The sequence below is a fragment of the Danio aesculapii genome, chromosome 20 (assembly GCF_903798145.1).
Source record: "Danio aesculapii chromosome 20, fDanAes4.1, whole genome shotgun sequence".
NCBI classification, from domain to species: domain Eukaryota; kingdom Metazoa; phylum Chordata; class Actinopteri; order Cypriniformes; family Danionidae; genus Danio; species Danio aesculapii.
The window spans coordinates 21246062-21370861 of NC_079454.1; the positions used below are offsets into that span (position 1 = coordinate 21246062).

Below are 124800 nucleotides of genomic sequence, written 5' to 3' on the forward strand. Positions count from 1 at the left end.
ATTTTTTGGCAGCGCTGGGCTGAAATTCCTGACTTTCCAAGAAACGGATGAAGAACTCATAAACAAGCTTAAACAGAAAAGGAAGAGAGAGAGAGAGAGCGAGATCAGAAAACTTGAAAGATGAAACATTATCTCAACTACATAAGACTAAAACCATGGTGATGTCGGGTTTTTAATGCTTTACCCACAGCTTGAAATTTACAATTAGCTACTAAGAGCACATAGAAGATGAATGTATGCTTAATGAAAAGTATACAAGTTACTATAACAATTCAAAAATGTACACTTATTAAATATTTCTCTTTCAGATTGCATTTAATGACCATGTAATTATTTACAGGTATTATGTTTTGTGCAATCCCTTTACAAAATAAATAAATTGGTTTCATTTTTATAGTATGTGTATGCATATAATATGTACTTCCAGGTCACTACATGGACTAAGGTTAGGTTCGGGGGTAGATTAAGGGATAGAAGCTATTTATTAGCCAGCCTAAGTAATGACCATTGTAACTACATAGTATACACCTTTAGTATGCACAAAGGCATTGCATCGCTACATATAAAAATATAATACTAAGTCAGATAAACTATATGATATGATTACGATAAGAATGTTGTGAGTTTATTAATACGATTGTTGAGAGTTTACTAATCTCGTCGAAAAAGTTAAATCCTCCGTTTATTATCCAACTCCTATAAGTATTTCCTGAGTTTCTTTGGGATGTATTTGGTGGTTTCGTGAAACTTTTCGTGAGAGTGCCCTCTGGCCTTCGGAGCAGATTTACTACATATCACATAATGCCTCATTCACACTAGTAGCGAGTTTGTGCTGCCTGTCGCTCTAGGTGGCGACCTGCTGCAAATGCAGGTTTGTGTAGGTCTACAGCACGGAGAATACAACCGGCCTCTGAGCGAGCTGAGAGAGGATCATGTGAGCTCTACTGGTGCTCCTATTGGCTGTTTATCAAGAAAGTTGCTCTTCATTTGAATAAAGTTGAAGGATTCTCAACTTTGTCACGACGCTTGACACGCCCACCTGGTCGTCAACCGTTGCTTTCGCTCACATAAATGGAGGTCGCCAGAAGTTGCTCACTCTCCGTTAAAATGAGCAGTCACTTGTCACTTTAGTGCACTTTAGAGTCGCTTCTTGTGTGAATGAGGCTTAAAAGTAACATTCTCACGAGATGTAGAAGACGATCACAGCTTTTGCCAAATCACAAATGCAATTTTATGTCAATTGATCATTCAGCCCTAGTATTTACGCAGATTTCATATTAATGTCAGTTATGATTTTTTACCTGTAAGTGTGGCCATGAGGCTTCCAGTGTGGGCTCGTCTTCCTCTGGGTCAAACTCATTACTGTCACTAGGCGGAAGAGTCCGAAAAATATTATAGGACACCTGTGAAAAGAGAAAACCCAATTATTAAAATGATAGTTTACCCAAAAATTTTATTTGTCAGGACTTTCTCTTCTGTTGAGCAGAAAGAAGATATTCTGAAGAATGTTGGGGGGAAAAAACAGCCATTGACTTCCATAGCATTTTTTTGTTCCTACAATTGATGTCAATAACATCAATTCCTTTGACATATCTTGCTGTTGTGTTCAACAGAAGAAAGAAATTCATAAAAGGTTGAGTATGAGTAAAGGAAATTTTCATTTTTGGGTGAACTGTCCCTTTTTAATAGGTACATAAACTTGATGATCACAGAAAAAAACAACCTTTTAATTCCATGGTGCACTGCTTATCAATGAATCTCACCATTTTGACCACCTCAGGGTAGGTCTGCTCAGTCAGGTAACCGCGGCTGAGTGTGACGTAGTCCACCAGCTCATTAAGGGTGGAACGTTTATACTCTTTCATTTTGAGGTCAGACAGAGTGTCCATGAAGTCAAACAGAGTACAGCACTGCTGCAGCTTCTTGAGGAACAGCTCCGGTTGCTCCTGCGCAGAAACATCTAGAGAAAAACAAAGAAAGGGTTACTGCCAAACGGTACTAAATTCCACAAATGGTTTACATCAATCTCCTTGACTTTCCTAATATAATCTGTCTCACGTTTCTGTACTGTTGGAAGCCTAAAATACTTCACATATTAGCTTGGAGGTCCATCTGGCATTTGACCTCTTAATATTACAACTGACAGGGCTCTAGTTTGAAAAGCCATTCAAGACATAGTAATTCATGTGCCATAACCAGCCATTTTACAGAGGTGTGTTCATGTGATCTGCATGTTTACTGAGGGTTTCTGCAGGGTTCACCAAGTAAAATTTAAGACTTTAAAAGTTAAGACCATTATGACATTAAGACATTTTTAAGAGCATTATGAATGAAATTTTAGACTCATAAAGGGCTAAACACTAAGGACGTTTTCATATGGCCCAGATGGAAAAGATTTTTATTTTCCCTATCAAAAATGATTATTATTTAATACAATAATAATAAAAAATATATATTTTAGATATTTCTTAGGAAAATAGTTTAAATACAGTGTAAAAAGTCGGTGCCAGTGGTGTAGTGGTTAGTGCGTCGACACATGCACTCCAGTGCTCACGGCGACCTGAGTTCGATTCCCTTCCCCTCTCTCTATTTAACTGAATGCATTGTAATTACATTACAACATCGATGCTGTAAAAACAACCTTGTGAAATTGAAAATAGTCACATTAAGCTTTCACCAGACGTTTATCAATGGCTTTAAAGCTCTAGCTGTGCATATACCCGATTGCTCACATATATTTGTTATTTTATAGATTTAATTATATAAATATAGAATTAATTAGACAAGCTTTTTTTTTTTACTGCTAAAGTTTTTTAAACCATTAAAACAGAACATTAGAAATGAAGAAAAAATTTAAGTAATGCAAATGTAAAACATGTTATATGGCCATACTAACACAATTATATGTAATGTAATGTGTATTTATATAGCGCATTTATCGTCAGGGTTCATACACACTTTTACTACTAAAATTCTAGGATTTGCCCATGACTTTTCCAAAACTTTCAGGTAAATATTCATGACCTAATGTTTCTTACAATATCTATGTACAAGTGGTAAATAATAAAAAAATGTATATTGGAAAAAAAATAAATAAAATTATATAAATATATTATATAAATATATTATTTATATATATATATATATATATATATATATATATATATATATATATATATATATATATATATATATATATATATATATATATATATATATATATATATATATATATATATATATATTTGAAAATTTCTAATTTATTACAGCATATCAAAAAATATGACAATGTAGTTTATGTTTATAGTTAAATAGTTTTTAGAAAGTATCTTATTGTGTGTTGTAAAAATATTTTTGAAATGTTGGTTTGTGTTTTTATAAGACTCATAAAAATAGTACAAATTAGCCTTTAGCACTAATAGACTCTTACCTTTGTAGTTAGAGACACCACCCTCAAAATGTAGCTTGAACTACAATGAATGTGAGTGAAGGAGAGGCGACACTGAAACTGCGAGTTACTTCTTACACAACACAGCAAACGTCATGTGAAGAGACGAACTGCACTATTGTATTTAAAGTTTACCCAATATTATCATCTCAAATATATTCAAGCACACAGATATTTGTTAAACAAATTTACATGACTTTTCCAAAACATTTAAGGTTTATTTGTTTTTCCAAAACTGGAAAAGGCCTGGAAAAAAAGCCTTGTCAAAATTCCATGACTTTTCCAGGTTTTCCAGGACAGTATGAACCCTGTATCGAGTATGGCCATACAGTCAAAGCGCTTCATAATCATGAGGGGGTTTTTCCACAGCACCACCATTATTAGCTTAACGTGACGCATAGCTTGCCACATTTATCATTACAATTATGGTTAATGTGACAAGCTACATTTCTTGAAATATGACTTACATTCATTACAAATCATCCAAGCAATTAAAATATTGAAAATGTCACAATGTTTTTTTGACTATACATCCATTCCATTCTTTTGAAATGTACATAATTTTTAAACAACAAAAAGGCTACCTAATCTCACCTTGAAAATAAATCTTTTCTTTCTCATGAGTCTCTCAAAGACAGGTTTTTCTGCATTCAGCGTGTTGCCTTTTTGTTATTATAGCATAGCAGTCCTTATCAACTCTATCTGACCAACTAAAAGACCTCAAAGCACTGTGACGTCAGCAGTCGTTATCTTCATCTGACCAAGTAAACCGAGCTTACCTTTCAGGAGAGGCAGCGCCACCAGCTCTATGGGCTTGTCCTGAGATCTGAACTGGGATGAGCTCTGCGCTCGCTTCTGCCGGGCTTTCCTGACAGACTTCCTGGAGAAGCCGTCCACCTTGTCCACCGACGGGGCTGTGGTGGCTGCTGAAGACATAGCCCTGTGCCAGAACGGAAAACAGAGAACAGTCAGTGATAACAGAAGAATATCTTGCGCAAAGACGAGATTAAAATGAGAAACTTGTGGTAACCTCCCTTCATTTTTAATTTAACTGGACTAAACCCAATGACTGGCAAAAATAAGATATGAAAAACTTTTTTAATGCAGCCCACTGAACACACTATGACTTCCCACATTTTCACTTCATATTAAATTAAATATGGCACCTATACTGATGAAATACTACTGGACTTCCTACTAGTATGTAAAAAAAGTAGTATGTCCACATTAACACACACCATGTCTACCAGGACTTTATATTCTGCATCCACTGAACACTTTGCCATCTTAAAAGCAACACAACTGAAAAAGCTGGGCAAATGAGAATAACAACCCGACACATGTCATGTAGTACATCCAGAGTACATTCATACGACACATACAGTGATGCACTGAGGCATCCGGTAAATAATTGGAGAGGTCTGCACAGAAACCAAATGATAAAGATGCTCTGAAGACTACAAAATGATGTGCAGTTTCAAGTCATGGAAAAATACAGGCTTGCATTGCCTTCCTTTTGACCTTAATAATACAAACAATCCAGATGCCATCATTGAGTGCATTTACATGCACATACGTGGAGATCTAGGACTGGGAGATATGGCAAAAATAACTATCATGATAATTTTTTTTCATAAATGTCAAATCTTTATATCTATTAATTTTATAGGATTTTCAGCATGCCAATCGCTTTGTGCAGCTGATTTAACACATTTTGTGTAATGTTTTAGCTGCCTGACAATATAAATAAATAAATAAAAACAAAAGAACAATCTTAATTCAGCACTTACTGTTCAAGTTTTCAACAACCAAAGACATTACCCTACAAGTTATTTGATATTATTGTCCAACATAAAAAAAAAATAAAAAAAAATAAAACGGGTTTGGAACAAGTAAAAGTGAGTGTATGGTCACAGAATTAGCAATTTTGGATGAACGGTCTTTTTAATGGCGAGTACGGTGAATTTAGGGTGAAATATCCTTTTAATAAATATTTTATATAGGGATGCTAATGATTACTTGATTCAATTCAATTCACCTTTATTTGTATAGCGCTTATACAATGTAGATTGTGTCAAAGCAGCTTCACATAAAAGGTCACAGTAAATAGGAACAGTGTAGTTCAGTTTGTAGTGTTTAAATTCAGTTCAGTTTAGCTCAGTTCAGTGTGGTTTAACACTTGATCGATTGATTGTCAATAACCCTTTAATCGATAGACCTTATCAATGACTGATTAAGCATGGACATTTAAAGGGCACACATGGTGCAAAATCTACTTTTCAAGCTGTTTGGACAGAAATGTGTGTAAGTACAGTGTATAAACTGTCATATTGGGGTGAAAAACACACCCAGTCCTTTTTTTTCAAATTTAACAACATAAAAACGGTGGACCAATTGGAGCGGTTTTCAGACCGACTGCAACTTTACGTAGGAGTGTGGTCCCCCCGCTATAATTAATAATCTGATGGGTGTTTTGAGCTGAAACATTACAGACACATTCTGGGTACACAAAAGACTTATATTAAATATGAAAAAAGGGGTAACCTATGTGCTCTTTAAAAGTTTAGTTATGCTTAGCGCTGTAAGACGCGTCCATGCATAACATTATCAAAAGTGTGCAGTTTACCTTACTTATGAATTCACTCTCTTGACAATGCATATTGCAGGACGCATAAAAAAATCTGTTATGCGCAAATCTCCGGTATATCCGCGGGTGTTTTAATTTGACCTCACAGACTGGCACGAATGGGCCTGTGCAGACTCTCACTTTATGAATCGTGCATCACGGCGAGACATGCACTGGGCCTCACTCAACAGGTTTCTGTACTCTCTCATCCTTCAGACCGAGTTTATTATTCCGAGGTAACCTAGGAATACTAGAAGTGCAGCGAATAGCTTGTAAAGACTGTCCAGTTCATGCTGCTCAAACCGAGCTTCGCTAATGAATTAAAAATGAAACCGTGAAAATAATTTAATGGATTGTTTTGGCGCTAAAGCATATACTATAGCGGACTTGTTTTAAAGCGCTTCACCTCAGATGTTATTTGTTCTTCTTGTACATTAGAATTAAGTTACACATTATACATAACGAAATTCGTTGCAAAAAGATACATTTTCAAAGAAAAATATATACATTGTATATATTTTTTGTTCGTGCCCAACTGCGGGTGGATGATGCTTCACTCCGTGGAAAATAAGGATTTAATTAATGATCCACTGTTGTCATAAACATATAATTGCAGCAGTTTTAATATGTCATTATTTTAAAGATTATGTCTTGAGCATTTCTCCTCTGTGATTATGTCCTTCATAAAGGCCGGTTGTTTTACCGTCGATAAGGGACAATAGTGGTATCAAAAATTCCAAAGAAAATATCATAATATTAAAAAGGAAACATAAGCTTGACAAAATATCAATGTCGTAACAATGCCCTTAAATAATGCAGCTTGTTGTTTACAGCAAGCATCAAGTGTTCACTGACATGTGTTTGAGATTGTGTTGTCGGTCATATCTTTCGTTCGTCTTTTCGGGGGGGGGGTTTTCTCGTAAAGCACGGCTTTCGGAAATGATGACATGAAACTCTGCTGGGTAGTTGCGCTGGTTTACCAACACTTGTTTGGGTCTGTAATTTTATTGGCATAAGGGTGGTATTGTTTTAAATGAAGAAACAGGTTTGTGGTGTTGCCTGTTCTTGATGACACGAGTCGTCACCGCAGTTTGTAGTGCACGTTGCTCTGTTTTGTGTCGGATTGCAAAAAACTAGCTCCAGACTACTGATGTTTGGTGACGTTTCTTGTCAACAATGTCTGTAATTGACATTTTTTTACCTTAGTTTTTTCTTACTCCTCCAAGTGCAACTAATACTGTATGGCTGTACACTTGCACTGCACTTACACTTGCACTGCGTGCGGCATCCGGAAGGACAGGCTGCAAAATGCCTGCGCAGCGTTACGCATAGTGCGCAAATATTACCGAACACTTCTCGAACTGTCGTTTTATCGAAAAATTATATATCTTGATAATTATCGATGTCAAATTATCGCCCAGCCCTATGGAGAACTAACAAAAATCTGATTATTTATGAAACTGGTTCATGTTTACATGCAAATGAGTAAACCAGCTATGTACAAAACATGCGAGATTGTAAGGTTTGATGGATTTTTCACAAACAGCGAGAGCCCAAACATTAGCATCTGTAGTTTGAAAAAGTCAGCGGGAAATCTGTCAGAAGCTGTGCTGTTGTAGGTTATCATTGCACTCCTCAAAAAAAAAAAAAAAAAAAAAAAAAGCATTGGAGTGTATGAAATATTACTGCTCTATATTGACATTATTCTGCAATGTGAAAATAAGCTTTTTTCTGTGATTGTTTTAGAACTTCCAACTAGAAAGAAATGACAGAAATGCTCTACATACAAGTGTGCTTATTAGGGCTGCACAATATATCGTCTCAGCTTCGATATCGCAATGTGATCATTCGCAATAATTAGTACACGCAATGTTGAGACTGGATTATAATCAATTTAGCAAGTATTTTTTGAGGCCTGTGTGAGGGGCTTAAATACATTTAGGCATAAGAAATTGTACCATTTGCAGCTTAGACAAATTAACGATAACTTTTATGGAGTTGTTTAACAAACAAAGACTGAGGTATTATTTAACATTTGATTATTCCATTATATATCTGAATACAGATCGACTCCTCTGAAAACAAAACGCTGTTTATTTAATTGGTATTTTTTCCTTTATTGAATTTATCTATGCTTGAAGATAGTTTCTATATTTCACGAATATGCACTCCCCTACAGAATCATACCAATCAATCTAAAATTATAAATTCTTTCCAAATAGTTATTTTTACAAATCTAGTTGAATTGTATTCCTATCGCAATATATATAGCAGAATATAAAAAAAATTGCGATGAGATTTTTCCAATATTGTGCAGGCCTAGTGCTTTTGACAATACATAAATACAACATAATTACAAAATACCAGTCTGCAAAATCAAGCAACACAACACTGCTGAGCCAATGATGTTCGAATTGCTGCCTATGGAATAAGGTCTATAGAATATGATTGAAAGTAAGATTATATTGGATTGGACCGTAATATCAAACCACAACTGTAAGTAACTTCTTTTAAATGGTCACTATAGCTTTGTTACTGCAGATCATATGATGTGTACTGATTAGGGTGTAACTGTACATGTACTCGACCCAAACCATCATGGTATAAGGCGTCACAGTTTAGTTAGTGTACTCAAATACAACGATGAATAGTCAAATCACACGTGCCAGTCACCAGAGATACTTAAAAATAGACCACAGCAGTGCAACAACTAAGGGGCCATTTGCAGAGAATGCATCTTTACATCTGAAAATGTCAAATGCAGAGCTCAGGAATAGTTTTAAATAAGTTCAGTTCTGTAGCTGATTGTGACAACACTGCCATAAACTGGAAAACAGCAAGCACTTGTGATTTGTTATTTATTCTGTTGTACCGAACCTAAATTGAACCATTACACCAAAATAAAGGTAGATACTAAACCATTGGTACAGAGAGTTCATGCCTTTTTAATCCAAGTCACAGCAGTGTCCAGCTGTGAAAGATGTAGGCTGTACATACTAGCATAATTTGAAGGGGCATACAGCTGTTCCATCCAATTTTGCCCCACCCCCCAAAAAAAAGTTAAATATGCAAAACTGTTAGCTAATCATACCAGTTGGTGTTTACTTGAGTCCTACTTCGTAGTCCATCATGCCTATTCAAACTGTGTTCTGATTCTAAAACAGATTTTTTTTTAAAACACAAGTGGCCCTGAGAAAATGGTCCAAAATTAACCAAAAAAAAAATGTCCCTTTAAGAAAAGATGCTTGCGCTTAAAGAAAGATTACATGAAATGAATATGTTTAACGTTTACTTTGTTCACTTTGGTTCATCCACTGTAAATAACAATCACTAAAATTTTAGCCATTTGTTGCCACTCTGGAATGGCAGTCCTTCTCTGATAAAGTCAGTTTGATGGCTTGGGCAAAACATACTTAACCACAGCCCTCCAACTAATAGGTTGATTTAAATCACGTGGTTCTGGTGACACATGAAATTCAGATGGAGGGCAGAAAGTTAAAAAAAAACTGAATGGGAGACAAAGAGGAAAGTCCGTATTTTTGTGATTTATACCTAATTTCAAAAGGAGATATAAATTAAAACAACTGAATTAAAATATATGAACTTAATGATCTCTATGTTCACGTTACGGTTGTTTATTCTGCAGAAACGCCAGTAAAGACATGGATTACTAGAAAACAAGACGAAGATTTCATTGCAGCGATTACATGGCAGGATACCTTATTTATGTTCTCTTGGATTTTGTATAGGTGCAGTGGTGTTTTTATCAGATTTTTATACAACACATTATACACATAGCTAGGCCTGTATATAATCTTTATTGGTGCTGTCAAACGAATTATCCCTTTCAAAAAGTTTGTACACATGGACGTACTGAATCAATGTACATGTCACTTTTGCCTAAGTTTTTCAGCCAGTTTCTTGAACTTTCCCCCCTTTATGAGCAAAAACTTTTAAAAGTCCATAAAAGCTGTTCAGCATTTCTTATTTTGGCCAATTTAAGCAATTATAAACAACATAAAACAGAAACATTTTGATGTTCTGATAGCGATTCCTATGTAAAAGAATCACTTTCTGTCCTCCATCTGAATTTTGCACGTCAACAATGACGTCATGTGAAAACAACCAATAGTTTGCAGCAAAAAAGAAAAGAATAAGGAGCACAGAAATAAAACGCCATCCCCTACTCCAGTGTTTCCCAACCCTGTTCCTGAAGGCACACAAACAGTGGACATTTTCAACCTCTCCCTAATCAAACACAGCTGAATCATCTTATCATAACATCAGAAGAGACTCCAACACCTGAAGTTAATGGGTCAGAAAAGGGAGACATCCAAAATATGTTCTGTTAGTGTGCCTCCAGGAACAGGGTTGGGAAACACTGCCCTACTCAACATTCAGTGTCAGATGGATAGAAAGTCTGCAGTAATTTCCAGTTTACACAGACTTTAAGATAAACTTCTAGACCTAATAGATATAAGAGAGAAAGCATCAGGATTTGTGCCCTTTTCATCAATTACTGCATTTCAACAACCAGTTTTCAGAACAGTGGATATAATATTAGCCAGTAAGAATGGAAAATATCTCAAGCCTATAAATCAGATTCTTGGCTTTACAAATCAGCCAAAAAAATGAATCTAAAAAACAAATGCAATTGAGCAGCCTAAGGAGAAGCATATTAAGGACACATTCCAGAAGTCTTTTGTAAATTAAAATTCTCACCACCCACTTGAACCCTTAACTTGTAGTTGAAATTGTTTTGGTCTGCTAGTAAACAACAGTGGGGCATCACAGGCTAAATTGTACTTAAGCTGAGCAGTGGGACCGGTGTCCCTAAAGCTTCTCTGCCTTACGTAAGGGCTCAAAACATACACCCACAGGACTGCCATACACTGGGATTACCGTGGGCTGGATGGGACGGAAAGTGATCAGGCTTTAGCACTCCTCCCAGGCAAAACAGGAAGTGGAGGAGTGGCAGGAGGAGGTGGGGACTTCACACTGTACACGTGCCCAGCAATCTAGGACATATCTCCACTAGAAAACGGAGGAGTGGAGGGTAACACTGAATAAAAGAGGAGCTCTTAACAAACTACAACAAAGCTTGACTGATTAAAACAAGAATTGCTGTACGGAAACAATGTTTTTAAAAGCTGATGATTCATTATACTATAGGTGATCATAGTGGGTGAATATTGTAGTGTGCTAGACTGAACACTCTTATCTGTGTGTCATGTGATAGCCTTTTATCAGACGATGTACAATTGTGTAAAGGAGAATAAAGTGTAAAGAGGAGTCAAAAAAGCATTAGGAATCTATCAAAATACAAATAAAGATATCTTTTGATGCCTCGGAGCAGTAAAGGGCAACATTGCAACAAGAAAAACAGTTTTTCCACATCTTGTGATATCATGTACCGTTTTAGGTTTATGTCTTTGGTCTGAGTTGTGTTCACATTTCTGCACCAGGGCTCGTTTGAAAGCAGACAGAGACATCTTTTCTGAGGTATGCTTGTTTGGAGTACATCAAGGTTCAGACGGCAACATTCAGATGCTTTCAAATGAACCAAACTAACAGAGCAAGCACTCTGCATTTAATCAAACGCAAACATTATCAAATCCACATTCTGTAAACAATCGGCCAGAAATTATACTCATTTTCATACATCTGTTATTAAGAAAACTTAGTAACAGATAATGAAGATAAATAAAAGTTTAATAAAATGTATCAAAAACCAAAAAGATCATAGTGTAAAGCAGTGCACCCACATTTATCCCACGGTTATTAAAGGGGTGGTCCACTATGATATCATATTTTAACCTTTAGTTGATGTGTAATGTAGCTGTGTGAACATAAACAACATCTCTGAATGTAAAAAGCTCAAAGTTCAACGCAAAGGGAAACCTTGGTTTTTACAGAGCTTAGCAAAGCCTACAATAAACGAACTTTGGGGACTACAAAAAAAACTTCCGGGCCTTGTGAGATCACAAACGTTCTTTTACCGCTCACACACACTGCGCAGCAACGGGCGTGGCCAGAGGCGCTGTAATGTTACAGCAGAGATAGAGCTAAAATGCGTCCAAATGCTGCTATTTCCACATAGCTTCGTCTGTTTCTGTATTTGGGCTTCCAAAGGACACGACACAAAGACAGAAGTGCTTACAGTTCAATATTAATTATGTTCCAGAGAATTATAAAATCCATAGCAAGAATGATTTGACAAAACACAGCTCCAGAATCTCAGTTCAGTGCTGGATTCGATTAAAATCTCCTCAAAGCAGAAGCTGTGAACTACAACCTGTGAGTGTTTTTATTTGTTAATACTGATCATGGCATGCACAGTGTCTAGCGTTAACTGTATGCTGTAGCAACGATGTAAACAACAGGAAATGCTGTTTTGCACAGCAAACGATTTAGCTACAAATTCATATTTATCAGTCAAACTGCTGTAAACATACACTTCACCGGCGCGTGCAGCCTCTCTCTGTGTGTGCACGACTTTGCATTGTTTCTCTTTAGGCAGCTTTTCCATTTTACACCTGCATATTCTGGATATACGTGAAAGACGTCGTGTAACGCGTTGAGTAATATACAGAAGAGTTAACTCATGTAACTCGTGTAGCAGCAGAAAAATAAATCAAGGCTCACACAGGTCGCATCCCACATCATGTGCTTTATTCTTCTGTCAGCAGTGTCACGATATATTACAGAAAATAACCTAATCCGAGCATCAGTGAAAAAGTCCTGCGCACATGTGACGCACATCTATAGAAAGTTCACACATTCACACACACACACATAGACACACGCAATAGCAATGTCTCTTAAAGGAGCCACACCCCATTTTCACTCATTACAGACACATGTCAGATGTTATTTTAGATGGCTATTTTAGAGAGGTTGACAGGCTGTTTACACAGCAGAAAAGCGCGTGCCTGTAGGGGTGTGACGTGGAGCCGGATCCGCGAATCGCAGCACATGACCAATGACAGATGACCAATCAGAGTCACTTGAGGGCGGGCCTTACAGAGGAACTAGGAAATATGACAGTCGTTTTCAAGTTAGCGGAGTAGCTGTATCTAATCAAAGTGAGATTTATGAAAAAATAACGTGATTTCCTTCAAGTGAAACATGAGCACACATTGCTTTGCATCTTATAAACACAGCCAAGCCTTAAAATTACATTCTGGACCACCCCTTTAAGCTGTGACCCATTTTTATATATACACATCCACGTACACAGATGTATAACAAATCACCCCACTTTATTTAACACTGGTCACCCAAAACAAAAAAACATTTTATTTTAGTTTATTTTGTTTGTTATCCCTTATTGGATGTCTTTTGAAATGTCTCTTTTTATAAATAAAACTTCTAAACTTTGTTGATTATGCCACAGCTCATCCTCTTGTGTGCTAGCTTTAGAGAAACCATCGTGTTCAGCAGGGTGACATGTCTTCAAAAGATTTGTTAAGTTACTTTTGTGCATACAAGCGTCACCGTTTTTCTGGCTGGTTGGTCCAGTCTGAAATACTGCCAAACAGCAGACATACTGCTTGCACATTTTCATTTCTTCTTCAGTGCTTCAAACTGTGGCTACCTGTGGCAATACAGCACAACGTCCTGCGTTTACTTTCTGAGCAGCAAAGAAGAACTCAATTCCAGATTTTGGAAAGCGAAGCTAGCGACCACAGGGCCTATTATATGTCTTGTTTATTTTTAAATAAGTTACAGAGTGAGTTTATGGGTTGAAGTGCTCTATATCGATGTCAATTTTTTGTGGTATTAAAAGCATTTCTAGTTCCAGTATCAGAAATGTAGTAACACTAGTTTTTGTTAAAGCCAACGTGTCTAAAATATTTGTTTTATTTTGAACAGCCCCTGCTAGGGCTGCACAATATAACGTTTTAGCATAGATATCGCAATGTTTGCATCTGCAAAATCTCATCATAAAGATATTACTAATTGTATTTAATAACTATTTATACGATTCATGAAAAAAACTATTAGTTTTTCTTAATTCGAATTTTTGTCTTGTTTCTAGTTCAAATATCTAAATTTCAAAGTGAAATCAAGATTATTTCACTTAGCCGACTGGAAAAATTTTCGCTTGTTTTAAGGAAAAACTCTTCATTTGACTTATTTCTTCTGACAGTGAAAGCAAAACACTATTTAATTTGGACTAGAAATTAGACAAAAAGTAATAAAAGCATTTCTCGCATTGTGATTATAAAGAAAGTCATTCATATTGACCATGAACTAGAAGGCTGACCAATTCGTTTAATCTCACATAATATTATGAAAGATAATTTTTATTATGAAAGTTGATTTGCAATTACACTGTAGACCGCTTTACTTTTGTGTGTCCACAGAGGAAGCATTATTCATTACGAATTTCATCTCTTGCATAACAAAACCACTTTGCATATCCAGGGTAATAAAATTTCTATTGAACAATGTTCGCTTTTCATTTGGACTGCTTTGAAATGCGCGGAGCAAAAAAAATAATAATAATAAATCCACTTTTTGTTAATCATATTTGAACATTAAAAAGTTTTGCACACACTTAACCCGTTCAATTAAAAGATTTAAGATAATTCAGGGTTCGAAATTAACCTTTATTCTTGGTAGCACCGGTGCTCCTAACTTAAAAAATGTAGATGCACCAGACAAAATTTTGTCGCACCCACCAAAAATTATGAGCACCGTTACTACAAGTTTTATATTAACAGATTTATTGCATTTGAAATAAACACAAATGACAAACAGACTAACAAACAACGCACTGCTTGACATGAATGAGATGCACAGATTTAACAATAATAACTGTGATGTTCTCACAGGTGCTGTCTGATAATGCACAGATGCTATTGACATAACTTATCATTTGCATACATCATCTTAATAGCAATAACGCTCTGTGTAGATGTAGCCAACACTGTTACCTGAAGACTCCGTCCCACCGGCTTTATACTTTATCCACTCATTGAAAAGTGTAAATGCTGTATTGACATTCACCACATGATCACTAATCAGATGTGCCATTATTTGTAACTTTAGGTGGTTTCTATAACAAAATCTGTCAGTGCTGTTTTCATTCTCTCATCTTCAGTGCTTTACATTTTTGCGGTTGTAGCTCCTTGTCATCTGAACTGAGTTGACAGCTGATATTAACCAATCCATTCGTTTTCTGTTCTAGCGCAGTGGGCAAATAAGAAGAGCTTGAAGGCGGGGCAAGCATTTCAGGTTTTGTTTACTGCAGCAACTTGACATGACAACTGTTTTAAACCAATCATGAGCACTGCGTTTGGCGCTTTTAGGTGCAAAGATGCATAATTCGTGAATGCCTCCTAAATCCGCACATACAGTGAACATTTTGCTGTGAAAACTGGTCGTACAGCAACAATTTTATGCACTCGCACAAATGCTCCCAAATATACTTTAAGGTGGCATAGATAAAAATTCGGGTGCATATGCGACCAAAACGTTCGCAGTTGAGCCCAGTAATTTATTGGCTAAAAATGGAGGCGATAAAACTAAAATTTTAACTATAACAGAGTAAATGGGGGTGTCAAAATGAATTGTTTCTTTGATGCACAGCGATGCCGATGCAAACAATTTAGTATTGGTTCAGTAGTAATCATAACCGGTTGTTACTGACATAATTTATCACATATGCGTTATACGGCGGTAGCTTCCTACGGATAAGAGAGGAGACCACAAGTAACTAAAATGCTCCAACTACTAAAAAACTGTTTGCTGGACAGTCTTTCACAGACAGGGAAGTACATCAGAACCCAGCTATGGAGAAAATAAAAGCTAAACTCTCTCTCTCTCTCTCTCTCTCTCTCTCTGTGACCTGCTGGCATGTTCGTGAGGTAAAGTTTTGTCTCCTCTCTCAGCTCTTACAACAACATTACTTGTAGATTCAGATATGAGCGTGTCTGCAGAGCGAATTTTCTCCACCGCATCGTTGTCTATGATGGTTCAGCTGATCAGCCATTTAACATCAGTGTCCATGTCACTGTTTGCTGAACAGTGCCAGAGCCATGCTGATCGTTAGAGTCAATCACAGCCTTTTCTGTTGAACGCATGATCAATCATAGGCAATAAGAACTCGATCAGCATCGCTCAAAAAGCAAGCGGGATAATATTTAATTATTAAATAAATAAATAAATGTAAATAAATTTAATTGAAATAATTCTCATTTTCAAACACATCGATATTTATGCGGTGGCACAGATTTAGACCTCTTTCTTGACTTCACACAGAAATAGCAATGCGTGCAGCATGACATCACTTTGTTGCAGAAACGCTATTGGTTAAATGCCAAAGCAACTTAAAGCAGAAAGCGAGATATGTCCGGTATTAAAAAGGTATTATAAAAGTATTATAAAGTTGCTTTCTCTTTCAAACTGTCAGATATGTAAACTTGGGATTGCCTGTCGGATATTTGAAGTTGAGGTGCTTTTTGTTTTATATTAGATTTTTTTTTATTTACTGTTGCACTAAAGTCCAAAAGTGAAGAATTTGTTATTTATTACTAGATTGTTCAAGCTACCTAATAGAAGTGCTCTGTTTGTTAAGAGAGTTGTTGAATGTTAAAATAAGGTGAATAAGGTGAAAAAATAAGGAACATTCTGGATCTGTTTCTTTGCTCTTCTTTATTGTTTTTTTTTTATGTATTGTAAAAGTATTGAATCAAGTTTCGATATCGGTAGATACTCAAAATCAAATGACTCGGACTCTAGGGCAAAAAAACCTGATTGGGACATCCCTAAATACGAGTAATATATAAATATATTTATAAATGATACATTTTAATACAAGAATTATTGTGTTGCCAAGTAAAACATCAAATTGTTTATGGAAAGCATCATCAACGCACTGTGAATTGAACCGAATCGATAGCATAATAATCATAACCAAACCATGAGACCAGTGTAGGTTCAAACCCCTAAGAGTAGATATGATTGTTTTCATTTTGTGTGGCCAAGTGTGAAATATGTATTATAGCAAGATGGTTATTAATTACACAATGAAATAATATAGTGGAAGTGCTAGTCTTTGCTTAAAGATAATAATCTTTGAAAAAAAATGTGCAACTGGATTATTTAGACAAAAATATCACAATTACATTCTTTTCTTAAATCATTCAGTCTGATGAACCAGTTCTAGCTACCCAACACCATGTCTTTTAGTAAAAATGTTATCATCCTGATACTCTATGGTAGGAACCAGATGAGAGTAACAGACAGCTGATTAATTTCACAGCAGGCACAGATACTGTGCTCTCCTGAGAGAATCTACAGGGGGTCTATGAATGTGACCTTCTGTTCTGCCCTGTGTCCCATTTGGGTCATGTCAATTTCAGATCCAGCTTACCCAAAATAAATAAACGGTTACTAAACTAATTAAAAATGACATTTAATGAAATCATAAAAAAAAAATCCACATTAAAATTAATTCTCATTAATGTGATTAGCATTACCAACCACTATAACATAAATTATTCAAAGAAACCCAATGTGTCTGCTCTGTTATTCACTCTCAACAGTCCTAGTGTGAACAGGCAGCTTATACATTACACTAAGAGTGGCTCTTATTTTTGCAGACTCATATAAGATACTTTATAAAGCATATAACTTTATTACCGACCTGAACCTTCATGGGCCCAGAGTTAATGATCTGGAGCCCTTCTTCTGGATTCCTGCAAAGGGTGTTGGCTAACCTAGAGTCCTCACGGTTATGGTTACTGTGCATATCAAAGTGCTCTCATTATGACAAAAATCCTATCATTATTACTAGAGTCCTCCAAAAATGACCAGCAAACATACAGATTAAAAACATCTTATCTGCTAACAAGGAAGGTGCTAGACTCAATTAAAAGATGATGGATGTAAAGAAGATCAAGAATTACTCTGCAATGGCCTGATAGCTCATCATTTTCTTTCACTCCCTTTGTTGAATCTCCAAATTTAGCTTTTTTTTTTTTAGATTAGATTTTTTTTTTAGTCTACTTACAAATTAGTAGGTAAGCAGATTATTGGCAAATAATGACAGTGACTACATTTACATGGACATCAGTAATCGAATTATTTGCTTTAATCTAATTAAGAGAATAATAAGACTAAGGTGTTTACGAGTTGCTTTTTGAGTGTTACTTTCATGATCCCGTTTTACATGTTATAGCACATAATTCGATTAACGTCATTGTGTCACCGCGCTATCCGCATTTCCTCCGGAGTTTCATGTAATTTTGGGTGTTTCATTTTTAATTTGTCGACTTCAACTGCAGTTTGGCACTTTCACTTTCAATCACGAACATTTCATGCATGCCCTTCGTGAAAAACAAGATATTGGATGCAACTATGACCTGCTGGAAGTGTTGTTTTAATGGAAGTTCATACCGCATGCTGAATGGAAGAAAAAAACCTCTGCATTTCACGATGCAGTGTCTGTGCTCTGCACTGACTGGGTAGGTGCAAAGAGTGTCAAACAGCCGTGTGTGTGTGTGTGTACCATCCTGTCACAAAACATGGCGAAAAGTCCTACATGACGTTAATAGTTCGATTAAGGTGTTTACATGTCTGTACTGCACTTCAATAATGTAACTAAAATCGGCATACTCGACTTGTCTTAATTCGATTTCTCTTTAGTTTGATTATGACCTTAATCGGATTAAATTAATCTAAAAACGCTGTTTATATGGTTAACTCTTAACCAAAATCTTGTCTTAAATCGCATTAAAATCGAAGTATTGGTGTCCATGTAAACGTAGTCTTATGATATAGTCTAAGATATGACAAATGTTCAATTTAAACAAGTTTTAAGTCAAAACACTACTACTCATGTAATTTAATGTTGTAAAGTAGTTGTTTTAAAAATGACTAAGGGGTTTTATCAAAAACACAATAATAAAAAAGAATGACTAATGTTACAGGCATTAAAAAAGGCCAATGCCATACATTTAAGCAAGATGTCATACCCAATAAACACTCTCTGCTTCTAAATTTCACAACTAACTGAAAGCGTAACGGTCAGCTATCAGGCTGATAAATGTCATAACACCAGTCATAAACTAAAAGGACTTTGGAGGCAAAGCCACGCCATGTAGGGAAGCGTTTCTGCCAGCCCTACAGCTCTGTTCATGTTTTACAATACACACTAGTCATTTTAAGACAAGTGAATTACGTTCAACATTTATCTCTGCTGTCAATGCAAACTGCAACATAAAAGGTCAGCAAATCTAAAAAGATAATAAATAAAGTCATAATGTCTCTGACATTTGAGCAAGATGCATCTAAACACTACACAACCTTAGATACCATCATGGTTTGTTTTCAAACGACGGACCACATGGACGTCTTAGCAAAACAGAGATGAGCTTAAGAGCATGGGACCCTTATGTAAAAGTGAACTTTGAAGAACAGCCGACTGCTTTTCCTTTCTGAGGATTTGTTTACATTATGATGGCTGTAATATGGCCCTAAACGGCCAGAGAGTATGAGGCTAGGATTTAAAGTGCTGAAAAACAAAGCGCTGCACACTTAACAACGGCCAACGATTTATTTCTTCTTCATCTAACAGTATCATAAATCAACGCTCAAGATATCAAGTTGTTTATTAGACATTCAAGGTTTCCTAAACAAGGCCTCTGCATACAACGTGAGGGACTGTGATCATGTTTAATTACTTTAAATGTAAGATCAACTTCTTTTGAATTCATAGACTGAGCTACTGAACTTCTCACGTCATGACGAGCAAACAAATGTCAACTGGAAACTCAAGACTTTTACTTGGCTGTTGAAAACAGTGACTCTATATCTTGGACTGTAACTTCTTAGTTATACATTTACTTAAGAGTGTGGGATCATTGTTGTACAGCATGACCCAAATTCAGTTAAGCTTCAGCTCAGAAATGGACACCTTGATGATCTTACAACCTCCCATAAAATACCCTGAGAAAATACAGATTGTTCAATGTACAATTGATCGTTCAATCAATGTTCAGTGATTCCCTTCTTAAGGTGTCAAAGCAGCCCTAAAATGCTACACTGCCTTACGTCACGTGGAGAAGTTCGCCATTAAAAGCATTCAGAGTCTTACAGGTGGTTAATTCTCAACAAAAACTAATACTGGCAATGCAAAATGAAGCATGCTTGTGTTACAAACTGCTGGTGGCATTTTGTAATGTAATAAATAGTTTACTTGAAATTCATTCAGATGGATCAAACAAAAATAAGACATTGAATGACAGTACAAGTATGCGTACAGTCATAGAAAACAATGTTTAGAATTTTAGGACGTGGTGCTTTGGGTCCGGTGTGAGATAGATAAACTTTAAAGAGCCATTCTCAGCCAGCCATCTGTTCACAGAATGCAAAATGCAGGATATACAGATTTTTAAAAAGGATTCGGCGCCAACCTGAATAGTCATCAGGTGCGTTTAAATGCATATTATGTTAGTAAAAAATTACTTTTTTGTAATGTTTGTAAAGAGGCAAGAAGCACATGTAAACTGTTGAATAGAAGTGCTCAATGCACACTTATGCATCGTCATATCACTCTTGAGTGAAAAAAATTCCATTGAAAGTACTGCGATGCCATGGATGCAATGCTTCTTGTCCAGCGCCAGACCCTCTTTGTATTGTGTCTCAATAAGGTCATGTAGATCATTGAGTGTGAAAAAAACAGACCCTAAATACAGCTAGCTAATAAGTACACCAGTAGAGCCCAGGCAGGTTTATTCCAAAATACATTTCTCAATGCATAAGTTCTATTTAGCCTATATTTCACCACAACATAACTTAGACGCTACTCTGGTGGCTTATATTAAATATCTCACTCATTCCATCTAGCTAAAATAAACCTCTCCACCACTTCATTTTCAAATACTTAACTAGGCCTATATATGTTTAATATATGTTTTGACAAATTAAATGCACCACTCTCAAAAGTTACTTCTGAAAGTAATGCATTACAATACTGAGTAACTCCCCAAAAAAGTAACAAGTAGCATTAATAAGTTACTTTTCTTGGAAAGTAATGCGTTACATTACTTTTGAGTTACTTTTTCATACCTGCCTGAGGCTTGATCTCTTTCAGAACTTGCAGGGTATTTTTCTTTTTTAAAAATGGAGGAGCTCTGCATTTAACATCACACTGCATAACCTACACCATCTACTATTTTAAAAAATGTCTAAAATTATAATAATGTTACCTTCTGAGAACTTCCTGACACTCTACATTCCGTATATACTGAATAACGAAAGTTCAATGCAATGTGTCTGTTACTTTTGTACTTTTTGTCTTATTACTTATTATTTACTGTGACCTTTTATGTGAAGCTGCTTTGACACAATCTACATTGTATAAGCGCTATACAAATAAAGGTGAATTGAATTGAATTGAATAGTTCAGTAAAATCACTGTCCAATGAGACAGTCCTCTTTTCTTCCATGCAATCAGAATAATGAGAATACTTCCATCACAGAAATGTAAGGCATCTTGGATTCTGTCCGTTCCTGCAGGAAGTTCATTTTCTCATTGAGTGTGATTCAACGTGATTACACTAATTTTAATTCAGCAAACTTTTTTTTTTTTTAAGTGTACTAATTAATCTAAAAAGCAACTCGAGTTACAAAGAAGTAATATGTATACAAGTATTATAAATATATAATATTATGACTTAATTTTTTTAGTTAATGTGTTACTTTACTTAGAAAATTAATATTACTACATAACTCATGTTACTTATAGTGCATTACCCCAACACTGACTATGGCACATTTATCACAACAATTATGATATTGCCAGAGTATTTCTAATACTCTGCCATCTTTAAGTTTACCCAACAGCTATTTCAAATATAGAATTAAGTAAGTTTCAGTCAAGTGCCATGCAGCCCAAAAAACTGAATGATTTAAGCTTAAAATACGGCATTCAATGGTTGTGTTAAAAAGTACTGTAATATGTTAAACACTTGCACTGTCGTCTCGCCATTAATAGTTTGGACAACTCAAGGATGATTTCTTTATAGCCATTGAGCTGCTCTGAAAAGTCATTTAAATTTACACAGTGAGCAAAGCCCAATTTTATCCAAGTCATATTTTTAAAATATTCCCAAACTTAAAATCTGATTATAAAGTCTGATCATCAACATGACAGGAAGCTGAAGACACTCAAACTCATAACTAACCTAAAAAGTCAACAACATAACTGAATGTATCAACGCAAATAATTAGTGTATACAGTTTTAAATGATTCATTAGACCCATTTTTTATTCTTTTAAACATGTGGGCCTTAATTAGGGTAGAACAGCGCCATGCTGGAATAAAGCAAAGGCGTGATGGATGGAAGTACAGCATGCTCTCGAATGTGCAATTGTTTAGCAACACACTAACTGTTCACAAAATGCCATTCTGAACAAAACAGAAAAGGATTGTGCACTGTGAAAATGACATGATCTAGGTTGTTTATACAGTATTAAGACTCAACACAAAAATCAATACAGCACTTAAGAATGGGTTTTTGACTTATATTGTCTATTCACAATGTTTTTTGTTGTTTTAATATTGTAAAAAAAAATGAATAAACACTTCCTTATCAGTTTCACACACCACCTTATCTAAACTGACTATTTCTATTGGTGGTCATACAGTTTGTGTGGCTATATTGATTCATTGTTCACTCATTTCACAAAGGTGAAACGGTGAAAAGTAACAGCTGCTACATGATTGTTTTGAAAGTTCTGAAATAGTGAAAGGAAGGTTAAAACATAACAGCGTAACTGAAATAACTGAATTTAGACACGCAAATGCACAAGTTTAGCACCAATTAATTGTTATGTCATGCAAATAAATACAATATACTATTATATTATAAACTGTTTAGAATTTTAGGTTTACTTGATATGCCTGACTGTAACCCAACAAGAACATTCCTGCATTTATTTTAGTCCAAAGAAACTACAAGCCTTAAATATACCGAGCATACTGCAAGACAACAACTAAAGTCTGTTTGCTTTATAAGGAAGGGCCATGAAACATAAAATTGACTCCTCTCATTGATTTGAACTCATGAACATCTGACTCAAATTACAACTATTATACATATGAGTTTCCTTTAGAAACACACACTATTTATTAGGTGAATGTTGATTATTTTAGAAACAGTAAGTGTTCTGAATGTTTTAGCTACTCCAAATTGCTTTGATTTATTGTTAGTTTTATTCATGTAAAAATTCTGACAAGTCAATCATGTTGGTCAAAATTTCTAAACTTGTTTCTATGCATTTCTGCATGCTCTCTGCTCGTGCGCTGAAAGTACTGATGAAATGCATGTCCTTGAGAGATAAAAAAAAATACATCCTGCCTCAACATAAGCACTGCCAGACAGAAAACCAGGAGATCAGGAGAGTTCATATCAGTGTGTCAGAAAAAGTCTGAATAGTCAGAGCGTGAAACGCATGACTGCAGCTGTGAAACAAAAACAGGTGTGGAGTATGTTGCATTCCCAAGAGCCTGAAAGGCAAGGCCAATAAACAAGACTGTTGACTTGCTAAATGGACAAGAACATTTGACAGAGACAAGCCCAACAATGGCTGTCTGAATTTACGTTCACAAGATCAACTATGTGAACATATTCTGAATGTCAGACAGTCTTACAAGATAGTTGAGAAGGGAAAATCTTAACAAGATTACGGCAGATTTGGAAAGTGAGATGATGTTCTCATCCCATCAAAGACTGATCAGACTCAGATCACAGGTGTCTGAGAATAAACCTCGGCATTTATGAAGAAAACACAATCATAATCACTGCAAATTGAGCAGTTATCTGTCAAAACTGTCAGGCACCTGAATTAAGAATTACATGAACTCAGCAAATATGTCAAAAACTGAATGACAAGACAATGATCAAAGCACGAACCTGGCTTCAACTGCGCAAAAACACGAATCGACCTCAGTGTTTGGTCTTCAGAGTGCACAGCTCTCTCGTAATAAACAATCAGCTATCCGGTGCGGTTTAAACCACCGGACGCGTCTTAAACATAACACCAAAATAACTGTGGAGTCAGTAACGTTAATTCAGCGTTCAGACGGGTTTCTTACCTCTCTCGATGGTTCTCAGGTCCAGGTGGCTCGTTTTAAGCAGCTAACCTTGTACTTGCAGGCGACCCAGCTAGCCAGCTAACTCGAACGCTTCACTGTTGGCTATTTAAACCGGCTTCGGCTTTGGAAAACAACCCACGTATGAATGGTGGCGATTTTTCCGAACGAAGACACAGCAAGATCCCCGTTTATGAGATAATTAGCAAGCCGCCTAAAGGTATGTCAGCATTGCACTGCTAGCAGGAGCTCCCCGTACAGCTAATCCCTGTAGCTGCCGTCCCAGCCTGCACCAAAAGCCACATTCATACACATTTACTGACCGACTACATACCCAGATGTTGGTCACTAAGATCAGATTGTCCTTCTCCTTACTGCTAAACTCACCCAAATAGCGACTAACTGCTAACCTGTTATCACGAGTAAATGTTAGCAGGCTGTGCTAATGCTCTGTGCCAATTTTTTCCTGGCTCAAAACAGACCGCTAAACCTAGTTTGATGGAACGTTGGGTTACGCTGTCAGGCTAATGATTTGCTACTTTCCGCGCAACGAACTCACGGATTGGCTTCCGGAGCTGTCAATCAACGCGAGTAAGGCACGCCTTGAAAGTCAAACGTCAGTGATGTCGAGGAGTTATGCGGGTAGGTTGCGGCGTAAATGTCTGAGATGGAGATTGGATGAAGACAAGGACCAGAAATGCCCGTATGGCGAGAAATGTCACCCGAGTTGAGGACAGCTCTCCCTGTTTACCTCCGACGAGGTAAATAATTAGTAAACGTAACGCTTATAAACACTGCAAAATTAACGTTTGCAGTAAAGTTTTCTGTTCTTAAAAAGGATTTGGGAGATATCCCCGTCTTCAATGAGTCCTCACTTGATGAACATGATGTTACATAACATGAATGACACTGACCAGAGATGATGATGTTTCGCCTCTCCATCTATTGGTTCTCCTTTGTACTCTTAGCAGAGAGTTTTTTCATTGTCACGTACTTTTACTTTTGTACCATTACTATTTTTAGTAACTTTTTATTAAAAGAACAATATGAGGGGGCTATGGTGGCTCAGTGGTTGGTACTTTCGCCTTACAGCAAGAAGGTCACTGGTTCGAATTGCGGCTTGGTTTCCTCCAGGTACTCCGGTTTCAAGTCCAAAGTCATGCGAAATTGAATAAACTAAAATAACTGTAGTGTATGTGTGTGAATGAGTGTGTATGGATGTTTCCCAGTACTGTGTTGCAGCTGGAGGGGCATCTGCTGATATGCTGGTAAAGTTGGCGGTTCATTTGGCTGTGGCGACCCCTGATGAATAAAGGAACTAAACAGAAGGAAAATTCATAAAGAACAATATGAGGCAGGAGTAATTTGGCATGGGACGATAACTCTGTTCAAGGTATACCGCGGTTTAGAAAAGTCAAGGTTTTAAAACCGTCAAAATTTTCTGTAATACCGTTCCAAAGGTATGTGTAAGATTTTTTTTATTTACTTTTTTTTTTTTTTTTTTTTTTAGAACAACAGTATCACCAGCAGAAAAGATATCCAAAGATGCAGTTTTTAATGGTAAAGAAATCTGTGTTTTTGAAACTAATGAAGACAGCAGAAGTCATTGATTCATTTGAGTTATATAGCCTGACATGTTTACTGCTCCAAAATATGATACATTTTTCCCAAATAAAATATAATGTTCATGGGGGAAAAAGGTTTTGTTTTTCACCCAGACATTTAAAAGAATATATATTTTAGAGCAGTAATCTCAATACCGTGAAACCGTGATATTTATATCCAAGGTTATCATACCGTCAGAATATTATACCGACCCATGCCGAGTAGTAAGTTGTAGTCTCTCGACTAATGAACATCTGAGTTTAGTTGTCTCTTGAACTTCCCCTGAAAACTACTGGAGCATAAATGAAAACCATAGATGTTTATATCTGGGATTAGTTTAGTGAGATATTTCACCCCAAAAATTAAGAATAATATATATGTTCATATGTTGAAATGTGTTATTATAATAATTTAATCACCCATTACTTTTAGATGGGCTTTGCTGCTTGAATTCATTTTTTACGTGAACAAATCATTCTCAGTAACACACTTTCCTTTGTCTCTGGCCACGATTTACCATGGGTTGCCACAGAGGAATAAACCAACTTTTACTCTAGTTTATGTTAAGCTTATGCTTAGAGTACACTAGGTATGAGCCGGTATAAGATTTGACGGTATGATAATCTTGGATAAAAATATAACGGTTTCACAGGATCACGATATTGTGATTACTGCTCTAAAGTATGTTCTTTTTAAATATCTGGGTAAAAAACTAAAACTTTTTTCCCTTTAAAAACAATATATTCTATTTTTTGAAAGATTTATGATATTTTGGAGCAGTAAACACGTCAGGCTATATAACTCAAATGAATCATTAACTTCTGCTGTCTTCATTAGTTTGTAAAACACAGATTTCTTTACAATTTAAAACGGCATCTTTGGATATTTTTTCTGCTGGAGATACTGCTTTTCTAAAAAACTTTAAAAATGTGAATAAAAAAAAATCTTACACATATCTTAGGAACGGTATTACAGAAAATGTTGGCGGTTTTAAAACCTTGACTTTTCCAAACCGCAGTATACCTTGAAAACGGTTATCATCCCATGCCTAGAGTACACGAGCACAAATCATTCTCGTTCACTTCCTTTTTCCTAATGAATATTTTTTCTTTCATATTATTTCTGGTGACATGGTGGCTCAGTGGTTAGCACAGTCACTGGTTTGAGTCCCGGTTGGGCCTGTTGGCATTTCTGTGTGGAGTTTGCATGTTCTCCCCATGCATGTTCTGTGGGTTTCCTCCGGATGCTCCTGTTTCCCCCCCACAGCCCAAAGACATGCGGTATATGTGAACTGAATAAGCTAAATTGGCCGTAGTGTATATGCGTGTTAATGAGTGTGCATGGGTTTTTCCCAGTACTAGGTTGCAGCTGGAAGTAGGGTTGCATGGTTTATCGGTATTATGGTAGTTTCGCGATACTATGGCTCCAAAATTCTGGCGGTACCACTGTAGTTTGTAAATGGTAGTATCGTCATTAACGGTTTATTTACAATATATAATGTTGCATGTGGAAAAGTCACTAAAAATATTGCAAAAATAAACAATTCAATTTAAGAATAAAAAACTTGATGGTGATTTAAATACAGAAATAATATAGGAATATAGGAAGACAATAGGGAAACAGGAGGGAAATAAAATAATGATAATTGTAAAGTACAGTGGTTAAATTATTAAATTAAATAACATTCAACATTTCACAGTTTAGACTTTTTTTTGTTAACACTTTGTGATGTTATAATTATTCATTCTTTCATTCGTTCATTTTCTTTATGGCTTAGTCTCTTTATTAATCAGGGGTCGCCACAGCGGAATGAACTGCCAACGTATCCAGCACATGTTTTACACAACGGATACCCTTCCAGCTGCAACCAATCACTGGGAAACACCCATACTCACTCATTCACACACATACACTACGGACAATTTAGCTTACCCAATTCACCTACAGCGCATGTCTTTGTGGGGGAAACTGGAGAACCCGGAAGAAACCCACACAAACACGGGGAGAACATGCGAACTCCACACAGAAATGCCAACTGACCCAGCCAAGGCTTAAACCAGTGACCTTCTTGCTATGAGGCAATCCTGCTACCCACTGCGCCACCGTGACACCCCATGTTATAATTAAGTTATTTTAAAAAGAAAATTTGGGTCTTTTTTTTAGATTGACAATACATGGACAGTAACAATTACAATATAATGAAAGGCATTATGAAACACAGCAGAACAGCAGAAGCCACGAGATAAAGTAGGCGACAATTCAGGTAATGTTGAAGAAAATTTGCAAGTGTGATTGTAATACAGTTGTGAATGTCTGTTTTATGTATTTATTTGTTAATCTATTTACTCTCAAAGTGCAAGTAGCCATTAATAGCTTTTTATATAAAAAACAAGGATCTTTTTGCTGTTGTTTTGTTTTTCGCTTGAGCAAATTCATGCAGGCAGTTCGCACTTATAACCACTGTATGGCGCAATAGCACCTTAACATTGTGCATGCCGGTTCTAAATTTTCTTCCATCCTCTGTATAAAATGTGGATGTGGTTTGATCAGAAATTAAAAATTCAGCATTCCTCCTGGGTAGTTGACAAGTAAAACATGTATGATCTTTTACACCTTTCCCATTTTTCAGTTCATTTTACAAATATTCCCTGTATCTAAATCACTGAGGTCATCATTCACTCATTCCTTTTCCTTTGGCTTAGTACCTTTATTCATCGGAATGAAGCGGAATGAACCGCTAGCTTATCCAGCAAGCGGATGCCCTTACAGCTACAACCCAGATCTGGAAAACACCCATACACTTCCATTCACACACACTACGTCCAAATTTAGTTTATTCAATTGACCTACAGCACATGTCGTTGGACTGTGGGGGGAACCGGAGCACCTGAGGGAACCTCATGTGAACAAGGGGAGAACATGCAAACTCCTGAAAAACATTTAATTTTAGAAGAATTTATTGTAGAATACCAGAAATCAGATTGAGTATTTAGATCAAACACATTGTCACTGCTTTAATTTGTGTGTCAAATACTCTTCAAGATTTGTTTTATTCGACAGTCAATGTAGTAACAATCTCTGTTAATGTACTGCAGTACATAATGCCTAATTATATGTGTAATGTACAATTACAGAGGCCACCAAGGAAATACATGAGCAGTAGGACAGAAGCAAGCTCTTCTATTGCTTACAAACTGGGTTAAAAAAAATCAATAAGTCATGCAGAAAGTAGACCTTTGTCCGAAAAGCTGACAAGTTGAGAAATGAGTGTTCCTCTGAACTTTGCTGGATCAAGAGCACTCAGGCACACTCTCACACTGATAAGAGGAAACACTCTTAAAAGAGCAAACCAAGCATTTAGATGGACAAATTAGATATTGGATGGCAAAAATCTGTTCATAACTACACTGTAAAAAAAGCAGGTTGTCTTAAATATTTAAGCTGACTCAAATTAAACCTTATGAGTACATTAAAGGGGGTGCTGCAGTTTCCCCCACAAGTCCAAAAACATGTGGTACAGATGAATTGGGTAAGCTAAATTGTCTGTAGTGAATGGGTGTAAGGGTGTTTTCTAGTGATGGGTTGCATCTGGAAGGGCATCCGCTGCGTAAACATATGCTGGATAAGTTGGCGAGTCATTCCGCTGTAGCGACCCCAGATTAATAAAGGATTAAGCCGAAAAGAAAATGAATTAATGAATGAGTCCATTGACTTATATTAAGTTAAACTGACTTAAAACAGCTAGCGTAACTTATAAAGTTAAGTCAGAACATGATTAACTAAAAATATATGCTGTCAGGACTAATTGATCATATAATTTTTATTTAGTGTAGACGAGATCCAGCACTGTGAAAACTTATAAGTCATGACAACAAATGCTTTCATGTTACTTTAACTTCATTTAATAAGCTAATTCAGGGTATATACAGGAATCGCGAGTGAAATTCAATACCATTTAAGACTCTTTCCATACATTTTAAAGCCTAATCACCACTTTAGTATTCAACCGGTGTCCTGACATTTTATCCCATCAGATTATTCCACAAACACTGTATTTGAATAGTTCTGAGGTTGGGGATAGGGATTAGGGTGATATTAAACACTATTACACGTTAAAAAGTTTACACTGGTAGCAAAATCTGATGGGAAGCATATTCCATCATCAAAATGTGCTACCTACTTTTTAAATTGAAGGCAGGACAATCTGACAGGGAACACCAGTTACATTGGCGACATTTTAACTTCCAGTATATTTACTAAAAACTGGTTGTAAGAGACTAATCCTTAACTAAAACTTAATGCTAGTCCAGCAGGTGGTGCCTATAGAACAGCAGGAATATCCGTGTTCCTTTGGTTACTGCTGTAAACGAAGCAGCGTGAGGTCAAATCTAGTAGAACACTCCACAGCACTCCAGTATTTGCAGATTAAATTCTAGCAAACTTTGCTATACAATTATACATTAAGCAAAAGTCTGCATCATCATCATCATCATCATCATCATCATCATCATCATCATCATCTTCATACACAATTTAATACCTTGTGAAATAGCATTTAAGACTTTTTAAATCATTTTTAAGAGCCTCACATTTTTCTAAATGGATTTATCAACTTTTAATATATTTTAAGACCTTGCGGACACCCTGTAATCAGGTTCCAACTCATTTTTTTAGTTACACAAAGTTTAACATTTTTTGTCAGTTCAACTGATTTGAAATTACTAGAAAAGTTCATTTGATGTAACTAAAAAAAATAAGACAGGATGTTTTTCTTAAAAAAAGTGAGTCAGTAATTAAAAATTAACCCATTTCAACACAAACAGTGTATTTCATACTGTTTTTATTTACTTTTAATAATAAGAACAGAAAAATGGCAAGTACACTGCAGACAAGGAGCCATAGATTACGGATACAGTACATGTGTGAGTTTAGATGATTATGAATGACTCAAATCTTCATTCACAATGCATTTCCTTGTAGGAAAGCCTAAAACATCCCTTAACTTCCTGTTATACTCACCTCAGCTCAGTGCACTGTTGAGTACAGCTTATCATTCAGTTATGGTTCATTTACTGTATGCACAATTAAATATGAACCCTTTATTCACACAGGTAAATTGTTCCAAGTTAATCTCTCGCCATTAAAATGTTACCAGAAACCTGATTACAAATTCCACATAACGGACACTGAAAATGGAGGTACACATCACACATAAGAAAACCTGAAAAGCCTTCAATTACGTAACCAAATCATTTACACTTTCAAAACTGGCCACAGACAGACAGCTGTGGTGTGTTGTGCCTAGATGGACGATAAATTTGCCCTAAAAAAAAAGGTTGCAAGGCACTGGGGTTTCTGAGAAATCAGTGTATATCAGAGATCTGTCCTCTGGGACTGGCTTTACTTGTGAAACTAAACACGTCAACAAAATATAGTGCAAGCGCAGAGCATTAGTTCAATGATAAACAACAAATCACTACTTAGGTTAATACTGACAACCTGGAAAATATATTTGGGGTTGGCCATGATATCATGCCCATAATTATGTCATTCCAACAGATAAAATGACATTAAATGCAGACAAAGCAAGGACGTTTAGTCAATATATTAACAAAAATGCCACTGAGTATTTACGTCTATAACCTGCTGAGAGTATGGGAAAACCTGGATGTGCTAACAGTTACATGGACAAACACAGAACCTGGATTTTTTTTTAAATGGCTCAGTTTATCCTAAAAGATATTTCAACCAAGAATGAAAATTGTGTCATCATTTACTCACCCTTATTACTACATCATTACACCTTCACTTTCTTTCATCTGTGGAACACAAATATTCAACGTTTCAATGGTTTTTAATGATATAATGGAAGTCAGATTTTTACACTGTTTAAAGGCACATTATGTACATTTTGTTTATTAAAATATCAGCCTGATCTCATGAGGAAATGTACCTATTTTACATTTTCAGTTTAGTGGTCAATTCAGAGTTCAGTCGTATAAAAATGTCCGATTTTAAAAATGAGGCATGTCACCCAACCCCACCCCAAAACCCAACCGTCATTGGGGGATGAGCAAATCGTACTAAATTGTATGAATGAGATCAGACAAATTCATTCAAATTAGCCGCTAAATCAAAAAGTTACAAATTGCCATGAGATTGTGTTGTAAAATATCCAAAAACCACTAAAACAGTCTTATGATTTTGCCGACTTATGCACTTACATTGTTCTAAATTGGTTGAGGAATGTTCAAATCCTCAGGAATAAGCAATTGACATGGACAGTATCGTTTGTCGCAATGCTAATGGCAGCATGGAATGATGGAAATACCAAAGAAAGTTTATTTTTGTACGTTTTGTCAGTTTAGTGGTGAATTCAAAGTTGTCGTAAGAAAATGTCTGATTTGAAAAAGGAGGCATGGCACGCAACCCTGTCCCTTAACCCACCCGTCAATGCGGGATAAGCAAATCGTACTAGTGTACGAATGAGATTGTGTGAATTCACATGAACTAGCCACTAAATCAAAAAGTTACGAATTGCCATAGGATTGTGTTGTAAAATATCCAAAAACCATTAGAACAGTTTTATGATTTTGGCGACTTGTGTATTTACATTGTTCCAAATTTTTTTAGAGAATGTTCAAATCCAAAGCAATAAGCAATCTTAACTAGTGATATGGACTGTGTTCTGTGTCGCAATGCTAATGGAGGCATGAAATGATAGAAATACCAAAGACATTGGCTGCATCCGAAATTGCATACTTCTATATTATATAGTACGCTAGACTCAGTATGCGAGCAGAGTACTATGTCCGAATTCATAGAATTCGAAAGTATGCGAGAAGTACCCGGATGACCAACAACTCACGTGATCGTGACAAAATGGTGGATGTAGTACGTCCGAGTTCCATTCATACTACTGGCATTCATACTGTATAGAACGTCCTTTTTTACTGCTGAGTAATACGTTTAAATTCAAATGCAGTACCTACTGAGTAGTAGTAGTAGGCGATTTTGGACGCAGTTAGTTTTTTTGTGTGCATTTAATAAGACTGCACCTAGCAGCATTATAACAGAACCTAAAATGTATTTAGTATGATACACCAAGCTTTTTCCCATGTGATCACGAACAATACGTAGAGTGTGGCATAATAATCGTCTCTTATCAGCAGTTGCTTCAGCGCTCTCGTTTGGCTTCAACAGCTTTCAGGTTTACTCTGCGTCATACGATCATGATAAGTTTTGAATACTCATTTATAAACATGATTTCTGCAGAAGTCCCATTGAATGTAATGAAGATGACAACTTATGTGATTCCACACTCGGCATTATTCTACGCCTTTGCTTGTTGTGAATACGTGACATTTAGTGGTGAAAATTACATACTGTGCCTTTAATAAAAGTCATAAACCAACAGAATTATTACAGAAGCGGACATATAGTTAAATGTCAAAAGGTCTTGCCTTAAAGTACTGAGCTATTCACTCACTGGATGAATCCTACTTCTTTTAGTAATGTTTAAAAACATTTGACGTGTATAATAAATAATACATTGACAATGACAGTATTGTTAAGAAAGATATGCTGCATTCATATTCAAAGCGCTCTTTTCCAAGCTTGATTTTCAGAGGCACACATCCACAGGAAGTTCATGTATACAGCATTCACACTGACAGGAAGTTCCCTCCCCTCATTCTCTCAATACATTACCGCTTATTGTGAGGCGTGAGCTCCACCCATTTTGAGATAAGAGCAGAACTTTCTACACACTTTCTCTCAGATTTTAGAGTGTCTTTTTCCCTGATCCCTTGAATAAACCATTGGGGCGGGTGAACGGATCTGGAATGGACCTACAGGAGAAGAAAGAAGCCCTCGGAAGATCGGACAGTTACAAAATGTTTCAAATGTGAGCCCTTAAATGAAAGGACACTCATATCTGACAAGGGCGGTCACTTGTATAGTTTGCTTCCAAAAAGATGAAAACAAAATGGGAAAGGTTCCAGACTGTCCAGCAAGAAACAATCATGTGAATTGTTGAGTGAGAAATGGCAAAAGAGACCAGGATGGGTGGGCGTTAATGGAGACAACTGCAGGAAACATTTGAGACCTTTTTGAGAATGGCTATAGATACTTTTCAAGAGTCAACAGGTCCTGATGGATGATAATGATGTCACAAACTCACTTCCAAGAAAAAATGAGGTCCTGCTGAGGGCAACAAATGTGCCTAAAAACCCTGTTCAGATTGATCAGATTAATACAAATCTGTAAACCGAACAAGTGAAATAAATTAGCATGGAAATGGAGCGATATTATTATCAACATGAACATCATACTTTTACAACCAAAGGGTTTGTTGGTTTTGACTAGAACTGCAGACGTTGACTAGTCCAGGTCATGTATAGGTTAAGCTAGGATATAAACCGGATAATTACACGTTCAGACAGTGGGAGGTATTTTCTTCAGGATAAGCCAAGGAGTCCAAAGAGAAGTGGCACCAGGCAAACGCAGCAGTAGGCCACTGTGCCATAGACCAGAAAGCGGTACGCAAGCTCCACTTGTGCATGTTGCCTAGCTTTCCTCACATCATCCGAAGGAACTCCAAAGATCTTGCACGCCAATGGGATCGCCACCACCTTCATGGCAGCCCTGACAGCCAGAAGCACTGCCACTCCCACCAGGATCCGCATGACGGAGCGGGTCAACAAGGCCCCATCAATCAGGGGCAGGGTGAGTGGGAGAGCTTCTTCAGGAGGATCTGGCAGCAGACCCAGTTGGTGGTTCAGGCGGCATGCCAGTGCGGCTCCGGCAGCTGTGGCCAACGCCTGGGCAGTGTCTCCACGAGATGTGCTCCAAGTGTCCAGCGAGAAGGCCACCAAGCTGAAGCCAACATGCACGAGCAGGACAACCAAAGGAGCATAACTGTGGGACAAGTAGAAGGTGTCGATGTCATCAAGCATGGGGTGAAGGACTGCCAGGATGAGCACACTGTAGAGGAAGCCTGTGATCACCTCCTGTGAAGAAAAAAGGCAAAAACATATTAGAAAAACAATTAAAGTTGCTGGAAGTGATAAGTGAGTAATTTTTGTCAATGTGTGCCAGCTGTCTAACAGACAGTCCAGGCAAGTTCGGGCATGAGGAGAGACAGTCCTAAAGTGTAGTACCCCAACTCTAATCATTCATTTATGTTCTTCCACTTATCCGGGGCCAGATCATAGGGGCAGCCTAACTTTAGTTGTATCGTTTTAGCCGTTTGGGATGCAGTGACACGCAGTCAAATATTTTGTCGAACAGATCCACATATTTTGACGCTCATAAATTATCATAAAAAATCATTATGCTGCAGGTATTAGGAGGCTTGCTGAAGGTGAAGCAAGAGTTTTCATCTATAATAAACTAAGACAGCTCACATTCATTGAAAAGTAAGATTGACTAATAAATCCATATGAATCAGTCACTTAAAAGTGATGTTGAGTCTTCAGTTTCGGGCTTAGGCGCACTTTGCACTCACACTACAAGCGTACCATACCAAAGCCCAACTAAACTGCGCTCTGGCACATTTCTTCCAACTGGGTCAGGGCCGGCCAACTGAACTGCACCTGGGCATGATTCGGAGCACTCACACTTGTCAAACGAACAGGGAATCACACCTGGGCAGGGTTCAGATAGCATATTGTGAGTGCACCCATTGTCCCTCCAGCATGTTCCGGGTCTTCCCCTAGACATCCTCCCAGTGGGACAAGCCTAGATTAGGCTGAAACAGATGCCTGAACCACCTCAGCTAGCTTATCTCGATGTGGAGGAGCAGTGGCTCTAAGGGTGCACCCTGCAAAGGAAACTAATTTCAGCTGTTTGTATCCAAGATCTTGTGCTTTTAGTCATGACCCAAAGCTCAGCTCTAATCAAATCCACAATTTAACCACTTTGGTATTTTTCAGCCATGAAGGCTTTGATCTCTGGCATGACCTTCTGCTACTTAATATCACATATGGATTTAAAGACACAGTTCACCCAAAAATGAAAATTATGTCTTCCTTTACTGATCTTCCACTTGGTCAAAACCTGTTTGAGTATCTTTCTTCTGTTGAATGCAAAGGATGAAACAATGAAAACCTTTGGAAAAAGTATAGTTTTCCTTGTTCCTAATATGATGACAATAGCTATTTTTCTCAACATTCTTCACAATATCTTATTTTGTGTTCAACAGAAGAAATTCATTAATGTTTTAAAAAAAAAAGTGATAAGTAAATTTACATTTTGGGGTGAACTGTCCATTTAAACTGATCATGCACTACAGAAAAAGCAGCAAGCTAAAATGTCTACAGTTTATATCCTTATCCCATACGTCAGTGTCTCTCAGCTTGATAGGTAAAATAATGTTTTTAAGACCACAGATGTGCAAACATGCTCTACCATAAGGCAACATGAGTGAGCTAGCACTTAGACTAAGACTTTGGCCAAGCAGAAAGGCATGAAAACTGACACCAAGGTTTCTTGTTTTGCCATGTTTCAGATAACCAAGATAGGGCAGTTGTCAGGCAGAAAGGCGGACTTTTAACCCAATGGTTGAATGTTCAATTCCCAGTAGTTGTTAGTGGGTGGAGTAAATGAATGAAATGATGCCATAACTGTCTGTGGTTGGCTGTATTAAATAGCGTGTTCATGTATTTGGGGGCAAAGCAATAAAGGTAAGGATGTGTTTTTTAATGATTGGGGTGTGTTTGTTTGGATGTCTGTTTAAAATATGAACAGAGTTCCTCAAAAAATGCTGTTTGCTTAAATCAGAGTTCATACACATTTTACTACAAAAATTCCAGGACTTTCGAGTCAATTTTTATGACCTAATGTTTCATGTAATGTCTCCATAAACGTGGTAAATCATAAGAAATGTTTAAATTTATTACAGCATATCATAAAACACGCAATAGTTTCAATTTATTTTTATATCTATGTAAAATAGATGATGCTTACACAGCACTAATAATGTGAGAGCATGTTTTTGGCAAAACAACTAACCTCCATTCCAATACACGAATATTTGTCAAACTAATTTTAGATAATCTTAATAGTTTGTTAAACTAGTAATAGTGGGTAAAACTACTTCTATTATAAAGCCGCGATCACACTGCACTTTTTACTCCATAGACTTCCATTCATAGGCATGCGAATGTGGCAGACCAGAAACGCAAGCACGTGCGATAAGCTTTGCATTTCACTGCATTCGAAAGTTCAAGCTTGGTGAATTCTTACCTGCAAAAATCACATCAGAGACCAATAGAAGATCATTTAAAATAAGAAATTTTAAATATGAAGCAATCGCTCACTTTTATTAATGTCTAATCGTATTGTATAACCCCTTTTTGCATCGCCATACGATTTTTGCAAACACAAACTCTAGTGTGTACGCAGCTTAAGTCGCTTTGAACAAAAATGTCTGCTAAATGACTAAATGTAAATGTAATTTTCATGACTTTTCCAAAACCTTGTGGGTTTTTCTGTTTATCCAAAACTTTTCCAGACCTGGAAAATGCCCTGTCAAAATTCCATGACTTTTCCAGGTTTTCCATGACCGTTTGAACCCTGTTCATTCAAATTAAAAAGTGGTGATTTTGTTGAGACATGGGATTCTTGTCAAAAGAAGGTTGTGAAAAGAAAAAGCAATTGAGGTATTGCTTGACAAGAGGTGGCATTCAATTAACTGTAAATACACAGACTTGGAAAAGACTGAAGGACAACATAAATGACAGAATAAAGACATATCTAGAGCACTTAAAATTTACAAGAACAATCATTTTGAAATGTAAAGTTGCAGTGGATTCACTATCTTTACAGGGAATCCACCTCTGTTGATACAGGCATATATTGTAGAATTAATAAAAGGGTATTATTATTATTATTATTATTATTATTATTTAGCTTTCACAAACTTCAGCTGCTTTATTTTGTGGGTGGCACAAATGTTGAAACCCATGTTCAGGGCACTTCTCCACAGTGTGTGAGATTTCACAGACAGCAAACAACCAAAGACTCGCTTTTCTCACACTGCAGATGTACATTAGAAACCGGTCTTGTAACATTCATCTTTTAAACTCTTTTCTTTTTGACATTTTATTTTAAATCTCTGTGAAGAAAAAGTCTTTACATAGAAAATGGCTTTTAAAACCTACTATTTATTCATTAGCCCTTAAAAAGTTACCAAACCATATAAATGTTCTTTTAAATGGAATACAAATGGTGTATTCTTTCCAAATATCATAATAAAGTGGAATGCAAAACATCATAAAAGTATTATAAGTGAGAAACGGATCTTTCAGTCATTATTGTAACATTTTTGTCATTGCAATTAAGAATAAAGTGCATTACTGTGCAAATGTTTGAGGTCAGTAATATTTCTTAGAAAGCAGGCCAATAAATGATCTATTTCCCCCCCTCATCACCTGATCTGATGTGGCGTATGTTCAAGGTTACTAGAAGATTAGAGACTGACTTTGAACACTTAGCAATAAAACTACGAACAGATCATCTTACGTTCACACTGATGTGCACTTAAAATGGGTACAAGATAAGGAACGTGCAGAATCTGCAGAAGAAAACGCTTAATCTTGAGCCATCCACACATTCCATGACAAGAAATCTCTTTTGAGATTGCAGACACTTGCAGATCTGAAAGACGTATAGCCTGTCGGACCTGTCCTTGTGTGTAGTTTAAACACACATGCACAAACTGGCAACTTTTACTGCAAGCCAAAAGTCTTTTCAGCAGTCTCTCATTTACATGTTTCCCACCGCACTCCTGCTCTTAGAACTCTTTTTAGGTTTGAGGGCTGAATGAGTGCTGGAAAGATCTAAGCCCACCTTTTTTTTGGTAATCCATTCTAGTTTCCACCAAATCACTCTGATCACAGGCTTTTAAGTTGTCAAACCGCTCTAGATATCTTCTTTTGTGTTCAACAGAAGAAAGAAACTCTCAATAATTCAATAGATTTTGAACAAGTGAAGGTTGAGTAAACAATGACAATTCTCATTTAGGGGTCAGCTATCCCTTCAATGCAGTTTTACTGTCCGATGAATGAATAAATACACATATTGTATTATTTCATTAACATTTCATGAAAATCATGATCAGGCGTTTAAGAAGTCGCTCAACAACACTCAAAAAGCAAGCGGGATAATATTTACATTAATTTATTTGCTATAAATGCTCATGTTGTTCTGTGCATGTACTTTAGTTTTGATTGATACATTCAAAAAGAGTTTTCTTTGAGCAGGTCAAATTAAAGGGACAGTTCATATATCTGACTGCTTGTATTAAAGGACAAAGTTGTATTACAGATAATATATAAATATAAATATAATTATAAATTTTAATACAAGAATCATTGTGTTGCTAAGTAAAATTTCAAATTGTTTATAGAAAGCATCGTCGATGCACCGAGATATCAAACTGAACCAACTGAACCATAATCGTAACCGAATCATGAGACCAGTGTAGGTTCACACCCCTAATTTTCTTATGAAACTCTTTTTATTTTGATGTATTGTCATTTGCACAATAGTTTGTAGAGCAGGTAGTTTGATCATTTATTATTCCTAGTCATTTCCCCAATAAACAACTGAATCGGAAGTTTTAAAACAATCACAGAAAAGAGCAGTATAAAAACGTATAGGTTTTGAATGATATAAAGACACGGCATCATAAAAGAGATGCTAAAACAGTGTGATATGATGTAACAACAAATGATATCAATCTGCAAAGCGTGTACATTTTTTAAAATTAATTGCTTTGATTGTTTAGTTTTGAACTAGGGCTGCACAATATATAGTTTCAGCATCGATAACTGTGTGACAGCGGTGTGACTTCTCCTATGATGAGCGTTAAACTGCAATCAGAGCAACATCTATAAGCCATCTCTTTTTCTGCTTTAATTACAGAAGCAAAAATGCTGTGAGGTGTCTGTGTTTGGTACATCTAGATTGTAGTTCAGTCTGACAACGGAGATCTTTCATTGTTACATGTTGATCATGTTTGTATTGTCTGACAAGCTGCATCGTAAAAAAATTTGTGTGTGAGCTGGGATTTAGTCACAATCTGCTGGTAGCATTTAACACTGAATAAAGCACATAATCTGTACCTGAGTTGATAAATGTCATAGCAGTTTATGTTGTTATTTTGCCCCGACATCACAGAGATAGAAACTTTGCCGTGTCTAAAATAGAAATTTCACACACCGCTGTCGCAGATAGTTAGGACAAAAACTAATTTTAACAGAAAATAAATATCTTTTAGCACTTGTCGCGTCCCATGTAGTTAGGAGAACAGTTTTATGTGAATATCTGGACCACTCAAATTCCAACTGGAATGACTGGATTTCACCCACAGGATTTCACAGAGCAAACAGTGAACATACTTATTTATGTTAGCTAGTATGGAGCTAATAATATGCCAAAACAATCTGAATTTGAATTGTATTCATTTGAATTATTAACAATTGTTATTTAATAAAACTGAATATTATATGCCATAAAAATGTTTTGCATTTCTTAACTTGAATATTGAACATCTGAAATTGTAAAAATACAGTTTCAAGTTTTCAAGAGGAAGAAATTTGGATCAAATTCAATATTCTAACATTCAAAACCAGAAATTCAGATTGTGAAATTCAGGTCATGCAGAAAGTAGGTCAGGGGTCATCAAAAGGAAAGTGTAAACGATCATCGAAAAGTCAAACTGAGCATTTACAAATCCAACATCAGCAATCTATGAATTCAGAACAAAAAATAAATAAATAAATAAATAAATAAATAAATAAATAAATAAATTTAAAAAATCTGAAGTTTGAAAATATGTCTATTAAAATCTGACTTAAAAAAATTTGGTTGTCTTAAATTTCAGATGTTCAATATTCAAGTTAAGAAATTCGAATTCAAAACATTTTTAATGGCATATAATATTCAGTTTTATTAAATTACAGTTGTTAATTATTCAAATGAATACAATTCAAATTCAGATTGTTTTGACATATTAGCTCCATAGTAAACTGGATAACTTAACCAGCTAAATATTTTAAAATATGTATGTGATAAATAAAAGATAATGAACAGATTGTCATGCATTAAATAATTTTAAATGCATGAACAAATCAGAGACGTCATGAACAATGTGAAGCGGAAGCTGGTTGTCTCAACAAAATGCATTTAAAATCCTTTAATGCACTGCAATCCCTTGATTATCCCACTTATTCTGTGGTCATTTGCCAAGTAATTGACGATTTAAAACAAAATTTGCTCCTTGCAATCTGATTTTTGACCAATTTTTCATTAGTTATGATATTTTAGATCTCCTAGTCCCAGGAAGCAGACAGAAGGCTTCGACAACTGTCACTGAGTCACTGTGGTTATCTTCGGGGGAGTGCATTCATTTCAAACTGTGATAAACATTGACTGGAACTATACTTATGCTTTTAACCATTTTATTACACACCTTCCAACTGATAAGAAATCAATAATGTCAACAGGCAATGGAGTAAATAAACTTAAGTCATGGTGCCGTTGGTGGACTGACTGTCTAATGTCCACTCTCACACTGTCTTCGGGTCATCAGACCATCCTTATTGTCAAGCCCTGGCTTACACTCTTTAGTGAATCACGCAACATCCACACAGTACATGATCCAGACTTCCTAAATTTGGGGGCTCGGGTTTTCACAGAGATGATTCAGCCACGTTCATCGAGAGCACAGCATTAAAATAACAAGGTTTCTATCACCAAGGCAACCAGCATCTGCTTTCTAAATCTGTCCGCTCTCACCAACAGCATTTAAACAGATAACGACACACAGCCTTTCCAAAGAAAAAAATTATATCAGGTCTGAGATATCAGACGTAACTGTTACCGTGTGTGCACCTCGCAGCATTAATGATTAATATGCAGCATGTCAGTCTTGAAGACTAACGCAAAGATTGAGTTCAAAATGTAAATGATCACCACTGGCTTGCTCAAACCCAAGGGAAGCAATTATCCAATCAGAGACCTTCGTGGGAAAGCCTGAGAAACAGATGAGCTTTAGAAGATCAGAAGATACTGAGTCAGCCGTGATGACTCACTCATTTGTTTCGTTTCAGGAGAGGGTTGCAAAACAGCATATATTAGGCTTTTTCTTGAACTGTTACCAAAACCTTAGTCACGAAGCTGCTGGAAAGTTCCTCAACCTCAAAACTATGTGGAACAGAGCAAATTATAATGAACGAGTGAAGATGCTAGAGCTGCACAATGCATATTAAGTAGCAGCAAGCATACCTGCCAACACTCCCGTTTTTCCCAGGAACCTCCCCTATTTCAGACCCATCTCCGGCCACCCTCCTGTTTTGTTATTTCTCCCGGGAAAACTCCTGTTATTTCACCCCGCCCCGGTCCTCAGCTTTTTGGTACAGTCAACTTCAGTATAGTATCTGATCGGAGTGGCCGCCCGAAACCCAGTCCATAGTACAGTTACTAACACCACAGTACAGATACTAACCCGGTTCTCAGCTGTGTTATTCAGACAAACACCACCCCCCATACTTGGTCTCCTGGAATTTCGCAGTCAAATGTTGGCAGGTATGGCACCAAATCACAATTATATACCATTACTAGTGCAACTGACTGAAATGGCTATTAAAGCAGTGTTTCTCAACCACATTCCTGGAGGACCAACAACACTGCATGTTTTAGATGTCTCCTTTGTCTGTCACACCCATTCCAGGTCTTTCAGTCACTGCTAAATAGCTGTTGATCTGAATCAGGTGCGTTTGGTTAAGGAGACATGGAAAATATGCAGAGCTGGTGGTCCTTCGGGAATGTGGTTGAGAAACACTGTATTAAAGGAACGGTTCATCTAAAAAAATGACAATTCTGGCTTCATTTACTCAAACCAATGTTGTTCAAATCTGCATGAGACAATTAGAGAGAGATTAAAAAGTGATGAAAACATTACTCACCAGGACAGAGTGCATGCCCATATAAATCCTGCTGATGCACACGAGGATACTCCAGAACAGAGCTATGCTCAACCCAAACATGAATGGATACTGTTGAAAACACACAGAGAGGAAAGACTATTTAAGAATAGAGCTTAACAAACATTTAATCTAAAAACTTAAAAAGTTGTACATGTAGCTATGGAAAAAGTTAAGAAACTACCGTATTGGGTATGGGGCTTATTGAAATATTAATATTTGTTGTATTCTGCTAATGTCAGATAACACTTCTTACAAATTTCAAATCAGAAAGTACTCCACAGAAAGTAAACATTGGTCAGAACAGGGGCCTGTTTCAAGTAAGGAGATTCAACTAACTCGGAGTTTAAACTTGAACTCTGAGTCGACTTACCTACAGATTAAAAACTCAAGAGTTTTCGATTTCAGAATAGCTGATCTGACTTAGGTCAATCAAGCCTGAGTAGACTAATTCAGAGTTAAGCACAGACCGCAACTATACAAAGGCATTATCAATGGAGCGCAGATATTATGACTCACCATGGCAACATCTGAAAAAAGAGATCAGCTTCTTTTCTCCAGCTGAACTTGATATGCTCATGCAAAGTTATAGCAAATATGACCATATATTTAAACAAGCAACACCACTGCATCAGCAAAACAGAGACAGTTAACGTGGGAAAACATAACTGCTCAAGTTAATGCGTAGGTTTACATTTAAAATATTTAAGTATACTAAAAAAGTAATGCAATATGTGACGTTTATAAAATTTTACTTGAAAAAGTGGGGAATTGACCATAATTTTGAAGTTATTTCAGATGTAATTGCATTAAAATAAATAAAATAGGCTAGTGCATAGTTTCTACAACAAATTTGACAAAACAAGAATGTATGTAACCATAGCTTAATGTTTAGTAGAGATGTTTCATTTAAGGTTCCCACATTTACACACGTTGATCAGTTAATTTCTAAAATTGAGTTTTTAATAGATTTAAAAGTGGACTTGAGTGTCTGCCTTTTTATCGATCAAGTGGTAGAGGTTGATATGACATTTAGAATTTAAGCGTTACTAAAAAATAGTTTTTAGAGTAATAATCTCATTAATCTAGTTACAGTACATGTCCCTATCGAAGGTCAGTGAATTTAAGCTAATTATTGTAAAAGGACCAGCCATTCTCGTAACTTTGTTCTTTGTGTGACTAAAATGTAGGCAATGATTAACTAAGGCTAAGGCGAGAAATACCGCTTTGTCTTTAAAAAAAAAATGGAAGAGACCAACAGAATCTCAGAGTTTAGAGAATAAAACATGCTCCTGACCAGGTTAGGTTCACAGGGTAAGTTACCACGGTAACTGAGTAAAAGTTACCTCTCTTTCAGAAACAGGCTTGACTTACCCTGCTTTCTCGAGTTTGACAAACCTGCCATTTTGAAACAGATAACCCAGAGTTTCTCTCATCTCAGGGTTAATACTCTGAGTTTTCACTTAACCTCCTTTCTGAAACGAGGCCCAGTTCAGAAAGTTGAGTCACTGTTTAAAACACTGAAAGAATAATGCAGGACTAAACGGTTTATGTAGTAACTTACAGTGCACATTATGATCAAACAGATTAAGCGACATTATCAGGACAGGATTAAGAAAAGTTACTTAAGAGTTTATTAAAGATTGAGACCACTATAATGCTCATGTGTTTTATGAATCACTCCTAATTCTCCAATGCTTTCGAGAGAAAGACCAAGCATAGTTGCAGGAGTTGTGGACTGAAGTAACTGCTGATCTGCAGAAATGCCTCTGGATTTCTCATCATTCAGACAACTCATCTTTTAGTTTCTGGAATTGAGCTGAACTTTCCTTTACTTGCTCTTGCAGTTTGAGTAATATACCAGTACCTCCTACAAACCCAAGACAATGACTACCCTTAGTGTGTATGATCTTATCTGCAAGTGTCAAAATAAAGCTAAATACAAATGCACTAAGTGCAAACATTCTGCTAGTTCTGCATTGGCTTGATCTGCAGTCTTGATTAAATAAATCATCTGCAGAAAATCAACAAGCCCAAAGGAGGAGGAAACACGTTTGAGGCTATTGTTTCTAGTTTCCTGCTGAATTTAAGAGGATATGAAAGCAAGAAATCAAACTATGTTCTGTTTTTTTTCGTGCACAAACAGCTGTCCTCAGTAGATACATGACACATCATCAGTCAGTTTCTGCTGACTGCAGACAAACTTCTGAAGGAAAACGAATAAGTCGTCCATGCAGGAAAGTGAGAAAAGCTATCAGAAGAACAAGATCGACTCTCGGTTTTAAATAATAGACATGTCGAAAACTGTTATAATGAGCAATAGCACAATGTGTTCTGAATGTACACTAATTACTGTCGAGCGCAATGATTTCTTTGACCCAAACTAGCATATGAGTCACACAGCTCAGCGGAGAAATCAATATTTATGAATAATACAGTGCAATGCACAAACATATAGTGGTTAAGTAACAAAGCTTGCATATTTTGCAGAAATATGGAGATTAATGTCCTGCCAGGATTTATGTCCCCTCTGGGAACCACGATTTGGCAGGGTTCTTCAGTAATTGAAAAGTAAAATATTTCACCGAATGCAATAGACTAAGGACAAACTGGTTCATGATCAATAAATCAATATTTATCTGTGTACATTGGTGTTTGAGGAAAACCCAATCACTATGGCATCATGTCAACAACTGTCATTAACTTCATAAATCAACTAGTACAGAAACTAAAAACATGTCACTTCCCCTCAAGGGAAAGAGCTTGTTTCAAGTTTTGTTTTCAAGTCCTGATAAGTTTTGAGAGCAAAGAATTAGGAAAAAGCCTTAAATATTAGACTTAATTAAACATGACGCACACAGGTACGCAATGCTTTATATATACTGTGCGTATCAAGAGAAATAAATGGGCGATAAGAAGCTGTAGTCATATGTAGAGTGAACACATGTACATAGAAATTAAAATTAGCTTCATTAGCTGTTGCCAGTGAACAGTATTACAGTATAAGCTTGTGAATCCATGCTAACCAAAATGTTTGCTAAAGTCAGGTTGTTGTGGAAAATGGGACAAGTCGTTTAAACATGTACTCCATAGGCCAAACTTGTATTTAACAGTATCCTTTTCAATTTCACAAGAAACTATACATTGTTTACTAGTATTTCCCACTTCAATGCAGCCAGAGGTCTTTTGCTACTAACTATCATTCCAGTGAAGTTGTAGGCACAATAACCGTTTTCAAGGTATCCACAGTTTGGAAAAGTCAAGGTTTTAAAACCGCCAACATTTTCTGCTATACCGTTCCTAAGATATGTGTAAGATTTTTTTATTTATGTTTTTTTTGTGTGTTTTAGGACAATGGCATCTCTAGCAGAATAGATATCCTAAGATGCCTTTGAAAATTTTTAAGAAATCTGTGTTTTAGAAACTAATAAAGACAGCAGAAGTCAATGATTCATCTGAATTATTTAGCCTGACATGTTTACTGCTCCAAAATATTATAAATGTTTCTCAAAATTAAATATATTGTGTTCAAAGAGGGAAAAGGTTTTGTTCTCTACCCAAACATATAAATAGAATATATTTTACAGCAGTAATCACGATACCATAGTATTTTTATCCAAGGTTATTATATCGTCAGATTCTTATACTGGCCCATACCTAGTGTTCATATGTAGAGTGCACATATGTACATGGAAATTAAAATTAGCTTCATTAGCTGTTGAACATCTTAAAATAGACGCCAACACTTTCTGCTATACCGTTCCAAGGGTATGTTGTTGTTGTTGTTGTTTGTTTTTTAGGACAACAGTATCTCCAGCAGAAAAGATATCCAAGATGCGGTTTTAAATTTGAAAGAAACCTGTGTTTTTAAACTGATGAGAAAGTCAATAATTAATTTGAATTATTTAGCCTGATATGTTTACTGCTCCAAAATATTATAAATGTTTCTCAAAATTAAATACATCATGTTCAAAGGGGGAAAAGTTGTGTTTTTTACCCAGACATTTAAAAAGAATATATATTTTAGAGCAGCAATCACAATACCGTGAAACCATTAGGCATGTGCCGGTATCACATTTTCATGCTGCGATTAATTGATTGAGCTTTTATCACGGTATACGGTATTATCACGATATTGTAATTTTACTAGAGAAACAGGTAAAAAAACACAAAAAAAACTTCAGTTTCGTCAACTTAGTAACTTTAATAACTTTTAATTAACTAAAAGTACTTCAAACATTTAAATACAAATAAATATAAATAAAACAATACACAATATAAAAGTAAACTTGAGCAATTATATCCAAGTGAATGTGCAAAGGGAAACCGTCTTCGATCAGCAATCGTGGAATGAACTGCCAACTATTCCAGCATGTTTTATGCAGCAGATGCCTTTCCAGCCACAACCCAATATTAGAAAATCACCCATACACACTCATTCACACACACTCATACACTACAGTCAATTTAGCTTATTCAATAATAAACATAACAAAAACTGCCTGCTAATGCATGGTAAATCTTCAAAGGGAACAGTGTTACATTTTAACCTCTTTCACCTCATCCTGCTTGCTGTTTCACTATCTAAACAATGAAACATAATATAAGTCAAATTTGTTTCATTTTGATATTATGATTAACAGACACCAAACAGCCTCGTGTAGCTGCATATTTTTATGAGCATCATCTTCACACTGCATATTTATAACAAAACAGGGCTTAAATATAACTGTCTCCTTTCATTTCCATTGAAAAGAATGAACTTTACCCTGTCTCTTTTGCAGAATATCAGTTTTAATAACCAATAATGGCCATTATAACAGTATAACGTACATTAAATTTAAACGATAAAGGTAAGCAATCAGTCAATGTGCAGAATCAGTGTATGTGGTTACATAAATTAATATATTAGCTTATCTTTGCACTCAGCCAAAACAGTTAACTGAGAACAAGTGATTCAAAAGACATAAGAATTGTTAGATAGAGACAACAAGATGAATTCAATATCACGTTTAACAACTATAGTGAGATGAGATCACCCAGCAGATGAACTGTCTGACATGCACTATACTCTGACCTGGGGTTTATGCCGACCCGCTGAACTAGTGGCTGCAGCTCTGGGCAGAGAGTGTGTGGTCACGTGATTTGCGTTTTTAGCCGTGTACTAGAATGAACAGAGAACTTTTCAGAATCGCTAAATGAAACGCCGCTGTATTTCCCGCGATTTCTCTGCGCCTCCCTTGCGTTTCTTCTCTCGACTATTTTGACAAATACACACAGATGACGCACGCTCACACGGAGTCCAAAATAGGAGTTTGTGATTGGGTCAGCCCAATGTCAATACCGAAAAGAACCAATGGGCTGCAGAGTGTCACATGGACCGGCCCGGTCTGTCTGTCCGGGAAAAAAAGCATCTACTTTCAGAGAGTCTCAGATCACAGCAGCGTCAATCAATAAGGCAGAAAAAAACGATAGGCTGATAAGCCTTTTATGGGCCAATCAAATCATAAGACGATGATCAGCCCGGCCCAAAAAGTACGTCGGCCCACCGGGAAAGTGCCCGGTCTGCGTGTGAGGATTATAGTGCGGTGGCAGCGGCGCCGCGCACACAGGGCTTCTACATGTGGGGATTGTTTACATCAGAGTGCGCATCAGGTCTGCGCAGCATATACGCAGTGTTTCTTCAAGCGGTTGATGGAAAATAAGCTAAGGCGCGTTCTAAGAATATAAATTCGGATCTATTATTTTTCCACGGTATTTTGAAGTGCCCGCGATAACAATATCGTGCATATTCATTACCGTGATTTATCGCATACCGAATACCGGCACAAGCCTAGAAACCATATTTTTATCCAAGGTTATCATACCGTCAGAATCTTATACCAGCCCATGCCTAAATAACTGCAAGTAAATTCTGTGATAATCTGGGAATATCATGTTTGAATGCTTGTAAGTATACCTTATATTTCATTGTTACATATTCCAGCTATATCAGAACCTGTTAATTAAGGAGTCGTCATCGCAAGTGGAGCTGAAAGGGTGGAAAAACTGGAAAACTTTTTGCCCCAGGTGTAGAATATAGTCACCTTTCCGATTAAGCGATCATGCCAGGGGCCTTTGATGAGGCCAAATAATTACTAACTGCAGCCCTTGTAATCCACTTACAAGTATCTACTATAACAGTACATTAGTCACCATGCCCATGATTGCTGACTGAACATCCAAAGTCACACAAAAAGTGAAAATAAAAAGCTGTGCTGCATTCTTTAATGGTCTTCAAACACCTAATGGAACTAACTAACAGCTTTTTTTCAAAATTGTTCAACGTTCACTGCATAGATTGTTTCGTCAAAGGATTTTTCCTTGAAGCATAACTGAAAACACACAGAAATCTGTTATTACTAAAAAATTTATTAAAATAAATAGATTTTATTTTATACCACCAAAAATGACACTTAAGATCATCTATGGTACAATAACCGGTTTCAAGGTATACCGCGGTTTGGAAAAGTCAAGGCTTTAAAACTGCCAAAGTTTTCTGTTATACCGTTCCTAAGATATGTGTAAGTTTTTTTTTTGTTGTTGTTGTTTTTTTCACATGTTTTCATAACTATTTTCTTTAGTTTTTTGGGGCAACAGTATCTCCAGTACTGTACCAACAGTATCTCCAAAAACTACTGTTCCAAAATACTTTAAATGTTTCTTAAGATAAAATATATTGTGTTCATTGGGTGAAAGGGAGAAGTTGTTGCTTTTTACCCAGACATTTAAAAAGAACTTAGAGCAGTAATCACTACACATTTTTATCCAAGGTTATCATACCGTCAGAATCTTATAAGGGCTCATGCCTACACTCATCAGATTGACACTTCTTGGGTGGTCATTGCCCAATAAATAATGGAGGGGCATTTGCATGACACTTTTTTTAACAGAATAGCCAAGTTATGTGCTTTGCTCATTTATTTAACAGCAGCAGAATTTAATTGCAAAATAAAATAATGAAAATCAGTATAAAAGTCGGCGGTGCATTCCGCTGTGGCAACCCCTGATGAATAAAGGGACTAAGACGAAGGAAAATTAATGAATGAGTATAAAAGTCCAACGCAAAACAATTTTGGGAACATGGTGAAATTATGTGCACAGTCTACGGACATGCATGAGAACTTGACAACCAATGGGTTAGATAAAAAGTACCCATTCATGACACACTGGGTCACCTCAAGTCTGTGGCATGACGCATTCTTACAAGACTTGACATCTCAGCACTAGTATAAAGTTCTCTACAATTATACAATTACTTGTATTTATTAGTATTATTAGTAACTCTATCAGCTAATGCTACAGTATAATGAAGCTGAACTAACATAAACCAACAATAAGTGGTTGCATTCTTATTAACTAACATTAACAATTAATAAATACTGGAAAAATGTAACACTTAACATTAATAATTTAATGCTTAACATAAAAATTTGTTAGCCAAATATATTGTGGTTATAAATGTGCCAAAAGACTTGTGCTATTGTAATAAACATGTATTAACAATTTTTGTAAGGGCAATCGAAAAGATCCTACAAGATGCTAATGCAGAGTCCACAGCATATAGACAAAAACTATTTGTGGTTCAGGAAAAGAGTTAAAACAAATGGCCAAGTCAACTTTCACCTGGCTTCAGGTGCTAGTGTGATGATCGATTGTAAAAACAGAGAAGCTTACTGTACCTCCCACCGGCTGCAAGTGAGCAGAAAGAGGGAGAAGGGCAGCGCAGTGCCGGACATGGCGTGTGTGGAGGGCATGCTGTACTCTGAGTTGTAGAAGACCTCCACCTTGACCACCGGAGGAGAAGCGGGACGGGTCCAGCGCACCACATCTTTCGTAGACTGTCCGAGGAACAGCACCCAGGCCCACACCACGATCAGCTGCCGGCTCACATACGGGTCAACATTCCACATCAGGAAGGGGAAGAAGACGATGAAGAACATCTCGTTGCCCAGCTCGGTGCCGATGGTGAAGAGATAGAAGAGAAACTTGTTCTCGATGATGAACTCCTGGCCAACATCACCGGTCAATGAGTTCCTGCGCAGCGGCTTCACTGTGCCTTTAGGGTCACTGTCTGCGGGTCCGCTATGGGCACACTCGTCCTGCTCAACATTTAAACTTTTCCTCAGCCTTTGGCCCGGAAGTCTGTCCGCTGAATCTCCACTAGCCTCGCGCGCTCCCTGACGCTGCCCCGCGCAAGCCCCGTTGACCGACAGCTTGTCGTCGTTCTCGGCTGCTTTTTTCGCAAACGTCCCGCGGACCCCGCAGAGCTTCTGAAATCTGGCGACATGGCAGGGATCCTGTAGATATCGACAAAGGCAGATGAATCTGTGGAGCACGTCGCTTGGCATGGTGAAACCGAAAGGGCTTCTCTTTTACCCTGAATCAATGTCCCACGCGCTGCCCGTGAGATGCTGAAAACACGAGCGCGTGCACCGAACAATGGCAGATTATATTGCTCGGCGCATAGCGATACAGTCGCGTTCTCTAGCCTTAAAACCCCTAGAAAAGATGGTGAATACTAGAGTGGTTTTTTGACTGGGAGCGAGGAAGTACCCGTCCGTTATTAAGCAGGGAGGGCGACAGATGAGCAGGCATGTACGTAGTTGAAGAGGCGGGGACGCGCACAGGCGATGACGCACTGTAGGTCCCGGTCGTTCTCGTGGTCTGCACTGGCAATATGTATTTCCCAAAGAAATATATACGAGCACGCATGGAGTGTTTGTGTGTCGGGGGAAGTCTGAATATGTACGGTATTAGGCATTTCATTATTAAAGACACGTGCGCATATAGACATTTTAGTTATTCACTGTGTACAACACATTAAATGGCTTTTTAACGTTTTTTTCCCAATTCACTTTCATTTGTACATTTTTTTTGTCCAGGAAGCTTCCGAAGTGTCTTGTTGGCGGTGCAGTCACGTGGTGCTTGTCACTTTTCTCCGCGCTGACAGGGCTGCACCAATCATAGTTGTTTGTGAATAATAAATGAGATTTTCCTTCAATATCATTTAGAAGGATTTCTATTCCAACAAATGGAGGTATTGACTTCACCCTCAAGCAAACTAGAGAACATTTTTGGACAAAATTATTTTATTTTTTAAATAGTTTCCTTGAGCAGTTCGAAATACATTTTCCTATTTTTCCATCTGAACAAACAAAAAAGACGAATTGGTTCAACAATCCTAGGTGGGGAAAAACATTCAAAACATTTGAATAAAAAAAAATTTATCTGAACTCACTTAAACTCATGATTAACAGAGCAGAGAAATTTTCACAGTAGGTCTGATAATATATGTTCTTCTGGAGAAAGTCTTATTTGTTTTATTTCGGCTAGAATAAAAGCAGTTTTAATTTTTAAAAATCAAGTTTAAGGTTAAAATTATTAGCCCCTTTAAGCTATATATTTTTTTCCTCAATAGTCTACAGCAGTGTTTCCCAACCCTGTTCCTGAAGGCACACCAACAGTCCACATTTTCAACCTCTCCCTAATCAAACACACCTGAATCAACTCATCAGAAGATTAGAAGAGACTCCAACACCTGAAGTTAATGGGTCAGATAAGGGAGACATTCAAAATATGTTCTGTTAGTGTGCCTCCAGGAACAGGGTTGGGAAACACTGGTCTACAGAACCAACCATCATTATACAATAACTTGACTAATTACCATAATCTGCCTAGTTAAGCCTTTAAATGCCAGGAAATTGGCGTGTAATATACATACACATATACATATATATATATATATATATATATATATATATATATATATATATATATATATATAGATAGATAGATAGATAGATAGATAGATAGATAGATAGATAGATCAGCAATAAACCAAAACATAAATAGAACAACACATTTTAAACATTATATTTTTCAATTAAAAATAAAAACATTTGGGTATCCATGTCAATCTTATCTTCATATGTTTTTTTTTATTATTACTTTATTGACAGAGCTCACAAAGGCGAACAGCATACCAAAAAGTGAAATCAGACCTTTCCTTTGCTTTTCTCATGGTAATTACAGGAGAGGTATGTCAATAGAGCACTCCAAAGGACACAGAGGGGTCTTTGTGGCAAGATAAAAGGGTGTCCCAAAGCTGAACAATTTAATTTACCCTGTGGGACTGTTATGGGATACATCATACTAATAGCTGTTGTTGTGTAAAAAAGGCATAAATCTTAAAAAAAAAAAAAAATAATAAAATAAAAAAAAAACTGCTATGACACTTTAAAGATTTCTCCACTAGAGGGAGACAGGGCTATTCATTTCTTAGAGGAGCATGAAATGAAAGTAGACCATTTTTTGAAACACTGCAGGTTATAAAGTCATTTATTTGTGAACGTCTTTATTTTATCACACGTGCCCTTGTAATATAAATCAAAACATCTTCCCCTGCCTCTTGCAATGAAATCCCAGATTAGGAAGATTACAGCTTTCAGAAAATATCACTCATCTAAATAGGCAGAATTTACAAATATATGGTGATCTTTACATCCAATACAAAAATGCTTATTAGCAAAATGAAACCATTACTTATTTGCTATAAATTGTAAGAAATAATGCAATACTTAACCTTCAAGAATAAATATGAAGAGAAAAAAAAACCTGTGTTGTTGTAAAACTAGTAATAGTGCACAATGCTTGACAACTTCAATTGAAGTATAGATGCAAATATACACACATACATTTAATGGCTCTGTCCAGTCCATTTAGTAATTTTGCCACTTGAATCTTCGCGAATCTTTGCGTTTTACTGAAAGAGGGGGGTTTAATAAAAATCAAGTCACCAAGTTAAACAAATAAAACAGCACTTTTGTTTGTTTAATGAAACAACACTTACATGCACTCGTGTCTTCCTCCATCACACTCAAAAGCCAGTCTTTCGTCTGTTCTGGCTCTCCTTTAGACCAAAGTGGAAAACTTGCATCAGTAACAAGACTCATCATTTAAACTAGTTCAACAATACAGTTTTCACATTTAAGGCCGCATTCACATAACAGGTTTCAAATAACCCAATTCCCTTGTTTTTCTCCCATGTTGCACACATCTTATGTGACCCACAAACAAAACATGTAAGCTGGAGGAAAAAAAATGTCACGGATTTTGATATATATATATATGCATGTTCGAGCCAATGCAAGTTATAGGTCACTGAAAGAAATGAAAGGGGCAAATGTCACCAACCATAATAATTTTTTTAGGGAAGTACAGATTAATTTAACTCATGATTGGAGTTTGTTTTTTGTTTTTTAAGTAGTATGGTTAAAATATTTTACTCTTGCAAATGTATATTCAATCAATGATTTAAAAAATTGCTAGCAAGGAAGCTTACTTTCATTGTAGTTGTTCTGTTTTTCTGCCCTTATCCATTAAATTTTTAACTGGATGTCACACAACAGTCATACGAGACACCATGCTTTTGAGGAATTGTGGAAAGATGTTTTTTTAATGCATTATTACTATTATAGACTCTTTATAAATACTATACAGTTATTTTTGATGAAGAACCTGTTTATAATATGACATGACGTATTTTTAGAATAGACAGTGGCATATTTGCATATATTCGTTAGGCTAATTTTGCTGTGAAAGTCTGGTAACACTGGCACTGAACAGCAAAGTTTCCTAGGTTACCACTGTAAACAAAGCAGGGCTGAGCTAATAAACAGTATCAAACATAGATATATACACTAGATATCACATAGGGACCCTGAGCATGTGTCGTTAGCACCGACCCATTTGTACAGTGCTCCCAGCACAAAAGTCATTCAACCGCACTAGTCAAGACAGTGTGCCAATGTGAAGATGCTGGACTTTAGCACTCTGTATGGGTGTAGTAACCAGCAAACAAAGAAAAATCACAAAAGGCACAACATTTCATAAGTAAGATTTTTTTTTTTATGTTTTTGTATGTTATGACCTTTTGTGCTTAAGTAACGTTATTGATGATAATACAGTCACTTACACCATTCACCATGAGGTAAAGTAGCACAAACTTGCACTAAATTCTAGGCTTATGCTAGTTTTGTTGAATAAAATAAGCAAACATCGTAAATGAAATATGACAACAAGATGCTGCAGTGCTTGAAACTGGTATTATTGTTGGCAAAGTGAACGAGTTATTCATAACAGGGATTCATTCACAAACGAATCCCTCCCTCCATCACAATGAGAAGTGTAAGCAGGAGAAAGGGTGTGCTTCAGGACTCGGATTAGATCAAATTTAACAGGGAGGGAGAATAATACATTTCCATGCACACAAACATATGCTCTTTGTCAGCAATGCTCGTGCGGCCACATCCATTAATGTAGAAAAGTGATGTTATATTATAATTTTTCGTAATTTAAAAAATATTTGCACACCGACCACCGGGAAAACTCCCGATCATAGATATATCGTCACCTTGGAACTATAAGGTTCTATCTGCGTTCTGAATGATTTTGAGATATTGAGCTTCAAAGTTTTTGCATTCCATAGCAAACAGTATGTGTGTAACATTTGTTTTTTACATGAAAAGTCTTAAAATGTAAACAACATATAAAAAACATCCCATAAATGTAAATAAGATGTCATTTAAGAAGAATATGGCAATAACTCAGTTTTGACAAATGTCAGATAGAACCTTGTAATTCTAAGGTGACGATATGTATGTATGTGTATATCTCTAGCTTTGGATGGCCAAAGTCCTAAACTGCACCTTGGTCCCGCATTCATTTCAAAGAAGCGCTACCCTGTACTAAAATGGCGGCTCTATTGACGCATTCCTTCAAATAGACAGCAGGGGAGGCGACATCTAATGTATATATCTATGAGTACCAAAGAGCATAAAATCACCAAGAAGAGACACTCTGTTGCTGGCTGAGAAACATACACCCCCATTGAAAAGCAACATTTGAAATAGTATCTCAATGAAAAAACAATTTAAAAAATGCTGACAAGACTAAGTTTAATATAATATCCGTTTAAGTTATGACATGAAAGGTTAAAAAAATAACTTTGATTACTTTTTTTAGTTTTACTTAAATTAGGGTGATGCAAAAATGTGTATACCCCACATCAAAAACTACTTTATCGTGTTTGTATGGCCTCCGTGATTTTTAATGACAGCGAAGACTTCTACTTATATTTTCTATTCTTCAGAAATGACCCTCTTTTAGAGTTGCTCAAAGAGATGCTCAAAAGCAGCTGCTTGCCATCGCAATAATGGAACAATGGACGGCCGATCACTTTCACTCCAAAATAGCAGAATCGCAGGGCTGTTTCTGGGCGTTGCTGTTGCAATGGAACGTTCTATTGAGCGTCGCCTCTTGGTGATTCTAAGCACTTTGACAGTACTTTAATATGCATCATTCAGGGCAATATGAACAGAAAACACCACGTAAACTTTTCAAAAGACAATCAGTTGCCCTCAGTATCAAATCTGGAATTTAAAAGATGTTAGCCCCCACCCCCCAAAAAAAAAAACGTCTGGGCATCAAGACCTGCAGTGTAAATGTACCCTAAAAGACAATTCTAACCTGGTTTTCCAAAATGATTATAGGTCCTGGTCTTGAGGGAAGGCGGTCTCACATGACCTTTCAAAAGTACTTGATCACTTCCAGAACCTGACGTAGAAGCCATCTCAACTGGTCTGTGGCGTCTGGATCTTGATCCCTTTACACCATTCACCAAAGCCACACAGAGAAAAGAAAATAAATAAATAAATAAATAAATAATAATAAAAATAAGGCAAAATGTATATGGACATAATATTATGCATGTTTTGTTATTCCTTTCATCTACAACAATTAGAAATGTGTTCAAACCTTTGACGCATGACTACAGGATTTGGACTTGATGGTGGCAAGCATATCAGCTCTACTGGCGGACTGCAGAAACAATACCAAAAGGACTTCAGTTCAGGAAAAAAAAAACATAAATTGTGTCTTTACTACGTGAAGTTCCTATCAGGTTTTAACTTGCCTCTGATTTCTGAGTAGTCTCATTCTTTTTGGAGTCTTTCTTCTTTGCAGCCTGAGTACAAATATAAAAACGCACACTACTAAAATGGAATCATGTACAGTAAACTAAACTGAAAATGGATCTAGTTGATCCAACTCACTGCGATTTTGTCCTGCCACTGTCGGTACTCAAGAACACATTGTCCAATTGAATCTGTCAGATTAAGCAGTGTCACTCCAAACGATGTGGGCAGTGACAATTTCTTCAGTCTCTCGTAATGACCGTGCACATTGGCAATCTCCTAAAGGTCAAAATATTTATAAATCAACTCAAATGACAAATTTAGCATTTGAAAATATGTTTTAAATGGGGCAATGTACAACAAGTTTGTCGAGACCAACTTTGATGCTAACTTAAAAACATGTAAAAACACAACAACGCTAAAACAGTGTTATAAACAGGTGGGTCAAAACTACAAGTGGTTATATGTGACTGCACACTAATGGTAGCAAAAGAGGCCATGGCAAAAGTGGAGACCCAGGTACACAATTACAAAAATGTGTTTCCACCAGTCTTAAGTTTTACAATGATGTATATATTACAATTTAGAATTTAAAACAATTCAATAGTACAAAACTATAATTAAGGAACAAATTATTTCTTTGATAATTGGAAAAACAATATTTGAACCTATCAGTTTACAGTATACTGATACACTGTTTTCTAGGCTTTATTAGTGATAATGGTCAGGAATGTTGGACCATTATTGCCTTTTTAGCATAAGTAGAGGACAGAAACTAGCCAGACCGCTCATTCTTTCATTTTCTTTTCGGCTTAGTCTCTTTATTAATCCGGGGTCGCCACAGCTGAATAAACTGCATATGTTTTACACAGCGGATGCCCTTCCAGCTGCAACCCATCTCTGGGGAACACACATACACTTAGTCACACACATACACTAAGTACAAATTTTGCTTACCCAATTCACCTGTCCCGCATATCTTTGGACTTGTGGGGGAAACCGGAGACTCCACACGGAAATGCTAACTGACCTAGCCGAGGCTCGAACCAGCGACCTTCTTGCTGTGAGGTGAAAGCACTACCTACTGCGCTACCCCGTTGTCCACTAGCCAGATAGCAATGTGTGAATTGTGGAGCGGGCTAAATCAAAAAAATATATAATATATAATAATAAAAAATAAAAAATTATATTTATATATATATATATATATATATATATATATATATATATATATATATATATATATATATATATATTTATCTATCTGTACTTTTTAGTAAGTGTGCTTTTTTTGCTTTTATTCTTGCCATATCAAAATATATTTGTAGAGCAACTCATGTTTTGTTGTCATTAATATTTTAATAAAGCTTTAAAGGGTAAAACTGTGCCAGGTATGAACAAAAGCCAGTAATGCATCAAAGTTTGATTTAAAAAAATCTTGAATGGTTATAAAAATACTTATAATCATTAAAATAATTTATAAAAATTATGAGTTTAAAATCTTGACAGATATTAATGATATGAGTTCCGGAAACGTTCTACATCTCTATTTATCTGTCTGATTTGTTTCTTTTGACAGCCCCCTGTCGTCACAAAGAATATCACAACAGCGAACGCGGCAAGTATAAGTGGAAAGTATAAATCCAGCTTTAGAGTTTAAAGTTTTTCTATTTAAAACGTTGAAAGGGGAAAATGTAAAGATTTTAAAGGCCAAGCAGACAGACAGACAGATTTTACCATGTTAAATACTCACGTCTATCATTTCAACTGAAGCAACTTCAGCCACTGCATCTCGACAGACCCGAAATTCTTCATTTACATGATGCTGAATGCGTTCACTTGATTGAAATGTTAGCTGTGAACAAGTCACATTTGGAGACTGTTCAGACATTGTTGAAACACCCTCCTTTACCAGAAAGCACAACAACACAAACAGAATCTGCTGACCTTCTTAGGCAAAGCAGTAAAATGAAAGGCCTTCCCTGACAAAAGCCTTTTAAAGATGTAAACAATATCCAGATGCTGGCAACTTTTTGCATCCGCGACAAGCTTCTGCAAATCACACCAGTCCTTCAGAGCAATTCTGATCTGAGTAAAAGAGACACATACTCTGTTACATCTTTTCAGAATTGGAAATTCTTAACAGGTAATGCTCAACCGGGTCTTCATTAAAAAGAGTAAGAATACAAAAACCGATCACCTTTTCTTTAGGCCAAGCAGGTTGTATATAGTAGAGGCTGTAGATCAGATACAGGGCCCCAACCCGAATTTGAAAGCTGTATGGAGGCAGAAGGTAACTGTAGGCTGTGGTGAAAGTAAGCCGTGTGAAGGACCTCTTCTCACCTTTGAAAGCAATTCCACTGTTGAGGAAATATTTAGAATTAAACAAATACAGTTGAAGTCAGAATTATTAGCCCCCCTAAATTATTAGCCCTGTTTATTTTTTTCCCCAATTTCTGTTTAACGGAGAGAATATTTTTTCATTAAATTTCTAAACATAATAGTTTTAATAACTCATCTCTAAAGCTCCGATTTAATTTATCTGTCATGATGATAGTAAATAATATTTTACTGAATATTTTTCAAGACTCTTCTATACAGCTTAAAGTGACATTTAAAGGCTTAACTAGGTTAACTAGGCAGGTTAGGGTAATTAGGCAAGTTATTGTAAGAAGATGGTTTGTTCTGTAGATTATCGAAAAAATATAGCTTAAAGGGGGTTAATAATTTTGACCTTAAAATGGCTTTAAAAAATAAAAACTGCTTTTATTCTAGCTGAATTAAAATAAATGAGTTTCTCCAGAAGAAATAATATTATCAGACATACTGTGAAAATTTCCTCGCTAAGTGAAGTTTATTTATAAACTAATTTCGAAAGGATCACGTGCTTATGATTGCTAGCGGCTGGATCCGCATCATCCAATTCTCAATGCACCAATCAGACGACTCCTAAGCTACTACAAATACCCTGGGTATCTTCGTTTTGAAGAATCCCCCCTTCCACCCCTACTCCTCCTTCTTCCTAGATGGGTGACACGGTGGCCCAGTGCTTAGCACTGTTGCCTCACAGCAAGAACGTCTCTGGTTCCAGGCTTTACCAAACCAGCAGACGTTTCTGTGTGGAGTTTGCACTTTCTCCCTGTGCTCACGCGGGTTTCCCCCGGGTTCTACGGTTTCCTCCCACCATCCAAAAAAAGACAAAAAAAAAAACATGCAACTTAAGTTAATTGACTAATCCAAATCAGCACCATAGACATGCTCCTAGTAAGTAGTTATCTCTTAAGAACAATCACTATCTCTTCATTAGTTACTACAGCAGGGGAGTTCTCGAGATCTACCTGACCTCAAACTCCCCTCTTGCCTTGCAACAGGAGGGAGCCCCGGGCTCGAGGATTTTATGAGCTCAGGGCTCTCTCCCAGAACAGCATGCCAAAGTAGCTTATAATTAATCATCAGCTAAGTGTGAACTCTTGAATCATCACTTGGGAAATTTTTTTTAAAAATTATATTTATAATTTCATTTTTAGGCTGCATCATCATGCAAGTAATTTTTAACAATGAACTATTAACTTTGATACTGTCTGAATGCATGAATTATGCTTACATTTTAAAAAAAGTTAAATGAACGAAAGTAAATGAAAACAGGAACATTAAAGTTACTAAAGTGGAAAAAGGTAGCATAAAAATTTAATTATGAAGCGAAGACAAAAAAAAAAAAAAAAAGACTAAATGGAGCACCATATCAATTTGTACATAAATTACAATCAATTATTAGACACAAAGTAATTTAATGAAGTGACTTAAAATATCAAATCAGTAAGCCTAACTGAACTTGAACTATAACGAAAGCAGGGTCTCTGCAGTTTTCACTAAGTTAAACTTAAGGCTTTAAGACATTTTTAAGACCATTAATGGAATTTCAGACTTTTAGATACAGGACTAAATGCTAAGGATTTTTTTAAATATCCCAGTTAGATTAGATTTTCACTTGCCCTATCAAAAATGATTAAAATTTAATACATTTAATAATACAATAATAATAACTGTTTGAATATTTTTTTATTAATTTTCAAATATATCCATTTACAAACCCTATATCCCTTATCAAGAATGGAACAAAACAGCTGTCAATTACTTCAGTCCACAACAATAATAATAATAATAAATATAGATCAGAGGTCCGTTCTTCGTATGTGGATTACTCAGTTAGCTGGATTTGGATATTGACGATTTGACACTATCCAGGATCGTTTAGTTCTTCAAAACCTATCTGTGACTTGTTGTCATAGCAACAGTTCTGGTAGCTCAAACCTGCTTGGGAGCAGGTTCATTTCATATAAACAGGATTAGATCGGGTCAGTTCAAGCAAAGATAATACTGAAAGTATGTACCAAATGCTGATATTTTCTTACAGTAGTTATACATACTTGGAAAATAGTAAATATATATTTTAACTATATATAAAGTAAAAAATATATATATTAATAAAACTTATGCCATCTGCATTCTGAAAAAAAAGTACAAAGACTGTCACCTGCTGGTTTAGAGAAAATTTAAAGATATGAACTTTTAAGATACAAACGCATACATGCCCAATATTGGACTTTTTAAAAAAAGGATAATTTACGCAGTCATGCATGTGTTTTGACCGCTAATATGCCGGTGATTTGATGCTTCGCAAAAGTCGCAGACACCTTTACCAATATCAAAATGCTAAATTAATTTATACAGTTAATCCTTACGCCAATTAAAAAAACTTTAGGCCTAGGCTACTATAATAAAGAAAATTTTCTCTAAATGTAGAACTAAATACATTGACATGCATTGAAATACATAAATCCTCTTGACACATGAAAGTGTAAAGCCTGCAGCTCACAACAATTGTGGAAAGTTACTGCATGACAAATTTAACAAACCGTTTACTGCTAATTCTATGTCAGTTTACTCACATGGATAATTGAATATTAATGAGATGATGTCATTGCGCTACTGTGCCATCAGCCAATCGTTGCATTGCTGATCATGTTTTCGAGGATCGATAGATCTGTCCTTCACAGCACACGCAGAGATCTCAGATCAGTTTATCCAGACATTTTAATCTGATTCGCAAACCTGTTTGAAGAACCAAATTAGCCAGAGATCAGTTATCAAGATAAACAAATCCAGGATCTGTCAAATCATCTTAGATCATTTAAGCGAGGTACGAAGAACGGACCCCAGGTCAGTATACTCAGCAGTAAATAAATGTAGAACTTAAGCAAATGTTTCTGTATGGGATGTAATTAAATGCTATTTTTAAATAAAAAGATACGTTTTATTGAGCTGAATTGTTCGTGATTGAATGGGTGTTAATGGTCAGATTGGGTAGTTTTACATAAACAAAAGGAAAATTAAAACCAGTCACATTTTTTATTATGGCCTCCAGAATCGGTCCAATTTTGTGTCTGAATACATTGTAGCTGTTTTTGTAGCCTGTAGCTTTAAATGCAAATAAGTTGCTTCTACCGTCCACCGTTCCCACATGCGTGTCTGCTTCTCATCATGCATTGTCAAATAAACAGCCGTCAGAGACTCGATTAAGCGGAAATACAGCTCATTAGTCAAAAATACCAAGTATGTTTATTTCATGTATTTGTGATAAAGTTTATTTAAGCCTGTCTGAAATGAGTCAAATGCCGTTTGCGGTACACACACACACACACATACATATTAGCGTTTACTGACACCATGTGGCCGTTGTGATTATAGCTGTTTTGAATTAGATAGTGATTTTACTGTCTTTATTCCAAACACATGGTAACCCAATACATGGTATTATAGAAACATGGCATCTGTCAATCAATTAGGTGGGCGAGGATAAGCGCACTCTTAAAGACTGATTTATACTTCTGCGTCAATCGCATGCGTATGCTCTGGCGCAACCTTCGCGTGGTCGCATAGCCCTCACCGATAGTGACCTCTCAAAAAATGTAACTACATATTGCAATGACGTGTAGCGCAGGCTGTGATTGGTTGGCTTGGTAGCGCTGACGAGTGTGGGCGGAACCGAGAGCTCTGCACACCCATTGGGAGCGAGAGTTTACAAGTGTCGAGTCCTGTGAAGGAACTCCAGATGGAAACTTTTGTTTTGTGTTTACCTTGTGATTAAGGTTGTTACACGCCCCCCGGTTCTCGCCTCAAAATGAGCGCGTTTGAGCCACTTGTACATTAAGGTAGCGTTCAGAAAAAACAAAACACCAGCAAAGAAACTCAACACAGAGGAACATAAAAACCTACTGCCAGCTAGTGTTTCAGATGTGTTATTGCAGAGCAACACAAACAGCGCACAGAAGTATAAATGCACAGTAACGCGCAAGGCATACGCTGTGGGTCACGCCGATCACTCGACGCAGAAGTATAAACCAGGCTTAAGTCACATTGTGGTAGGCCTCAAAATCACTGGGATTTGATTCATATTTTAATGTCAGGAAATTAAAAAAAAAGAGAGAGACTTGATCGGTTTATATCACTCCAATATGACAGTGACTTATCATAGGTTACGACAGGGGTTTTCAAACTTTTAGGACACACGGCCCCCCAAATTTGTCCAGTCTTACTCACACTCACCCCTCCCTCGAGCCAAAATTAAAATGCATGTGCAAACATCATTCACATATTACTTGCTGCATTTAAAGTGCGTTGAATTAATTACATTGAAACATAAATGTAGCTTACCTGATTCAGTGTGATGGCTGAGCCTGTTTCTGTGAGGACAACATGCTAATCTGTGGTCAGATTCCTGACACGACTAACCAGAAATCATCTTCCACTGTCAATAAGTGTGAGCCATAGCATACTTGCTTTTGATGTATGTACATACAGAAAATGCTACTTCGCAAAGCCAAGATCGCAGAGCCCTGACGGTGTGGCTGAGTCGAACACTGAGTATGTTTACATAGGCAATAATACTTTAATACGATTTTAATATTATTAAGACAATACTCCGATTAAGAGTCTACCATTTAAACAGTGATTTTTTTATTACCTTAATCCGACTAAAGTCATAACTGAACTAAACAGAAATGGAATTAAGACGTGGAGTATGCATATAACAGTGGCATTATTGAAGTAAACATTGCAAATCACACTATTACCGTCATGTTGGACTTTTCGCAGCATTTTGTGACAAGATCCACACACATGGCTGTCATTAAAGAACCGCACGCACACACACACAAGGTTTTTTTTGCTTCCATTCGGCTTTCCATTAAAGCAACACTCTTCCACCAGTCCTTACTTTATATTTGCATCTAATACCCCAGTTTGTCACGGGGACATGACTGAAATGTTCATGAGTGAAAGTGAAACTTGATACGAACTGCAGTTAAAGTCTAAAAATTAAATATGAAACATCCAAAATTACATGAGCCTCTGCAGGAAACGTGAATAGCCTGGTGACGCAACATTCAAAAAGCACTTCACGTAACACCTTTATTTATATTATTGTCTTATTACGGCAAATAACTGATGTCCATGTAACATAGTAGTGTCTTCAAAGTAAAGCCTAGTTTACACTACAGGATTTTAAGCCTGATTTGAGCCTGATTTGGAAGTTATTGAGGTCGCTGACAGATTGGGCTGTGATCGGGAAGAAATCTGCGGGTCTACGGTGCTCGCCAGTCTTTATGTGTAAACTACTGAACAACACATCAAAGAGGCTCGCTGAAGCGTCGCCGACACCTCACAGATTGAAATCCAATATCTAGCATGCTGAATATTCCAGAACAGTTGGCCGACTCGACCCCATGTGTGGTCAGATGTAGCGATAAGCTGCAGCCAATGAGAAAGCATATCGGCATGAGCTGAATGCCTGTGTGCTCAGGAGCTCAACAGAAACGTCTGTGATTGGCCAGAATGGGCATCGATGCACTCGCTTCATTCTGTGTTAACACGGACACGAGAGTAGGCTATATTATCAGGGGAACTAGAATTCTATAACTATTAAAATGACTATACTGCTCATTCTGACCGTTCTCATACAAAACATCCTCACGCCATATTTACATTCAAAACTTCTATTGAGATAATAAAATTAAGCTTTGAATGTCTGTCATCAAATTTTATGACACGATTACCATAAAATATGATCTTTTTTGGTAATACAGCCTGTAAATATGTAGTTAAGAGACGAGAACACGCAAAGGTCTGGGGTTCGCTTTCATTTTCACTTTCAAACAGGAGCTATTTCCCGGCACAGAATATGCTGTTGAAAGATATATCTGAAGTAAATTTATGTTTTTGCTATCAGAAAGTTATGTTTATGTTAGCAGGAAGTTGCTAGGCAAAAAAAATGCACAAATATTTAAATTCACAGCGAAAAGTAGCAGACATGCATGCAGTCATGTCGACCAATATTGTAATAAAAGGGAGAAATGCTCAGTTCTTTACTGTTTTGCAATTTAAAAAACAATGTTAGAAAGAACTACACAGATATTTAGGAAACGACAGGGTGTTATAAATATGTTAGTTTTATTTCAAAGAGTTATTAAATTACAAAAATTAAAAACTCTCTGTGTATCAATCCACTCGAGCCTTGCAGATGAGCGAATAATCTGCTGACGCATCAGCTGATTGACGGTGTTTTGAAATGCTTTCTTGAAAGCTTGAAACGCTGTCAGTGATGTAATCAGCACGCAAGCAGCCAATAGTGTTCAGCTTTTTCTGACGACTCCTCCCTCAACATTTCATAGGCTCTGGTTTGGTAGCTGGACTGAGCTGTTGGGGAACTAGTTGTTGTCAGATCTTGAAGTGTGTCACCCCCCTCTTGTGGATCATTTACGTAGTGTCGCGTAGTGTGAACACCACAGCAATTAAAAGACACAAAAATCAAGTCATGTAGTGTGAACAGCACAGCGATCTGCCGATGTTTAAAATCCTGTAGTGTGAACTAGGCTTCAGTGAAAGATCCAGAGGGGCATCCTGCTGATTTGATTAAGAAGGGCACTTTTTTGTCAGACGGCTCACCGGTTTGACTATCATTCATTCACAGTCATTAATTTTAAAAAGCACATTTTATTTGTATATATTTTACTGGAACGCATTAACTCTACAGGTGCCTGATAGTTAGCTGTGGAGCTAACGTTAATCATATTATTCCCTCTAGTGAACGCATAAAAATCGTTGTCATAATTTACTAGAGTGCACACCTCAATGTCTTGCCCCAGGGCGGCGCGCCCCCCCAGTTTGAAAACCCCTGTGTTACGATAACAATAGACCTTTTTCACAGAGGAATTGAATACAGGAAGCGCCCTCCGAAGCAATGTTACGCTGTTTCCGATTTCGCTTACAGATCACAGAAACATGACAGCCTCAGGACATTGGATGACATTTTCCCTGTCAACTTTGCCATAATTTGGACAAGAACAGGTTGTTCGCTTGGTTAATGAACTGACGTAGCCTAAATAAATCAGCATTTAAAAGGGATTTGTGCAGAAAATGTGTCTTACACGAAGCGATTGTAACGTTAGGTTACAGTAAGGTGCGCAGCCAACAGCATAAGATCTGCTAACTCAAGCCATTCGTTAGCAAAAATAACTATTTAACATCCAGCAGGATTAGTTTTATGTTAGTAGTTGTCCGTAAGCTGTGCTAACCCCCTCCTTCCTTTGTATTCAGGGTCAGATACGGGCGAGTTGCTGTCAATGCGAAAGAACGAGGAGCCCCATAATGACAGGTTGCTTAATGCTCGTAAGGTTTACTCAGGTCTGGAAACATAATTTAGCTCCAACTCGCTGGAAAAAATAAAGATATTTGTTGTTGTGTTTAGTGTTTAAATACAATTCTATTAAAGTACTTCAGTTTTCCACTAATTACAAAATTTTAAAGCAAATACCTTCAAAACCGTCCGTCTGTAGCTTATTTCTGATTCTTAGGGTGTTTCTGAATCTTCAGGTTAAAGTTAGTTCATGTTCCAGTTCATTTTGTTCATCTGCTTTGAATGTTATAAATAAATTATAAATAATTATAAATAAAATACAAATATACAAAATGTACATATGTAATAATTAAATAAATACATTATAGAGTTCAATTTTTTAAAGTGGGTAGGCTTCCTTGTTTAAAGAGTCTCTGATGCTGGTAATATACAAGCATATTTCAGTGATCAATACCTTAAAATTTGGTTGCTTATTAGTAAATTAGTAAATTTTCCCACAATGATAAAAGAGGTTTTGAACACTGAAAATTGTAATAATTTTTTGCAGCTCTTCCTTTTGATTGAGTATGTACAATACCAAAAGTGTAAAACCGTCTCCTCGTATTCATTACAAAAATACAATTTACATCAATTCCACTTTTAAATTTTTGTAAATAATGTTTTGCTGGATAAAATCTGTGGAGAAGTTTATAGGATATTTCTTTAATTTTGTTTCTAACCCGATATTTCTGTGGTAACAGCCACACTTTTTTCAGCAAATCAAGTCACCCTTTAATAAACACATCCAATAAAATTTTAAATAAGGAACAGTAGTGATTTCTTTTTGGAAAACAGTTCAAAAATTAGCTCTATTATTACTCTTGGTATTTATTGTAAAACAAGTTTTGCCAACATAAGATGTAGTAAAATCAAAAGATGATGGTCTTGATTAATACCACTAAATAACAAACGAGTCTCTGAAGGAATTGAACCAATAGCAGTGGAAAACTTGCAGGGTTATTGAGATACTGTGATGAGAAAGGAATTCATTGTAAGAAAAGTATACCATCTTTATTATAAAACTGACTAACCAAATTAATTTTATTGTAAGAAAAATAGCATTTGTATTAGTTGTCTATTATTCCAATGTGGGAGAAAATTATGCTTATATATTAATGATCTTGATAGGAGCACTTGTTTGTGGAAGGCAGATAACTTAACTGGAATTTTGTCTATATTATAATTTCACATCATAAAACTTAGACCACCAATATTTGATAAAACATAATGATCTCCGCTTTGAAGTGCATACTGCACATGAGTACTCTGGCATATAACTTGAAACGAAGGACATTCATTCCGTCTAATTAATTTCACCCATGATTTCCTCTGTCCTTTGTCTTTTCGTGGAAATTGAGGTAGGGATGTCGTTTTTTTTTTTTTTTTTTTAGCTGAAACAGCCGGGAAAGCTGCAATAACAGCGACAAGACGACTCTGCCATTTTATCTTACTAGGTTCCATTGGAACCGGATGTTGTGATACGCCGTTTCGCTTACCGGAACCAGGAAGTGTGAAAAAGGGCCTATTGCCCTTTATATAGCATAGAATGTATGCCAGCTATTCAAAATAATTCTGGAACCATTTTGTGTAAAATATCAAATGTGAAGAGATTTTCATTCTTCGCAGTTGTCAGCCATCTCTTTTAGAGTGAATAAACCAACCTAAATACCAAGTCGTCTGCTGATATTTAAAATACATAAAGCCATTCAAGCCTCATGTAAGATCACTCGACAACGGTGGTCAAAATGTCATCGATGTTGAAGTGCAACTATAACTTACGAAAACACGCTAGCGAAGTCCAGCTCCCTCCAGATAGCCGAAAACACCTCAAACCGCACGGACTCGCTTTGCTGGAAGCGGCCCAGCAGCTCCTCACAGTCACTTTTGAACGGCGGCACCCAGTAAAACTCGCTCGCTCTCCCTGTTCGACACATTCACGTCAGAAAAAAAAGGACAGGCCAAAAACAACTTTATATAAAGTAAATTTCAAATAACTTACTCCGCGCCATAACCTTGAGAAATCAAACTTTTCCTGTCTACAGTCCTGATAGACTTTGAATTTTAATTGACTCAATGCACCTGTGCGCGCGCAACCGGCGATGCTGCATGTGGCCACGTGTGCGCGTCCTATTTTACGGCTTTACCATATAGCTAAAATGATAAAAATAATTTTTGATTAAAAATACAGAACATATAATATAGATTAGCAATATTATACTATATCCTGTTGAATGTTCTGAACATTTTTAATTACGCGTTGCATGGTGCTTTACTATTACCGTAATGTCTATTCAATAACATTTACGGTAATAGTAAAGCACAATGCAAAGGTTAAATTATCAGTACCTTTTCCTTCTACCCGTTTTCCTACAGTTTACCAAACTAAATAACGATTATAGTTACTTTTCAGTATCATATATGTTAGCCTATTATAACGAATAAACATCTTATCTTTAAAATAAGAAAATTGAAAATAATATTAATATTTTTGTTTAGGAATCATTGTTTGCAATATTCACAAGTTAAGTTGTTTTTATTAACTTTTTTCTATATGTATTTGACTTTTAAACTTATTCTTTCATTTGGCACCAGCAGGAATTGCTATCATTTGTGATGATGCACCTCATTCATTCACTACTTTATTCATTCATTACTCATTTTTTGTAATACCATCACTGGCCACTTTATTAGGGACACCAGTTTAACTACTTGTTAACACAAATTTCTAATCAGCCAATCACATGTCAGCAACTCAATGCATTAAGACATGGTCAAGACGATCTGCTGCAGTTCAAACCGAGCATCAGAATGGGGATCTTGAATTTGAATCTAGCATGGGTGTTGCTCAGAAGGATCAGAATTTGGAGTCAACAACATGAAAGCATGGATTCATCCTGCCTTGTATCAACGGTTCAGGCTGGTTGTGGTGGTGGTGTAATGGTGTGGGGGATATTTTCTTGGCACATGTTGGGCTCATTAGTACCAACTGAGCATTGTGTCAACGCCACAGCTACCCAAGTATTGTTGCTGACCATGCTGACCCTTTATGACCACAGTGTACCCATCTTCTGATGGCTACTTCCAGCAGGATAATGCGGCATTTAATAAAGCTTGAATCATCTCAGACTGGTCTCTTGAACATGACAATGAGTTCGCTGTCCTCAAATGGCCTCCACAATCACAGGATCTCAATCTAATAGAGCACCTTTGGAATGTGGTTGAATGGGAATTCGCATCTTTGATATGCAGCTGAGAAATCTGCAGCAATTTCTTGATGCCATCATGTCAATTTGGACCAAAATCTCTGAGGAATATTTCCAGTACCTTGCTAAATCTATGCCACAAAGGATTAATGCAGTGCTGAGCCCGGTACTAGTAAGGTGTACCTAATAAAGTGGCCGGTGAGTGTATGTATTAGTTACATGTTAAAAACTTTAAAGCAGTCCTGCTCTGCAATATTGTCATAGCACCCATTCCAACTGAAGGGGGTTAAGCTATTTCACTGACACCAATAGAGATTGACTGCTGGAAAGCAGATATTTACTTTCTAAATAATAATTTTCTTAAAAGCAAGAGCAACCAAGTGTTTAATGTTTTTGTTGTTATTCCAGGAGAGTAAAAGCAAAATACATTTAATAACTCAGAAATACGAATAAAGCTCATTATAAAAGTGCATTCAAGTGATTTTATGTACTAATTACATTTCAGTGTACTTTGAATAACTTAATATATATTTCAAAAAAGAAAAACAATTTGAAAAGTGAAACATACATCACAAATTTCTGGTCCACAATTGCCTTTTACTGATTATGCAATAAACAATACATTTAGTGTTAAGAGAATTAAAGAGAAGACTGGAGACTTGTAGAGATAAATGAACAGAAGATTACAATAATAACAAACAAAAATGTATTTCTTTTCTCTATCGTAAAACAAGATAAAAGGTCATAAAATACGCGCAGGACATTGTCAACAGGCCGACATTCATCTGGAAGCATGAAGAAACAAAAAGTTGTCTGTCTCAAACTAAGCATTTATGTCCTAATGCCATTATAAATATTTGGAAAAACTGGGATAAATGATGCCTCAGCTTTGCATGATCTAAAACTGCAGAGAAATGGTTACCAGCTATGACTTATTACAAGCGTCAATTACCTTAAGCGTCTACCACATAGAACTAAACAAAACAGACCACTAAAAATATAAAAATCTATTGCATAATTAAACTAGAAATCTGTTTTAACCTCTTTGAGACAAAAAGCCATCAATGAGAACACCGTAAAATGATTCTGAATTCACTTTTTTTGCACATTCTCCATCACTTTCAATGGCTCTTTTACAATTCGTCTGTGCCGTTCAAGAGGAAGCTGAAAGTGAAAATATCGATGTGATGAAAAGCAACACTCACAAACATCCAACAGCATTTTTAACCATAGAGCCTCTGAGTGCAAACACAGAACTCGTACATAACCGCTACACAATGAAAGAGGAGAAAATAAACAGTTCGAGATTTCATTAAAAGTACACATCCGTAAAAATGGTTTCGTATATATTGCATGGACTGCTGGTATTCTCTCTTAAGAAAATAGATTATTGTGCGACTGTAGCTACAATACACACGCTTTGGGAGTGGGGCGATAAAACACAGCGGGAGACTTTTTAGGCCAAAGTAGGAGATCCAGAGGGAGTTTTTGGGTGGTGGGGGTGGATTGTACGCATCTGCATCTGTGTGTCAGGGCGAGTTGTGCATTTCACATTAAGGCTCTTAACTCTTGATGCCACTGTTGAGTAACGGTACGTTCCTGTGTCTCCAGGCCCTGCGCACACTGGGGATGGGATGGACTGACTCCCTCTGGGCTCCTCTTCAAATCAATGGAAGGTGCAGGTCTAGTACATTTCGTTTTTAAAATACTGGGTTTTTTTTAGAGAATATTAGGGCTTGGGATAAAAGGAGACAAGTGGAGGCAGATTTCAGGGGTTCGGGGTGGGGGTGTCCGCAGTTGCTAAAAGCAGCAGAGCTCAGTTGACTTGGTCCAGAGCACGCAGCAGCTCCTCTCCCTGGAGCAGATGATGGCGGTCCTGCACGGGAGCGTTGACTTCGCAGTCGTAGCGTGTGAGCTGAGGGAGGCCGCCGCTGCCCTCTAGAGAACTGCTCAACAGACGACTGGCCACATCTGCGGAGAGAGAAAAAAAACTCATTTACTCACAACTGGAAACATGCAGATGTAGATGAAGCTAAAAATGACTATAAAGCTATAAAAAACTACAGCAAGAAAAAAAAGATTCTTTCCTTTTCCATCTTGAATAAACTTGTGATTATTTTTAAAACAATGAGTGCAATTTTCACTGGATTTCTTGTTGGTTTCTTAAAATAAATGTTGTCATTGTGTGCATAATACTGACTTTCATACATAAATATTTTAATGAAATTTATCAATCTGCTTTACCATTTAATTCTTGACAATTTCCAGACCAAGATTGGAAATAAATTAGACTTGTGGGCACCAAAATGAACAAAGATAAAGGAATAAAATAGGGCTCCTGCCCAAATAAAACTAAATTATTATGACTGTGAAAATGAAATATTATTATGAATGAAGATTGTCAGGTTGCTGCATTACATTTAGATTAGTCCATGGTGCAATAAAGTTTTGAACACGGTTTAAAAATAACAAGCTTGTAACTGAGTAACTCAGAGATAGTTCATTTAACATTGTGTAATCTCAAGGACACCAACATGTGCTTCACCAGAGAGCCAATGGGGATTAGGCAACTTTTGCTCAAAAATATTTGGTGGCGCAGAAGGTAGTGCTGTCGCCTCACAGCAAGAAGGTCGCTAGTTCGAGCCTCGGCTGGGTCAACTGGCGTTTCTGTGTGGAGTTTGCATGTTCTCCCTGTGTTGGTGTGGGTTTCCTCCGGGTGCACCGGTTTCCCCCACAAGTCCAAAGACATGCGGTACAGGTAAATTGGGTAGGCTAAATTGTCCGTAGTGTTTGAGTGTGAATGAGTGTGTATGGAGTGTGTTTCCCAGAGATGGGTTGAAGCTGAAAGGGCATCCGCTGCGTAAAATATATGCTGGATAAGTTGGCAGTTCATTCCACTGTGGCGACCCCAGATTAATAAAGGGACTAAGCCGAAAAGAAAATGAATGAATGAATATTTGAGGTAGCTAACACGTTACCATGAGCTATTAGACACACCGGTGTCATGTACACACACATTTTCACATTTTCTCTCTCACACTCACTCACTCACACACTCCCTCACACACACACTCTCTGTCTGCATATGACTGATTCAAAGAGGGGAATAGGAGATCTAACATGTCATAACTGATGAAAAATCTGCCAAATATTGAACTGCAGAACTGACAATAATAATTTTGACAATTATAAGGACATAATTTCAAGGATATCAAATAAGTTCATTTTTAAATTGTTTTATAAATGTACATTTAATTTAGGTTTTTTGTATTGGCACCAGTTTACAACATGCTAACTGATTTAAATAAGTGGTTAAATTTAAGTATTTAACAAAAGACAGAAAGAAGTAATTGGATAATTATAAAATCAAAAAATAAAATTAAAATCAATAAATAAAGCATCAGTGATGATAGTCCAGTCACTCACCAGAGGGCAGTATGAGAATTGTCTTGTTTCCCCCGAGCACACTGGGCCCTTTCACCTCTAAAACCTTTGCTCTCTTTCCAGGGTCTATAGCACTGTCCACGCTCTGAAGCAAAGCACCCTGCAGGAATCAGAGAAACCATCAGCCTGGCATTACTATCCAGGACTCATTTGGTAACTGTTTGCATCACAGTTTTGTGCGTCTTTACAAAAAATAGCTGTTTCAAATTTCATACTAACCAGTCCAACAGCCTCAGAAAGTGACGTCACTTCGTTCAGCTTCCTCTTACGCTGGATATTTTGGAAGGCTAACATCTTTGGAGACATTTCTCTGGAAAATTTGAGCAACAAACAGTAAAAAAAGCTAGATCATTTAATTTTTGATATCAAAGGATGCAAGAATAAATCCCCTACGCAAAAAAGGTTCTCTGGAAAACGGCACCCTTGCTGGAGGGTTTTGGTTATGGCCATATATTAAATAAACATTAAAGTATATTAACAAATAAATTCTATTATATCTTAATATACATTTATTTAATTTATTTTTAAATTAAACATTATATAAATATATTATTCTGTGTGGAGTTTGCACGTTCTCCCTGCGTTCACGTGGGTTTCCTCCGGGTGCTCCGGTTTCCCCCACAGTCCAAAGACATGTGGTACAGGTTAATTAGGTAGGCTAAATTGTCCGTAGTGTATGTGTGTGAATAAGTGTGTATGTGTTTCCCAGTGATGAGTTGCAGCTGGAAGGGCATCCGCTGCATAAAACCAATGCTGGATGAGTTGGCGGTTCATTCTGCTGTGGGGACCCCAGATTAATAAAGGGACTAAGCCGAAAAGAAATTGAATGAATGAATAAATATATTATTTCCCACAAGGTTTCTATGTGGCACTCCGGAAGGTTTGAATGTGTGTGAAGATTTCTTTAGTTGCCTGTAAGGACGCAATTACTAAATGTTGGCTAAAATGAAGCCCTAATAATATGAATCTTTTTCAGAGACTTGTTAGTCAGTGTTACAGTAAGGTTCGCTATTTTTTTTAGAGCAGCAGTATATAAATGACGCTGTCAAGTCAAAGTTATTTTAAATTAATTTTGTGTGTGTGTGTGTCCATACAGGAAAAAAAATGCGTACCGTACCAAACAGTACATCTCATAAATGGCTCTTATTAAAGTCTAATCTGGTCCGTTGAATAAGAACTGATCTAACACAGACTGACTTTCATTGTTATGTCAGTGAGAGCTTTACCTGTTGTTGAGCTGACTGCTGCTCTGTGGGGTGCTGGATCGAACAGGCGAGGCATCCCGACTGCCACTGAAGGGCGAGACAGGCGCACTGCACACCTCCTGCAGCAGGTGTAGGGGTGAAGGGGCCCGGGATGATGGCTCCTGCTTCATTGTGCTGCTGGTGGATGAGGCTGGAGATGCTGGCGAGGAGGGTAAGGGCTGGAACAAAGAGCTCATGGCTGACACAGAGTGGGTGGCAGACGGAAGCGGATCTAGTGGAGATGGGATGCGCAGCTGGAAGTCGTCATCCATTGGGATGTAAGGAGCCAGCATCTCTAGGTCGAGATCCTCCATGGCCTAGAGTTCACAGAAAAGTGCAAGAGAGCAAGCGAAAGGACAAAACTAGTCAGAAACATTACAAACCATCTAAATGAAGGCACAGTTGTGTAATTTATTTTATGGTTGTGTTATTACATTATTGTTTTTAAATTAATTTATAGATTTTTTTTGTTTTCTTTGTAAAAGTATGTACTTATCAAATTGTTTTATGCACACGTGTATATATTGATTGTTTATGTAAAGTGCAATATATTGGCAATACTTGACAAGTCATGTCAATAAAGCTCATTTGAATTAGAATTAGATTTTGAGAGAGAGAGAGAGAGAGAGAGAGAGAGAAGAGAGAGAGAGAGAGAGAGAGAGAGAGAGAGAGAGAGAGAATCTCAGAAAAAAGTTACCTGGGAGGAAAAAGGTGTCTTTGCTTCGGTATCAATAGCAAACAGTTTCTCAACCAGGTCGTGTTTGAATTCAGAACTGATGTCTGATTCCCCTGGGAAACAGTAATCCATGGGGCTGTTGGGCTAAGAACGAGGAAAAAAAAACAACCTAAAGTCAGTGACAAGATCTCATTAACCATTAAAAGGGAGCAGTGGTTGTTAAATGACCAAGAATAGCAAGTGTTTAATAAGTGTTTACCCCTGAGGAGCCGAGACCAGATGTGGAGGGTGTGTTTGTGGAGTCTGGCACACGATCAGAGGCAGAGCTGAAAGGGAAGTCCTCTCCTCCAGTCTCTAGTTTGGTCAGAGATGGGATGGAGTCGCTGGGTGTGAGAGGAGACAGGCTGAGGGGCAGCTTCTCACTGCTGGAAGGCAGCATGACATCATTGTAGAGGGGCACCTCATTCAGCAGCTGCATGTCGGAATCTGGAGGGAAATGCATACTGTTAATTATTACTTCCAAGAAAGTGTGTGTATTTCTTATTAGATTTACTTCAGCAGAGATTATGATTATTAAGATTATGAATCCACATTTCCTGTAGTCTCAGATGATTAGTGAATGCCTTCTGTTTTTAGTCTTCATAAGATTTAAAAGCTGCCAGGGGATTGCATTTGATCCTCTAAAGCAGTGTTTCTCAACCATGTTCCTAGAGGACCACCAACACTGCATGTTTTGGATGTCTCCATTGTCTGTCACACCTATTACAGGCCTTTCAGTCTCTGCTAATGAGCTGATGATCTGAATCTGGTGTGTTTGGTTAAGGAGACATTGAAAATGTGCAGAGCTGGTGGTCCTCCGGGAACGTGGTTGAGAAACACGGCTCTAAAGATACACAACCTTTAAATGTTTAGGGTCAGTAATGCTATCACCAATTGCAAATTGAAGTATTCACACAAGTAGATTACAATCAAATTCAATGCAAAATTCTGTTGAACACAAAAGATGATATTTTGAAGAGTATTGTAAATCGGTAGCCATTGACTTACATTGTAGGAAAAAAATACCATGCAAGTCAAATGATACAGGTTCACATCACTCTTCCAAATGTCACCTTTTGAATTCAACCAATAAAAAAAAATAAAACAGGCAGTAACACATGAAGTGTTAAGTGTTACACGACAAGAGGAGGGTGAGTAAACAATGACCATTTTATTTTTTGGGGTGGACTCTTTTAGTTGATCAGAAGTCACAGTGAAGACAGTTACATTGTAACAGAAATTTACTTTCCAAATAGGTGTTGTTTATTTGAACTTTCTACTTGTCAAAACATTACGCTTTTCAACAATGACAATAAAAAAAAGATTCTTAAGCGGAAAATCCGCATGTCAGAAATGATTTCTGAAGAATCATGTTTAACTCTAGAGCAGGGGTGTCCAAACTCGGTCCAGGAGGGCCAGTGTCCTGCAGATTTTTAGCTCCAACTTACTTCAACACACATGCAAGGATGTTTCTGGAAAGCTTAGCCAGAGCTTGATTAGGTAGCCCAGGTGTGTCTGATTAGGGTTGGAACTAAACTTTGAAGAACACCGGCCCTCCAGGACCAAGTTTGGATGCTTCTAGAGCAGGGGTATCCATCGCTGTTGTTGAAAATGACACTTTAATGGTTTGTGTTTAATGCCATGCCAGCTTCTTTGGCTATTTTCATAATGAGAAAAATCAATACTGCAACTAGATTATATGAAGTAATTTTTAATTATTGGCTAAAATCTCAAACCGTATTTGGTTTAACAGTGTTAAAAATCTATTCAAAAGTAGAATAGTAGAACTAAATAAAATACATTTCTCAAAGAATTAAAGATAACACAATCTAAGAGAACATGCTTCATAGATAAAGTGGTTTTGCAAAGAGAACACATGGGAGAATCGTCTCCTACTCGTGGAGGATAGATACCGAAAATTGTGTGTACAGTGGGTATAAACAATCTGATCCCACCAGTTAGAAATAAAGGTTTCTTTATCAACATAGGGGTAATTTCACAGAATTCACTTTAACTGTAAAAAAAAGTGAAAACTATAGAGTAGAAGTGTTAATAAGTGTTGCAGGAATGTCCCCTATGACTAAACTAGATGTGGATATATAAAAAGATATGTGCGTCTTTGTTCATGGATCTTCTAATCCTCAGCTCTCACTGAAAATGAATGAGTTTAGTTTGCTTCAAGTTACTCTTAAGCTATTGAAAAATGTACCCATCTAACAAGAATTACCTGAGTTGTTGAAGTCCAGAGAGATGATGGCGTCTCCTGCTGCAGGTGCCAACACAGTGAGGGCCTCTGGCTCCTCTTTCAGCTTATTATAAAGTGTAGAGCTTTCCAATGAGGAATTGAGGCTTTCTGGCTTGAAGAGTTTGAGAATATCCAATTCAGAGGTCTTTTCCTCAGTCTCCTCACTCTCTTTCTCCACTGCCTTGGGCTCAGCCACGGTCTGCTGCAAGGACAGGACAACATCCCCCTCCACAATCCCACTGGATAGGATAGAATGATTGAAAATATGAGTTAATTAGCATTTATGTATACATTGCACATAGGGATGCACAATATATCGTTTCAGTATCAATATCGCAAGTAAGTCCGCAACAGTTCTATTGCAGGATCTGCAATGTCAACTCAGGATTATAGTTGACCAGGAGCCACAGTTGAAAACATACATGATTTGTAAAGTCATTAACCATAAAGGTATAAAAAGTTTAACATTTGCATGTGTTTTTAGGCTTGTGACAATTGTATTTCTGTATTTTATATGATTTAATTAATATTTTTTGCCTGAATTCTGCTAGATTCGTAGAAATAACATAAAATGCTGTGACTGATTTATTATATTTTATGCAAATGCACTCTTGTAAAAATAACAAATTCTTTTCAAATACAGGCATTTGTTTCATCTGTTGAAGTATATTGCAATATGTATAGCAAAAAATAAAATATTGTTCCTGTATGAATATGCACAAAAACCTTTACAATGTTTTGTTTCTAAAACAGAATCCGTACCTGAGAACATAGTTGACGCACACAATGCATTGCGGCTGAGAATTCTTGGGGTTGTAGATAACAGTGGCCTGGGTCTCAACCCAAACAAAACCACCTTTCTTAGCCAGCATACGGTACTGGCCTGTGGTAGCCTGACCCTTTGCGAACACTGTGGAGACATGAGGATTTCCAATTACAAGTCATCCACATGACATATTCTGTATCAGCTTCACATTAAAGTCAAACTTCTATCAAGATCAGGTAGACAATCTGCCAACTTTACTGAACTAGTAAGCTCTGCGTGCACAACAGGAGGTACTCACGGTTGTGATGTGTCTTGGTGAGGTGATCTGAATCCAGGGCGTGATAGTATTCGTACACTGATCTGTTCAACAGGTCATCTGGCTCATATCCCATCAGCTCAGTAATCCTTTGGGAAGGAGTGAGAGTGTGAGGATTGAGTGTACAAAGCATTTAGTAGCCACATGCTGAAAAACTGTCCATTAGCTAAATCCTGTAACCCTCACGTCATTGGGTTATTAACAGTTTCATACGGGACACTTTTCTACTGTGCTTTGTAACCCTTTTAAAGTTCTTGCAATACCACATATTATATTATAGTTAAATAGGACTTGCATCTGCCCCAATGCAGTGGTTCACAAATCTGGTCTTAGGGTTAGCTTACCACACCTGATTCAGATCATCAACTCATTAACAGAGAGATCCACGAGGACCACAACTGAGAACCACTGCCTTAATGCAATACACTGCACTAAGTTGAACATTTGTAGCACTGTACCAAAGTTTACTTAAAAAAAAATAAACATTGTAATATTTAATTATTTATCCTATACTATTTTTGCAATTTAATAATGTTTTAACTAGGGGTACTGACTGGATACTGTTCATAGCATTAAACTGTTAAGATCATCTCTGCAATAAGTTTACATTTTTTATTATATAGTTTTCCTGTCTTGTGTATTGTGTTTACAAGCTGCTCTTATTGGATTTGCATAAAGAACTTTCTTGACTTTACCTAAAATCTATTTGAAATATGTTTAATGGCTTTATTTAACAAGGTAAAACTTTACAATAAGTTTCCATAAGTAAATATCAGTAACTCATGACCAACAGTAACTAACAACGACTGAATGCTAGTAATGCTAGCTCAAGTTCATTAAATAGCATAAACAGATTCTAATACTAATAGATAACTACTACATATAAAAATCGTAATAAACAAATGAGTAGGCAAAGTATTTTTTATTACTGTTAATTTGTTGATTGCATTTAACTAATGCTAAATGTAAGTATTTATGACAAATATGAAGATTTTTAATGAAGAAATGAGTAATGGGTATTAAGGTTTATGGTTAGTTTGAGATTTAGTAAAGTTTTATTATCATTCGTACATACATACATGAAAACGTTTAATCAAAATTGGTAGAATCTTAAAAAACACTAATAGCTTCTGCCACTAGGTGGTGCTAACAACACAGTAAAGTTAAAACAGCAGGCTTTTGTGCTGACACTAAACGGGTTCTGCAGCTTTGCTTTTATTCAAAGACATGTAAACAAAAAGATTCAGGCTTGCAGAGCATTTGTTGTTCAGTACAGATAACACTGTACACCCAACAAAACCCCAATGAAATTGAGAAAAAAAATGAAGTGCGCTAAATGATTTAAACCCAAAGAAAATGAAGTAAAAAAGTTTGTGTGCCAATGTGTCTAACACCTAATTGGATTTTCTAATATGAGGGAGTCACATCTTTCTGCTAACCTTTCATCACAGTACGAGAACTTCATGTCCAGAGTGTGGCGGCTGAGGAAGGTCTTGCTGTCCAAAGGCACCTCGATGTTCGAGGGATGAGGAATGGGCTCACAGATAAGCACAAGGTAGGTGACAGGGGGCTCTTTAAAGCCAGAGTCTTCTGAAGCCTCGCTGCCCTCGTGCACACGAACATGACCAGCGCAGTGAAGAACCTGAGAAAAGGAAAAATGTGCTTATAAAAGTCTACTTGGAGCAAGTCAGCTACAATCAGTGTTCTGGCACCTTTTCCAAGTCAAATTTAAGCACTTTATAAGTGTGGCAAAGTACATATTTACAGAAATATACATACTTCATTATATTATAACAGATGTTGTTTGTTGAGTATTCAACATTATAGTATTCTAAAGAACATTTTCATGGCGTGTTTTCCGCAACACTGAATTACTATAACTTACTCCTGAAACATTTTCACTCTTAAATGTGTCTAATTTTAACTTCAAAAGGCACAGATGAAAAACCACTCTACAAGCACATACGCAGACTCTAGGGTTTTAATTTTAGGCAAAAGCAAAAGATTTATTTATTTAAATACTTAAATAATTTAAAAAACTATTACATATTTAGTAAAATCAATTATTATGAAAGCAAAGCATTACATTTGCAAGCACATTCAAGAACTTTACCAAAAAATCTAAGCACTTTTTAAACCTTAAACATCAGATATTTCAAGAATTTCCAGCCCTCGAATGAACTCTGTACATAATAAAAACTACAAAATAGATACCCCTTCACACAAAATGACTCAAGCCTATTTTCTTTCCTACTTCCTTAACTAAAATCTGATTTACAAATTGTATTCTTCTTGAACATACACCAGGAAAAGGTATAGATATGTGGAAGGCTATATATAAGCCATGACTATAATTAGCGACAGTTTGAAAAGACGATGTCACCTTCCACGTCGCAGACTTGATATTGACGGTGCGTCCTCTGCTAGTGAGCGTGCACTTCATCCGCAGGAAGAAGCTGCGCTCTGTGTTTTTGTTCCTTGGTCTTTTGGATCCTAAACATGGATGAGAAGGATGAAGACAATCATTAATGCATTTGTCAGTAATGACTGATGCATTTATCAGTGGTATGAATGTGTCATGTGTGGCTCACCTGTTCTGTGGACGAGCATCTCTCTCAACTCTTCATGGTCACACGGGTGTGAAAATTCAAAGATGCTGTGACCAGTCAGATCAAACTGAGAGAGAGAGAGAGAGAGAGAGAGAGAGAGAGAGAGAGAGAGAGAGAGAGAAAATGTGATGAGAATATTTAGTTACACCACAAGCCTTTAATCGAAATGCTTAGACGAAAAAAGAAAATGCAGATGTCGAGGTACCTGTGTGAGGCCCATGCTCTTGCTGACATTCTCAGAGAGATAAACCATGTCTCCATCCTCAGACAGGACCATGAGGAAACCCTCCAGGGGCTCAGATAAAAGGCCGTTCAGCCTGACTCTCCAGCTCATTCTCCTTCTCCTCCTCTTTCATCTACAAATGGAATAACATGCCTGAGCAATCTAATAAATGCAAGGTCATGTTTAACCTGATATTGAGTGGATTGTATAAGACAAAATATATCAGTAGCCAAATCGATATCGGCTGGAAAATGCTATTTTTTATGTTATCGTTATGGGTCCATATCAAATTAGGCCGATATCTTTAAGCTGATAAATACATAATTGTACAGAACTGCCTGCCTTGTGCGGTACCTAAAAGTATCAAATGACTAACAAGTGTACATTACTGTAACACTTTTTATTCGAGAACGTTTGAGTTGGCTTTGGTTCTTAGTCCTTTCTTTTTCGTTTTCATTTTATTTAAAATATTATGTAACTTGTTGTTAATTAAATCCAGTTTTATCATTTATCTATTATTTTTATGCAACAGTCAAGTTGCATGTTAATTTGCTATGCAAAGATAAGGAAATAATTTATTTATGGCATGCTGATTTACATGAAATTATGAATGGGTCTATATAATCACCTTGCAATTTTGAAATTATTGCTTTTTTTGGCTTTGAGCAGGCTATTCTAAGATCAGTTCAAACTTTCATGTTTTTAAAATAAAATCAGTTGTACAAAAAGATTACATTTTTAAATATTCACATTTATCAGCTAATATATCGGTTATCGGCCTCCAAATCTAAAGATTTATCGGTATCGGTCCAAAAATCCACATCGGTGCATCCCTAATTAACATTATTAAGTTTATTGTAAATACTACACAATTAAAAAAACTAAATAACATAATTATCATTTAACTTTTCATTACTACTTTAAAACTACATAGCTTAAGGCCATGTTTATTGTACTTAAAGCTACATTAATTAATCTACAACCTCTTATTTGATGGAAAACCACCGTTTTTCATACATGTTTCGGAAAATGTTCCCAAATGCACATAATAACGCACTCAAAAAACTACAAACTCGTACATTTATTAAAATCACATATTGTAATTTCAGTTTTAATTTGCGACTTCAGTTTTAACAGTGCAGTACTTGTACATATGTATATCTGATTGGTTTATTGTAATCTAAACGACTATTAAAGTGACTGTTCAGTAAATACTCTCATGTTGTTGTTACAATCCTCTAAGATGTTGTTTGACCTCAGAATACAACCGAAGATATTTTAAATGAAAAAGACTAAAGACAAAGCAGCAGCTCATGTGAATGCACATTTGAAGCAAAAGTTAAAAAAAAACTGTTGATTGTAGGTATTGTCACTTTATGAAACTACAATTCAATCCTTGGAGTCACAAGGACTTTGTCTACAATGTTTTCATCTTTCTTGGCCTTCAAACTGAAAATTACTTAAGACTGCCAATGAAGGGACAGAAATATTTCAGAAGATGAGCTAAAGTCAAAAGGACTGGAACCACAGGAGGATGACTAATTAATAGCAAAGGGTCCATTTTTGAGTAAACCATCCCTTTAATAAGCTTTTTGAGCAATCTGCCCCAGATATAATGCAGACTGCATCTTATTCCCATTGTACCTGCTTCATCTCAGCGTTTACAATATCTCTGAAAGGTTTTTGAATCAGTTTTGTTGTGTCGTGTTTTGCATTTCTTGACATAAATATGCAGATTAGCCGACTGACCGGAATTGAGCAGCTTCCTCATGCGCAGGTAGCTGATGGTGAGCCTCATAATGGAGGCTTTGTCCAGGTGAGACGTGACATTGTGTGGCAGGGGGAGCTGGTGTGCTAACTCGTAGAACACCTCTGACTCCTTTCCCCTGCGAGATCGCGCTGCATCCCTGGACTTCTCCTTCCTGCGCTCCGAGCTCACCCTACAAAAGAAAGAAGGAGAGTGTGGTGTTAGTTTGGCTCCTGCACTAGTGCTTAAGGTCAATGGCGAGGTCAACTTTTTTTAAATCCCTCATTTGCCTAGAGTCAAAACTTGCGACGTCAAAGGACAGAAACCCAGTCTCAACATGACTGGCTGATGAAAGGGGTGTGGATGTGCTGCGAGAGACACAGTTACAACCCTTGGAGCTCAGCCAACGGTGGTAAATGTTGTTGTGTTAGACAGTTTGCACATTTCCCAACACAAACTTCTCAGCGTGCTACATGGAATAAAACTTTACACACAGACAAGCCATAAAACAACCGCTCTTGCAAACAAGCGAGGTCAGGATATTGAAAATAAACAGCTTTTGACTAGAAAAATGATCTCTTTTCTGACAAATAGGTCACCATGTAACACGTTCAGCTAAAATCAGGCTCTAACCTTTCATGATTTCTAAAGAAGTCATTTAACAAATGTTTTAGTTCCCTGCAAGAATGGAGGACTCTGAAAACAAGCCTAGATAAAAAAGTGACACGAAAACAGCCTCAAGTGTTCATTCAATTGTATTAGCAGAGCATTGTGCATTGCCACCCAAAACTGTCAAGACTTTATGCAAAAAACTATTAAAATCCTAATAGATTTTTCCATTACTTAATACTTCTTTAACTTGACAGTAAACACTAACTAAAAAAATAGCAACAAATTAGGCCTGGGCCCATAAACAATCAAATCGCGATAAAATATATGACAATAACATGCTTTTTTTTACTTTATATTGATCTAAGAGCCAATCACACAGCAGAAATGTGTAACAATGGGAATCTAGAAGTGTGTTGATATTAGAGATGTGCCGAATTTTCGGCCACTGAAATTTATGGGCCAAAAAATATGTTATGCCATTTAATAGACCCTCCAGTTTTTGTGGCTTCAGTGATTGTTGGGGTTCTCTTTTAAATCTGGAAGCATCAACAACTTACTGAAATATATATCATTATCGTTATTATGGAAAATAATTATTAAGATTGCATTTTTGCCAATTCGCTCAGCCCTACAACAAATCCAACAAAAACCCATATCTTGTGTCATGAATTATTGGTTTCATTATGAGTTCTAAAGGATGTTGAGCTGCAAACAAGCTTGTAATCAGATATGGAAACATCATTAAGGAAGTTAATATAGCACATGTGAAATGGCACCAATGGTGGTGGACAAGACGTCAATGTAAAAAAAAAAAGGGTGTGTTAAGTCAATGCTGTTCTGTTTAATTCAAGCAGGAAATTTTGAGAAATAATGTTGCATTGAAGAGCAAGCATTGCAATAATTTCTAATTTCCTGTCAAACTGCAAGCCCATGAAAATGGACATGCAGTAGTGTTAGTTTGTGTGCATGCATTATTGCCAAGAGAATCAAAATGTACATCAATTATAAAAAATAACTGCAAAATGTCTGGTCAAATGCAATAAATAGATTTAATCCAAAGAAAATGCTAAAAAATAAAAATGATTGACTTTACAATTTATTACACATTTAAGGTATTTGAACTGCTTTTAATCCCAGATTATCTTTGTTCTAAACCTAGCTTTACATCAGGTAAATGATTGTACATTTCACACTTTTCAGAAGTGGCGTTAGCTCCACTTTTTACCTGAACCCTGCTATGAAGAATCAACACAGCTGTTGTGGTGTCAACTTTACATTGTGGTGCTAATTGTTTGTAATGTGTAATATTGCACATAATCCAACATTGTTAAGGCTAAAAACATAACCGACTATGTACATTCATCAGTGTTTCCTCTAGGATTTTTTCCAGCTGTGGCAGCAGGCCTTTTTTTACACAGATCTACTAACTACCTGTGGCGTTATTTCAACGACAAATGTCATGAGCGCAGTATAGTAGAAGTCGAGATCGCATTTATGTAATAGCCTACGAGCATGTGGATCTCTTTGCTTGTGCACTGATTTCCTCTACTCGTGCACAAAACTTCTTGTCTGCCCCCTAAATATAAGCCGCTTCAAGAGCGTGCAGATCTTCTTGTGCGCTCTCAAATAAACACTGCTGAAGTGCGATTTAGTGCGTTTATGTAACATGTCTCCAGCATTAATTAGATTTGCAAGGAATATTTATGAATGTCTCCAATAGACCTACAGAGCGGTATTAATGCATCCTGAAGTAAGGTGAAACGGCTATACGTTGTGTTTGCTGGCCTCACGCACCTGTCAGTCTGTACGTCACCTTAAAGGGTTAAACAAACGACGCACAGCACTACTATGGTTACAGAAAAGTTTGCGCTGTTATAATTCACTTACCCTTTAATACGTTTTGGTGCGATTATTACCCGCTATTAAAAAAATTAAATGTTTAAATGAGAAGCTGTAATGTAGCCGTGGCGGGATGAATTTTAGCGTGGTGCCCCGCCATGGAAGAATGAATGTAGCGGAAACCATGTTCATTGTCCCTCACATTTACATGCTTTGGACAGTAGTAAAAACATTTCACTCTGTAAAGAGTCCTTTCAGCAAGTAAGGGGAAAAATGTAAAATATTAATGAAGTGAGGAAGACGGTGATTTATTTTTATATTTAAGGTCAATTTATGATTTTTGCATCGAGTGCATACAGTAGGTCGGATAGCTTTGCATTCTCACAGTACACTCCAACATACCCTAACGTGCACTTCTCAAAATATAACTAGGCTCACACGCAATAAAATTGGTATCAATATTTATTGATCATACACCATTGTCAATAGATAAAAGTAAAAAAAAAAAAAAGTAAAAAAAACAACTAAACTTTTGTGAATGCCACGAGCACATCACAATTTATACAAGTAGAATTAACCAATCTGCTTCACACTTTGTGTGAAAAAAACTAATTTCAGAATGGCAGAGTGATTACTTCAGACAAACACTGCAGAGCTTTTACTTTTCTCCATAAACTTGCATTGGAGCTCCAGCAAGTTTGTCCACTTGGATGTCACCAGAGTGGCTTTTTGGTTTCTTTTCTTGTGCATACCAGCCACTAGCTCCCTATCTGAAAGATTTTTAGCATAGCAATGTAGTCATTCAACTTCAATTGTAATGTTGCAAAATGTATTTGAATAATAATGGTTGGTTCTTTTACTTGAAAGTTTAGATTTGATTATCATTATTAGCTTTGTTTACAGAGTTTGAGGTTTACTGTAATGTGTTATTATTGACACCTTACAGATGTTGATCTACCTTCACATTGCACACACTTTGTAACATTTTATTTATTAAGTTAAGAGTCTCTTTAATACTTATGTTTGTTTTATTATAAAGAGATGAGATATTTTGTTTTCCACAATTAAAACTATCTGTCTTAGTAATGTTGGTAAATTATAGTAGTTAAATCACAAAAAATCCTAATATTCCTAAATGGATTGTTAAAAAATATTCAATAATTATCAATATCGAATTATATGAAACATAATATAGTGATATTGTAATATTGCCCAGCCCTACTTACACGTCAAGAGTGAATACCAGTGAACTTCAAGAGCTCTAGAAGGATACATCTGATTTTGAGCATTTATAAATAAAGTTACCAAGAATTAAGCATTTGCCAGTTCAGGCCTCTCCTTCCCTAAATGTGTGTGAGTTTGAAATACTGGCTCATTACCATCACACGCATTTCCTGCATAAAATCAAAACACAAATGATGAAACTCTACACAGTGAAACAGAAAAACCCCCCTGCCAACCAGTATTTCGAATGTTCAGATTTGTCAACATTGGGTAGTGTGAGTGATGTGAACATGAAATGATAAAACAAACTATTGCCCAGGGGTTTAGAATGACCCAGGGTTTACTAGTTAAAGTGTGAAAAGCTCTACATTATAACATGCAAATTAATGACAATATAGTACTTCAACATCCTCAAACAACCATCAGTGTTTACTTTATAAACAAATGCTCGGCTCCCATCACGTGCAACAGGATTGTCCCCACTTCCCGTTTCATCTGAACCCACACAAACTTCTCATAGAGCTTTCAGAGGCGGCCAAGCAACTCGTATCTGATCCTACATCAGGACCAGCTGACTGTCACAAATTACACTGTATGAACACCACTCTTGTCTCAACACACTCAAAGTATTTATATAGTTGCCAAATCATTGCCAAATATAATGCTTTCATTGTTAGCAAACACTGCCACTTTTATCCAATATAAACTGTGCCATTTCAGTTGTTTAGCTGCTGACTTAGCTTGCAGCAAACCTGTGCCACTTAGTGCTGCACAACATTTTTTTTAAATAAGCAATATTTGACTTCTGCGTCAATCGCATGCGTATGCTCTGGCGCAACCTTCGCGTGGTCGCATAGCCCTCACCGATAGTGACCTCTCAAAAATGTAACTACATATTGCAATGACGTGTAGCGCAGGCTGTGATTGGTTGGCTTGGTAGCGCTGACGAGTGTGGGCGGAACCGAGAGCTCTGCACACCCATTGGGAGCGAGAGTTTACAAGTGTCGAGTCCTGTGAAGGAACTCCAGATGGAAACTTTTGTTTTGTTGTTTACCTTGTGATTAAGGTTGTTACACGCCCCCCGGTTCTCGCCTCAAAATGAGCGCGTTTGAGCCACTTGTACATTAAGGTAGCGTTCAGAAAAAACAAAACACCAGCAAAGAAACTCAACACAGAGGAACATAAAAACCTACTGCCAGCTAGTGTTTCAGATGTGTTATTGCAGAGCAACACAAACAGCGCACAGAAGTATAAATGCACAGTAACGCGCAAGGCATACGCTGTGGGTCACGCCGATCACTCGACGCAGAAGTATAAACCAGGCTTAAGTCACATTGTGGTGGCCTCAAAATCACTGGGATTTGATTCATATTTTAATGTCAGGAAATTAAAAAAAAAGAGAGAGACTTGATCGGTTTATATCACTCCAATATGACAGTGACTTATCATAGGTTACGACAGGGGTTTTCAAACTTTTAGGACACACGGCCCCCCAAATTTGTCCAGTCTTACTCACACTCACCCCTCCCTCGAGCCAAAATTAAAATGCATGTGCAAACATCATTCACATATTACTTGCTGCATTTAAAGTGCGTTGAATTAATTACATTGAAACATAAATGTAGCTTACCTGATTCAGTGTGATGGCTGAGCCTGTTTCTGTGAGGACAACATGCTAATCTGTGGTCAGATTCCTGACACGACTAACCAGAAATCATCTTCCACTGTCAATAAGTGTGAGCCATAGCATACTTGCTTTTGATGTATGTACATACAGAAAATGCTACTTCGCAAAGCCAAGATCGCAGAGCCCTGACGGTGTGGCTGAGTCGAACACTGAGTATGTTTACATAGGCAATAATACTTTAATACGATTTTAATATTATTAAGACAATACTCCGATTAAGAGTCTACCATTTAAACAGTGATTTTTTTATTACCTTAATCCGACTAAAGTCATAACTGAACTAAACAGAAATGGAATTAAGACGTGGAGTATGCATATAACAGTGGCATTATTGAAGTAAACATTGCAAATCACACTATTACCGTCATGTTGGACTTTTCGCAGCATTTTGTGACAAGATCCACACACATGGCTGTCATTAAAGAACCGCACGCACACACACACAAGGTTTTTTTTGCTTCCATTCGGCTTTCCATTAAAGCAACACTCTTCCACCAGTCCTTACTTTATATTTGCATCTAATACCCCAGTTTGTCACGGGGACATGACTGAAATGTTCATGAGTGAAAGTGAAACTTGATACGAACTGCAGTTAAAGTCTAAAAATTAAATATGAAACATCCAAAATTACATGAGCCTCTGCAGGAAACGTGAATAGCCTGGTGACGCAACATTCAAAAAGCACTTCACGTAACACCTTTATTTATATTATGTCTTATTACGGCAAATAACTGATGTCCATGTAACATAGTAGTGTCTTCAAAGTAAAGCCTAGTTTACACTACAGGATTTTAAGCCTGATTTGAGCCTGATTTGGAAGTTATTGAGGTCGCTGACAGATTGGGCTGTGATCGGGAAGAAATCTGCGGGTCTACGGTGCTCGCCAGTCTTTATGTGTAAACTACTGAACAACACATCAAAGAGGCTCGCTGAAGCGTCGCCGACACCTCACAGATTGAAATCCAATATCTAGCATGCTGAATATTCCAGAACAGTTGGCCGACTCGACCCCATGTGTGGTCAGATGTAGCGATAAGCTGCAGCCAATGAGAAAGCATATCGGCATGAGCTGAATGCCTGTGTGCTCAGGAGCTCAACAGAAACGTCTGTGATTGGCCAGAATGGGCATCGATGCACTCGCTTCATTCTGTGTTAACACGGACACGAGAGTAGGCTATATACAGGGGAACTAGAATTCTATAACTATTAAAATGACTATACTGCTCATTCTGACCGTTCTCATACAAAACATCCTCACGCCATATTTACATTCAAACTTCTATTGAGATAATAAAATTAAGCTTTGAATGTCTGTCATCAAATTTTATGACACGATTACCATAAAATATGATCTTTTTTGGTAATACAGCCTGTAAATATGTAGTTAAGAGACGAGAACACGCAAAGGTCTGGGGTTCGCTTTCATTTTCACTTTCAAACAGGAGCTATTTCCCGGCACAGAATATGCTGTTGAAAGATATATCTGAAGTAAATTTATGTTTTTGCTATCAGAAAGTTATGTTATGTTAGCAGGAAGTTGCTAGGCAAAAAAATGCACAAATATTTAAATTCACAGCGAAAAGTAGCAGACATGCATGCAGTCATGTCGACCAATATTGTAATAAAGGGAGAAATGCTCAGTTCTTTACTGTTTTGCAATTTAAAAAACAATGTTAGAAAGAACTACACAGATATTTAGGAAACGACAGGGTGTTATAATATGTTAGTTTTATTTCAAAGAGTTATTAAATTACAAAAATTAAAAACTCTCTGTGTATCAATCCACTCGAGCCTTGCAGAAGCGAATAATCTGCTGACATCAGCTGATTGACGGTGTTTTGAAATGCTTTCTTGAAAGCTTGAAACGCTGTCAGTGATGTAATCAGCACGCAAGCAGCCAATAGTGTTCAGCTTTTTCTGACGACTCCTCCCTCAACATTTCATAGGCTCTGGTTTGGTAGCTGGACTGAGCTGTTGGGGAACTAGTTGTTGTCAGATCTTGAAGTGTGTCACCCCCCTCTTGTGGATCATTTACGTAGTGTCGCGTAGTGTGAACACCACAGCAATTAAAAGACACAAAAATCAAGTCATGTAGTGTGAACAGCACAGCGATCTGCCGATGTTTAAAATCCTGTAGTGTGAACTAGGCTTCAGTGAAAGATCCAGAGGGGCATCCTGCTGATTTGATTAAGAAGGGCACTTTTTTGTCAGACGGCTCACCGGTTTGACTATCATTCATTCACAGTCATTAATTTTAAAAAGCACATTTTATTTGTATATATTTTACTGGAACGCATTAACTCTACAGGTGCCTGATAGTTAGCTGTGGAGCTAACGTTAATCATATTATTCCCTCTAGTGAACGCATAAAAATCGTTGTCATAATTTACTAGAGTGCACACCTCAATGTCTTGCCCCAGGGCGGCGCGCCCCCCAGTTTGAAAACCCCTGTGTTACGATAACAATAGACCTTTTTCACAGAGGAATTGAATACAGGAAGCGCCCTCCGAAGCAATGTTACGCTGTTTCCGATTTCGCTTACAGATCACAGAAACATGACAGCCTCAGGACATTGGATGACATTTTCCCTGTCAACTTTGCCATAATTTGGACAAGAACAGGTTGTTCGCTTGGTTAATGAACTGACGTAGCCTAAATAAATCAGCATTTAAAAGGGATTTGTGCAGAAAATGTGTCTTACACGAAGCGATTGTAACGTTAGGTTACAGTAAGGTGCGCAGCCAACAGCATAAGATCTGCTAACTCAAGCCATTCGTTAGCAAAAATAACTATTTAACATCCAGCAGGATTAGTTTTATGTTAGTAGTTGTCCGTAAGCTGTGCTAACCCCCTCCTTCCTTTGTATTCAGGGTCAGATACGGGCGAGTTGCTGTCAATGCGAAAGAACGAGGAGCCCCATAATGACAGGTTGCTTAATGCTCGTAAGGTTTACTCAGGTCTGGAAACATAATTTAGCTCCAACTCGCTGGAAAAAATAAAGATATTTGTTGTTGTGTTTAGTGTTTAAATACAATTCTATTAAAGTACTTCAGTTTTCCACTAATTACAAAATTTTAAAGCAAATACCTTCAAAACCGTCCGTCTGTAGCTTATTTCTGATTCTTAGGTGTTTCTGAATCTTCAGGTTAAAGTTAGTTCATGTTCCAGTTCATTTTGTTCATCTGCTTTGAATGTTATAAATAAATTATAAATAATTATAAATAAAATACAAATATACAAAATGTACATATGTAATAATTAAATAAATACATTATAGAGTTCAATTTTTTAAAGTGGGTAGGCTTCCTTGTTTAAAGAGTCTCTGATGCTGGTAATATACAAGCATATTTCAGTGATCAATACCTTAAAATTTGGTTGCTTAGTAAATTAGAATTTTCCCACAATGATAAAAGAGGTTTTGAACACTGAAAATTGTAATAATTTTTTGCAGCTCTTCCTTTTGATTGAGTATGTACAATACCAAAAGTGTAAAACCGTCTCCTCGTATTCATTACAAAAATACAATTTACATCAATTCCACTTTTAAATTTTTGTAAATAATGTTTTGCTGGATAAAATCTGTGGAGAAGTTTATAGGATATTTCTTTAATTTTGTTTCTAACCCGATATTTCTGTGGTAACAGCCACACTTTTTTCAGCAAATCAAGTCACCCTTTAATAAACACATCCAATAAAATTTTAAATAAGGAACAGTAGTGATTTCTTTTTGGAAAACAGTTCAAAAATTAGCTCTATTATTACTCTTGGTATTTATTGTAAAACAAGTTTTGCCAACATAAGATGTAGTAAAATCAAAAGATGATGGTCTTGATTAATACCCTAAATAACAAACGAGTCTCTGAAGGAATTGAACCAATAGCAGTGGAAAACTTGCAGGGTTATTGAGATACTGTGATGAGAAAGGAATTCATTGTAAGAAAAGTATACCATCTTTATTATAAAACTGACTAACCAAATTAATTTTATTGTAAGAAAAATAGCATTTGTATTAGTTGTCTATTATTCCAATGTGGGAGAAAATTATGCTTATATATTAATGATCTTGATAGGAGCACTTGTTTGTGGAAGGCAGATAACTTAACTGGAATTTTGTCTATATTATAATTTCACATCATAAAACTTAGACCACCAATATTTGATAAAACATAATGATCTCCGCTTTGAAGTGCATACTGCACATGAGTACTCTGGCATATAACTTGAAACGAAGGACATTCATTCCGTCTAATTAATTTCACCCATGATTTCCTCTGTCCTTTGTCTTTTCGTGGAAATTGAGGTAGGGATGTCGTTTTTTTTTTTTTTTTTTAGCTGAAACAGCCGGGAAAGCTGCAATAACAGCGACAAGACGACTCTGCCATTTTATCTTACTAGGTTCCATTGGAACCGGATGTTGTGATACGCCGTTTCGCTTACCGGAACCAGGAAGTGTGAAAAAGGGCCTATTGCCCTTTATATAGCATAGAATGTATGCCAGCTATTCAAAATAATTCTGGAACCATTTTGTGTAAAATATCAAATGTGAAGAGATTTTCATTCTTCGCAGTTGTCAGCCATCTCTTTTAGAGTGAATAAACCAACCTAAATACCAAGTCGTCTGCTGATATTTAAAATACATAAAGCCATTCAAGCCTCATGTAAGATCACTCGACAACGGTGGTCAAAATGTCATCGATGTTGAAGTGCAACTATAACTTACGAAAACACGCTAGCGAAGTCCAGCTCCCTCCAGATAGCCGAAAACACCTCAAACCGCACGGACTCGCTTTGCTGGAAGCGGCCCAGCAGCTCCTCACAGTCACTTTTGAACGGCGGCACCCAGTAAAACTCGCTCGCTCTCCCTGTTCGACACATTCACGTCAGAAAAAAAGGACAGGCCAAAAACAACTTTATATAAAGTAAATTTCAAATAACTTACTCCGCGCCATAACCTTGAGAAATCAAACTTTTCCTGTCTACAGTCCTGATAGACTTTGAATTTTAATTGACTCAATGCACCTGTGCGCGCGCAACCGGCGATGCTGCATGTGGCCACGTGTGCGCGTCCTATTTTACGGCTTTACCAATAGCTAAAATGATAAAAATAATTTTTGATTAAAAATACAGAACATATAATATAGATTAGCAATATTATACTATATCCTGTTGAATGTTCTGAACATTTTTAATTACGCGTTGCATGGTGCTTTACTATTACCGTAATGTCTATTCAATAACATTTACGGTAATAGTAAAGCACAATGCAAAGGTTAAATTATCAGTACCTTTTCCTTCTACCCGTTTTCCTACAGTTTACCAAACTAAATAACGATTATAGTTACTTTTCAGTATCATATATGTTAGCCTATTATAACGAATAAACATCTTATCTTTAAAATAAGAAAATTGAAAATAATATTAATTTTTTGTTTAGGAATCATTGTTTGCAATATTCACAAGTTAAGTTGTTTTTATTAACTTTTTCTATAGGTATTTGACTTTTAAACTTATTCTTTCATTTGGCACCAGCAGGAATTGCTATCATTTGTGATGATGCACCTCATTCATTCACTACTTTATTCATTCATTACTCATTTTTTGTAATACCATCACTGGCCACTTTTATTAGGGACACCAGTTTAACTACTTGTTAACACAAATTTCTAATCAGCCAATCACATGTCAGCAACTCAATGCATAAGACATGGTCACAGACGATCTGCTGCAGTTCAAACCGAGCATCAGAATGGGGATCTTGAATTTGAATCTAGCATGGGTGTTGCTCAGAAGGATCAGAATTTGGAGTCAACAACATGAAAGCATGGATTCATCCTGCCTTGTATCAACGGTTCAGGCTGGTTGTGGTGGTGGTGTAATGTGTGGGGGATATTTTCTTGGCACATGTTGGGCCTCATTAGTACCAACTGAGCATTGTGTCACGCACACAGCTACCCAGTATTGTTGCTGACCATGCTGACCCTTTATGACCACAGTGTACCCATCTTCTGATGGCTACTTCCAGCAGGATAATGCGGCATTTAATAAAGCTTGAATCATCTCAGACTGGTCTCTTGAACATGACAATGAGTTCGCTGTCCTCAAATGGCCTCCACAATCACAGGATCTCAATCTAATAGAGCACCTTTGGAATGTGGTTGATGGGAATTCGCATCTTGATAGGCAGCTGAGAAATCTGCAGCAATTTCTTGATGCCATCATGTCAATTTGGACCAAAATCTCTGAGGAATATTTCCAGTACCTTGCTAAATCTATGCCACAAAGGATTAATGCAGTGCTGAGCCCGGTACTAGTAAGGTGTACCTAATAAAGTGGCCGGTGAGTGTATGTATTAGTTACATGTTAAAAACTTTAAAGCAGTCCTGCTCTGCAATATTGTCATAGCACCCCATTCCAACTGAAGGGGGTTAAGCTATTTCACCTGACACAATAGAGATTGACTGCTGGAAAGCAGATATTTACTTTCTAAATAATAATTTTCTTAAAAGCAAGAGCAACCAAGTGTTTAATGTTTTTGTTGTTATTCCAGGAGAGTAAAAGCAAATACATTTAATAACTCAGAAATACGAAATAAAGCTCATTATAAAAGTGCATTCAAGTGATTTTATGTACTAATTACATTTTCAGTGTACTTTGAATAACTTATATATATTTCAAAAAAGAAAAACAATTTGAAAAGTGAAACATACATCACAAATTTTCTGGTCCACAATTGCCTTGTTACTGATTATGCAATAACATACATTTAGTGTTAAGAGAATTAAAAGAGAAGACTGGAGACTTGTAGAGATAAATGAACAGAAGATTACAATAATAACAAACAAAATGTATTTCTTTTCTCTATCGTAAAACAAGATAAAAGGTCATAAAATACGCGCAGGACATTGTCAACAGGCCGACATTCCTCTGGAGCATGAAGAAACAAAAAGTTGTCTGTCTCAAACTAAGCATTTATGTCCTAATGCCATTATAAATATTTGGAAAAAACTGGGATAAATGATGCCTCAGCTTTGCATGATCTAAAAACTGCAGAGAAATGGTTACCAGCTATGACTTATTACAAGCGTCAATTACCTTAAGCGTCTACCACATAGAACTAAACAAACAGACCACTAAAAATATAAAAATCTATTGCATAATTAAACTAGAAATCTGTTTTAACCTCTTTGAGACAAAAAAGCCATCAATGAGAACACCGTAAAATGATTCTGAATTCACTTTTTTGCACATTCTCCATCACTTTCAATGGCTCTTTTACAATTCGTCTGTGCCGTTCAAGAGGAAGCTGAAAGTGAAAATATCGATGTGATGAAAAGCAACACTCACAAACATCCAACAGCATTTGTAACCATAGAGCCTCTGAGTGCAAACACAGAACTCGTACATAACCGCTACACAATGAAAGAGGAGAAAATAAACAGTTCGAGATTTCATTAAAAGTACACATCCGTACAATGGTTTCGTATATATTGCATGACTGCTGGTATTCTCTCTTAAGAAAATAGATTATTGTGCGACTGTAAGCTACAATACACACGCTTTGGGAGTGGGGCGATAAAACACAGCGGGAGACTTTTTAGGCCAAAGTAGGAGATCCAGAGGGAGTTTTTGGGTGGTGGGGTGGATTGTACGCATCTGCATCTGTGTGTCAGGGCGAGTTGTGCATTTCACATTAAGGCCTCTTAACTCTTGATGCCACTGTTGAGTAACGGTACGTTCCTGTGTCTCCAGGCCCTGCGCACACTGGGGATGGGATGGACTGACTCCCTCTGGGCTCCTCTTCAAATCAATGGAAGGTGCAGGTCTAGTACATTTCGTTTTTAAAATACTGGGTTTTTTTTAGAGAATATTAGGGCTTGGGATAAAAGGAGACAAGTGGAGGCAGATTTCAGGGGTTCGGGGTGGGGGTGTCCGCAGTTGCTAAAGCAGCAGAGCTCAGTTGACTTGGTCCAGAGCACGCAGCAGCTCCTCTCCCTGGAGCAGATGATGGCGGTCCTGCACGGGAGCGTTGACTTCGCAGTCGTAGCGTGTGAGCTGAGGGAGGCCGCCGCTGCCCTCTAGAGAACTGCTCAACAGACGACTGGCCACATCTGCGGAGAGAGAAAAAAAACTCATTTACTCACAACTGGAAACATGCAGATGTAGATGAAGCTAAAAAATGACTATAAAGCTATAAAAAAAACTACAGCAAGAAAAAAAAGATTCTTTCCTTTTCCATCTTGAATAAACTTGTGATTATTTTTAAAACAATGAGTGCAATTTTCACTGGATTTCTTGTTGGTTTCTTAAAATAAATGTTGTCATTGTGTGCATAATACTGACTTTCATACATAAATATTTTAAATGAAATTTATCAATCTGCTTTACCATTGAATTCTTGACAATTTCCAGACCAAGATTGGAAATAATTAGACTTGTGGGCACCAAAATGAACAAAGATAAAGGAATAAAATAGGGCTCCTGCCCAAATAAAACTAAATTATTATGACTGTGAAAATGAAATATTATTATGAATGAAGATTGTCAGGTTGCTGCATTACATTTAGATTAGTCCATGGTGCAATAAAGTTTTGAACACGGGTTTAAAAATAACAAGCTTGTAACTGAGTAACTCAGAGATAGTTCATTTAACATTGTGTAATCTCAAGGACACCAACATGTGCTTCACCAGAGAGCCAATGGGGATTAGGCACTTTTGCTCAAAAATATTGGTGGCGCAGAAGGTAGTGCTGTCGCCTCACAGCAAGAAGGTCGCTAGTTCGAGCCTCGGCTGGGTCAACTGGCCGTTTCTGTGTGGAGTTTGCATGTTCTCCCTGTGTTGGTGTGGGTTTCCTCCGGGTGCACCGGTTTCCCCCACAAGTCCAAAGACATGCGGTACAGGTAAATTGGGTAGGCTAAATTGTCCGTAGGTGTTTGAGTGTGAATGAGTGTGTATGGAGTGTGTTTCCCAGAGATGGGTTGAAGGCTGAAAGGGCATCCGCTGCGTAAAATATATGCTGGATAAGTTGGCAGTTCATTCCACTGTGGCGACCCCAGATTAATAAAGGGACTAAGCCGAAAAGAAAATGAATGAATGAATATTTGAGGTAGCTAACACGTTACCATGAGCTATTAGACACACCGGTGTCATGTACACACACATTTTCACATTTTCTCTCTCAACACTCACTCACTCACACACTCCCTCACACACACACTCTCTGTCTGCATATGACTGATTCAAAGAGGGGAATAGGAGATCTACATGTCATAACTGATGAAAAATCTGCCAAATATTGAACTGCAGAACTGACAATAATAATTTTGACAATTATAAGGACATAATTTCAAGGATATCAAATAAGTTCATTTTTAAATTGTTTTATAAATGTACATTTAATTTAGGTTTTTTGTATTGGCACCAGTTTACACCATGCTAACTGATTTAAATAAGTGTTAAATTTAAGTATTTAACAAAAGACAGAAAGAAGTAATTGGATAATTATAAAATCAAAAAATAAAATTAAAATCAATAAATAAAGCATCAGTGATGATAGTCCATTCACTCACCAGAGGGCAGTATGAGAATTGTCTTGTTTCCCCGAGCACACTGGGCCCTTTCACCTCTAAAACCTTTGCTCTCTTTCCAGGGTCTATAGCACTGTCCACGCTCTGAAGCAAAGCACCCTGCAGGAATCAGAGAAACCCTCAGCCTGGCATTACTATCCAGGACTCATTTGGTAACTGTTTGCAATCACAGTTTTGTGCGTCTTTACAAAAAATAGCTGTTTCAAATTTCATACTAACCAGTCCAACAGCCTCAGAAAGTGACGTCACTTCGTTCAGCTTCCTCTTACGCTGGATATTTTGGAAGGCTACATCTTTGGAGACATTTCTCTGGAAAATTTGAGCAACAAACAGTAAAAAAAGCTAGATCATTTAATTTTTGATATCAAAGGATGCAAGAATAAATCCCCTACGCAAAAAAGGTTCTCTTGAAAACGGCACCCTTGCTGGAGGGTTTTGGTTATGGCCATATATTAAATAAACATTAAAGTATATTAACAAATAAATTCTATTATATCTTAATATACATTTATTTAATTTATTTTTAAATTAAACATTATATAATATATTATTCTGTGTGGGAGTTTGCACGTTCTCCCTGCGTTCACGTGGGTTTCCTCCGGGTGCTCCGGTTTCCCCCACAGTCCAAAGACATGTGGGTACAGGTTAATTAGGTAGGCTAAATTGTCCGTAGTGTATGTGTGTGAATAAGTGTGTATGTGTTTCCCAGTGATGAGTTGCAGCTGGAAGGGCATCCGCTGCATAAAACCAATGCTGGATGAGTTGGCGGTTCATTCTGCTGTGGGGACCCCAGATTAATAAAGGGACTAAGCCGAAAAGAAATTGAATGAATGAATAAATATATTATTTCCCACAAGGTTTCTATGTGGCACTCCGGAAGGTTTGAATGTGTGTGAAGATTTCTTTAGTTGCCTGTAAGGACGCAATTACTAAATGTTGGCTAAAATGAAGCCCTAATAATATGAATCTTTTCAGAGACTTGTTAGTCAGTGTTACAGTAAGGTTCGCTATTTTTTTAGAGCAGCAGTATATAAATGACGCTGTCAAGTCAAAGTTATTTTAAATTAATTTTGTGTGTGTGTGTGTCCATACAGGAAAAAAATGCGTACCGTACCAAACAGTACATCTCATAAATGGCTCTTATTAAAGTCTAATCTGGTCCGTTGAATAAGAACTGATCTAACACAGACTGACTTTCATTGTTATGTCAGTGAAGCTTTACCTGTTGTTGAGCTGACTGCTGCTCTGTGGGGTGCTGGATCGAACAGGCGAGGCATCCCGACTGCCACTGAAGGGCGAGACAGGCGCACTGCACACCTCCTGCAGCAGGTGTAGGGGTGAAGGGGCCCGGATGATGGCTCCTGCTTCATTGTGCTGCTGGTGGATGAGGCTGGAGATGCTGGCGAGGAGGGTAAGGGCTGGAACAAGAGCTCATGGCTGACACAGAGTGGGTGGCAGACGGAAGCGGATCTAGTGGAGATGGGATGCGCAGCTGGAAGTCGTCATCCATTGGGATGTAAGGAGCCAGCATCTCTAGGTCGAGATCTCCATGGCCTAGAGTTCACAGAAAAGTGCAAGAGAGCAAGCGAAAGGACAAAACTAGTCAGAAACATTACAAACCATCTAAATGAAGGCACAGTTGTGTAATTTATTTTATGGTTGTGTTATTACATTATTGTTTTTAAATTAATTTATAGATTTTTTTTGTTTTCTTTGTAAAAGTAGTACTTATCAAATTGTTTTATGCACACGTGTATATATTGATTGTTTATGTAACGTGCAATATATTGGCAATACTTGACAAGGTCATGTCATAAAGCTCATTTGAATTAGAATTGATTTTGAGAGAGAGGAGAGAGAGAGAGAGAGAGAAGAGAGAGAGAGAGAGAGAGAGAGAGAGAGAGAGAGAGAGAAATCTCAGAAAAAAGTTACACTGGGAGGAAAAAGGTGTCTTTGCTTCGGTATCAATAGCAAACAGTTTCTCAACCAGGTCGTGTTTGAATTCAGAACTGATGTCTGATTCCCCTGGGAAACAGTAATCCATGGGGCTGTTGGGCTAAGAACGAGGAAAAAAAAAACAACCTAAAGTCAGTGACAAGATCTCATTAACCATTAAAAGGGAGCAGTGGTTGTTAAATGACCAAGAATAGCAAGTGTTTAATAAGTGTTTACCCCTGAGGAGCCGAGACCAAGATGTGGAGGGTGTGTTTGTGGAGTCTGGCACACGATCAGAGGCAGAGCTGAAAGGGAAGTCCTCTCCTCCAGTCTCTAGTTTGGTCAGAGATGGGATGGAGTCGCTGGGTGTGAGAGGAGACAGGCTGAGGGGCAGCTCTCACTGCTGGAAGGCAAGCATGACATCATTGTAGAGGGGCACCTCATTCAGCAGCTGCATGTCGGAATCCTGGAGGGAAATGCATACTGTTAATTATTACTTCCAAGAAAGTGTGTGTATTTCTTATTAGATTTACTTCAGCAGAGATTATGATTATTAAGATTATGAATCCACATTTCCTGTAGTCTCAGATGATTAGTGAATGCCTTCTGTTTTTAGTCTTCATAAGATTTAAAAGCTGCCAGGGGATTGCATTTGATCCTCTAAAGCAGTGTTTCTCAACCATGTTCCTAGAGGACCACCAACACTGCATGTTTTGGATGTCTCCATTGTCTGTCACACCTATTACAGGCCTTTCAGTCTCTGCTAATGAGCTGATGATCTGAATCTGGTGTGTTGGTTAAGGAGACATTGAAAATGTGCAGAGCTGGTGGTCCTCCGGGAACGTGGTTGAGAAACCGGCTCTAAAGATACACAACCTTTAAATGTTTAGGGTCAGTATGCTATCACCAATTGCAATTGAAGTATTCACACAAGTAGATTACAATCAAATTCAATGCAAAATTCTGTTGAACACAAAAGATGATATTTGAAGAGTATTGTAAATCGGTAGCCATTGACTTACATTGTAGGAAAAAAATACCATGCAAGTCAAATGATACAGGTTCACATCACTCTTCCAAATGTCACCTTTTGAATTCAACCAATAAAAAAAAATAAAAACAGGCAGTAACACATGAAGTGTTTAAGTGTTACACGACAAGAGGAGGGTGAGTAAACAATGACCATTTTATTTTTTGGGGTGGACTCTTTTAGTTGATCAGAAGTCACAGTGAAGACAGTTACATTGTAACAGAAATTTACTTTCCAAATAGGTGTTTGTTATTTGAAACTTTCTACTTGTCAAAACATTACGCTTTTCAACAATGACAATAAAAAAAAGATTCTTAAGCGGAAAATCCGCATGTCAGAAATGATTTCTGAAGAATCATGTTTAACTCTAGAGCAGGGGTGTCCAAACTCGGTCCAGGAGGGCCAGTGTCCTGCAGATTTTAGCTCCAACTTACTTCAACACACATGCAAGGATGTTTTCTGGAAAGCTTAGCCAGAGCTTGATTAGGTAGCCCAGGTGTGTCTGATTAGGGTTGGAACTAAACTTTGAAGAACACCGGCCCTCCAGGACCAAGTTTGGATGCTTCTAGAGCAGGGGTATCCATCGCTGTTGTTGAAAATGACACTTTAATGGTTTGTGTTTAATGCCATGCCAGCTTCTTTGGCTATTTTCATAATGAGAAAAATCAATACTGCAACTAGATTATATGAAGTAATTTTTAATTATTGGCTAAAAATCTCAAACCGTATTTGGTTAACAGTGTTAAAAATCTATTCAAAAGTAGAATAGTAGAACTAAATAAAATACATTTCTCAAAGAATTAAAGATAACACAATCTAAGAGAACATGCTTCATAGATAAGTGGTTTTGCAAAGAGAACACATGGGAGAATCGTCTCCTACTCGTGGGAGGATAGATACCGAAAATTGTGTGTACAGTGGGTATAAACAATCTGATCCCACCAGTTAGAAATAAAGGTTTCTTTATCAACATAGGGGTAATTTCACAGAATTCACTTTAACTGTAAAAAAAGTGAAAACTATAGAGTAGAAGTGTTAATAAGTGTTGCAGGAATGTCCCTATGACTAACTAGATGTGGATATATAAAAAGATATGTGCGTCTTTGTTCATGGATCTTCTAATCCTCAGCTCTCACTGAAAATGAATGAGTTTAGTTTGCTTCAAGTTACTCTTAAGCTATTGAAAAATGTACCCATCTAACAAGAATTACCTGAGTTGTTGAAGTCCAGAGAGATGATGGCGTCTCCTGCTGCAGGTGCCAACACAGTGAGGGCCTCTGGCTCCTCTTTCAGCTTATTATAAAGTGTAGAGCTTTCCAATGAGGAATTGAGGCTTTCTGGCTTGAAGAGTTTGAGAATATCCAATTCAGAGGTCTTTTCCTCAGTCTCCTCACTCTCTTTCTCCACTGCCTTGGGCTCAGCCACGGTCTGCTGCAAGGACAGGACAACATCCCCCTCCACAATCCCACTGGATAGGATAGAATGATTGAAAATATGAGTTAATTAGCATTTATGTATACATTGCACATAGGGATGCACAATATATCGTTTCAGTATCAATATCGCAAGTAAGTCCGCAACAGTTCTATTGCAGGATCTGCAATGTCAACTCAGGATTATAGTTGACCAGGAGCCACAGTTGAAAACATACATGATTTGTAAGTCATTAACCATAAAGGTATAAAAAGTTTAACATTTGCATGTGTTTTTAGGCTTGTGACAATTGTATTTCTGTATTTTATATGATTTAATTAATATTTTTTGCCTGAATTCTGCTAGATTCGTAGAAATAACATAAAATGCTGTGACTGATTTATTATATTTATGCAAATGCACTCTTGTAAAAATAACAAATTCTTTTCAAATACAGGCATTTGTTTCATCTGTTGAAGTATATTGCAATATGTATAGCAAAAAATAAAATATTGTTCCTGTATGAATATGCACAAAAACCTTTACAATGTTTTGTTTCTAAAACAGAATCCGTACCTGAGAACATAGTTGACGCACACAATGCATTGCGGCTGAGAATTCTGGGGTTGTAGATAACAGTGGCCTGGGTCTCAACCCAAACAAAACCACCTTTCTTAGCCAGCATACGGTACTGGCCTGTGGTAGCCTGACCCTTTGCGAACACTGTGGAGACATGAGGATTTCCAATTACAAGTCATCCACATGACATATTCTGTATCAGCTTCACATTAAAAGTCAAACTTCTATCAAGATCAGGTAGACAATCTGCCAACTTTACTGAACTAGTAAGCTCTGCGTGCACAACAGGAGGTACTCACGGTTGTGATGTGTCTTGGTGAGGTGATCTGAATCCAGGGCGTGATAGTATTCGTACACTGATCTGTTCAACAGGTCATCTGGCTCATATCCCATCAGCTCAGTAATCCTTTGGGAAGGAGTGAGAGTGTGAGGATTGAGTGTACAAAGCATTTAGTAGCCACATGCTGAAAAACTGTCCATTAGCTAAATCCTGTAACCCTCACGTCATTGGGTTATTACAGTTTCATACGGGACACTTTTCTACTGTGCTTTGTAACCCTTTTAAAGTTCTTGCAATACCACATATATATTATAGTTAAATAGGACTTGCATCTGCCCCAATGCAGTGGTTCACAAATCTGGTCTTAGGGTTAGCTTACCACACCTGATTCAGATCATCAACTCATTAACAGAGAGATCCACGAGGACCACAACTGAGAACCACTGCCTTAATGCAATACACTGCACTAAGTTGAACATTTGTAGCACTGTACCAAAGTTTACTTAAAAAAAAATAAACATTGTAATATTTAATTATTTATCCTATACTATTTTTGCAATTTAATAATGTTTTTAACTAGGGGTACTGACTGGATACTGTTCATAGCATTAAACTGTTAAGATCATCTCTGCAATAAGTTTACATTTTTTATTATATAGTTTTTCCTGTCTGTGTATTGTGTTTACAAGCTGCTCTTATTGGATTTGCATAAAGAACTTTCTTGACTTTACCTAAAATCTATTTGAAATATGTTTAATGGCTTTATTTAACAAGGTAAAACTTTACAATAAGTTTCCATAAGTAAATATCAGTAACTCAGGACCAACAGTAACTAACAACGACTGAATTGCTAGTAATGCTAGCTCAAGTTCATTAAATAGCATAAACAGATTCTAATACTAATAGATAACTACTACATATAAAAATCGTAATAAACAAATGAGTAGGCAAAGTATTTTTTATTACTGTTAATTTGTTGATTGCATTTAACTAATGCTAAATGTAAGTATTTATGACAAATATGAAGATTTTAATGAAGAAATGAGTAATGGGTATTAAGGTTATGGTTAGTTTGAGATTTAGTAAAGTTTTATTATCATTCGTACATACATACATGAAAACGTTTAATCAAAATTGGTAGAATCTTAAAAAACACTAATAGCTTCTGCCACTAGGTGGTGCTAACAACACAGTAAAGTTAAAACAGCAGGCTTTTGTGCTGACACTAAACGGGTTCTGCAGCTTTGCTTTTATTCAAAGACATGTAAACAAAAAGATTCAGGCTTGCAGAGCATTTGTTGTTCAGTACAGATAACACTGTACACCCAAACAAAACCCCAATGAAATTGAGAAAAAAAAATGAAGTGCGCTAAATGATTTAAACCCAAAGAAAATGAAGTAAAAAAAGTTTGTGTGCCAATGTGTCTAACACCTAATTGGATTTTCTAATATGAGGGAGTCACATCTTTCTGCTAACCTTTCATCACAGTACGAGAACTTCATGTCCAGAGTGTGGCGGCTGAGGAAGGTCTTGCTGTCCAAAGGCACCTCGATGTTCGAGGGATGAGGAATGGGCTCACAGATAAGCACAAGGTAGGTGACAGGGGGCTCTTTAAAGCCAGAGTCTTCTGAAGCCTCGCTGCCCTCGTGCACACGAACATGACCAGCGCAGTGAAGAACCTGAGAAAAGGAAAAATGTGCTTATAAAAGTCTACTTGGAGCAAGTCAGCTACAATCAGTGTTCTGGCACCTTTTCCAAAGTCAAATTTAAGCACTTTATAAGTGTGGCAAAGTACATATTTACAGAAATATACATACTTCATTATATTATAACAGATGTTGTTTGTTGAGTATTCAACATTATAGTATTCTAAAGAACATTTTCATGGCGTGTTTTCCGCAACACTGAATTACTATAACTTACTCCTGAACATTTTCACTCTTAAATGTGTCTAATTTTAACTTCAAAAGGCACAGATGAAAAACCACTCTACAAGCACATACGCAGACTCTAGGGTTTTAATTTTAGGCAAAAGCAAAAAGATTTATTTATTTAAATACTTAAATAATTTAAAAACTATTACATATTTAGTAAAATCAATTATTATGAAAGCAAAAGCATTACATTTGCAAGCACATTCAAGAACTTTACCAAAAATCTAAGCACTTTTAAACCTTAAACATCAGATATTTTCAAGAATTTCCAGCCCTCGAATGAACTCTGTACATAATAAAAACTACAAAATAGATACCCCTTCACACAAAATGACTCAAGCCTATTTTCTTTCCTACTTCCTTAACTAAAATCTGATTTACAAATTGTATTCTTCTTGAACAATACACCAGGAAAAGGTATAGATATGTGGAAGGCTATATATAAGCCATGACTATAATTAGCGACAGTTTGAAAAGACGATGTCACCTTCCACGTCGCAGACTTGATATTGACGGTGCGTCCTCTGCTAGTGAGCGTGCACTTCATCCGCAGGAAGAAGCTGCGCTCTGTGTTTTGTTCCTTGGTCTTTTTGGATCCTAAACATGGATGAGAAGGATGAAGACAATCATTAATGCATTTGTCAGTAATGACTGATGCATTTATCAGTGGTATGAATGTGTCATGTGTGGCTCACCTGTTCTGTGGACGAGCATCTCTCTCAACTCTTCATGGTCACACGGGTGTGAAAATTCAAAGATGCTGTGACCAGTCAGATCAAACTGAGAGAGAGAGAGAGAGAGAGAGAGAGAGAGAGAGAGAGAGAGAGAGAAAATGTGATGAGAATATTTAGTTACACCACAAGCCTTTAATCGAAATGCTTAGACGAAAAAAGAAAATGCAGATGTCGAGGTACCTGTGTGAGGCCCATGCTCTTGCTGACATTCTCAGAGAGATAAACCATGTCTCCATCCTCAGACAGGACCATGAGGAAACCCTCCAGGGCCTTCAGATAAAAGCCGTTCAGCTGACTCTCCAGCTCATTCTCCTTCTCCTCCTCTTTGTCATCTACAAAATGGAATAACATGCCTGAGCAATCTAATAAATGCAAGGTCATGTTTACACCTGATATTGAGTGGATTGTATAAGACAAAATATATCAGTAGCCAAATCGATATCGGCTGGAAAATGCTATTTTTTATGTTATCGTTATGGGTCCAATATCAAAATTAGGCCGATATCTTTAAGCTGATAAATAACATAATTGTACAGAACTGCCTGCCTTGTGCGGTACTAAAAGTATCAAATGACTAACAAGTGTACATTACTGTAACACTTTTTATTCGAGAACGTTTGAGTTGGCTTTGGTTCTTAGTCCTTTCTTTTTCGTTTTCATTTTATTTAAAATATTATGTAACTTGTTTGTTAATTAAATCCAGTTTTATCATTTAATCTATTATTTTTATGCAACAGTCAAGTTGCATGTTAATTTGCTATGCAAAGATAAGGAAATAATTTATTTATGGCATGCTGATTTACATGAAATTATGAATGGGTCTATATAATCACCTTGCAATTTTGAAATTATTGCTTTTTTTGGCTTTGAGCAGGCTATTCTAAGATCAGTTCAAACTTTCATGTTTTTAAAATAAAATCAGTTGTACAAAAAGATTACATTTTTAAATATTCACATTTATCAGCTAATATATCGGTTATCGGCCTCCAAATCTAAAGATTTATCGGTATCGGTCCAAAAATCCACATCGGTGCATCCCTAATTAACATTATTAAGTTTTATTGTAAATACTACACAATTAAAAAAAACTAAATAACATAATTATCATTTAACTTTTCATTACTACTTTAAAACTACATAGCTTAAGGCCATGTTTATTGTACTTAAAGCTACATTAATTAAATCTACAACCTCTTATTTGATGGAAAACCACCGTTTTTCATACATGTTTCGGAAAATGTTCCCAAATGCACATAATAACGCACTCAAAAAACTACAAACTCGTACATTTATTAAAATCACATATTGTAATTTCAGTTTTAATTTGCGACTTCAGTTTTAACAGTGCAGTACTTGTACATATGTATATCTGATTGGTTTATTGTAATCTAAACGACTATTAAAGTGACTGTTCAGTAAATACTCTCATGTTGTTGTTACAATCCTCTAAGATGTTTGTTTGACCTCAGAATACAACCGAAGATATTTTAAATGAAAAAGACTAAAGACAAAGCAGCAGCTCATGTGAATGCACATTTGAAGCAAAAGTTAAAAAAAAACTGTTGATTGTAGGTATTGTCACTTTATGAAACTACAATTCAATCCTTGGAGTCACAAGGACTTTGTCTACAATGTTTTCATCTTTCTTGGCCTTCAAACTGAAAATTACTTAAGACTGCCAATGAAGGGACAGAAATATTTCAGAAGATGAGCTAAAGTCAAAAGGACTGGAACCACAGGAGGATGACTAATTAATAGCAAAGGGTCCATTTTTGAGTAAACCATCCCTTTAATAAGCTTTTGAGCAATCTGCCCCAGATATAATGCAGACTGCATCTTATTCCCATTGTACCTGCTTCATCTCAGCGTTTACAATATCTCTGAAAGGTTTTTGAATCAGTTTTGTATGTGTCGTGTTTTGCATTTCTTGACATAAATATGCAGATTAGCCGACTGACCGGAATTGAGCAGCTTCCTCATGCGCAGGTAGCTGATGGTGAGCCTCATAATGGAGGCTTTGTCCAGGTGAGACGTGACATTGTGTGGCAGGGGGAGCTGGTGTGCTAACTCGTAGAACACCTCTGACTCCTTTCCCCTGCGAGATCGCGCTGCATCCCTGGACTTCTCCTTCCTGCGCTCCGAGCTCACCCTACAAAAGAAAGAAGGAGAGTGTGGTGTTAGTTTGGCTCCTGCACTAGTGCTTAAGGTCAATGGCGAGGTCAACTTTTTTTAAATCCCTCATTTGCCTAGAGTCAAAACTTGCGACGTCAAAGGACAGAAACCCAGTCTCAACATGACTGGCTGATGAAAGGGGTGTGGATGTGCTGCGAGAGACACAGTTACAACCCTTGGAGCTCAGCCAACGGTGGTAAATGTTGTTGTGTTAGACAGTTTGCACATTTCCCAACACAAACTTCTCAGCGTGCTACATGGAATAAAACTTTACACACAGACAAGCCATAAAACAACCGCTCTTGCAAACAAGCGAGGTCAGGATATTGAAAATAAACAGCTTTTGACTAGAAAAATGATCTCTTTTCTGACAAATAGGTCACCATGTAACACGTTCAGCTAAAATCAGGCTCTAACCTTTCATGATTTCTAAAGAAGTCATTTAACAAATGTTTTAGTTCCCTGCAAGAATGGAGGACTCTGAAAACAAGCCTAGATAACAAAAGTGACACGAAAACAGCCTCAAGTGTTCATTCAATTGTATTAGCAGAGCATTGTGCATTGCCACCCAAAACTGTCAAGACTTTATGCAAAAAACTATTAAAATCCTAATAGATTTTTCCATTACTTAATACTTCTTTAACTTGACAGTAAACACTAACTAAAAAAATAGCAACAAATTAGGCCTGGGCCCATAAACAATCAAATCGCGATAAAATATATGACAATAACATGCTTTTTTTTACTTTATATTGATCTAAGAGCCAATCACACAGCAGAAATGTGTAACAATGGGAATCTAGAAGTGTGTTGATATTAGAGATGTGCCGAATTTTCGGCCACTGAAAATTTATGGGCCAAAAAATATGTTATGCCATTTAATAGACCCTCCAGTTTTTGTGGCTTCAGTGATTGTTGGGGTTCTCTTTTAAATCTGGAAGCATCAACAACTTACACTGAAATATATATCATTATCGTTATTATGGAAAATAATTATTAAGATTGCATTTTTGCCAATTCGCTCAGCCCTACAACAAATCCAACAAAAACCCATATCTTGTGTCATGAATGTTATTGGTTTCATTATGAGTTCTAAAGGATGTTGAGCTGCAAACAAGCTTGTAATCAGATATGGAAACATCATTAAGGAAGTTAATATAGCACATGTGAAATGGCACCAATGGTGGAAAGACGTCAATGTAAAAAAAAAAAGACGGTCGTGTTAAGTCAATGCTGTTCTGTTTAATTCAAGCAGGAAATTTTGAGAAATAATGTTGCATTGAAGAGCAAGCATTGCAATAATTTCTAATTTCCTGTCAAACTGCAAGCCCTATGAAAATGGACATGCAGTAGTGTTAGTTTGTGTGCATGCATTATTGCCAAGAGAATCAAAATGTACATCAATTATAAAAAATAACTGCAAAATGTCTGGTCAAATGCAAATAAATAGATTTAATTCCAAAGAAAATGCTAAAAAATAAAAATGATTGACTTTACAATTTATTACACATTTAAGGTATATTTGAACTGCTTTTAATCCCAGATTATCTTTGTTCTAAACCTAGCCTTTACATCAGGTAAATGATTGTACATTTCACACTTTTCAGAAGTGGCGTTAGCTCCACTTTTTACCTGAACCCTGCTATGAAGAATCAACACAGCTGTTGTGGTGTCAACTTTACATTGTGGTGCTAATTGTTTGTAATGTGTAATATTGCACATAATCCAACATTGTTAAGGCTAAAAACATAACCGACTATGTACATTCATCAGTGTTTCCTCTAGGATTTTTTCCAGCTGTGGCAGCAGGCCTTTTTTTACACAGATCTACTAACTACCTGTGGCGTTATTTCAACGACAAATGTCGTGAGCGCAGTATTAGAAGTCGAGATCGCATTTATGTAATAGCCTACGAGCATGTGGATCTCTTTGCTTGTGCACTGATTTCCTCTACTCGTGCACAAAACTTCTTGTCTGCCCCCTCAAATATAAGCTGCTTCAAGAGCGCGCAGATCTTCTTGTGCGCTCTCAAATAAACGCTGCTGAAGTGCGATTTAGTTTGTTTATGTAACGATTATGTCTCCAGCATTTATTAGATTTGCTAGGAATATTTATGAATGTCTCCAATAGACCTACAGAGCGGTTTTAATGCATCCTGAAGTTAAACGGCTATACGTCGTGTTTGCTGGCCTCACGCACCTGTCAGTCAGTACGTCACCTTAAAGGGTTAAACAAATGACGCACAGCACTACTACGATTACAGAAAAGTTCGCGCTGTTATAATTCACTTACCCTTTAATACGTTTTGGTGCGATTATTACCCGCTATTAAAAAAATTAAATGTTTTAAATGAGAAGCTGTAATGTAGCCGTGGCGGGATGAATTTTAGCGTGGTGCCCCGCCATGGAAGAATGAATGTAGCGGAAACCATGTTCATTGTCCCTCACATTTACATGCTTTGGACAGTAGTAAAAACATTTCACTCTGTAAAGAGTCCTTTCAGCAAGTAAGGGGAAAAATGTAAAATATTAATGAAGTGAGGAAGACGGTGATTTATTTTTATATTTAAGGTCAATTTATGATTTTTGCATCGAGTGCATACAGTAGGTCGGATAGCTATTGCATTCTCACAGTACACTCCGACATACCCTAACGTGCACTTCTCAAAATATAACTAGGCTCACACGCAATAAAATTGGTATCAATATTTATTGATCATACACCATTGTCAATATCGATAAAAGTAAAAAAAAAAAAAAAAGTAAAAAAAACAACTAAACTTTTGTGAATGCCACGAGCACATCACAATTTATACAAGTAGAATTAACCAATCTGCTTCACACTTTGTGTGAAATAAAATAATTTCAGAATGGCAGAGTGATTACTTCAGACAAACACTGCAGAGCATTTACTTTTCTCCATAAACTTGCATTGGAGCTCCAGCAAGTTTGTCCACTTGGATGTCACCAGAGTGGCTTTTTGGTTTCTTTTCTTGTGCATACCAGCCACTAGCTCCCTATCTGAAAGATTTTTTAGCATAGTTGTAATGTAGTCATTCAACTTCAATTTGTAATGTTGCAAAATGTATTTGAATAATGATGGTTGGTTCTTTTACTTGAAAGCTCAGATTTGATTATCATAATTTGTTTTGTTTACAGAGTTTGAGGTTTACTGTAGCATTATTATTCACACCTTACAGAAGTTGATCTACCTTCACAATTGCACACACTTTGTAACATTTTATTTATTAAGTTCAAGAGTCTCTTTAATACTTATGTTTGTTTTATTATAAAGAGATGAGATATTTTGTTTTCCACAATTAAAACTATCTGTCTTAGTAATGTTGGTAAATTATAGTAGTTAAATCACAAAAAATCCTAATATTCCTAAATGGATTGTTAAAAAATATTCAATAATTATCAATATCGAATTATATGAAACATAATATAGTGATATTGTAATATTGCCCAGCCCTACTTACACGTCAAGAGTGAATACCAGTGAACTTCAAGAGCTCTAGAAGGATACATCTGATTTTGAGCATTTATAAATAAAGTTACCAAGAATTAAGCATTTGCCAGTTCAGGCCTCTCCTTCCCTAAATGTGTGTGAGTTTGAAATACTGGCTCATTACCATCACACGCATTTCCTGCATAAAATCAAAACACAAATGATGAAACTCTACACAGTGAAACAGAAAAACCCCCCTGCCAACCAGTATTTCGAATGTTCAGATTTGTCAACATTGGGTAGTGTGAGTGATGTGTAACATGAAATGATAAAACAAACTATTGCCCAGGGGTTTAGAATGACCCAGGGTTTACTAGTTAAAGTGTGAAAAGCTCTACATTATAACATGCAAATTAATGACAATATAGTACTTCAACATCCTCAAACAACCATCAGTGTTTACTTTATAAACAAATGCTCGGCTCCCATCACGTGCAACAGGATTGTCCCCACTTCCCGTTTCATCTGAACCCACACAAACTTCTCATAGAGCTTTCAGAGGCGGCCAAGCAACTCGTATCTGATCCTACATCAGGACCAGCTGACTGTCACAAATTACACTGTATGAACACCACTCTTGTCTCAACACACTCAAAGTATTTATATAGTTGCCAAATCATTGCCAAATATAATGCTTTCATTGTTAGCAAACACTGCCACTTTTGTCCAATATAAACTGTGCCATTTCAGTTGTTGTTTAGCTGCTGACTTAGCTTGCAGCAAACCTGTGCCACTTAGTGCTGCACATTTTTTTTAAATAAGCAATATTTGGTTTATCTGTGATACACATTGTATACGTCAAATCACTTAAATGGTAAGTTCGCCCAAAAACGAAAATGCTGTTATTAATTGCTTGCCCTCGTGTTTTTCCAATACAGAAATGTTTGTTTAACTCAAGAACATAAATTAAGATATCCAATACATGGTTTCTGCTACATACATTTTTCCATAGCAGGGCACCACACCAAAAAATTCATGCCCCAAAACGTATTAAAATGTAAGTGAAATATACTAGAATTTAACTATTTAACTGCGCGTTATTTGTTAAACCCTTTAAGGTTACATTCTGACTGACTGGCAGGGCTGCACGATGCGTGAGGTCAGCAAACACGATGTAGCTTTCAGTTATAATAAACACAGTTTCCATAATTATACTTTATTTACAGATAAAGGTCTATGGTTCGGCATACAATGACTTTATCTCATATCTTTATCTATATTCACTTTACTTCAGGACGTATCGATGTCATTCTGTAGGTCTATTGGAGGCATTCATAAATATTCCTAGTAAATCTAATAACTGTTGGAGACCAACTCGTTACAGAAATGCACAAAATCACACTTCTGCAGCATTTATTTGAGAGCGCACAAGAAAATCTGCACTTACGCAGCGTATGTTTGAGGGCTCGCAAGAAGTTTTTGTATGTACAGATGAAATCGGCACACAAGCAAAAAGATTCACATGCTTGTATTATGTGAATGGGATCTCGACTAGCAATACTGCGCTAACGACATTTGTCATTGAAATAACACCAATAGTAATTGGGAGAAAAAAAATAAAAAAAATTTGGTGTAAAATCCTGCCACCACAGCTGGAAAAAAAATTCTAGAGGAAAAACTGCAATATATCCTGATTTGTGTTCTCAAGATAAACGAAGGTCTCAGGTGATTGGAACAACATAAGGACAAGTAACTAATAACAGAATGTTCACTTATGGTTGAAGTACCCCTTTAAATAGCTAATTCTAAAATAATTAATTACTTTAGCTTTTTTATGTGGCTCTGATAGCTGAAAAACTAGACTCAACACTTCAGAACTGATAAGGGAACAATTGATCAATTGTAATTTTTGGTTTGAAGGTGAAATTAGGACTGCAAAGTTTCAATCTTGTTTGGCAGGAATGCATCTACAACCCATTGATTCATGTTTCGGAAACAGGTTTGTAAAAACAAATACTAGTGAAATGAGTCTTTGACCACCTCTGGAAGTGAAGAAAGTGGACATGCTTAAAGTGTTTCAAACCCTTTAGTTCAGTGATGCCCAAACTAGGGCCGGAGTGCCAAAGTTGGACCATGTTAACCTTTGATTTGGCCCACTATGCCATCTGAGAAAACAAGGGGAGAACGATGGGAATTTTTTCGATGTTTTAATGTTAAAAGCTAAAGGAAATTAAATGTTTCAATTAAATGGCATACATTAATCAGATTTTGTTTAAATGTCCACACTGTCACATGACAACACAGAGACTTTGGTGAGCAAATTATGTCAAAGGCAGATTCTGCATGATACACTGAGGATTGAAATCCTCCGTGTTAAAAATTTGATTGTTTATGTTTTTATTAGGGCTGGGCAATTTAGCCTAAAATCAAAATCTCAATTATTTTAACATTTTAACTTGATTACAATTAATGAACGATTCTTTTATTTATTTATTGTCCACTCCATGCCGCCCACACTCGTCAACGTTACCAAGCCGACCAATCACAGAGCTTGCGCTAAGCATCGTCGCAACGTGTAGGCACATTTTTTGAGAGGTCAGCATTGGCATCAGTCACAGCGAGTGGTATGTGACCGCGTGAAGGCTGCGACAGACCATATGCTGTGCTCGACACAAGTGTAAACTGAGTGGGGTCACGTGACTCCACAGGCGGTAGGGAAAGTAGGGCTGGATGGTATATCGAGTTGTGGGGATATATCGATATGACTCCCCAACGCAATGCAGGATTATCCAATATCGTTCATATCGATATGGTTTGAGGCCACACATGCGCATTCTGCGCCAAACAGACCACTCCAAGGTAACACACGAGATACATTTCCACAAATGTGCGCAAATGCAAATGAATGATTCACTACATTAGTCATACAAAAGAATTGTTCAAAATGAACGAATAGTTCAAGAACGACCCATCATCAACGGCCCTCGCATGCACGCACGTCACACAGCACCTGTAGCTGCTGTGACAGCGGTTTATCAGAAACCTTTATCGATAATTTCTTCCGCAATTGACATCAAGAACGAACATAGAAGTTGTCAAATTGACAAGCAGTACCTGATTGTGTTCAAAAGAATTACAAACGTCAAAATGGGATGAATTTATACCGCATTTCGAAAATGAAAACACCTCATATTCACGGATTATAAGTTCAGTATTTATTACACGACGGCCTCTTCTTTACATTTACGTTATGTGCATTTAGCTCTGTGTTTTGGTCTGTTATAATGACTGTTTACATTTATATGCTTAACCAGCATTTCATCACAGTACTCTGAAACTATTTTGTTACTTCTCTTATCTATAGTCTATTCGTTTTCATCTCCTTATTTAATATTTAGTAAAACAAGTTCAGTCAAAACAAAAGAAAAAGTGTAGGATTTACATGGAGTGAAAGACTTATCTTTAGATATCTGTACAGGGTTTAAAAATTGTGCACAATGCATATATGTAACTGTGTAACTAAAAAAACATATACAGCTGATTTAATTGTTGCTTATAAATCACACAACTGTGCTAAACAGGATTAATTACAACAACACTGTAATTGTGACATAAAATACTGTTTCACATTTACATTCAATGTGGTTCTTTTCTATAATACTTTTTCTTGTGTTACTATTTAAGTGTTTTCCTTTTTTGTTCTGACAATGTAGCAATGTTTACTATGGTTCTGTTTACTTTGTTATTTGCACAACAGCACAGTAGTGCTGTGTATAGTGGTAACCAGGGAAAAGACCCTGTACTGTATTTATTCATCAAAGATTTTGTGCAGCTGTTATTTTTTGTGCAGCTGTTTATTTGTAAACAGGGAGGAAAACCCCTGTGTTTGAATTATATTTTGCTCAAAAATGTTTAATAAAGTTTTATTATATTGTATCGGATATATATCGTATACTGTCATTCCTCCTAAAAATATCGGGATATGATTTTTTGTTCATATCGCCCAGCCCTAAGGGAAAGTAATTGAAAAAATTGACCTGGAAAATTTTGATTGATTATAGGTTCTGAATGTCGATTTCGATTCCTTTTCGATTAATCACCCAGCCCTAGTTTTTATTGCATTACGTTATCATTTTTAAAAAATTATACTGTATTAATTAATACAATTTAAAGTAATGTTTTCTATTTATTTTGAAATATTATTTAATAAATTAGAATATAACCCCTGACAACTTTAATGTAAAATAGTTTGGTATATTTACTTCAGCCCACGGCTGTCAATGATGTTTGGTTTTTGGCCTTTATATGAAAATGTTTGGGCACCCTTGCTTTAGTTAGTGCTGTCCACTTGTTAATAGATTGTAAGGAATAATTCACTCAACAAAAATGTACTCTGTAATCTGCAATAATTCAAATCCATTTTATGCGCTTTTGGAATTCAAGTGTTACAGGTTTCCAGATTTCTTGAATAACTTTTTTTTTTTCCAGAATAACTTCTTGACTCTGTTCAATAGAAGAAAGGCACTTAAACAGGTTTTGAACAAATAAAGGGTCGGTAAATGAGGACAGAATTTACATTTCTGGGTGAACTATCCCTTTATACCAGGTGTAAAAAGCACACAGGACAACATGTTTAACTGTTTAATGTACTGAATTTGCAAAGCTGTGTTCTGAAATCGACTAAAAAGTGACACTATCGTGAATATTCATATTTAAAATAAACGTATCAAGTGAATCCATTAACATACATTATGTCTTTTCTCATTTAAATGACCAATATGTCTCCTCACAACTGCCAACAAATCTACATACTCCATATCTAGAGCTCCAAGGTCAAAGCAGCAATGGGAAACAATGAGGAGGCGTTGTGTCAACCGTCAAAGCCATGCAAGACAAAGAAAGGAAAGCGGTTAAGACGGCCTAGTACCCTAGCAGGAAAAAACAGCATCTTCAGACAGCGTCCTAATTGATGTCATCCTCTTGATCAAAGCATTTTCCAAAATAAAGAAGAAATCATTTGGTCATAAAGAGAGGAAACTCCTTGTGCACTCACACACACGCGTCATTGTGGTTTTCAGGCTTTCAGTCTGCATGCAGGTGGTATATGGCTTCATTACATATGCTCTATATATAATGGACTGCTCTTTAATGCAGGTCTACAATAATGAGCCTTTCTTGGGAGAGAGGGAAGACCATTTAGGAGAAGAGAAACTTATTAACATAACTGTAAATGCACAAGCATGTCAATTTACCTACACAGTTGGAGTTTTTCATGTGACATTAACTTTCGTTGAAATTTTTTAAATGCTGTGAAGTAAAAATCATGCTAGGCCAAAATCTGACAGAAATGAGATTGTCAGCTATGACTAGGGCCAGACGGAATCTGTGGACATTTTTTGCTATTTCTGCGCAGAATTTTGTTAAAAATGTGCGCATTTATGCAGAATGATGTTGGGTATCATAACTAAAACCTTAATATATTAAATAAATAGTAATGCATTTTTTTCTTTTATTTAATGTTTACAATGCAAATCCAATTTGATCCTCTTTATTTGGAACGCAAAGCAAGTCTCTAAAATAATATATCCACTAAAAGACAACAGAAACGGAAAATATTACTTTTTAAACTGTATTGTAAATAATTCATATGAACATTTTAATATTTGTCAATAATATTACTGAAATTAATAAAAAGAAAACTGAAAAAATATAAATTCAGTAATATATAAATATATAAATATAAAAATATATAAATATAAAAGTCAATAAACGGAAACAATTATGGGCAAAAAATCTGGGGAATTGTGCATGCGCAGATTCCGTGTGGGCCTAGCTATGACTAATAAATTAGTAAAGTTATCTAATCTGTCTAGACCGAACACATAACATGTATGTGCATGACATTGCTTTAGTAAGTTTTTTTAAGCTTAACATAACAAAAAAATAGTTTGTCTGATCCCCAAAACATTGTTTAATACGCTGATATGCGTAATGTCATGTAAAAGCTTCAAACAGATTTCTTTAATGGGTTAAAGATCACAAAAAGCTTAAACAAAATCAGGTCGTTACATTTAAAGGTCTTTATCTGTGTTCAAATTGATTATTCATGTGCACAGGTCCGATTGTTCATGAGAAACACATATCACATGTATTTTCTTCCAACCGTGATCTGTTAATTCCATCAAGACTACCCGCTCACCAGTCCACACTGCCGACACGCATCCAGCTTGAGCACCAGACATATAGGGGCAGCAGTAATATTTCATACACTCCGGTACTTTCTTGTTTTAATAATAAGTTAAAATAATTTTGAAAAATTTATATAATGCCCAAAAGCAGGCACATCAATCTAAAAGTGTGCGCAGCCAAACAACAAAAAGTGCAAAAATATTAATAAAGGCAGCAACACCAAACATCCAAAAATACACATTTATTATTTAAAAGGTTATCACAAAGTGTACGATGTTTCGAACACACACTACACAAAATATCTGAGGAAGAGCCGGTGCGCTCAAAACGTCACACACTTAATAGTCTTTTTAATTAATAAATGCATATTTTTGGAGTTTTGGTGTTGCCGCCTTTATGAATATTTTTGATAAAGCATGAAAACATGTCATTGACTCATGCATGTGGTTTTGCATCAAAACAAAAAAAAATTGTTGCATTCACAGCAGGGCTGCACGAGAAATCGAAAAAAGATCAATCTCAATTCGACCCTACACACGATCTTAATTCAGCTTTTCTACGGTTCAGCCAATTTTATTTTCAAGGTCAGGAGAGAAGCGTAAAGGCAGTCGCACAAGTCTTCACAGCAACATGGACAAAAATGTCATTTCTGTCTTGATGTAATCGTGGCCGCGAAATCACACTGACCGTGAGCTGTTTGTTTACTTCCGTGCCCGCCAATGAAGCCTGCTTTAGTGAACAGAACCTGCCTAGGCTGTGAACAACATCTAATAAAGTTGTAAATAACGTTCAGTTTGTTGCAGAGCGCGATCATTTGGAAGCCGCGTGGGAAGTATGATTTGTATGTGTGTGTTTTTTTTCAATAAAATATGGAAACCATTTCTAGGTTTTTATGTAGGCTTGTATTTTACAGCACTTTGGAAATACTCAAAAATGTCTCTGTCAATGTTTTTAACCAATTATATTTGATTTACCAAAGTCACACAGGAGGCAATTTCACATCGGTCACATCCATAATGACACTTTTTCCTCATAAATGCAGAAATGTCAAATAAAGTAAAGTCAATTATTATTGCTCTATAGAGAGACATATTTTATCCTTTCGGTGAGCATTATTTCTTTTGGGTTGTGCAGTTTAATTCACAGAATTTCTACAAAGTATGTTGTGTACTGCAAACTCGCATACTTTTTTGGTCACATCTATAACGCATGTTTATTTTCCTCATTTAAAGTACAAAACATGTTTACAGATTGATTTTTTTTCTCGTGGCATAACTCTGTGGTCAGTTGTTCAGGAAAATATAAACAGATGTTTCAATATGATGTTAACATTTACGATGTGAATTTATGTTTTGAGTTTTTACTGCAAATGTCACATCCTTAACGCTGGAATTGCTCACATATCTTTGCGGATACACACACTGTGATATCGATGCTAAAACGATACATTATGCAGCCCTAAATCTCATATAAACGCAGTTTTCTGAATATACAGATTTATTCATTTCAATATAAATACATAAAAACCGGTTTCTGAAATAGTCATATTTTTTATATATTTCTGCTTATTTTGCGTATGTAAACAGACTCACTATTGTGTCCTTTCGGTTTTATTTAAAACCATGTAAATGACCCTCTAGTGACATTTATAACATTGACGCATTTAATAATTTTTTTAATTTATTAAACTTTTATAATGAGCTTTTTACCACAAATGTAACATTTTAAGACAGCTCTACAATGTAAAAGCTGCACTTGCATATCTAAACCCTCATGCCATCTTAATCCTAACATCACTACATAATAACTACATAATAATATAATATGTGATTCAAAGGTCAAATGGGGTCACCAAATAAGACCTTGTTGAATATTTCTCAGCTATCTAAAACTTCAGTGTAAACGGTAGTTAATTCTGAGACATAATTTCCAGACTAACTAATTGGATTTCTATGGATCACAAGTAAGACCTTGACAGGTGATACGAAGCAACAGAATCAATAGGCACCCCATTAACCCAAGGTTTATAACAATATTTAAACTCATTTCGGCATTTACACTGATAGAAGTCTTGCAGCTGTCTTGCCACAAGACTGGGCAGGAAGTTGCTTTGACGTCAATGCAGAGAGTGATTAAGATTTTAGAGAAGAGATACAAAAGCATGTTGCTGCTTGAACTTGGATGCCAACCAAAATAGCGTCAGAAGATAATATTGCCCCCCAAAACATGGTATAGAATCAAGTAAACAGTGTTGTCAAGACAAGTAGATATTCGCTCATGTTGAAAATCTAACCGGATTCAACAATTCACCAAAAATCCCAACAAAATTCATTTCAAGTTAATATTTTACACACTATGAATGAACTAACATGAGTACACTGCAATTTTGAATAATAAAGAGAACAACTGTAGATCATAAGATGGCAAGATCAATGGATAACCAGCAAAATTAACATGCATAAATATCAAAGCTGAATATGTTTCTTGGGGAAAAAATTGATGAACCTAGAAGGCAGGTTTAAAACTATGAAAACATACATCCAAAAAGGTTTTTCCTCTTGGTCAAACATGGAAAATCATTGCCCTAATTGTTACTAAAGATTTTGAATGCACCTTTTAATTTGTAGACATACACAAAGAGAAAAATCTCAAGACAATACCTCACGTTCATCAACCTGACATTCTTGCTACCCAAATTGACACACTAAATCTAAGCTTTAAACGGGCTATGTCAGTCTTATCCCTTTTGTAAATTCACTCGTACAGAGAAATCCAAGCAACGTTTTTCAGCATTTGTAATAACTACATTTATTTCCATATGATCTTATTTGAGCCCACACTGATGACAGGCTTAACAAAGAAGAAGACTCGGTCAGCAAAATCCAAGGATGGATTCCTGCTTCCAGTCCTTTATCCACAAATATGCTAGACTGACTTGCCGAACAAGGGCAACGGGTTGATCTGACATGTAGGGTCAAGCAGTATGGGGGTAAAGAAGGGTTCAATCATATTATACAACTAATCAATTTCTCGCTTAGCTCTCAAATAAACAATCATAACATTAACAGTTGATTCAGGTACAAAATACACAATTATCCACTGACCAGGCAACAAGAATATGCCATTTAATCCATCCTCTATTATACAGACGTCTGGCAATTGCACTTTGGGAAAAGAGCATTCTGTATGTACTTAATATTGGAATTAATTTGACATTTATGCTCAAAGCTGTCTATTCCTATGTAAACAGTCTATTAATACACTCCCATAGGGACTAAAATATGCCTATAGGATATAAACTGTTTAAAGAAGTATACGCAATAAATCAGGGGAAGTTTATGTGAGCATGCTGCTAGTTTGTTAGCTTCTTACCAAAAGCAGACATTATGCTACCTCAAATAAAAACAAATAACATGTCGCAGAGCAACAAATATAATTTCTGGAATTGTTTATAACAACATTTAATGTCCGTTTAAAGACACATGTGTGGTATGACAGCTTTAAACCTGCTCTCAGTTGTTTGGTTAGCAATACAGCACAAAATGGCGACACGTTCAGTGTGACGGGGGATGAAGATATTTCGGCCCGTTTACGGCACAAAACACAACGCAACATATCGCTTTCTTTCAAGCAGAAACGGGAATCCCTACCTTTTCTTTTCAGTGACAACTCCAGTATCCATTCCTGGGTGAAACCACTCAGTATGTGTTAGTTTTTTCCGAACCGCGAGGCCAGAAAATCAAGGACGTGGCCACCTCTTGCTAACAAATAAAAACACGTTTATTAAAGAAAACGGCCAGACGCGAAAAAAATGATCCGTGTCAGGTCTCGTGTGGTGTGTTGAAAGTGTCAGAATGGTAAAGATCAACCCTCCGGTTCGCTGAAGGTCAAATCATTTGTTTGGCACCCGTCGGCGCAGCTTCTGGTCGGTACAAAGAGTTAAACCGTGCCTGCGCTCAGACTACTCTCACTGTGCCTCGCGCGCTCACGAGGCTCTGACGGGAGCGAGCGCATTCAGACAGCGGTGTCGCACTTAGAAACCCATCACAAAACTGATGGCACATTCATCCCGCCAGCAGGTCAATCGACCTCCGTATGGCGTAATCACCACAATTGATTTGATCATGTTGTAAATCAAAATTACGTTCGTCCTAAAACCATCCCTCAAGTTTATCATTAACAGTCTTACAATATTAGAGTCTATATTTAGTTTGTAACCGAAGATAATTGGGCTAGTTTTCAAAATAGTGCTAATCGCAACCAGAACACCCAACTGAACGTATTTACAACTACCAAGCATTTATTTATTGCAATAACAGGCAATTACAATGAAAATACAGTAGAAAAGTATAATACAAACAAATTCAAATAATACAAACAAATTCAAATAAATTCAAATAATAACATCGGCGATCACCTACAGCCAATGAGAGAGCAGCATTCGCTAGTCTGGCTACCTGCAGGCCAGCGAGAAGTTAAAAGCAATCATTTTCAAATTATTTGTAGCCAAGAAACGGAGGAAAACTAGTGTATATTTGGCAGGAGCACCCGTGTCTGTTTGACGTGTCATGCGAGCAATTTCACAACCGGGTCAAAAAAGAAAGTTGAGGAGAAATAGCTAATTCCCTTCAAAGGCCAGGTGAGCAAATATGTACATTTTCTACACCATTAAAGGCTTCTTTCTCATTATGTAGTTAATAACAAAAGACATACTACGTGTTATTGGTTGTGAGACGTAGTTTGGACGAAGTCATCGGCGATTCTTCCTATTGTAAAGTCATGCAGTGTGAAACTCTCTGTCGCCGGTCCATTTTGCAGTGTAAACAAAGCAGCGACAAAACGCTAGCCCAGATAGTCATGCAGTGTGAAAACATCCGTTTTATCGTCTTCGTGTGTTGTTGAACTCTCTGCCGTTGTTTTTAAAGAAAATGTACTCCGTTTTTTTAATTCTGGACTTTTCAGCGCCACCTTTGCGCTTTTTATTGTCCATTTTTCATCTCTCGCGTATCTCTTAAAAATAATTTTGCTGATGAGCAAGGTGCCCATGTTGGGGACTCGAATGATAATTACGTCATCATTAACCTGCAGGCAGTGGCGTAGCGGACCCCCTAAGCGTGATTTCCGCGACCGATAAACATGTTCAAAGGTTGTATTTTCAGACTCCCAAAACAACGTCCTCGCGTAAAGGATGACCCAAGCACATAATTAATGAATGTTTTTCTTACACCCAAATAATCTAGATGTCAAATGATTTTCCAAATTGTCGGGAAATTATTTCCCCTCCACCTGATGAGCAATAAAACATTGACAGTAAATCAGAATCCACCATCTCAAGCTTATAAAATATAACATTATTGTCCACATGTGCTAATGTTATATCCTTATATTGGTCTTGGTGTGAAAAGAGTTTAATATAAAGCTGACCTCATTCATAAAGGTTAGATAAATTCTTTCAGCATCAATTCCGATTATTAGAATTTTATTCATAAATATTTAATAAACAGATCATCCGGAAATTATTACAGCATTATGAAGTTTAACTGTCATGCTTTTTGTTTCACATCCAAGTGCGGATGCCCTTCTAGCACTGAGAGTGCAACCCTCGGTACTGGGAAACACCCACTCTCCCATTCAAACACTAAGCTTACAGTTTTTTTTCAGTCGATTTGGTGCATTTCTCACAACACTATTTATATTTGCACAACAGTTAATGCATTTCTCAAAACAATTAGTCATTTGTGCACATCATAGTAGCAGTTTCTCATTCCTTTCCAAATGCTTTTAGACATGCATCAATTGCTTTCATACAACTCTCTGCTGTTTTAGAACATTGTCATTTGCTCATGTCATGACAGCCAAAATTAACTAAACATGTGAATGCTGAATAGTCATTCATATAAAACTAAGAGTCCTCATTTCATTACTTGAGTCATTACATACAGAAATGTTGAACTTGTTGTCAAAATTTGTCAAGCGAATTTAAAATAATTATTTTTTTAAATCCTGAAAATGTCTTCTAAATTAAACAATTTCATGAATGATTTACAGACCTATGAATGTTGTAGGTTCAATTCCAATATGTACTGCAATATTGTTTACAGATGTGCACAGTTCTACCCAAAGGAAGTTTATGTTTGTTGTAAATAAGTGTGTATTTATTCTTTAGCACAATGCTGTGAATAAATAAAAATTGTAAAGAGCAAATGAAGTAAAAATGTGAAACACATATTCAGTGTCTTGTATTCAGATACCTCACTAAATGCAGCGATGTCTAACTTTACTGTAGTTTTCAAATGGCTGTGCAAATAGTATACAGTGCTGTCTTGAGCATTTTCAGGAAGTGTCACTAAAATCTGACTTTTTTGCATTGGAAAAAAATGTACAGAGTAAAGTGTCATAATGAAAACATGACAAAGCCATTTGACTATCTTGTTCATAAACAATAGTGTCAGGACTTTTCATCTTGATGACACTGACACTTTCATTGATATGAATACTTGATTTGAGGAATGAGCTATCCATTTTGAGCAAGTGACAACTAGGTTTTGCGGATTGTACTAATTGTTTTGAGAAATGCATTAACTGTTGTGCAGATGTAAATAGTGTTGTGAATAATGCACCAAAGCCACTGAGAAAAACTATTATTTACTTTATCCAATTCACCTATCACATGTCTTTGGACTGTGGGGGAAACCAGAGCACTCAGAGGAAACACAAACAACTCCACACAGAAATATCTCCTACTCCAGCTGGGACTCAAACCAGCTACCATCTTGCTGTGAGGTAATCATGCTAACCACTTAGCCACCGTGCTGCCTGTAACAGTAAGCATATTATCAAAAACACTTCCATATGGCGACGTGGTAGCTAAGCAGTTAGAACTGTTGCCTCACAGCAAGAAGATCGCTGGTTCAGGAGTTTGGGGGAAAATAAAATTAGCACAATTCAGTGGTGTCAGATATAGGCAGATCTGTAAAATGGCTGTAAGATATTTATACATGTGCTCAATGCAGATATAATGAAGATTCTAATTTTTATTTTATTTGCTGATGCATGTCATCTGCTGTTTTAGTCAAGTTTCAGTCCACCAGCACTTG

General features: G+C 36.7%; 4 protein-coding genes and 1 pseudogene across 4 annotated transcripts in view; all 5 read right to left on the minus strand.

The window, feature by feature from the left end:
* The window catches only part of ppp2r5ea (protein phosphatase 2, regulatory subunit B', epsilon isoform a), a 33420-nt gene extending 8737 nt beyond the window's left edge, over positions 1-24683 (minus strand). Inside the window, exons 1-5 of the mRNA XM_056481154.1 lie at positions 24187-24683; positions 4228-4388; positions 1764-1960; positions 1302-1403; positions 1-67 (exon numbers count right to left, since the gene is read on the minus strand). The exon at positions 1-67 is cut by the window's left edge and continues 26 nt beyond it. Coding sequence (XP_056337129.1) covers positions 1-67; positions 1302-1403; positions 1764-1960; positions 4228-4384 — 523 coding nt within the window. The 5' untranslated portion in view covers positions 4385-4388; positions 24187-24683. The remainder of the gene's footprint in view (positions 68-1301; positions 1404-1763; positions 1961-4227; positions 4389-24186) is intronic.
* Positions 24684-30607: 5924 nt separating this feature from the next.
* On the minus strand, positions 30608-51468 carry sgpp1a (sphingosine-1-phosphate phosphatase 1a). The gene is made up of 3 exons (XM_056481226.1): positions 50501-51468; positions 42762-42851; positions 30608-34799 (listed from the first exon to the last, which is right to left on the minus strand). The coding sequence occupies exons 1-3, from the start codon at positions 51167-51169 to the stop codon at positions 34248-34250; spliced, it is 1311 nt and encodes a 436-aa protein (XP_056337201.1). The 5' UTR covers positions 51170-51468; the 3' UTR covers positions 30608-34247.
* A 1589-nt stretch (positions 51469-53057) lies between these two features.
* snapc1a (small nuclear RNA activating complex, polypeptide 1a) lies at positions 53058-68536 on the minus strand. Its single transcript, XM_056445443.1, has 11 exons — positions 68523-68536; positions 68307-68444; positions 58995-59154; positions 58742-58882; positions 58548-58649; positions 56933-57073; positions 56794-56844; positions 56637-56699; positions 56349-56484; positions 53671-53730; positions 53058-53583 (listed from the first exon to the last, which is right to left on the minus strand). The coding sequence occupies exons 1-11, from the start codon at positions 68534-68536 to the stop codon at positions 53540-53542; spliced, it is 1050 nt and encodes a 349-aa protein (XP_056301418.1). The 3' UTR covers positions 53058-53539.
* Positions 68537-70306: 1770 nt separating this feature from the next.
* On the minus strand, positions 70307-93350 carry LOC130247981 (hypoxia-inducible factor 1-alpha-like). The gene is given in 20 exon segments (XM_056481495.1): positions 70307-71701; positions 73157-73274; positions 73394-73484; positions 74401-74735; positions 75116-75238; positions 75354-75580; positions 77361-77617; positions 78141-78288; positions 78443-78549; positions 79900-80102; positions 80844-80953; positions 81052-81136; positions 81275-81385; positions 81387-81418; positions 82937-82945; positions 83042-83306; positions 86870-86884; positions 87579-87684; positions 93122-93263; positions 93341-93350. Coding segments are annotated over 20 exon segments (2649 nt in total). The 3' UTR covers positions 70307-71546.
* Positions 93351-96104: 2754 nt separating this feature from the next.
* Positions 96105-121689, minus strand: LOC130247680 (hypoxia-inducible factor 1-alpha-like; annotated as a pseudogene).
* Positions 121690-124800: the final 3111 nt, after the last annotated feature.

Excerpts from the sequence above, each read along its gene's own strand:
- sgpp1a (XM_056481226.1), bottom strand. The coding sequence starts at position 51,169 with ATGCCAAGCGACGTGCTCCACAGATTCATCTGCCTTTGTCGATATCTA. Across the intron at positions 42,852-50,500 it reads TCACTTGCAGCCGGTGGGAG|TATCCATTCATGTTTGGGTT; the intron begins GTACAGTAAGCT and ends TGTTTTCAACAG. Across the intron at positions 34,800-42,761 it reads TGGGCATGCACTCTGTCCTG|GAGGTGATCACAGGCTTCCT; the intron begins GTGAGTAATGTT and ends TTTTCTTCACAG.
- snapc1a (XM_056445443.1), bottom strand. Across the intron at positions 56,485-56,636 it reads CCTGTAGTCATGCGTCAAAG|GGATCAAGATCCAGACGCCA; the intron begins GTTTGAACACAT and ends AATGGTGTAAAG. Across the intron at positions 53,584-53,670 it reads GGAGGAAGACACGAGTGCAT|TAAAACGCAAAGATTCGCGA; the intron begins GTAAGTGTTGTT and ends CCCCTCTTTCAG.